We start from the raw sequence: 120,320 nt of genomic DNA, 5'->3' as shown, positions 1-120,320 counted from the left end.
GCGGTCCGTGAGTTCGAGCCCCGCGTCAGGCTCTGGGCTGATGGCTCAGAGCCTGGAGCCTGTTTCCGATTCTGTGTCTCCCTCTCTCTCTGCCCCTCCCCCGTTCATGCTCTGTCTCTCTCTGTCCCAAAAATAAATAAACGTTGGAAAAAAAAAATTTAAAAAAAAAAAAAAATAAATAAATTTACATCCAAATTAGTTAGCATACAGTGCAACAATGATTTCAGGAGTAGACTCCTTAGTGCCCCTTACCCATTTAGCCCATCCCCCCTCCAACAAACCCTCCAGTAACCCTCAGTTTGTTCTCCATATTTATGAGTCTCTTCTGTTTTGTCCCCTTCCCTGTTTTTATATTATTTTTATTTGCCTTCCTTTATGTTCATCTGTTTTGTCTCTTAAAGTCCTCATGAGTGAAGTCATGATTTTTGCCTTTCTCTGACTAATTTCACTTAGCATAATACCCTCCAGTTCCATCCACGTAGTTGCAAATGGCAAGATTTCATTCTTTTTGACTGCCGAGTAATACTCCATTATATACATATATGTATACCACATCTTCTTTATCCATTCATCCATTGATGGACATTTAGGCTCTTTCCATACTTTGACTATTGTTGATAGTGCTGCTATAAACATGGGGGTGCATGTGTCCCTTTGAAACAGCACCGCTGTATCCTGTGGATAAATGCCTAGTAGTGCAATTGCTGGGTCCTATAGGGTAGTTCTATTTTTAGCTTTTTGAGGAACCTCCATACTGTTTTCCAGAGTGGCTGGACCAGCTTGCATTCCCAGCCCCACCCTCCTTCCTATAAAAACCTTCCATTTTGTACAACACCTCTCCTTGGAGTTCCCCTCTAGTTGCTAGATTGGATACTGCCTAGTTCATGAATCTTTCAGTAAAGCCAATTATTGTTTCTTCAGTAAAGCCAGTTACATCTTCAAATTTTCTCAGTTACATTATATTTAACAGAAGTAGTACATGCTTGAGATTATTCGTGCTAAAATCTTGTAGGGGAGAGTGCATGGTGTGAAGATAAATAGAATCAGAGTTTTTACTGAACAGTTTTATTCTGAAGTTGGCTCCTACTAGTTCATGAGAACCAAATGCATGCATCTCTTCCCAACTCTGTGTTCAGTGTTTGGTGACTTCAGGATAGCTTGAAATTGCCCTTTGTGACTATATTTATAACTGTGGCAAGCACTACAAATCAGAACTTTTTTTTTTACTGGAGATCTGGTTGTTAAACATTTACCAGCACACACTGTAAGATGGGGTGAAGGGAATGAGATTGCAAATGTATGGACATTATTTCATAGACAATGTCAAGCCATGGAAGAGAAGACTTCTGTGGTGAGTAATACATTTGAGGAAAATGGTCAGATTTCTGATTTAGAAAAATATTTGGTGAAAATTATGACAGCAGTACAGAAGACAGATCAGAAGGAAAAGAAAATGGAGGCAGAAAGGGCATTGGGAAGGCAGCGGCATTATTTCAGTTGAAAGATAAGGCAGTATCAATAGAGAGGAAAGGTCAAGGTCAGATTCCAGAGAGTAGGTCAAAAGTTAGAGTTGAAGGTAATTGAGGTATCTAACTTGGGGCATCAAGTGGGTCTTGGGACACACCACTAATATAGATAGGTAAGTATTCAGGTGGAACAAACAGTTTTGGAGATAAGATTAAGTTTTGGATTTGTTGCCTTTGAAGTTATTTTAGGATATCTGGGTAGAAACATTCAGGTTACAGTTGGAGGTGGAAATTTTGCTTTAGGATTTATCAGTATTTAATGATATCTGAAACCAAGAACAAAAATGATCTTGATCAAGGAGTATGTAAATGTTGAGGAAAGCAAAAAGAGAACCTTAAATGAGAAAGGTCTGATAACCAGAAGGAAAGAGCATATTTTATTTTTTTTTCAGAAGGAAAGAGCATATTTTAAAAGATGAGAGATGAATATAAATGATGGCAGCTCATAAACAACCAACAAAACTAAAAGGCAGCCAATGGAATGGGAGAAGATATTTGCAAATGACATAGCTGATAAAGGGTTAGTATCCAAAATTTATAAATAACTTATCAAATTCAACACCCAAAAAAACCCAAATAATCCGGGGAAGAAATGGGCAAAACACATGAATAGACACTTTTCCAAGGAAGACATCCAGAAGGCTAACAGACACATGAAAAGATGCTCAACATCACTCATAATCAAAGAAATACAAATCAAAACCACAATGAGATACCACCTCACATCTGTCAGAATGGCTGAATTAACAACTCAGGAAACAACAGATGTTGGCGAGGATGGGGAGAAAGGGGACACTTTAGCACTGTTGATGGAAATGCAAACTGGTGCAACCGCTCTAGAGAACAATATGGAGGGTCCTCAAAAAATTAAAAGTAGAACTACCCTACAATCCAGAAATTGCACTACTAGGTATTTATCCAAGGGATACAAAAATGCTGATTCAAAGGGGCACATGCATCCCAATGTTTATAGCAGAATTATCAATAGCCAAATTATGGAAAGAGCCCAAATTTCCATTGACTGATGAATGGATAAAGAAGATGTGGTACATATATACAGTGGAATATTACTCTGCAATTAAAGAGAATTAAATCTTGCCATTTGCAACAACGTGGATGGAACTAGAATGTGTTATGCTAAGCAAAATAAGTCAGAGAAAGATGAATACCATATGATTTCACTCATATGTGGAATTTAAGAAACAGAACAAATGAACACAACACGGCTGGGGGGAGAGATGCAAACCAAGAAATAGACTCTTAACCATAGAGAACAAACTAAGAGTTGCTGGAGAGGAGGTGGAGGTGGGGGGGGGGGTTGCTAAATGAGTGATGGGTACTAAGGAGGGCACTTGTTGGGATGAACACTGGATGTTATATATACGTGATGAATCACTAAATTCTACTCCTGAAACAATTTTTTAAAAATTAAAAAAAAAAAAGAAATGATGGGCAGCTCTATGATGTAAGATTTATAAAATATTGTTTACATGTTTATAGTAAGGGATTTTATCAATTTAATAATAAAATAGAGCAAATAGAATGACTAAAATTGGACATAATTAAATTTGGGCATTCAATGACTTTGATACAAAGGATATAGACACCAATGGAATAAAGTGCCTGACTTCAAGAAGTTTTCCATCTACGCACGTTATGAGAATGATTATATGGCGTGCGTGGCTGGCTCAGTTATGGAACATGTGACTCTTGATGTCAGGATTGTGAGTTAGAGCCTCAGGTTAGGTGTAAAGATTACTTAAAAATAAAATCTTAAGAAAAAAAGACGATTATATGATGAAATGATGATGAGCATTACTACTACCAGGTACTTGAATTTTATCTTTTACTATTCATAAAACAATTCTTCAAGGGAGTGTTATTTAGCTTACTCTATTTTATAGATAAGGAAACTAAGGCATAGAGTAACTAGCCTGTCCACAGTATCTACTAAAAGCCAGGATTTGGCCCAGGAGTTTGAATGCAGAGATTGCACTATTAATCACTATCTCTTTGATTTCAATAATACTTCATAAATTTAAAAATTAAGTTAGTATACACACACACACACACACACACGTATATGTATATACATGTCTATAAACCTCTAAGAAAGTTTACCCACAGATATTAAGCTTTTTGTAAGTGTTACCCATTATCATCTTCATTGCCCAAGGTTACACATTTTGTGGTGGAATCTGGATTAAAATTTCATCCTCTTAACCAATATTATACGTGGGAGTTAGCCCCAGGCATTAGGGGAACACAGAGGAGGAGGAGCACCCAATTTTAAGACGGAGAACGGAGTAGTTGTTAGATGTTAAGAAACCTTTTTTAGATAAGAATGAGAGAGTAGTGTTATGAAGAACAGGTACGCAGGGAAAGAGTCTGATTGAATAGAATAGCAAGACGGTCGAGGGAACAAATATTTGTAATTTAAGGGTGGTTGGACCCCACAGTCGAATGGGCAGTGGCGGGAAATGAAGCTGAAGAGACTTCATATCCAATTCCATATTGCTTATGGTTTTGCACTTTAGGAAAGGTCACTGAACAATACTATTGTTAACACACACACAGGGAGAGAGAGAGGCACAAAGCTACAGGTTTGCTACAGGGATTAGAAGAAATTTGTAGGGACGAGTCAATCTGCGAAGTAGAGGACAAACATGAATGGGCGAAAAAGCACTTAGCCGTTTCCATTCTTGTTGGATCTTGCCCCGACGTAAAAGGGCTAGTCTTAGAAGCACTGCAGGACTCAAGGACCCGCCGAGAGACTGTGCAGTCTCTGGCTTCCGGCGTCCTCAGTTGCTAAGGGAGACCGGAAGCGCGCTTACGCTCTGCCCATGCAAACCATAGAGTACCGGAAAAAGAGTGAACGGAAGTGTCAGAAGGGGAAAGCGAGTGCAGTTTGGTTCACGTTAAGATGACAACCTTAGTGCTGGATAACGGAGCCTATAATGCCAAAATCGGTTACAGCCATGAAAATGTGTCGTAAGTGTTCCCTCGCTCCTTAGGACAAGACAGACCCTTAATGGTTTCACATGCTACGCTTCATTTTGGGATCACAGTAAATTGCAAATGCCCCTACGTGGCCCTAACCTGAGCCAGAGGGATGCTCTGGTTGGAGTTGGGAGACTGGGATGCTTTGAACTAGGATTTTGGCGTTAATTTAGGCTACGCGGCCCCGGAAGTGGGACATGTGTTTCCTTTCATAACAGGAAATAGCTCAGGAAAATAGGCTTCTAGAGAAGCGGTTCCTGAAGGAGGGGTGCATACACAAAATTCATGAACCCTCAGGAATCGTGGACATTTGTGTGTATGCATATTCTTGAGGACGCAATTATGGCTTTTATCAGATTCTCGATGGGTTCTGTGACCCCCAAAAAGTTTAAAAACAATGGCCTTAATAATTGGAAACATTGAAGGCTTTGTGCCTAAGTCCTTCGTAGTGCTCAATGGCTGACCTGGTTGATAGAGTCGATTTAACAGAATTATTACAATGGCAATCAAAATATTTATGTTATATATGTAGAATATATCATGTTTACAGAGGATTCCCCCCCTTTCTCCTTTCCTTTCTTTTTTAAAGAGGACAATCAGACCTCATAGGAATGTAAATTGATAACAGTCGTCTGGAAAATGTTTTGCAATGTGTATGATTGTTTTTATCCTTTGACACAGCAATTCTGTTATCAGTTACCTAAGGAATAAATAAGAAGCGTTTGATAAGAGTAAATACAGCATGCTCTATATTTTAGACATTGTGTATGTAGTTAAAAAAAAAGAAAGCAAGCTAAATAATTAAGAATAGAAAATTGACTACAATTATAATACAACCATAAGATTGATAACAATGCAGTTTTAAAAAATCATGTCCTCAAAGAATATTTAAACATATAGAAAAGTGACAGCATAGTATTGTCCCAATACTATTGGGACATAGAATTGTCCCAATTCCCTCTCTCTCTCTGTTCCCCTCTTTCTCCACACACACATACATGTATACACCTGTGTATGGTTGATATGACTCTAGTTTGTCTTCCTAACAAGATTGTAAGCTTATGGTGGGCAGCAACCATATTTAAAACTACTTCCTACTTCTGTACCTTATAACATCTTGCTAATTGAAAATCTTTGACTTCCTAGTGACTTAATTTTAATAGCTAGAACTTTGAACCTGTAAATCGTTTACCAGAGTGGTATTAAGATTTCCACATTAAAGCCAGAATGACTTTACTTGAGCCCTGACTGTCATCTATGTGGTGGCAGGATCAGCACCCACTTAGAAGAATTTCTTTCTTTCTTTCTTTCTTTCTTTCTTTCTTTCTTTCTTTCTTTCTTTCTTTCTTCTCTTTCTTTCTTTCTTTCTTTCTTTCTTTCTTTCTTTCTTTCTTTCAAGAGTTTTCTTAAAGAGTACTCGAGAAAAATAAAGGGTCCAGTGTAGAATGTGGTATGTATTAGAACTTAAAAAAAATTTTTTTTTAAATTATTTGAAGACAGAATGAGAAACACTGTGGATATTTTTTGCCTGCAGTGGGGTGGTTAAGTAATTGCATTTTTAGGAAGTATTTAGGGAATAATTATATTATTTGTTTCTTTGTTAATAGGGTAATTCCTAACTGTCAGTTCAGGTCAAAAACGGCACGTCTTAAAACTTTTACCGCCAACCAGATAGATGAAATAAAGGACCCTTCTGGACTCTTTTATATTCTTCCTTTTCAGAAGGTAATTCAATTATATGTCATTTCTAGCAATCTAAACCTAAATTTAAAAACAATTTTTAAATGTATAATTAAGATTTAGTATGTACGGAAATATTTTTAGATCTCAGAGAAAAGTTATTCAAAATTTATACAAGGTCTTATTATCCAAAAATTGAAATTAACTTGTCTTGTTAGCAATAAATGACCATGGCTTAGTTGCTGATTGTGGGTACTGAATTTTACTTGTTTATGTTAAAGTTAAATGAGATGAACACATTAAAATAAAAGTAAGAATGGAGTGGCATCTCCGTATACTGATACGTCTTTTGAATCTTTGATGTTTTCTTATTGTTAATTTGTAAATTTTAGAATATTTAAAAGGAGAAAAACATGCCATTATAATTGGTTTGGAGGTAACCATAAAGAGAAATTAATGTTTTATAATATATTAATGTCATTTTTAAATGTTCAAATATTTGTGATAATTTATACAAGAATTTTTTTAGGGCTACTTGGTGAATTGGGATGTTCAAAGACAAGTTTGGGATTACCTTTTTGGAAAAGAAATGTATCAGGTAACAAATTGGAGTATGTATTCAAATTTCTATTTCCATGTCTTATTCAAATGAAAAGTTACAGCATCAAAGATGTATTAACTAATGTTAATAAAAGAACCAATAAGATAGGATATGAAGCTAGTTCACTCATTAATATGACATAAATAAATCTTATTGTACATGTTCATTGTATATAACAATCATATTTTTAACTTTTAAGATTATGCATACTGTGACAGTATACATGTATCTGAAAAGTAATACATGCTTGAGATTATTTATGCTAAAATCCACAGGGGGAGAGTGCATGGTATGAAGGTGAATAGAGTCAGAGTTTTTACTGAATAGTCCTGTGCTGAAGTTCCTCATACTGGCTCATGAGAACCAATTACGTGCATCTCTTCCTAACTGTGTTCAGTGTTTGGTGACTTCAGGATAGCTTGAAATCGGTCTTTGTGGCCATATTTATAACTGTGGTAAGCTCTACAAATCAGGGCGCTTTCTTTTTTTCTGGAAATCTGGTTATTGAACATTTACCAGCACACACTATAAGATGGGGTGAAGGGGGTGAGATTGCAAATGTATGGACATTATTTCATACGCATTGTCAAGCCATGGAAGAGAAGACTTCTGTGGTGAGTGATACATTTGGGGAGGATGATCAGATTTCTGAATTAGGAAAATATCTGGTGATAATTATGCTAGCAGTACGGAAGACAGATCAGAAGGAGAAAAGAATGGAGGCAGAAAGGGCATTGGGAAGGCAGTGGCATGATTTCAGGTGAAAGATAAGACAGTATGAATAGAGAGGAAAGGTCAAGGACTAATTCTAGACAGTAAGTCAAGGATTGGAGCTGAAGAGAATTGAGGTGCCTAGCTTTAACTTTTAAACATATTTCTAGTATATATTTAAGTCATTTCATATACTGTTATTAGCTGTGACTTTTTAAAAATAAAATAAGTGCAAGTGAATAGAATTTCCATTTTGAAGTGGAATTGGAGGTTAAGACATGGTCTGTGAAACAAGATTAAAATTTCACTTCACATGTCTACTATTAGATCAATTCACTATCTCATTTTTGTTTTCACAGTAAAATATTTTTGTCCACATATCTGTTTTTTTTTTTTTATTTATATATGAAATTTATTGTCCAATTGGTTTCCATACAACACCCAGTGCTCATCCCAAAAGGTGCCCTCCTCAGTACCCATCACCCACCCTCTCCTCCCTCCCACCCCCCATCAACCCTTAGTTTGTTCTCAGTTCTCAACAGTCTCTTATGCTTTGGCTCTCTCCCACTCTAACCCCTTTTTTTTTTTTTTGTTCCCCTCCCCCATGGGTTTCTCTTAAGTTTCTCAGGATCCACCTAAGAGTGAAACCATATGGTATCTGTCTTTCTCTGTATGGCTTATTTCACTTAGCATCACACTCTCCAGTTCCATCCACGTTGCTACAAAAGGCCATATTTCATTTTTTCTCATTGCCACGTAGTACTCCATTGTGTATATAAACCACAATTTCTTTATCCATTCATCAGTTGATGGACATTTAGGCTCTTTCCATAATTTGGCTATTGTTGAGAGTGCTGCTATGAACATTGGGGTACAAGTGCCCCTATGCATCAGTACTTCTGTGTCCCTTGGATAAATTCCTAGCAGTGCTATTGCTGGGTCATAGGGTAGGTCTATTTTTAATTTTCTGAGGAACCTCCACACTGCTTTCCAGAGCGGCTGCACCAATTTGCATTCCCACCAACAGTGCAAGAGGGTTCCCGTTTCTCCACATCCTCTCCAGCATCTATAGTCTCCTGATTTGTTCATTTTGGCCACTCTGACTGGCGTGAGGTGATACCTGAGTGTGGTTTTGATTTGTATTTCCCTGATAAGGAGCGACGCTGAACATCTTTTCATGTGCCTGTTGGCCATCCGGATGTCTTCTTTAGAGAAGTGTCTATTCATGTTTTCTGCCCATTTCTTCACTGGGTTATTTGCTTTTCGGGTGTGGAGTTTGGTGAGCTCTTTATAGATTTTGGATACTAGCCCTTTGTCCGATATGTCATTTGCAAATATCTTTTCCCATTCCGTTGGTTGCCTTTTAGTTTTGTTGGTTGTTTCCTTTGCTGTGCAGAAGCTTTTTATCTTCATAAGGTCCCAGTAATTCACTTTTGCTTTTAATTCCCTTGCCTTTGGGGATGTGTCGAGTAAGAGATTGCTACGGCTGAGGTCAGAGAGGTCTTTTCCTGCTTTCTCCTCTAAGGTTTTGATGGTTTCCTGTCTCACATTCAGGTCCTTTATCCATTTTGAATTTATTTTTGTGAATGGTGTGAGAAAGTGGTCTAGTTTCAACCTTCTGCATGTTGCTGTCCAGTTCTCCCAGCACCATTTGTTAAAGAGACTGTCTTTTTTCCATTGGATGTTCTTTCCTGCTTTGTCAAAGATGAGTTGGCCATACGTTTGTGGGTCTAGTTCTGGGGTTTCTATTCTATTCCATTGGTCTATGTGTCTCTGTTTTTGTGCCATGTCCACATATCTGAATTGTGTATATTATGTGAGAATTTTGTGCTTTTAATATCTATAGTGTAACTTTAGGAATAGTGAGTGAATATTCAGTTTTTAATGCTTCTGAAGAGTGTGGTAGAGAATTATCTAAACATTAAATATCCTAAAGCTTCTGGTCTTTTAACTTTGAAAACAAGATAACATCCCTAATGCTTGTAATTATACTGTTCATTACTTTTACATAGTGATCTTCAAGCAATTTGACAGTTCCATTTTATTAATGCTACCATTAAGAGAGTTAAAATTAAATAATAAAGTGCATGAATTTTGTGACCAAATTTTCTGGGTTCAAACCCTAGCTATGTCCCTAACTAGTTCCATGAAGCTTGGTAACTTATTCAACTCTTTTGTACCTCAGATTGCCCTCTGATTAAATGGAGATAGTAATAAGGCTTGTTTTCTATGATTATTTTGAGGATTTAATACATTTGTTTATATATGTAAAACAAGTATTTATAACCACAAAGTTATAAAACTTCTGGGATTTTTTTGTCTCATAGGTTGACTTTTTAGATACCAATATTATTATCACAGAACCATATTTTAACTTCACTTCAATTCAAGAATCAATGAATGAAATCCTATTTGAAGAATATCAGTTCCAAGCAGTCTTAAGAGTAAATGGTGAGTTAAAATTTTGATTGCAATTAAGTTACAGAAATATGGAATGAATAAAGAGGAACATTCAAAATCCAAGAATACTGGGTGACATTCTTTTAGATTTGGAGGAAATAAAATATGGGATTTAAAAATTAGATGGACTCTTAGAGATTATCTAGTCAGACTTATTTTACTTCATCTTTTTACTAGTACAATATTTTCTCCCCAGTGAAGTTACTAGCAACATATTTAAAAAAATTTTTTTTTGTTAATGTTTATTTATTTTTGACAGAGAGAGAGAGACAGAGCATGAGCAGGGGAGGGGCAGACAGAATTTGAAGCAGGCTCCAGGTTCTGAGCTGTCAGCACAGAACCCAACGTGGGGCTTGAACTCACAGACTGTGAGATCATGACCTGAGCCGAAGTTGGATGCTCACCCGACTGAGCCACCCAGGAGCCCCACAACACTTTTTTTTAAGTTTATTTATTTATTTTGAGAGAGAAAGAGTGTGCACGCATGTGAGCAGGGGAGGGGCAGAGAGAGAGGGAGAGAGAATCCCAAACAGGCTCAGCGCTGACAGCCCCGATGTGGGGCTCGATCCCACAAACCTTGAGATTATGACCTGAGCCAAAATCAAGAGTCAGAGGCTTAACTGACTGAGCCACGCAGGCTCCCCAACATGTATATATTTTTTAAGTAATCTCTATGCCCAATGTGGGATTCAGACTCACAACCCCTAGGTTAGGCGTTCCATGCTCTACTGAGTAAGCCAGCTAGGGATTCTACTAGCCACATATTTTTAATTTCTAAAAGATTATTGTTTCGGTGGTAGTTATCTTTTCTGTCACTGATGTGTTTGTTATTATTACCATTCATTGAAATAATGTTAATAGCTTACTTAGCCTGACAATATGAGGAAAAACAATCTGAAAATACCATCTAGAAGTAAGTTTGTTAAAAGCTAGAATTACATTACAGGACTGTACAATGAAAGTATTGAAATATTTAACTTGCAGATGTTGAGTCTATATGAGCGATACTATACTACAATGGTTAAGAGCACAATCTTTAAAATTTTTTTTAATGTTTATTTACTTTTGAGAGAGAGAGAGCACACACACACACACACACACACACACACACACACACACGGGAGGGGGGGAGGGGCAGAGAGAGATGGAGACACAGAATCCAAAGCAGACTTCAGGCTCTGAGCTGGCATCACAGTGCCTGATGCAGGGCTTGAGCTTATGAACCGTGATATCATGACCTGAGCCGAAGGCAGATGCTTAACCGACTGAGCCACCCAGGTGCCCCATGTGGATATTGTTTTAAACTAGCATATAGAAATAAAGGAAAGTTTTTGTTTTTGTGCTTGCCTTAATTTGTTACCTTTCTTTATTGCTTTAAATTAATTATACTTTTATTAAATGCAGTTTTTTTTTATCTTTTTTTTAATAGCTGGTGCTCTCAGTGCACATAGGTATTTTCGAGATAATCCTTCCGAATTATGCTGTATCATTGTAGATAGTGGATATTCCTTTACACATATAGTTCCTTACTGTAGAAGTAAAAAGAAAAAAGAAGCAATTATTCGGTGAGTTGTACTTAATTTTCATGTCTTTCATAGGATAAAACTGAATGAAAGGTGTGATAAACTGAACCAAATTTGCATTCTCCCTTTTTAGGATAAATGTGGGAGGAAAACTCCTAACCAATCATCTAAAGGAGATTATATCTTACAGGTAATACTTAGCTTGAGTCCTTGGGTGGGTTGGCTGCTGGTGATGAACTTTTTAAAGTAATTTAAAATTATTTTTAAAAACATAATAAAGTAATTCTTTAACCATTAGTTGTAACTTCAGGTAACAGTTGTATACTATTGCTTTAAAAACTGTATCATATAATATAAATACAAATGATGTTCAACTTGAAAAGCTTTCTAGTAGGGTGCCTGGCTGGCTCAGTCGATGAAGCATACAACTCTTGATCTCTAGGTTGGGAGTTCAAACTCCACATTGGATGTAGAGCTCACTAAAAAAAAAAAAGGAAGGAAGGAAGGAAGGAAGGAAGGAAGGAAGGAAGGAAGGAAGGAAGAAAGAAAAGAAAGAAAAGCTTTCCAGCATATAAAATGCTAATGTCCACCATAGTTTGGGTATCTCCAAACTCTAGGGAGTTTAATATGTTTATAATATTTTAAAATTATAAATGTTATAAAAACTATAAATGTTATATATTATAAAACAAATTAAAAATGCATTTAAGGGAATAAGAGTTTCAAAGGAAAATAAATCTCTACCTCCCCTGTTTCTCATGTCCGTTCCATTCCACACAAAGTATCATCTTTAAACTGTATTTTTTATATTTTTAGTCTCTATGAGCCTTAATAATATATTGATATTTCTGTTTGTGGATTAACCAGTATTAGTTGACTGCCCATTGTTAAAAGATGAGGAATTAGTGTATTTAGCCACATCCAACTCTTCTCCTGCTCCTAAATTTTATTTATGCTATTATTTTATATTTTATTTTGTTTAAAAGTGTAAGTGGGATTTTTTTGTTTTGTTTTGTAAGTAGGATTCTTAAATCTCAATTTCTTGCTACATTAACTTTGGCTTGTATGACACTGTCACTTTCTCTCAGTTCCCCTCTATGTCATATGAAAAAATAAGTGAATCTGCATTTCCTTCTACCTTTCCTCCCACATTTTCCTTCTTTATTCTGTCAGATGTACCATTAGTTTTTTAAACAATTTTTTTTTATTTAAAAAAAATTTTTTTTAAGTTTATTTATTTTTGACAGAGACAGAGTGCGAGCATCAGCTGGGGAGGGGCAGAGAGAAAGAGAGAGGGAGATACAGAATCCGAAGCAGGCTCCAGGCTCCAAGCTGTCAGCACAGAGCCTGATGTGGGGCTCGAACTCACACACAAACTCATGTGAGATCATGACCTGGGCCGAAGTCAGACGCTTAACCGACTGAGCCACCCAGGCGCCCCAGTGTTTTAAACAATTTTATTGAGAGATAATTCACATCCCATACAGTTCACCCATTTAAAGGGTACATTTTCAATGGGTTGTAGTGTATTAGAACATTTTTAGAATGTTTTCATTACCCCCAAAAGAAACCCGCTCCCCTTAGCCATCCCTCATGGCTCTAGTACATTTGTTTTTGTTTTTAAAAAATTTTTAAATGTTTATTTATCTTTGAGAGACAGAGCACAAGCAGGGAGAGGCAGAGAGAGAGGGAGACACAGAATCTGAAGCAGGCTCCAGTCTCCAAGCTGCCAGCACAGAGCCCATCGTGTGGCCCAAACCCACTCAACCTGCGAGACCATGACCTGAGCTGAAGTCGGAGGCTCAACCAACTGAGCCACCCAGGCGCCCCTCTAGTACATTTGTAAAAAATTTTTTATTTTTAAATAATTACAGACCCAGGAAGTTGTAGAATAGTACATTGAGCTCTGTGTACCCTTAGTAACATCTTATATAACTATTACAATATAAAAATGATGACATTGACACTGGTATAATATTGTTACCCAGACTACAGGTAATGTTAGGTGTTCAACATTTTTTACATGCATTCATGTGTGTGTATTTCCATGCAACTTTATCCCATGTATAGATTCATGTAAACACCACCACAGTCAAGATACAGAACTATTCCATCGCTCTGAAGGAACTCCTTTGTGCTGCTAATCCTTTATATTTGCTTTCCCATCGTGTCCCTCTCCCCTGGCAATCTCTAATTTGTTTCCCACTTCTGTGGTTTTGTTGTTTCAAGAAACAGAATCCTATAGTATGTAACCTTCATAGAGTCACTTTTTTCATTAAACATAATACTATACCACTTCTTCTTAACTATTGAGATAACATTTACATATTACTTTTTACTATAGTTAACTCTTCTTGCCTTGCTTATATATTAATTCTAAAAGTGGAAGGCTCATAAGTAGCATTTACAGTGTTAAGATTATGTGAATATTATTCACTGTAGAACCAAACAGAATTGGGCTCAGTTTCAAAAGGTTTGGATATTTAGTTCCTCTATCCCCATCAGATTAGAAGCAGCAAATCGGAAAGGCAGAGAAAGTTCAGGCAGATGAAGATGTTAATCAAACCCCAGACAGTCTGAGTCCAGAGCCTGTGCACTTAATCATTTCTCCATGCTGAGTGGAAAAAATTCATATATTTTAAAAAGGAAGGCTGTTGAAGTTCAGCTTGAAAAGAACAAGGTGGCAAAAATACTTAGAAACAGTTATGAGCCTCAGTGGCTCAGTTGGTTGAGTGTCGGACTTCAGCTCAGGTCATGATCTCACGGTTTGTGGGTTTAAGCCCCACGTAGGGCTCTGTGCTCACAGCTCAGAGCCTGGAGCCTGCTTCAGATTCTGTGTCTCCCTCTCTCTGGCCCTCCCCCGTTCATGCTCTGTCTCTCACTGTCTCAGAAATTAATAAACGTTAAAAAAAATTTTAAAAAAAGCATCAGAAACCATTGAAGAGGAGATTGATTAAGAAAGGATACAGGGAAAGTTGGCTGTTTGGAGAAAAATTTTCCTTTGCTTCATATTCTAAAGTTCAAATGGATTCAAGACTTAAATATAAAAATAAAACCACAACAAGAAAATATTTAATTAAAAGAGTAAAGTTTACAAGCCTGGAATGTATAATCCAATGAATTTTTAAAAACAATATACCCAGGTAACCAGAACACAGTTCAAGGAGAATATTACCAGCATTCTCATCCCTCTTTGTCCCCTTCTAGTCTGGAAAACCACTAGTTTCAAGCATTTGTAAAGAAAACAAATACAAACATAAACCTGAAAAATTTGGAATAAATGTGACACCAAATTGTTATCTTTAATATATTAAGGGCTCTTATTGATCCATAAAAAAAGCATTACCTTGGTATGAAATGGTTACTAGATGATTCTCAGAAAACAAATGTTCAGTAGCACAGTTAATCATTAGAGTTACATACAGTCACAATATATAAATGGATAATTCTCAGACATAAAAAAAATGTTAAACATCTGTAGTAACTACAGATTCAGTTAAAATATTTATTGAGCATTTATTTAGGAGGTTGGGATATATGGGTTAACAATAAGAGTTCCTCTGTTTCTTTTCGAAAAAAAATTTTCTAATGTTTATTTTTGAGAGAGAGGGACAGAGTGCGAGCAGGGGAGGGTCAGAGAGAGAGGGAGACACAGAATCTGAAGCAGACTCCAGGCTCTGAGCTGTCAGTACAAGCCCGATGCAGGGCTCGAACTCGTGAACTGTAAGATCACAACCTGAGCTGAAGTCAGATGCTTAACCGACTGAGCCACCCAGGCACCCCTAGTGTTCCTCTTTTTCATGGTACTTCCTAGTAGAGCTGCTGATCAGAGCATAACTTGAAATATCTTTTCTGGTAAACAGTTTGGCAATATACCAATATACTAACAGTATTTCAAATTCTATGTTCTAGAGTGTGAATAAATAACGAGATAATCCGAGATATAGATAAAAATACCTGTAGTGCTTCGATTTTGAGGTATACTTTTTCCACATCTCTAGTTGGGACAGATCTTCCAGCTGTTGATACCTTAGAATTGTCATAGTTTAATTACCATCTTTTCTTTTCATTGGTGCAATAGTGAGTCTTAAGGTAAAACATGGTGTATATGAAGGTAACAAAAAGCAAAAGGAAGCAATAATAATGTTTTTTACTTATTAAGTATATGGATTATGCTAAATACTTTATGTATAATTAGAATAATTTACTTCTCACAGATGTGTTGTCGGTGATCTTATTATCATGACCCCTTTAGAGTTGAAGAGATTGAGTCCCAGAGAGGTCAAGTAGCTTGGTTGCTAAGTTGTGATTCAACCAAGGTGTCTGGGGTGCCTGGCTGGCTCAGTCAGTAGAGCATGCAACTTTTGATCTTGGGGTCATGAGTTCAAGCCCCAAGTTGACCATAGAGCGTATTTAAAAAAAACAACAACAAAACCAAAGTCCATGTTTATACACACACAAGTATCTTTCTTCCCTGACCTAAACTTCCAACAGTAGGAATGCTAATAAGTACATACTCATAGATCGCTCTAATAAATATCATGGGACCATAAATAACCATATTTTTAAAGAATCATAGCATAAGAAAATGTGAGATGATGTTTAGTCTAAAAAAGTAAATGTAGTATATATGTGTAGAGAAAAATATTCAAAGGAAATAACTTCACATTTTTGTTCTTTCTTTTGCATTTTTTTAATTGAAGCATAGTTCACATGTTACATTGATTTCAGGTGTACAACATAGTAATTTGACAACTCTATGTTGTCTTACTATAAGTGTAACTACCATCTGTCACCACTACCGTTGACTATATTCTCTATGCTGTACCTTTCATGTCCGTGACTTATTCCATAACTGGAAGCCTGTACCTCCTACACCTCTTCACCTATTTTGCCCATCCCCCCACCTTCTCCCCTTTGGCAACTACCAGTTCTCTGTATTAACAGGTCAGTTTTTGCTTTGTTTGTTTTGTTCTTTAGATTCCACAAAGAAATGAAATCATGTATGATTTGTCTTTATCTGACTTATTTCATTTAGCATAAAATCATCTAAGTTTATCCATGTTGTCACAAATGGCAAGATCTCATTCTTTTTTATGACAGCTTAGTATTTCAGTGTGTGGGTGTGGGTGTACATCACATTTTCTTTATCCATTTATCAATTGGCAATAAAGTTGCTACCATATTTTGTCTATTATAAATAATGCTTCAAAAAAAGGGGTACATATATTTTTTCAAATTAGGCTTTTTGTTTTCTTTGGGTAAATTAGTGGATCATATGATATTTCTGTTTTTAACTGTAAAAAAAAAGGTTTATTTTTGAGAGCGAGAGAGAGTGAGGGAGGGACAGAGAGAGAGGGAGACAGAGGATCCAAAGTGGGCTCTGGGCTGACAGCAGAGAGCCTAATGTGGGGCTCAAACTCACAAACTGAGATCATGACCTGAACCCAAGCCAGACGCTTAACCAACTGAGCCAACCAGGTACCCCTCTATTCTTAATTTTTTGAGGACTCCATGCTATTTTCCACAGTGGCTGTACAAATTTACATTCCCACCAATAGCGCTTGAGAGTTTTTCTTTTTCTATATTGTTGCCAACACCTGTTATTTTTTGTCTTTTTGATACTAGCCATTTTGACAGGTGTGAGGTGATATCTCACTGTGGTTTTGATTTGCATCTCCCTGATGAGAGTGATGTTGAGTGTCTTTTCATGTGTCTCGTGGCCTCTGCATGTTGTCTTTGGTAAAATGTCTATCCAGGTCCTCTTCCCATTTTTAATCAGATTATTTGTTTGTTTTTTTCTTTGTTTTGGTGTTGAGTTATAAAATATCTTTATATATTTTGGATATTAACCCCTTATCAGATATATCATTTCAGATATATCATTTATAAATATCTTCTCCCATTCAGTAGGTTGTCTTTTCATTTTGTTAATGGTTCCTTTCACCGTATGAAAGATTTTTATATTGGTATACTCCCAATAGTTTTTGTTTTGCTTGTTTCCTTGGCCTGAGGAGACATATCTAGGAAAATGTTGCTGAAGCCAGTGTCCAAAATATTACTGCTTGTTTTCTTTAAGGAGTTTTATGGTTTCAGATCTCACATTTAGGTCTTTAATAATCTATTTTGAGTTTGTTTTTGTGTATAGAGTAAGAAAGTCGCCCAGGTTCATTCTTTTGCATGTATCTCTCCAGTGTTCCAACACCAAATGAAGAGACTATCTTTTCCCCATTATATATCCTTGCTTCCTTTGTTGTAGATTAATTGACCATATAAACATGGGTATATTTCTGGGCTTGATGTTCTTCCATTGATCTATGTGGCTGTTTTTCTGCCAGTACCATGCTGTTCTTATTACTATAACTTTGTAGTTTACCTTGTTGCATATCTTGAAGTCTGGGATTATGATACCGCCCCAGCTTTGTTCTTTTTCAAGATTGCTTTGGCTTTTTGGTGTCTTTTGTTGTTCCATACAAATTTTAGGATTATTTGTCCTAGTTCTCTGAAAGATACTTTGGTATTTTGATAGAGATTACATTGAATTTGTAGATTGCTTTGGGTAGTGTGGGCATTTTAATAACATTTATTGTTCTAAGTCATGAGCATGGAATATCTTTCCATTTGTTTGTGTTGTCTTCAGTTTTGGTTTTTAAAGCATCTTTGTTTTCTTCATTAAGCCTGTGTTTTCTTGGATTCACTCATCAGATATTTATTAGGCATCTACTATGTGCCAGGTACTGTGTGCTAACCCACAATACTGCTATAATCAGAAAAGAAAGTATAAAGAATTAAGTCATTTTAGCAAGATTCTATTCAGAATGGTTAGAGGAAAAGGTTTGCTCTCTAATTGGATAAGCCTTACCATACTTAAAGCCTTCATTTTCAATTTCTTTGTGCAAACTGAACTGATATGTGCCCTCAGAGGGGTAATGTGGAGATTATATACAATTGAAGTATAATTATTCCATAAAGTTGAAAATATCTTACACATTCAGAAATTTAATATTAAAAAAATCAATTACCCAAAGATTTAATTCCAGAAAAAATATTTTATTTTTTTTATTAAAAATTTTTTTTTTTTTTTTTTTTAATTTTTTTTTTCCAACGTTTATTTATTTTTGGCACAGAGAGAGACACAGCATGAACGGGGGAGGGGCAGAGAGAGAGGGAGACACAGAATCGGAAACAGGCTCCAGGTTCTGAGGCATCAGCCCAGAGCCTGACGCGGGGCTCGAACTCACAGACCGCGAGATCGTGACCTGGCTGAAGTCGGACGCTTAACCGACTGCGCCACCCAGGCGCCCCTAAAAATTTTTTTTTAATCTTTATTTATTTTTGAGAGAGAGAGACAGAGCATAAGCAGGGGAGGCTCAGAGAGAGAGGGAGACACAGAATCCAAAACCGTCTCCAGGCTCCAAGCTGTTGCACAAAGTCTGATGCGTGGCTCAAACTCACAAACCGAGAGTTTGAGACCTGAGTTGAAGTTGGACGCTTAACCAACTGAGCCACCCAGGCGTCCCAGAAAAAATATTTTAAGTGGTAATTATAAATTAGACTTACATTTTTCCATTTCAAATTTTACTGTTTTTATTTCCATTTAGGCAGCTACATGTTATGGATGAAACGCATGTGATTAATCAAGTGAAAGAAGATGTATGCTATGTGTCTCGGGATTTTTATAGAGATATGGATATTGCAAAGTATGTATAATAGTAATCTAAGAATCAGAAAGTTGATTCTTGGGTAATTTTATACATAGTTAATTATTTCACGTATCTCTATTTCGTTTTCCAGGTTGAAAGGAGAAGAAAATACAGTAATGATAGACTATGTTTTGCCTGACTTCAGTACAATTAAAAAGGGCTTTTGTAAGGTAATTTAAAAAATCCTCAATGACATTTCTTGAAGTGACCACCTCAGGCAGATTTGAAAAAATCTAGTTGGGTTTGGTAGAGTCTTACAGAGTTGTTGATAACTGCTTTCCTGGTGGCCTTTTCTCCAGGCACAAGTGTATAAGTGATTAATAAATATCTCATTAAAGTTATTTAGAAAAAGGACTATCAGCTGAATGATAGCACAAGGGACAAATCTGGAGATAGATAGGATCATTACCTATATTATGGGTAACCCTTTTCTATTTTCTTAAGAATTAGTTTAAATCCAGTTAGAGCTTGGTTGTTTTCCAGTTGTGAAAATTATTGACATAGCAGACATGACTGAATTTTACTTGTTTGGTCTGATATGATCAGATTGTAGTGGAAAAGGGCAAAATCCAGTGCACTTTCAAAGTGTTGAGCAGCAGTTTATCTTGGATGTCAAAATAATTTCTCCTTATCTTTGATCTGTTCAGGTAAACTATCAGTTCTATGTTTGGGTAAATGTGAAGTTTGCCCTTTTAGCTGGCTTGATGGAGGACTGTTGGGAAGTTAAAAATCTTTGGTCAGAAATGTAAGCATATTTCTACAAGGAAACATTTATGGTATCATTCACTGCAGTATACTTTAAAAGAGTGAAAGAGGGAAAAGCCCAAATATCCGCTAATGGAGGAGAATAAATAAATTTTGACATGTTCATAAAATAAGCAATAGTGAAAATGAAATAGCGCTACATGATAATCATGGATAAATCTCACAAACATGTTTCTGTCTAAAACATGATGTCTTTAAGCAAGTTTTAGGAGGATATATATAGTTTCAGGCTGTGTGGAATAATAATTTATGTTGTTTAAGAATATATAAGTATTGGGGTGCCTGAATGGTTCAGTCAGTTGAGTGTTCAACTTTGGCTCAGGTCATGATCTCACGACTGGTGGGTTTCTAGCCCCACATCTGGCTCTGTGCTGACAACTCAGAGCCTGAGTTTGCTTTGGATTCTGTGTCTCCCTCTCTCTCTGCCCCTCCCCTACTCATGCTCTGTCTTTCTGTCTCTCTCAAAAATGAATAAACATTAAAAAAAAAGAATACATAAGTGTGAATTAAAAGTATAAAACTGGAATGATAACACCAAATTAAAAAGGGGAGTGATAAAAAAAAAATTTAAAAGACAGGGGGTGGGGGAGGGCGGCTCCTGGGTGGCTCAGTCGGTTAAGCCTCTGACTCTTGGTTTTGGCTCAGGTCATGACCTGCAGTTCGTGAGTTTGAGCCCCACATTGGGCTCTGCGCTGACAGTGCATAACCTGCTTAGGGTCTCCTCTCTTCCCCTCCCCTGCTCGTTCTGTCTCTCTATAAATAAATAAACTTAAAAAAAAATTTAAAAAAAGGGGGGAGTGATAATGTATGAAGTATCAAACTAATTCATGAATACATGGATTTTATACTTCTTTAAATTATTTATACTTTTTTATATGCCTAAAATTAAATATATATATATATATATATATATATTTTTTTTTTTTAACCATACTATTGAAGTGAAATACAAGTCAGAATTCTGAGAAGGCTACCCAAAGCCTCATAAAATTGAAGTCATCCTGTAATGTTCTTAGAAACAGATCCTTGTGGAAGGTTGTAGGTTGGCTTTTAGAAGTGGGTGTTGGAACAAATTATGAGATCAAGTTGCTTGTTCGTGAACTGGAAGCCCAAGTTGTACTTTATTTACAAGACAATGAAAACTGCAAATATATAGACAACACCATCTTCATATATTATTACTCATTAAAATACTCCAGTTATATAAAGCACCTTACGGATAATTTAAAGCACTTTGTAGAGTTAATGGTAGTAAAGTCATCTATATTTCTGCAGGGATGGACCCTGAGTAAAGACTCAGTGATTCCCAATTTCTCCAAACCTGACTGATTGTTGGAATCACCCAGGGCACTTGAAAAATAATCTATATCCATGTTCTTAGTTCTTGTCCCTGGAAATGCTTAGTGCTTAAGTTTGATAACTTAATCTTATAAAAATCTCTTCCAGATAATTGTACCATCAACTAAGTCTATAAATTTTTTTCTTTTTTTAAATGTATTCTCTCCTGCCCTGCAAATGACACCCTATCAGTTTACTAGACATTATCTGCTAAATGCCACCGATTTTCTCCTTGCCAGATTTTAAGCCCTGTTTACTCAAACCTGCATCTTATATAGTTAGCCAATAGAGATGTTATTCCTTGAATTGACCATTGTTTTACTCATTGTCTTTGGAGAAAAAAGGCAGAAGGTACATAATATTGTTTGCAGCTCTTTTTTTTTTTTTTTAAGTTTATTTATTTTGAGAGAGAGAGAGTGAGCACAGGGGAGGGGCAGAGGGAGAAGGAGAGAGAGAGAGAGAGAGAGAGACAATCCCAAGCAGGCTCTGCACTGTCAGCAAGGAGTCCGATGTGGGTCTCGAACTCAGCAACCATGAGATCATGACCTGAGCGAAAATCAAGAGTCAGATGCTTAACTGACTGAGCCAGCCAGGCATCCCTGCAGCTCTTTTATTGGCCTTTGGTTTTGTGAACAATATCTGGTCATAGGCTATAGACTCCTTTTTTTTTTTTTTTTTAATTTTTTTTTTTCAACGTTTATTTATTTTTGGGACAGAGAGAGACAGAGCATGAACAGGGGAGGGGCAGAGAGAGAGGGAGACACAGAATCGGAAACAGGCTCCAGGCTCCGAGCCATCAGCCCAGAGCCCGACGCGGGGCTCGAACTCACAGACCGTGAGATCGTGACCTGGCTGAAGTCGGACGCTTAACCGACTGCGCCACCCAGGCGCCCCTATAGACTCCTTTTTAACTTGTGGACTTTAATATCAATTGAGTAGACAGAGTCAGTTGGCCTCAACTTTTGCTAGATGATAGAATGTTGCATTGAATTTTTACTTCAAAAATAATGGTTTAATCTTTACTTTGTCAATGTTAAAATTTGTAATTTATTCACAATATAGTTGACCCTTGAACAGCTGACACCCCCCTGCCCCCATGCAGTTGAAATCTGCATATACCTTGACCCGTCCCCTTTCCCCCAAAAAACTTAACTACTACTTGCCTACTGATGACTAGAAGCCTTACTGATAACATAAAGTTGATTAACACATATTTTGTATGCTATATGCATTATATACTGCATTCTTATAATAAAGTAAGCTAGAAAAAAGAAAAAGTTATTAAGAAAATCATAAAGAAGAGAAAATACATTTACAGTAATGTACTGTAAAAAAAAAAAAAAATCTGCATATAAGTGAACCCGTGCAGTTCAAACTGATGTTCAGAGGCGACCTGTACATGTTAAGTCATGTGCATATTTGGGAAAAAAGACCTAAAATAACAAAATACAAACAAAAAATTATGTATATGTATCTCTTAATAATTTTAAGATTTATTTTTTATTTTTTTTATTTAACCACTAGGCACTCCAATAATTTTAAGATTTAGAAACAGTTTTATTTCGTATGTGTTAGAATTAATTCTAAAGTGTATTGAGTTTAGTACTTGGTTAACTTCATTGTTGCCTGATATGTAACAACTTTGATGAGAGCTGATATATGTTTATATTTTTAAATTTTTTATTTATTTGCTTTTATATATGTTTATGAAATTAGAAAAATAATAACTACATGAAATGAAAAACTTATAATTATTTGAGAGCTCTTATACTCAGAATATTGTTAAAACTATTCAAGAATATATTTAGGGGTGCTGGGGTGGCTCAGTCTGTTTAATGTCTGACTCCTGACTTAAGCTCAGGTCATGATCCCAGCGTTGTGTGATCAAGCCCCACACCTGGCTCCACACTGGGCATTGAGCCTGCTTGGGATTCCCTGTTTCTCTGCCCCTCAGCCTGCTCGTGCTCTCATGCTTTCTCTCTCTACAAGGGAAAAAAAAAAAAAAAGAGGGGTGCTGGGTGGCTCAGTCGGTTGAGCATCCGACTTCGGCCCAGGTCATGATCTCGCGGTTTGTGAGTTTGAGCCCTGCGTCGGGCTCTGTGCTGACAGCTCAGAGCCTGGAGCCTGTTTCAGATTTTGTGTCCCCCTCTCTCTCTGCCCCACCCCTGTTTGTGCTGTGTCTCTGTCTTTCAAAAATGAATCAACATAAAAAAAATTTTTTTTAATAAAAAATAAAATAAAGAAAAAATAAAGAAAGTATTTTTGAGTGCTTGGAAAAAGGTACAACCTCCATTTTCTAGTACTTAATGATAGTAACAATAACAGTAATAGGCTCTGTGATATTTTTACTGATTACAACTGATACAAATTGCAATTTTCTTATCAGAAAGAGGATGCCTAATAAAGTAAAATGGACTTAAGTTGAGAAAATCAGGTTCATAATGATTATGGTAACACCTTGTGCAGAGCCATTGTAATTTAAACTGATCATTTCTTTTACAATATCGGAACAAAATTTATGAGACTGTGTGGTAATCATGGCCTACATTGACTAAAATAGCAGCTCTTCTAAATTCCTTCATTTGTGTATGTCCTAAAAAATCTTTTTGGAGTTGTACTCTTAAAACAGAAACTACTTGTAGTTCCAGATTACGTATTAATGATTAATGGCTTTAGAGCCAACAGTCAACAAGGCTATCTAGTTCTGGCTCTTTCCCCTAGTTGAGATATTTGATCCGGGGATAGTCACATGATCCTCTTTTGTAAAATCTTGGTAATGGATTACATAATCTCTAATGTTTTGTCACTTGAATTTCTCCCAAGTTTACATCTGTTCCAGATTATTTTGATGTTGAAAAAATGAGTTATATCCTTTAAACCCAAGCCAGTATCACTTTTAAGTGAATTTATAAGTTAATAAATTTATAGGAAATATTTTTTATTTCTGCCTGAGAAGGAAGAATACTATGAAGGAATAACACTTTTTTCTTTTGCTACTGTAATAGTTTATTGGGTTAAAAGTGGTTTGCAGTTTTCCTTGTTCTACCTAGAGTATTATGAAAATTACGTAATTTTGGATATTCTTATTTAAGAATAATGTTTTGAGCTTGGAATTTCCAATGATAGAATTTAGAATTATATCCAGGTTAAGAGAGGCAATGTAGTGGAAGGAATATATTGTATGTACTGATTATATTAAAGGATGTATAATGTTCTTTAAATACATTAGTCTTTAGTAATTTTTTTAATGTTTATTTAGTTTTGAGAAAGAAAGAGAGCACGAGTAGGGGAAGGACAGAGAGTGAGGGAGATACAGAATCCGAAGCAGGCTCCAGGCTCTGAGCTGTCAGCACAGTGCCTGTTGCGGGGCTCAAACTCATGAACCAGGAGGTCATGACCCTAGCCAAAGTCAGATGCTTAACCAACTGAGCCACCCAGGTCCCCTAGTCTTTAGTAATTATTAAGATTTTTATCTATTTGAGGTATTTTATACTTATATAAAGGATTGGGTTATACTCTGTTCCAGGAGGAAAATTGCATATATAATTGCAAATGAATGTCTATAACTGAATCTAGAAGAACTGATGATACTAAAAAAAAAATTTTTTTTAATGTTTATTTTTTGAGAGAGAGGGAGAGAAAAAGAAGGAGAGGGGCAGAGAGAGAGGAGACACAGAATCTGAAGCAGGCTCCGGGCTCCGAGCTGTCAACAGGGCTCAAACTCATGAACTGTGAGATCATGACCTGAGCCAAAATCATATGCTTAACCAACTGTGCCACCCAGGTGCCCAAGCTGATGATTCTTAGTAAAATTGGAAAGGACCATTATTTTAATGGTATAGAATGTGGTAGAAGATTATTTAAAAAAAAAAAAAGATTATTTTTTTCTAGTCTCTTCAGGAACACATCTCAGCAGTAAATAACAAGAAAATTTCATTGATAAAGTCCATGGATTTCAAAATTTATTTTTGAAGATTGAATAAATAAATTTAAATATTTAATTTTTTTTATACAAGGGAAAGGAGAAATCCTACTGAACAGAGCCACAAGGTCCAATAAACATGTGAAATAGGAGAGTAGAGGCTCCTTGCTGGCTCAGTTGGTAGAACATACAACTCGATCTCAGGGTCCTGAGTTCAAATGTCATGTTGAGCATAGAGCTTACTTAAAAATAAATAAATAAATAAATAAATAAATAAATAAATAAATAAATAAATAAATAAGCAAGCAAGCAAATAAATAAATAAATAAATAAAAAATAAGAGAGTCAAGGTGGGTAGTGATAGAAACATAAGACAGTAAATGGTTTAAAAAAATTTTTTTAAGTGTTTATTTTTGAGAGAGAGAGAGAGAACAAGTGGGGGAGGAGCAGAGAAAGAGGGAGACACAGAATCTGAAGCAAGTTCTAGGCTCCGAGCTGTCAGCACAGAGCCTGACATGGGGCTCGAACCCATGAACCGTGAGATCACGGCCTGAGCTGAAGTCGGACTCCCAACCGACTGAGCCACCCAGATGCTCCAGAAAATGTTTTTTCAAATGTTTATTTATTTTGACAGAAACAGCATAAGTGAGGGAGCGGCAGAGAAAGAGGGAGAGAGAGAATCCCAAGCAGGCTCCATGCCATCAGTACAGAGACTGATGCAGAGCTTGATCCCATTAACCATGAGATCATGACCTGAGCCAAAATCAAGAGTCCAACACTCAACTGACTGAGCCACCCAGGCACCTCTAGACTTAGTAAATGTTTTTTAGAGTATCTTCTTTGTTCTCTAGAAACTGAAATTGGTCTATTATTATAGGTAGGATATAAGGTCCCCTCTCCTCTTTTCTCCTTTTCTTTCTTTCTGTTTTAAAATGTGTGGAATAATTTAGCCAGATCATCTTTTGGGGAACAGCTACAGTAGAGTCAGCAATTACTTCTTTGTGTAGATTAGGCAACAGAGAAGGCCACATTTTTCTAACTTTTGAGAATCCTGAAACTTCCGAGAATATGATTAATATGTTAAAATAGCATGTTACTAAATGTTATTAGTCATATGAACTAGAAAATGTAGCTTAAACTTTTTTATCTTATTTTTCTTTAAGCCAAGGGAAGAGATGGTGTTAAGTGGAAAATATAAATCTGGGGAACAAATTCTTCGTCTGGCCAATGAGAGATTTGCTGTTCCAGAAATACTCTTTAATCCTTCTGATATAGGCATTCAAGAAATGGGTATTCCAGAAGCTATTGTCTATTCAATTCAGAACTTACCTGAAGGTACATGAATAATTAAAGTATTGAGACGTAATGATATTTCTAAAAAAATCGTAAGCTCTGTGAGCCATAGAGAAATCATCTGAACTTTCTAAGTAATTTTGGGCAAGTGCAAAGTCTGTTTTATTTGCATAGATTTCCAAATTACATAGTGCACTTGAATAATTCTTACTTTATTGGTCCTAGATTAGAAATTTGATACAGGGAATGTTATTATGGTCTATTTAAACTTGAAGAAATTAGGGGTGCCTCAGTGGCTCAGTTGGTTAAGCAACCGACTTTGGCTCAGGTCATGATCTCACGGTCCAGTCCGTGGGTCTGAGCCCTGCATCAGGTTCCATGCTGACAGCTCAGAGCCTAGAGCCTGCTTTAGATTCTGCATCTCCTTTGCTCTCTGTCCCTCCCCCACTTGCACTCTGTCTCTCTCTCTCAAAAGTAAATAAACATTAAAAAAAAAAACCTTGAAGAAATTAATCTCTCCATGACTATTAAGTTGCCATGTCCATTTTAGAAAAGTTTTAATTTAACTCATATTTATTTACAGAGAATCAAAATTTATAATTTAACAAAGCTATAGTTTCTAGCTATTGATGGGATTGGATTCTTCTAGTTTCATTTGGAATAATATACAGGAAGTTAACTTTTTTTAGTGTTTATTTATTTATTAGAGAGAGAGCAGGGGCAGAGGCAGAGAGAGAGGTAGTGAGAGAATCCCAAGAAAGCTCCACGCTGTCAGTGCAGAGCACAACATGGGACTTGAACTCACGAGCTGTGAGATAATAACCTGAGCTGAAATCAAGAGTCAGATGCTTAACCTACTGAGCCACCCAGGCATCCCTACAGGAAGTTAACTTTAATGAAGCTGAAGTATGGTGCTTTTCAGTGATGTGTGAGTTCTCCTGAAGCAAGCTTCACCTACATAATTTTCTAGAGTTTTAGAGAGTACTTTTATATCTTCCAAGTGTCTTCCTAGATTGGAACAAATCTAGCACTTGCAATGTCCTTTCCTCCCATTTAAAAAAAAAAGAGAGAGAGAGAAGAAAATCACATAATGCTATCACCTTAGTATAATTATTTCACAACTGTTTCTGTGTTGTCTCATTAATTTCACATTTTATACAAGGTTGCAGTTATTGGTATACAGCAGTTTATACCATACTGCTTTAATGTCATGAGGCTCAGTGTCAATATAAGGGAACTCTGCCCCTGTTTTGTGAACAGAAGCTTTGGGTATGGTGGCTGGTATTTATTAATTGACTCCTCATAGATTTCCCCATGATGCTTAGTAGACTTTTAATACCAGCTAACAATGTGGCACTTAATGTTTGCCAGTATGTAACTTTAATGAGTGTAGAACAAAAGATGCTTTATTATTATGGATTATGGGTATTTTTCACTATCAAATGTAAATAATTATGTCTGTCTCAATGAGATAACATGGAAATTTGGGCTTCCAAGTTAAAATGTCTTGAAGGCCCTCCATGTTAGCCTTACACTAGCTTACAATCTCAATTTATGGAAAGACCTCCTCCATTTTAGGGAAGAAGTATAATTATCAACTGTCTGCTTCTAGAATGTTACCCATTTATGTGTAGCTTATATGTGTATGTAACAAGTAGTTAGTAGTTCAACTCCTTCACCTTAGCCTTTCTTTCAAAGATCTGTGAGGTCATATTTCATTCTGTTTGATGTGTCAATTTCTGTAAATTTTAACCTCATTATGAAATATTATAAATAATTCTTATGGTTATTAAAAAAGTATGTAGTTTCCAAACCAGTTACTATAACTGATGGCTTTTACTTAAACCCTTATATTCGTCTTTCCAGAAAGATAAGTAAACAGATTTTCTGATGCCTTTTTTTCTTCTTCTTCCCCCCCCCCCCCTTAAAGAAATGCAGCCGCATTTTTTTAAGAACATTGTTTTGACAGGAGGAAATTCCCTTTTCCCGGGATTTAGAGATCGGGTTTACTCAGAAGTTCGATGTCTCACTCCAACAGATTATGATGTTTCAGTTGTGCTGCCTGAAAAGTAAGTGTTGGCTGATAGATAAAACATGGAAGTCATTTTGTAGGTAAAATGGTCAATAGGCAGACTTGAGTTTAAGCCTGGTTCTGGCAGGTTTATTTCACTTTTGGAATCCTCATTTTCCCTTTCTCAAAAATTGAATTAATAAACCTGACATTTCAGTGGACTAAATGGGATGAAGTATGTAAAGTGCCAGCCATAATGGTTGGTACATAATGGGTGCTCAATTAATATAAGATAGTATCCATATAGTAAATCAATCCTCATTCCTAAGAGATTTTTACCGGCAAAGCAATCAGGTTATAATCTGATTTTTTTATCTAAGATGTGTCATTTCTTGACAGTTTCTATCAAGAATAATAGAAATGTAAGAACTAACCATGAAGATAAATTATGTCAATTTGTAAGTTGTTTTGGAAACCATTGTTAAAAATGGTTTCCCCTGCTATCCAAAAGTAGAACATTCCTTTGAAACCTTTTCTAAGTCAAATGGCCTAAAATGAAGAAGCAATTACTATTAACTTATATAGAAAAATTTTGAGCATTTGCAGACCCAAAGAATAATTTCTCTTAGGCTTTTCTGATACCTTGGGACACATCTTGCTAACGGATATGCAAAATAAATGGAGGTAACGCATAGATGCTCACGGACGCAGTTCACAGCTATGGCAGCTCAATGCTGAGATGCCGCGTGTAGCTCCTGGGGAGAAGCTTAGCGGTGCCACTCTTGCTGCTTAGGTGTGTGCCGCCTCTGTAATGGCTCGCTGCAAAATGAATGCTGAATGCTGTTTTGCTTTTTGCCTTTATTTGGAAAAGCAAAAATCCTTTTCAGTTAGCAAAAAGAGGTACTAATGTAGTCTCTTGTAAAAGTGAAGTGGCATAATGCAAACTTTTGAAAAATGGGATACCTGTATTTTAGTAAACTTTTATATTTAAGTAGCCTTTTTTTTTTTAAAGTTTATTTTGAGATAGAGCATGCAGGAGGGGCAGAGAGAGAGGAAGAGAGAAAGAACCCCAGGAAGGCTCTGTACTGTCAGCACATGGTCAGTGTGGAGCCCAATGAAGGGTTGGAACTCACATACTGGGAAGTCATGACCTGAGCTGAAATCAGAAGTTGGAGACCTAACTGACTGGAGTCACCGACATGCCACAGTGGTCATTTTTTTTTTTTTTTTTTGATTCAGAAATCTTTTATATCTACCCACTATCCCGTTTTATGAGAAAAACAGGTATCATTACACTTTTGTGGAGGAAAAAATAAGGTATACTTTTAGAACCTTAAGAAAGCTTATAGGGGTGCCTGGGTGGCACCAGCTGAGCATCCGACTTCAGCTCAGTTCATGATACTGTGGTTCGTGAGTTTGAGCCCCACATCAGGCTCTCTGCTGTGGCTCTCTGCAGAGGCCACTTTGGATCCTCTGTCCCCCTTTTTCTCTGCCCTTTCCCCACTCCATCTCTTTATCTCAAAGATAAAAAACATTAAAAAAAAGGCTTATAAGTCCTCCTGTCCAATGTTTTTACTTTGTAAATAAAGAAATAAGGGCTCGTGATTTGGCAAAGGCTTTACAGGAAGTTAATAGCAGTGGCCAGGCTAAAACCTAGTTCTCTTTATCTTGAGTCAGGAGCAAATACATGTCTCTTACCAAATATATGTCTAAATAACGCCCCCTCCCCACTGTCCCAGTCTTAAGTGGCAGAGTTAGAAATAAGACCCCATATACCTGACTCTTAATTAAAAAAAAATTTTTTGTTAATGTTTATTTTTTGAAAGACAGATAGAGTATGAGCAGGGGAGGGGCAGAGAGAGAGGGAGACACAGAATCAGAAGCGGGCTCCAGGCTCTAAGCTGTCAGCACAGAGCCTGACACAGGGCTCAAACTCATGAACTGTGAGATCATGACCTGAGCCGAAGTTGGATACTTAGCCAACTGAGCCACCCAGGCTTAATTTTAGAATCTTGTTTTAAAGGAAAATAGAATTTTTCTAAATCAATAGCAGTTACTAGAAGGCCCTTGTCTGCTCACTTAATTTATCGCTATCAGATTAAAGAGTAAACAATTGCTGGATATTGTAATGATTATCAGCATAATGTCCATATACTTTGCATACTGGATTTTCATCCTGTTTATTTATTTTATTATTATTTTTTCCACCATGTCTCTTTATTTCCCACACTTTTATTTTGTTTTGTTTTGTTTGCCCCACATGTTTTTTATCCTGCATTTTAAATGGAAGTCATCACACATTACATGCCAAGGGATCCACAGAAGGAGTTTTCATTCTTTTATTCATCAAGTCTTTATTGCATATCTGTTTTACATATACATATATAAATGTTACATGTATGGAATACAATAAGGAAAACATTTATTAGCTTTTCACCATTTTTCAGATTTTAAACTGAATTGGGGGAGAGGAACATTAGAAACAGAATTGAGTCATAACATAAGGTATATAACCTTGGTTAGAAATAAAACCAAACTGGATGTTTTATTTATTTATTTATTTATTTATTTATTTATTTATTTAAATTTTTAAAAATGTTTATTCATTTTTTACAGAGAGAGACAGAGAACAAGTGGGAGGGAGGGTGGAGGAGATTGGGCAGAGAGAGGGAGACACAGAATCTGAAGCAGGCTCTAGGCTCTGAGCTGTCAGCACAGAGCCTGACGCTGGGCTTGAACTCACAAACCAAACTGGATGTTTTATATGTCCCAATTTTACTTAATGTCTTTGTCCTACCATGTAACTGTGTATCATGCGCTGTGTTTCCTAAATGTTTCATTTATTAGAAGAAAGCATAGCAGCAAAAGCACTGAAAGCACTGAAAACCTCTCTGAGCCTCATTTTCCAAATATGTAAAATGTTATAATATGTTGTTTCATGGGTTGTTGTGCAAATTAGTGAGGTGACATATCTTTGCCACATACAGAATTTAGATTCAGTTATGACAGTGTTTTTCAAACTTTTATGCATTTTTGATCTTTTGCTTATAATCTTGTTTTTTTAGAGAGGGTCCATAAATTCAGGGTACAAGTTAAAAAAAAAAAAAGCAAGAAACCACTTAGTTGTATTAGTGACCAAGGTTCTTTTCTTTAATAGTTTGCCTTATTCCTATGAAGCGTATGCTTTATTTTTACACTTTGTTTTCTGTTAAATCAGGTTGGGTAGAGATTGCCACGTTTTAGCTACTAATGAATGTTTTCTGCATTTCAGTTCTGTAAAATTATCTGGGTTCATTTATTTTAACTTTATTTTTAGCCCTATTACTTATGCCTGGGAAGGTGGAAAATTGATATCAGAGAATGATGATTTTGAAGATATGGTAGTAACAAGAGAAGATTATGAAGAAAATGGACATAGCGTCTGTGAAGAGAAATTTGATATTTAAGAAACATTCTGAATTAAAGTTTTGAATGGCTGTGATCGAAAGGTTTAATTTCAGTGTTCTTTTTAAAGTAGGTTAAGGATCTGTGTTACCTTTCATCCTAAGATTAGATCTTAAACTTGTGTGAATACTTTGATCCTCAGCTAATTTTCAAAGGTTGCTTAGCTAAGTTATTACAGTAAACTGTATCTCAGCTCATATTTTAATTTAAGAGTTAGACTACCATAACAGTGCTTACACTATTCCTGAGACTAGGTTATCTTTCATTAGAAGAGTAAATGCATTTTGAATTTAATTCTTTATAGCCGAGAGCGCAAACATAACTGTCTCACTGGTCAGTATTCCTTGGAAAGCTGTTTTGTGTTACTATGAATAGGGAGGGATTGGCTAAAATGTTTTCTGGCTGATATAATTTCTCTTTTAGAACTAAGTAGTTTATATAAAAATTGCCATTTTTATTCATACATACTAAAGTTGGGAAGACTAATCTTATTTGTGTTTAACATTTGGTTTTTATTTAGAATAAATTGGAAAGGGTGGAAACTAAAGCCAATTTATTAAAGTGTTTTTTGATCAGTATTATGTTGGAAGAAATGTATTATTTCACTCACAAAAATACTGTATCATTTTTAGGATGAAAAGAAATTTGAAGTTAACTTAGGGTTGGTCAAAAACTCTTGAGACAAATGTTAGTGAGTGTTTTGTTTTAAAAACTTTATATAGAGGCACACTTACACACAAAAAACCTCTTGTATAATCCACAGTAAGCATATTAAGGTGTTAAAAGCCACAGATTTCCAATTTAAGGAAACAGGTGGCAATGACATTAATGAATGGATCAGGTAGGGTTTGCTTGCAAACAGGAGAAACTCATTTGGGCTATCCTAAGCAAAACAAAATTTATCAGTGGGACAAAGGGGAGCTTATCAAATCTAAAGAAAAATGACCAGCAGCCCTAGGAAGGATGAAAACCAGGATAACCTTAGGAATGTAGGTTACAGAAACTGAGTGAGAGACAATCCTTTTAGAGCCCTGCCATCAAAATATCTCAGCTTCTCTATTTTCTGTCTTATATAGTTAGGCTCATGAATCAAATTCCTACCAGTTTCTTTATCCTACTTAGTATCATGCACCTATCCCATGGCTTCAGGGACTTTGACAGTACTACTAGGATAGCATAGAGTAAAAGAAGGTAGTTTCCCAAAGGAAAATTAAGATGAAGAGACAGATGCTGATCAGAGTGAAAGAGCTGTTAATTACAATTTTATTTGGATCATGTTGGGTTAGGGCCTGGTCGGTCCTTCCTAGATTTAGGCTGGTTATCATTACAGAGTTGCAAGTAGAGTGTTTGTGTGATACCCAGTTATGAGCATATAATCTGAATAGTGTAGCAAGAAGATACTGATAGCATAAAATAAATTTTTGCAGCCATACAGTGTAACTGTTAGAATTTCAAGATGATGTGCATGGAGGTAAAAAAAAAAAAAAAAAAAAAAAAAGGCAAATCCCCATTTATAGGGCTTTCCTTGACTTGTCAGGACTTCATGTTGGACAGGCAGAATACTTATCATCATTGACCAGGTGTTTTTCCTGTGAGGAACAAACATTCCTCAAAGCTGCATTACCAAAACATGCCCTGGCCTTGAAGTCTTCTGTTATGTTCTGCTGAGAATAATTGTGTGTGTGTGTGTGTGTGTGTGTGTGTGTGTGTGTGTGTGTGTGCGCCTATGCTTACTACAGTAAACTAATTTCTGTAGGCAGTGTAGGTATCATAGTGGTCATCTTTGAGACACTAAACATTCGTTTCTGAAATTAATGAACATAGTCCTTACTCCTCTATTTCTAGAGCATTGAAACTCCCTTCCATTTCAATACCTATCTAATTTAGAAAGCTTATTGCTAGAGATTTTGTTTTAATATTATACAATAAGTTGAGTTCAAAGAGAACCTTTAACATTATTTATAAATAATAACATTGAGGTGATGCATTAAAGATATCTATTATTTTGGAAAGGTAGTCATAAAATCCTAATTTACAATTCATAAAAAGTAGAATGAGAACTTAGCCACATTAGAGTTTATAATTTTTTTTTCAAGTTTATTTATTTATTTTGAGAGAGAGAACACAAGAGGGGAGGGGGCAGAGAGACAGCAAAGGTGAGAGAACCCCAAGCAGGCTCCCTGCTGTCAGCATAGAGCCTGATGGGGCTTGATCCCACAAACTGTGAAATCATGACCTGAGCTGAAGTCATATGCTTTAACCCACTGAGCCACCCAGGCACCTCTAGAGTTTATTATTTTTTTTAACGCAAACTGCATGCATGGCAATAACATGTTCCAGTGTTGGCCATGCATTATACTCCCCTTAAGACAATAAAGAATTAGGATTTATATCAATGAGTAAGATAGAACAGTCCTCTCAAACATTTTTTTATCTTGGTTTTGAAATTTTTAATTTGGTGGTGTTTGTCTTTGCATAGCAAACTGATACTGTTCACCTCCTTCATGTCCCAAATCCCTTTAAACATTTCAGGTGGAGAAGGGAGGGAAGTAAATGAGATCAGGGAGGAATACACAGGGAACACTTCAGTGCTATTTGTGATATATTATTTCTCAAGCTGGATGGTGAGCACATGGGTGCTCATTGTATTAGAATCTACACTGTGTATGTGAAATAGTTCCCACTGTATTTTGATAGAAGAGTAAATCTGTAAGTGACTCTAGGAAACACAAAGGGTGCTATTGATGAACAAAGTGGAAGAATTCCTAAAAGATGGAAAACAATGGCGTTAGATTGTTAGCGAATCAAGAAGAATATTCATGTCCCAAATCAGGGCAGGAGAAAACTACTAAAGATAAAATAATTCCAGAGATACTTAAATGTCAGGACAAATGTCAGGAGAATAGGAGATAATGGGTGAGCCATTAAAAGAATGAATTGGAAACAACTGAGCCCTACTCACTTTCTTGGAATGGAGGCTCAGCAAAAAGAGAAAGTGTAAGGGTTGGACAGGGAAACAATCTAAAATAGTTTTATATTCACTAAAGTCATCAGAGTAAAAGGAAAAAAATATTAAAGGGAGTGGTGGATTGTGGCACTCATCTCTGGCTAAAGATAGGAGCTCAGACCTCATTAGAAAGAAGTCTGACAGGGCAGGGTCCTCGGGCACTTAGCACACCTCTCTCTTGCTGAAGAAAGGCACCACAGTTAGAACTTAGATTCATCAACAGGTAAACAGGAATTCATTAAAAAAAAAAAAAAAAAAGACAACCAAGCATTAAACATTTGAATGATACTTAAACACCACAAGAGGTACACCAAATCCAAAAAAAGAATGAACCCCTAAGGGAATAAACTTTATACTATTCTCTGAGAGACTAATGAGGCAATTGTATCTATCACAACAGGGTACTATAACAAAGATCATAGAAATTAAAAATAGGATTACTTATGCTTAATTGATGGGTTGAATAGCAAAATGGACACTACTTAAAATTAAAAAAAAAGAAGCTGAGGGAATTTTCCCAGAGTGTTAGCACAAGTGAGCAAGCTCTAGGATGGCTGGGGAAAGAAGCTAGCCAACATTGATAATATAGGCTATGTTGTCCCCCTGATACTATGATCCTCTCCTATCGAGAGGCCTTTTGATGAGCTTGCACACAAAACACAAATAACCTCACACTTGGGGACCGTTCATCTACATACTTCTTTCCTAAAGCTTCTAGTTTCCAGGTTTCTTGTAGTTTTCAAGTCTCTCATCCTCTGGTCAAACCATTAGCCATTATCCCCATCCAATATGTTCATGCACATTGGACAAGAGATGCTGCTCTTGGTTCTGCCCTCTGGGATCATTTCTCTTCCCCACTGCAGGTTAGGCATGCACAGAGCAGCATGTCAATGTCAAGCGGACGGTGGTATCTGCAAGATTGGATTCAGGCTGGACAAGTAAATTCCATGGGCTCACACTTAGAGCACCTACTCTTACTGCACTGTTTACGTTTCACCTGGCCCATATCTGTGACCTTATGGAGGTTACCTAATACCAGAGAAAAAATTCAAACCTGATTTACAGGTGGTTCTACGTGATATGGGTAGTACCAGCCAGAAACACAGTGCTGGCACAGATCAGTTGTTGAATTATTATACTCATGTATGAATCAGACAACAAGGGTTACCCAATAGTATCACTGGCCACAGAGTTAAGTAACAAGAGCTGGGGCTGCAATGCTAACTTGTTGGTATTTATGGTCAAAAAGCTTTCTAGCACATTAGCAATTGCATTATAAAGGCACTTCCAAATCCACTTGTACAGAGTAAAGGGAAGAAAGATTTCTAGAAAAAAAGGTCTCAAGAAGGCCTTTCAGTCTTAAACATTCTCTATATAAATTATAAGAGGAGAAAAGTTTCATCTCAACATTTATTTCTCTGAGTTAGAAAATCTTTTATTTACCTGGGTAGTATCTGAGAATGTGCATAAGAAGTTAAACAGAGTCTTAAGCATTATGAATCAGACTGTTAATTCTCACAGAAATTTACTGAATGTTCCAACAGTAGGTAATCTTCTCAATGATTGGAGTTGGACTTTATTTACGCAGAGAAAAAAAAGATTTTGCTTGTAAGTCCTCCCTCTAAAAGGTCTAACCTAAAATCGAATGATAATACCCTTGGGAATTCTTTTTAAGTGGAATAACTGTAATTTGTGGAACTGTCACTAGGTGGAGTGGCACTGTAGGGTTAGGAATTCATGCCTGGGAACTTTCAAAAACCATTCAGTAGAAGTCAATTTGTAAACAAGTTCAGTTGAATAATGGTATGTATATGTGTTGATCAAAATAAGCTTTATTAGGGAATGTTATAAGAAATTGTCCTTCACTTCATACAATAGTAAAACATTTTAAGCATTGCTGAACAGTTCTTAGTAATTCTACTAATTCTAATTTGGATTTTGCCTAAATCCAGGGTGCTCACTTGCTAACATTTTCCCTCCTGAACTCAAATAGGTGAAGTAGTAAATCAAGGTCTCTGACACCAGAGCCCGTATCCTCATGTTACCTACCATACCACATGCATACCTTTGTATCTTTGATATTTCTGGTCCAATCTTAGAAATACAAATCTAAACATGTATATTTTTATTCTAAAAATTTAAAACAAAATAAAATAGGCTCAGAGGGAAGATGTTTCCTTAAAATTATATACAATCTTCTGAGCAGCAGATTGAAGGACATGGTAATATTCTTAATGCATTTCTCAAAGTCCCAGCCTTTCATAGTAATGGTAAGCAATGTTCACATAGAATATTAAAATGGAGACTTTACTAATAAGGAGACTCTGCCCTGCATCCCCTCCAATAAAGAGCATGTGGCTGCATGTTTCCAGGGTTTTCTGATCTCTCTATAACCACCCTCCCAGGGCTTCTACCAGAAGTATATTAATTTCCTCCTCAACTCAAAAAGAACCATACACAGATTAGGGTAGTTACATCTTCCAGTGGCATAAAATTATTTTATTTTAGTTTTTTTTTTAGGGCATCAGTTAATGTTTATAAATTAAACAACAATTTGAGGACTCAAGGAAGTAGGTCTATTTTAGTACCCTTATTCATAGTAACTCTTTTATTTCCTTGCTTTATCATAGTCATTTATTTTTATTTTTTTAATTTTATTTTTTTAAATTTACATCCAAATTAGTTAGCATATAGTGCAACAATTTCAGGAGTAGATTCCTTAGTTCCCCTTACCCATTTAGCCCATCCCCCCTCCCATAATCCCTCCAGCAACCCTCAGTTTGTTCTCCATATTTATGAGTCTCTTCTGTTTTGTCCCCCTCCCTGTTTTTATATTATTTTTGTTTCCCTTCCCTTATGTTCATCTGTTTTGTCTTTAAAGTCCTCATATGAGTGAAGTCATATGATTTTTGTCTTTCTCTGACCGACTAATTTCACTTAGCATAATACCCTCCAGTTCCATCTGCATAGTTGCAAATGGCAAGATTTCATTCTTTTTGATTGCCAAGTTAATACTCCATTGTGTGTGTGTGTGTGTGTGTGTGTGTGTGTGTGTGTATATATATATATATGCCACATCTTCTTTATCCATTCATCCATCGATGGACATTTGGGCTCTTTCCACACTTTGGCTATTGTTGATAGTGCTGCTATAAACATGGGGGTGCATGTATCCTTTTGAAACAGCACCCCTGTATCTCTTGGATAAATGCCTAGTAGTGCGATTGCTGAGTCGTAGAGTAGTTCTATTTTTAGTTTTTTGAGGAACCTCCATACTGTTTTCTAGAGTGGCTGCACCTGTTTGCATTCCCACCAGCAGTGCAAAAAATCCTCTTTCTCTGCATCCTTGCCAACATCTGTCATTGCCTGAGTTGTTATTGTTAGCCATTCTGACAGGTGTGAGGTGGTATCTCATTGTGGCTTTGATTTGTATTTCCCTGATGATGAGTGATGTTGAGCAATTTTTCATGTGTTGGTTGGCCATCTGGGTGTCTTCCTTGGAGAAGTGTCTATTCATGTCTTTTGCCCATTTCTTCACTGGATTATTTGTTTTTTAGGGTGTTGAGTTTGATAAGTTCTTTATAGGTTTTGAGTACTAACCCTTTATCTGATATGTCGTTTGCAAATATCTTCTCCCATTCCATTGGTTGCCTTTTAGTTTTGCTGATTGTTTCCTTCACTGTGCAGAAGTTTTTTATTTTTATAGGGTCACAATAGTTCATTTTTGCTTTTGTTTCCTTGCCCCTGGAGATGTATTGAGTAAGAAGTTGCTGTGGCCAAGATCAAAGAGGTTTTTGCCTGCTTTATCCTCAAGGATTTTTTAAATTTATTTTTTAATGTTTTTATTTATTTTTGAGAGAGACAGAGACAGAGCATGAGCAGGGGAGGGGCAGAGAGAGAGGGAGACACAGAATCTGAAGCAGGCTCCAGGCTCTGAGCTGTCAGCACAGAGCCCAACACGGGGCTCGAACTCACGGACCTGATCATGACCTGAGCTGAAGTCAGATGCTCAACCGACTGAGCCACCCAGGCGCCCCTCTCCTCAAGGATTTTGATGGCTTCCTGTCTTACATTTAGGTCTTTCATTCATTTTGAGCTTATTTTGTGTATGGTGTAAGAAAGTGATCCAGGTTCATTTTTCTGCATGCTGCTATCCAGTTTTCCCAGCACCATTTGCTGAAGAGACTGTCTTCATTCCATTGGATATTCTTTCCTGCTTTGTCAGAGATTAGTTGGCCATATGCTTGTGGATCCATTTCTGGGTTCTCCATTCTGTTCCATTAATCTGAGTGTCTGTTTTTATGCCAGTACCATACTATCTTGATGATTACAGCTTTGTAATACAGCTTGAAGTCTGGGATTGTGATGCCTCCTGCTTTGGTTTTCTTTTTCAAGATTGCTTCGGCTATTTGGGGTCTTTTCTGGTTCCATACAAATTTTAGGATTGTTTGTTCTAGCTCTGTGAAGAATGCTGGTGTTATTTTGATAGGGATTGCAAAAATCAGGCTTATTTTAAGGAAAAATCAAAACACACCTAGTTAAAGGTCTAAACAGTCCCCATTGCAAGCAAAGAGGAACTCTGCAGAGGGCTGACCTGTGGGAAAGAGCAACCAAAACACAACAGCAAAATGCACACAGCATATACCAGTAACACTTCCTGAAGCAACAGGCCATGGACAGTGTATGACCCCTTCTTAATATAGCATTACTCTCAGGAGCAGGAAACATAACAAGCTTTCAAAGCACACAAAAGACAGAAACCTAGACGAAATGACAAGATGGAGGAATTCTCCCCAAAAGAAAGATCAAGAAGAAATCACAACCAGGGATTTACTCAAAACATATATATGTAATATATCGGAACAAGAACTTAGAACAGTAATCATAAGAATACTAACTGGGCTTGAAAGAAGCATAGAAGACACCAGAGAAACCCTTGCTGCAAAGATAAAAGACCTAAAAACTAGTCAGGCCGAAATAAAAAATGCTATAACTGACATACAAAACAGACTGAATGTAATCACAACTAGGAAGGAAGAATCAGAGGAATGACTGTGATAGAGAAGATAAAATTATAGAAAATAATAAAGCTGAAAAGAAGAGGGAAAGAAAACTATTAGATCACAAATACACACTTAGGGAACTCAGCAATTCCAGAAAGCACAATATTATCCATATCATAGGAGTTCTGGAAGAAGAAGAGTGGGGAAAAGGGACAGAAGGTTTATTCGAACAAATTATAGCAGAGAACTTCCCTGATCTGGGGATGGAAACAGGCATTCAATCCAAGAGGCACACAGAACTCCCTTCAAAATAAATAAAAACAGGTCAACATCAAGACATATCATAGTGAACCTTGCAAAATATAAAGTTAAAGAGAGAATTCTGAAAGCAGCCAGGGACAAAAGGTCCTTAACCTACAAGGGTAGACACATGAGGTTAGTAGCAGACTTGTCCACAGAAACTTGGTAGGCCAGAGGGAGTGGCATGATATATTCAACATGCTAAATGGGAAAAATATACAGCCAAGAATACTTATCCAACGAGGCTACCATTAGAATAAGAGACATAAAGAGTTTCTAAGACAAGTAAAAACTGAAGGAGTTCATGAACACTAAACAAGCTCTGTGAGAAATATTAAAGGGGAACCTTTGAGCTGGAAAGAGACCAAAGCAAATAAGACTAGAAAGGTACAGAGACAATCTACAGGAATAGTGACTTTACAGGTAATACAGTGGCACTAAATTCATATTTGTCAGTGATTACTCTGAATGTAAATGGGCCAAATGCTCCAATCAAAAGACATACAGTATCAGAATGGATTAAAAAAAGAAGACCCATCAATATGATGCATACAAGACACCTCTAGATTGAAATGGAATGGCAAAGCATTTATCATGCTAATGGACATCAAAAGAAAGCTGGAATACCCATACTTGAATCAGAAAACCTATATTTTAAACCAAAGATTGTAACAAGAGATGAAGAAGGGCACTATATAATAATAAAGGGGGGGGTCTATCCAACAAGATCTAACAATTATAAATATTTATGCCCCCAACTTGAACACCCAAAAATATAAATCAATTAATAGCAAACATAAACTCATTGATAATAGTGTAATAATACAATAGTGGGGACTTTGGGGCGCCTGGGTGGCTCAGTCAGTTAAGTGTCCGACTTCGGCTCAGGTCATGATCTCGTGGTTCACGAGTTCGAGCCCTGCATCCGGTTCTGTGCTGACAGCTCAGAGCCTGGAGCCTGCTTCTGATTCTGTGTCTTCCTCTCTCTCTGACCTTCCCCCCCATTCATGCTCTGTCTCTCTCTGTCTCAAAAAATAAACGTTAAAAAAAAAATAAAAAAAAAACAACAATAGTGGGGACTTTAACACCCCACTTATGGCAATAGATATATCATCAAAGCAGAAGATCAACAAGGAAACAATGGCTTTGAATGACATACTGGACCAGACGGACTTAACCGATATATTCAGAGCATTTCATCATTAAGGAGAAGAATACATATTCTTTTTGAGTGCACATGGTACATTCTCCAGGATAGATAACATACTGGGTCACAAATCAGGCCTCAACCAGTACAAAAGGATTGAGATCATATTATGCATATTTTCAGACCACAACACTATGAAACTTGAAGTCAACCACAAGAAAAAATTTGGAAAGACCACAGATACATGGAGTTTAAAAAGCATCCTATTAAAGAATGAATGGGTTAACCAGGAAATTTTTTTTTTTAATTTTTTTTTCAACGTTTATTTATTTTTGGGACAGAGAGAGACAGAGCATGAACGGGGGAGGAGCAGAGAGAGAGGACACACAGAATCGGAAACAGGCTCCAGGCTCTGAGCCATCAGCCCAGAGCCTGACGCGGGGCTCGAACTCACGGACCGCGAGATCGTGACCCGGCTGAAGTCGGACGCTTAACCGACTGCGCCACCCAGGCGCCCCGGGTTAACCAGGAAATTAAAGAAGAAATAAAAAATACATGGACGCAAATGAAAATGAGAACATGATAGTGCAAAACCTTTGGGATGCAGCACAGGCAGTTATGGGAAGTATATAATAATATAGGCCTTACTCAAGAAGCAAGAAAAGTCTCAAATACACAACCTAACCTTACACCTAAAGGAGCTGGAAAAAGAACAGCAAATAAAGCATAAAGCCAGCAGAAGAAGGGAAATAATAAAGATTAGAGCTGAAATAAATGTTATTGAAAAAAAAAAAAAACAGTAGAACAGACCAACGAAACTAGGAGCTGGTTCTATGAAAGAATTAAAAAAATAGATAAACCCTTAGCCAGACGTATCAAAAAGAAAAGAGAAAGGACCCAAATAAATAAAATGAATGAAAGAGGAGAGATCACAACAAACAATGCAGAAATGCAAACAATTATGAGAGAATATTATGAGCAATTATATACCAACAAATTGGGCCATCTGGAAGAAATGAATACATTCCTAGAAACATAAAAACTACCAAAACTGAAACAGAAATAGAAAATTTGAATGGACCCATAACTAGTAAAGAAATTGAATCAGTAATAAAAAAATCTCCCAACAAACAAGAGTTCAGAACTGGATGGCTTCCCAGGGGAATTATACTAAACATTTAAAGAATAGCTAATACCTGTTGTTTTGAAGCTTTTCTAAAAATTTTTTTTTTCAACGTTTATTTATTTTTGGGACAGAGAGAGACAGAGCATGAACGGGGGAGGGGCAGAGAGAGAGGGAGACACAGAATCAGAAACAGGCTCCAGGCTCCGAGCCAGAGCCTGACGCGGGGCTCGAACTCACGGACCGCGAGATCTTGACCTGGCTGAAGTCGGACGCTTAACCGACTGCGCCACCCAGGCGCCCCTGAAGCTTTTCTAAAAAATAAAAATAGGAAGGAAAAGTTCCAAACTCATTCAGTGAGATAGCATTACCTTGATTCCAAAACCAGACAAAGACCCCCTTTAAAAGGACAATTGCAAACCATTATCTCTGATGAACATGGATGCAAAAATTCTCAACAATATATTAACAAATCGAATCCAACAGTACATTAAAAGAATCATTCACCACGATCAAATGGGATTTATTCCTTGGCTGCAGGGGTGCTTCAATATATGCAAATCAATCAACGTGACATACCACATTAATAAAAGAAAGAGTAAGAACCATATGATCCTCTCAATAGATGTAGAAAAAACATGACAAAATACAGCATCCTTTTTTTTTAATGTTTATTTATTTTTGAGAGACACAGAGAGACAGAGCATGAGCGGGGGGAGGGGCAGAGAGAGAGGGAGACACAGAATTCAAAGCAGGCTCCAGGCTCTGAGCTGTCAGCACAGAGACCATGTGGGGCTCAAACTCATGAGCAGTGAGATCATAACCTGAGTCTGATGCTTAACCAACTGAGCCACCAGGAGCCCCTACAGTATGTATGTATGTATATATGTGTGTGTGTGTGTGTGTGTGTGTGTGTGTGTGTGTGTGTGTGTGTGTCTGTGTATTGGGAGAAAGAGCAAGGGAGGGGCAGAGAATTCCAAGCAGTCTCCACGATGTCAGTGTGGAACCCGATGCTGAGCTCTAACTCATAAACTGTGAGATCATGACCTGAACCGAAACCAAGAGTTGGATGCTTAACCAACTGATCCACCCGGGCGCCCCTTTATAGCATCCCTTCTTGATTTTTTATCAAGAAAGTAGGGATAGAAGAAACATACCTTGCCATCATACAGGCCACATATAAAAGACCCACAGTGATCACCATCCTCAATGGGGAAAAACTGAGAGCTTTTCCTCTAAAGTCACCAACAGGATAGGGATATCCATTCTCAACACTGCTATTGAACATAGTACTGGAAATCTTATTAGTTTCAGCAATCAGACAACAAAAGAAATAAAAGTCACCCAAACTGGCAAGGAAGAAGTCCAACTTTCACTCTTCCCAGATGACATGATATTCTATGTAGAAAAACCTAAAGACTCCACCAAAAAAACCTGCTAGAAGTGATATATGAATTTAGCAAAGTCACGGGATATAAAATCAATGTACAGAAATTGGTTGCATTTCTATACACCAATAATGAAGTAGCAGAAAGAGAAATCAAGGAAATGATCCCATTTACAATTGCACCAAACCCCAGAAAATACGTGGGAATAAACCTAACCAGAAAACCAGGTTTTCTGTATGCTGAAAACCTTAGAAAGCTTATGAAAGATATTGAAGACACAAAGAAATGGAAAAACATCCCATGCTCATGGATTGGAAGAACAAATATTGTTAAAATGTCTACACTACCCAAAGCAATCTATACATTCAATGCAATCCCTATAAGAATATCAAAATAACAGCTTTCCTTCCCTACTGTGTTTTATTTATTTATTTATTTATTTATTTATTTATTTATTTATCCTTCTAAGTCTCAGTTTCCCCTACTATAAAATGGGAGTTTTACCTCTTACTTTACAGGCCTATTGTTAGATTATAAACAATACATATAAAATGTTTAACAAACTGCTTAAGAAAGGGAAAGGGCAGGGAGGCCTGGGTGGCTCAGTCGGTTGCCTCAGGTCATGATCTCATGGTTTGAGTTTGAGCCCCACGTCAGAGCCTGGAGGCTGCTTCTGATTCTGTCTCTCCCCCACTCATGCTCTGTCTCTCTCTGTCTCAGAAATAAATAAACATTAACAAAAGAAAGGGAAAGGGCCAATGACTGGAAATTATTTTATTAGCATATTTACTGATAAATTATATCCATCTGTAGTTGGGAATTTCTAGAGGTACCCTATATCCTCAGGGGAAAGTAATAGGACAGTTGGGTTTTTCATTTGTAGTAGATAAAAATCACTTTTGTTTGGCTCTTCTTCTGCCTGTCCACTGGTCTTCCTCAGAGTTATCTTCTAGTCCCTTTTCTCCTCTTATTACCTTTCCTTTGGGCCCCTTGTCTTTCCCTTATCACACTTTTCCTAACTGCTGTTGATATCTTCTGCACCTCCAAGGTGCAAATTAGGCTTGTCTTGCTTCTGTCATGGTTTGACTAAATGCAGTAAAAGATGTAACCATTAATGAATTGGGTATGTATCCCTTCTGACTGTCCTGGGGATGGGACTCTTCTTTGCACCTTTTGTGTCATCAGAAGGAGAAAAAAACCACAAGTAAGTAGGTGAAGTAAATAGAGAAGAGGAGTAGAGTAACAGGTTGCCTATTTTTTTCCTGAAAGGTGAAGGTTAGGGAGATGTTTGGGAGGGAGGATGGAATGGAAAAAGTAAATGCTCACAAGAAGATGGTCTAGGATTATAAATAGTAAGGAGTCTATATGTCTTTTTTTCTGGTAGTATAGACTGTAGCACCTCCAGTTAATCTGCTCATGGTCATTGTAAAAAATAAATGTTATTGGATCTATGTTGCCTCACCTGTCTTGTCTGATATAATCGCTATGTAGAAGGAAACTCTTACAGAAGAGCAGAAAATCAATACACCAAACACAGTACTTTTATCATATCTGAAAAGTCAATTCTTGGAGATCAGTGGTTACCAGGGGTTGGGGGGAAGGGAAGGATGAAATAGGTGAAGCATAGACTTTTAGGTCAGTGAAACTATTTCTGTATGATTCTCTGATGGTAGATACATGTCATACATTTGTCAAAACCCACATAATATAAAACACAAAGAGTGAGTACTAATGTAAACTATGAACTAATGTAAACTTGATAATGATGTATCAGTGTATGTTCACAGATTGTAACAAATGTATCGCTTTGGTACAGGACGTTGATAGTGGGGAAAATATACTTAAGGGGGCAGAGGATATACGGGGACTCTACTTTCTGTGCAATTTCTGTGTACTTTTTCTGTGAACCTAAAACTGTTCTTTTTTAAAAAAAATTTTTTTTTAATGTTTACTTATTTTTGAGACAGAGAGAGACAGAGCATGAACGGGGGAGGGTCAGAGAGAGAGGGAGACACAGAATCTGAAGCAGGCTCCAGGCTCTGAGCTGTCAGCACAGAGCCCGATGCGGGGCTCGAACGCATGAACCGTGAGATCATGACCTGAGCCGAAGTCGGACGCCCAACCGACTGAGCCACCCAGGCGCCCCTGAAACTGTTCTTAAAAAAATAATTAAAATATCAGTTCTTCCTGAAAAAAATTATGAAAAATGAAATTACCTTCTTTTGAAAGTGAGAGAACAGGTTTGTCACAGGTTTGTGATATTTGGAGGTATAACCACATTTCCACTTACTGTATGGATAATTTCTCAATTATTTATTTTATTTTATTTTTTTTAATTTGAGAGAGGATGGAGGTGGTGCAGAGAAAAAGAGAGAGAGAGAGAGTGAGAGAATCATAAGCAGGCTCCACACTTAGCTCAGAGCCTGGTGCTGGTCTCAATCCCACAACCCTGGGATCATGACCTGAACCAAAATCAAGAGTTGGATGCTCAACTAATGGAGCCACCCAGATGCCCCAAGTTCCTCAATTCTTGTGTTATAGGATTCCAAATCATTTCATCTCCTGGTCTGTTAAGAAATAATATGTGGACTTTTCTATTATATTGTATAAGGGATCAAAATTTCAAATATATGTTTTAACTTACTGAAACTTATTTAGACATTCCCTATTTTCACAAAGGATTTCATGGGGATAACAATAAAAAACACAAGTAATACATTGATTAGATAATAGCATATCACCAAAAGAGGACCAAGTAGGGTTGTAAATAAAGAGAAAGAATATATGCTAAATGTAAAGTTAACATTTTTGCAATGATTGAATAGAAAACTTTTGTTCTGAGCTCCCACATACTGTTGGCTCTTTTTACTTTGGCTAAGTCATGTTTCAAAATTATAAAGCATACAATTCATCAAAGAAGGTAAAAGTTTTTCCTTCCATAAATTCTGAAAAAAATTATGTGGTAATGTCTTCCACAGAAGTTTTAGAGCAGACATGGACATAGATTAATTTCTACACAGCTTTTCTTTTACTGGATTCTGAATAAAATGGAAAGTATAACATTTAAGTTTAGCTCAATGAAGACTGTTCTGTCAGAGTCTAAATACAATATATTATAGTATTTTGGTTAACACTAACCTTAAATATTTCTTTGCTCTTATTTCATCAGTTAACCCATTCCCAGCATGCTTTTTTCTTTTGCAAAAATATATATATATATATGATAATTTATTGCCTAGAAACTTGTCGGGACTACTGTTTTAATCTTCAAATTAGAATTCCTTTTCATTTTTCAGTAGCTTCATTCCTACTGGTTCAAGTACTTGATGATTCGTTAGAACTTGGCAAAGACAAACTCCTTTAAGAGGAGAGGTGTCGGGGTGCCTGGGTGGTGCAGTCGGTTAAGCGTCCGACTTCAGCCAGGTCACGATCTCGTGGTCCGTGAGTTCGAGCCCCGCGTCGGGCTCTGGGCTGATGGCTCAGAGCCTGGAGCCTGTTTCCGATTCTGTGTCTCCCTCTCTCTCTGCCCCTTCCCCGTTCATGCTCTGTCTCTCTCTGTCCCAAAATAAATAAAAAACGTTGAAAAAAAATTAAAAAAAAAAAAAAGAGGAGAGGTGTCATTACTACTTAAGCACATGTTTTGCATAAGATGACTTGATGCTACATCAACAGCATCAGAGCCAGTAAAACAGTTCTTGTATGTTCATTGATGATGCTTCTTTTTTTATTTCCACCTGAGTCTGAAGGGAGTGAATAATATCATCCCATAGCTGAGTAGCTTGAAAGGACTAGAGCATCCTGAAAAGAAAAGAAAAAAATGAATAAACAGGTTTCTTACAATTTAGATTACACAAAAATATGTAAGTTTCCCAGTTTTGACAACCTTATGCTTTTGTGTGGCATATCTATTGCCAGTGTCTCTCTTGTTTCTTCTCCCATCCTATGTAAACCATAATTTATTTACTAACCCTGCACCATGTTTGTCTGCTAATAAAAACAGAGTAAATCTAGGAACTTGCTTTACTGATATCAAATGCATTATTATGTGAATTTATATAGCCTTAATATTACATGATGACTAGCTATACTTAATCTTGAAGAATACTTTTTAATTTTTTTTTTACATTTATTCATTTTTGAGAGACAGAGAGAGACAGAGCACAAGTGGGGGAGGGGCAGAAAGAGAGGGAGACACAGAATACAAAGCAGGCTCCAGGCTCTGAGCTGTCAGCACAGAGCCTGATGCGGGGCTCCAACTCATGAGCTGTGAGATCATGACCCGAGCCGAAGTCAGACGCCTAACTGACTGAGCCACCCAGGCGCCCCTGAATAATACTTTTTTAAGAAAATATTTAAAAGGAATGCACACACACATTGGAGTCTTAATTATGACAGACCTGTGGCTTCATGAGGCTCTTTTCTTTTTCTTTTTGCCTTTTTTGACCAATGGCAAGCCCTTCATGAAAGAGATCTAGGGCAAGCAGCTGAATAAAACTAATTGATTTATCTGCCAGTTGATCTGTAAGAAAAAAGTTTGTGAGAAATAACGGAAACCTGAAAACAATAAAAATGTCCATCACCTGGGGAACATTTAAATAAATTATGTCATAGCCTCACTGTGGAATATTTAACAGCCAGTTTGGAAGAATGAGATTTATAGCATGGAAAGATTTCATTAAATAGAAAAAACAAAACAAAACCAAAAAAACTTGGTAGTTTTTTTGGAGAATGTGTATACCATCATCTTAGTTATATATAAATGAATTCTTGAATTACATACAAGTATATGTAAATACATAGAAAGGTATAGAAGGCTAACCTTCAAACTATTAACCTTTGGGAAGTAGGTTTATAATGAAAAAGGTTGTTCACTTTTTATTCTATTTATTTGTGGGCTTTTAAATAATATACATACTTTTTTCAATTAATTGGAGACAGTAAAATTTTTCATTGAGATAAACTCACATACCACAAAATTCACCTTTATTTCTTTTATTTTTTAATTATTATGTTTTTTTCAACGTTTATTTATTTTTGGGACAGAGAGAGAGCATGAACGGGGGAGGAGCAGAGAGAGAGGGAGACACAGAATCGGAAACAGGCTCCAGGTTCTGAGCCATCAGCCCAGAGCCCTACGCGGGGCTCGAACTCATGGACCGCGAGATCGTGACCTGGCTGAAATCGGAAGCTTAACCGACTGCGCCACCCAGGCGCCCCTATTATTATCTTTTAGTAGGCGCTAATGCCCAACATCGGTGTACTCACGACCCCCTGATCAAGAGTCATGTACTCTACCAACGGAGCCAGCCAGGCACCCCAAAATCCACCCTTTTAAAATGCACAATTCAATGGTTTTTCAGTACACTCACACAGTTGTGCAACATCACTATTATCTAAATCCAGATCATTTCATCACTTCAAAAAAAAACCCTCAGACCTTAGCAGTCACTCCTCATTCCTCTCTACCCCAGTAAAAATTTCAAAATAACTTTCTTTTGTTTTAAAATTTTTAATGTTTTATTTATTTTTGAGAGAGACAGAGTACGAGCGGGGGAGGGGCAGAGAGAGTGGGAGACACAGAAATGGAAGAAGGCTCCGGCTCTGAGCTGTCAGCACAAAACCGGAAGCAGGGCTTGAACCACCAGATCATGACCTGAGGTGAAGTCAGACGCTTAACCGAATGAGCCACCCCAGCGCCCCTACCCCAGCAAATTTTTAATTAAACAATTTTAAGAATGATAATGGAATAAGTTGAAACATCTAGATTGTTGTTTCTAGGTCTTTTGTTGTTAGAATCCAAGAATTTAAGCTCTCTCCTCCTTTGGAAACAGGATGCCCAATTTTGCATAATAGTCTGATGTTTATGACAAAATGACAGAAATAAAAGTCCATCACCTTCAAATGCCTTTAGTAACAGAAGCTGTCTATCCTTGAAATATTAGCCCAAGACCCTGTGGACAATGCGGGGACAGGAGTAGGGGATAGAGGGTGAATAGTGGAAAGGGAGGAATTAGAGGAAGAGGGGACCAGGGAGTGATGGGCGAGTAGGGACGGGGGTAGGGTGCAGTGGGTGGAAAAGGCTAGGAGTCTATGATCGGTGCAGACAAGGGTGTGGCCATTTGCTTCTCTAACTTTCATTAAATAAGTAGTCTAGGTTAAGGAAATAATTCTCCTGCCTGCCACCTCGTACTTTAATCCTTTGTTGTTCTGAGTGCAGCCTGCTGACCAGCAGCAGCATTGGCGTCATCTGGGAATTTACTAGATATGCGGAGTATCAGACCCAATCCCTGAATCCAAACTACATTTTAACAAAGTCCCCAGATGATTCGTGTGCATATTCATGTTTGTGAAGCACTGCTTTCGTGGACACCTTGGGCAGAGTAGCTCCGGAAAAAGCCGAATAGCGAGAGATTCTTTACCGCGGACCAGACAGCAGGTGGGCTGAGAAAGGAGCGGGGTCAGGAAAGGGAGGCAAGTCCAAACCACCCGCTCCTCTCAGCTGCCGTTCCCTTCAGAACATATTTGGTTAGGATCTATAGGGCTACCTGTCCTCCTTTTCCGGCAGAAGCCACCTTTAGGGCTAACGAAACTCTGCTCGCTCGGTCCTGGCCCCGGAAGCCTACTCCGGCTGCCAAGGCTACGGAATCGCGGAGTCAAAAGGACCGCCGTCAGCTAGCGCTCGGGTTCCTCCCCTAGCTCGTAACACCGCCCCCACCTGGCACTCGGTGGGCGGGGCCCAGGGAGCGTAGGCCCCGCCCCTCCAAGCCTGACGGAAGTGACGTCATGCCCTGGCCGGCCGGTCTTTCGGTCTTCTTCCCCCTCCCGTACTCTTCCTCCCCAGTCCCTCCCCTCCCCTCCCCCTTCCCTCCTCCGGCTCCAGCCTTTGAGGCCGCGCGGGTGGAGAAGGCTATGGAGTAAGCCGGCGGCCGCGGCAAGGCTCTGAGGCTGAGCAGGGGCAGCCAGGAAGCGTTTGGGGGGGCGGGGGAAACGAGCCCCAGCACCGCCCCTCCCGGGAAAGAGGGAAGAGGTGAGTGACCGCCCACGGGCACAGGGCGATCTCCTTCACCTGCCACACTCCCATCTGGGCTCTGTAGGCCAGCAAGGAGGGAACGGGGAAGGACCCGCACCCGGGGTAGGCCTCCCAAGGCCCTTGGAGCTGGTGACTGTTGCCTGGTGACGGGCCTGCCGGCTGCGGGCCGGGAAGGTGGACGCCCGTGTGTAGCAGAGCTGGGGGACTGGCGAGCTCCGGGGAGGGGATCCGAGAGGCCCGAGTTCCCCGAAGAGGCCTTGAGGCGACGGGAGACCGGGGCCGGAGCCATCTGTGGGAGGGAGAACCCTCTTTCAGGCCTTGGAGCTCGGGTTTTCGTGGTGGATATCTTGGTTCCCTTTTGGGAAATTGGATACTACTCCGCGACTGGGTGAGACCGCTCCAGTCAGTTCTGAGGTCTGCACCTCATTACCTGAGTTACCAAACAGCGCCCTACGGCCCGGCGTCCTTTTCAGACAGTAGCTCTAGTTCTGGAACGGAAGGTTATTGTGGGTGAGGTGGGTGGGGCAGGTGTTTTGCGAAGACTAACACTCCCCTCGGTGGCTCCCTCACTCTTCTTTTTCTAAGCGGGAGAGAAAGGGTGGAGGAAGGTTTAGATCCGTAAAGCTTGCAAAAACTTCTTGGGATCCGACTGAATACATACCAGTACTGTCAGGTCAGCCCTTATGACAGTCTTCGTGAGACACTGCATTCGAGCCACTTAAAAGTGCCGTGTCAATAGTGACTTAAAATTGTAAGTGCAAACTAGTTTTTTGTAGATCAAATTCAGGAATTATTTGTATGATGACTTTTTTTTTTTTTTTTTTTTTTACAATTTGGATTCTGTGAATAATAATTTTTTAAAGTAGCGTTTGCATCCCTCTCCATTCCGGAAAATTAACATAGTCTAACGAAAATGCTCCAGACCTGCCTGTCACTTTAAAAGCCAGTTGTATTCTGGTAATGGCTTGAAAGTCAGGTACTTGAAGCTTCCTTCTTTACAGGCTTTTTTTTTTTTTTTTTGGTTTGGCATTTGTCTTATTCTTTAATATAAAAATATTAATTTTAAAGTTTAAATATGGTTTGTCATTTTTAAACTAGTCGTAAAAGAAACTTTTGGAGGATTGTTGTCAAGGAAAGGAACCTAATGGAAGGTAAGGACCTTCATTCTTTTCAGATCCACTTTACACACATGCTGAAACCTAGTCTTCTAAGATCCGTAAACATGCAACAGAAACAGACATGTATCATAGAATACTTCTGAACAAATCAATTATCATTAGGAATACCTATCCAACTCACATGTTTGAAATTCATTATTTACCCCCGTCCCCCCAAAATAGGTCCTCTTACTGTGTTTAACTCAGTGACTAGCTTCATCATCCATCCCTTTTTTGTAGGAGTAGGACATCTTCCTGTCTCTCATGACTCATATCACTCTCTCTTGATGTCCTGTTAATTTGGCTTCTTGAATATGTCCACTCTTCATCGTCACTACTAGTACTCTCATTCCAGCCATCATCATCTCTTATCTGAGGTATAACCAGCTTCCTCATTATGGTCTACTTGTATTTTCTGTGGCCTGCTCTGTAGTTTTCCACACCAGACTGAGTGACTGTTTCAGAATGCAGATCTAATCACATTGTCTTCATGTTTAAAACCCTTCAGTGGTTTCCATTGTTTTTTAAGAGAAACTAACATCCTTAACAACCTGTTTGGCCTCCCAGTTGCCTTTTGAACCTCATCTCCACAGTGGTTTCTGGCATTCCTTTCTCCCCTAGTCACCTTGTTCTTTCTGTTCTGCTTCAGGTACATGGCTTTTGGTTACGATGCTTCCTCTGCTTGGAAGTGCGCTTCTTTTCCTTTTCATCCAGTTCAGGGAAGACTTTCCTGGTTCAGGGAAGACTTTCCTGGTTAAGGTAGAGTCTCATAATTATGTGTTCACATGACACCATTGCAGAGTTGCCATATTTATTAATATTTAATAAATTAATGAGATGTTTCTCATCTGATACTGTGTAAGTGCTTAATAAATGTTTGTTGAATGAGTGAATGAATGAATGAATGAATGAATTCAGTGCTTACTAAATGTGCCAGGAATTGTGTTAAACATTTTATGTGTCATCATCTTTAATCCTCTGAACAACCACATGATATGTGGGTGGCATTTCCCCCTTTTTATGGATTAGAAATAGTGTTAGGGAGGTAGTTGGTGGTTACAGTGCTAGTAAGTATTAGAACAGGCATTTGAACCCAGGTTTCCTTGCCACTGAAGATTGTGTACTTAGTTATATCACATTTAATTCTCACACTGTGCATCAGAACACCTGAGGAGCTGCTCAAAATACAAATGCTGCCCTGACTGCACATTTATAGGTTCTGATTCCAAAGGTTTGAGACGGTAGATAGGCATCTATGTAATTAACAAATTATTCAGTCCTTTGGATGTTATTAGATGAATTTAGATGTTCATCAGAGTTTGAAAACTGTTGCCTTAGACAACAGTTCAGTGCTTTATGAGTTTCAGTTTTCACACATTTTACTCCATTGTATTTCAGATTTTGTGTATTCTTAAATCAAGAAAGAACTGTAGACGTAAGAAAGTGACCTTAGTGGTCATTTAGTCTAATTTCCTACCTGATTATTCCTTTTCCCCGTTCTCTAGCTGAAGGGGCTGAATAGTGAGATGCTGCCACCCCAGTGCTGCTACTTTTTTGAAATTATGGTAATTTCAAGAATCTGCTTGACTTCCTGTAGTAAAAACTACACTAAGTACATGGGGTTGAAGTGCCTTCACAAGAATTGGATGCAATCTCTCCTCAGATCTTACTGTTTAAATTGCTGATTTGATGTTTAAGCATATATTGCCTTGTAATTTCTTATGTTGTTTTCTAAGGCTTATTGTACAGTGGTCTTAAGTTTGTAAATAGTGATGGAATGTTTTACTTCTTGTTTCTCTTACTGTACCTAGTATGGTGCTTTCTACCTGGTAGGTAACCACTAATTTGTTGAACAGATGTGTGCATCATTGTTCATTCCTAAGTCTCTTTAGTGTTTTATGTTTTTCCTAAATCAGCTTGTCTCCTGTAAGTAATCTGTTCTAGCTCAACTGATAATAATTAGATACTTTCTGTAGTTGTAAAGAGAATGATTGTACTCTGCTTGTGTAATCTTTGTTTTCTGAGTAGGATTAACCATGATGGAAAGGCTAAAGAATAGTGTCAATCATTTTTTTTGAAAACTATATCTTTTTAAAGCTTGTAGTGATCTCTGAGTGTTCTCACAAGAAAAAAATGTATTTCAAGAATATATCTCAGAACCATCTTACTTTAGATGTAAACAGATACACATTGCATATGGGAGTGTAGGTACGACATTTTTTCTCAAATTTTATGAATCATTTTACCAAAAGCATTTGTGTCATGTTAATGTAATTCTTATTTTGAATTACAAAATTTCATTTTACGAATACCTAACTGTATAAATCACTGTATAAGTGGTATTCTTTTATATTCAGGCATTTATATGGAGAGAAATCTCAGACCTTGTGCTTCTTTAACGAATAAAGCAAACTATTTTGAGTTCATTGGTATTTATTTGTACTGTTCACTAGTGGTCAGTGTGTATTATTTTGTGCTTATTGAAAGTCTCGTTTCTGCTAGGTGCCATGAGACTAACAAGTACTAAACTTTATTTCATTATCAGATGTAATTATAGTAACTTTTAAATTTGCATTATAGTATTTACAACATAAGTGTGAGCTAATTCTACTTTTTGATATTTTATTCTTGGGGAAGTAAGGGATTCTTGGCAGTTGTGTTACTTGAAAATGTAGGGATTTTTTTAAGTTTAAATCTAATTTTACCTACTCTATTCCTGCTGTATCTAGAGTTTGTAAGTAGGCAGAACTGAAAGAATTGCCAATTCCTTTCAGCTACCTGCCATCAGGTGCTGTAACAGTCAACCCACTTTCTGCCAGCTGCTTGTAAAATCTGGTATTACAGCAGATTTACCTTCTGGTTCTACCAAAAACCAAGTGATGACTGAGCCAGATACAGAGAGATATAATCTTGGAATCATAATTAAGTTGTCCCAAATCTTATTTTGCCTGGATTCAGGAGGGAAAGATGAGTGAATTTCACATGTATTCTACTAAATGGTATACAAGGGGAAATGGCTTATATGAATGGATATTTCTATCATTTGTAACTATCTTTTGAAAAAAATACTGGTTATTTTTCTTTATTCAACAATCAAGTGAAAATTTGAAAAGCTAACATTTTAAGAAAAAGGATATTTGGACTCTAGTTTACTTATATGTCAGAGGAATATTGCTAATAATTCAAAATCTCATTTAAGTTCAGGTCTTTTTTTTTAAAGTTTATTTATTTATTTTGAGAGAAAGAAAGAGAGTGTGTGAACAGGGGTGGGGCAGAGAGAGAATCCTAAGCAGACTCCACACTGTCATTGCAGAACCAGATGTGGGGCTTGAACCCATGAACCATGAGATTATGACCTGAGCCGAAATCAAGAGTTGGACGCTTAACCTACTGAGCTACCCAGCTGCCCCAGGTTCAGGTTTCTTTCTTTTTTTTTTTTTTTTTAAATTTACATCCAAATTAGTTAGCATATAGTGCAACAATGATTTCAGGAGTAGATTCCTTTCTGCCCCTTACCCATTTAGCCCATCCCCCCTCCCACAACCCCTCCATAAACCCTCAGTTTATGAGTCTCTTCTGTTTTGTCCCCCTCCCTGTTTTTATATTCTTTTTGTTTCCCTCCCCTTATGTTCATCTGTTTTGTCTCTTCAAGTCCTCATATGAGTGAAGTCATAAGATTTTTGTCTTTCTCTGACTAATTTCACTTAGCATAATACTCTCCAGTTCCATCCACGTAGTTGCAAATGGCAAGATTTCATTCTTTTTGATTGCCAAGTAATACTCCATTGTATATATATACCACATCTTCTTTATCCATTCATCCATCGATGGACATTTGGGCTCTTTCCATACTTTGGCTATTGTTGACAGTGCTGCCATAAACATGAGGGTGCATGTGTCCCTTTGAAACAGTACCCCTGTATCCCTTGGATAAATGCCTAGTAGTACAATTGCTGGATTGTAGGGTAGTTCTATTTTTAGTTTTTTGAGGAACCTCCATACTGTTTTCCAGAGTGGCTGCACCAAGCTCGCATTCCCAAGGTTTCTTTTAAAAGCTCTCCTTGGCAACCTTTTTCAAGCTCACAGCCTTAACTACTGTACTGCTTTATAAGCTCATGGTGCCCAAAGTTTAGTCTTCAGTCAAGACTTTTTTTCTAAGTTTTGGCCTATATATCTAAAAACCTACTAGATCTATCTCCATGTGAATGTCATTCAGGCAACTCAACTTCAAAATGTCAAAAATTGAATTCTTCCTCTCAAAAACAGAGTTATCTCTTGTTAAGTCTTATAAGCCTTGGTGAATGGCTTCACTCTCCACCTAGACTCTGAAATGGGAGACCTGATTGGGATTCCTAGTTTTGTCCCTTTCCTTTATCTAATTGATCACGAAGTTCGCTTAGTTCTAACTCGTACTTGTTTTTTTTTTTTTCCTTACTGCTATTATCTTACTTCAGCAACCTCTCCCTCTGTTTTTTTTTTTTTGTTTGTTTGTTTTTTTTGTTTTTTTTGAGAGAGAGAGAGAGAGAGAGAGAGCAAGTAGGGGAGAGGGGCAGAGGGAGAGAGAATCCCAAGCAGGCTCCATGTTCAGTGCAGAGCGATATGGGGCTTGATCCCACGACCCTGGGATCATGACCTGAGCTGAAATCAAAAGTTGGACGCTCAACCAGCTGAGCCACCCAGCACCCCAACCTCTCCCTCTTTTAAAATTTGTTTAAAATTTGATGTATGTAAAAGTGCATAGCAAAGTTTAATATGTAGTTATAAAATAAGCATCCATATAACTAACACCTTTGAAACATCCCCTCTTCCCGCCATCTCTTCCCTATCTTCCTTGTCCTTATTTCCAAGTGTCCTTGTCCTTTTCTTTGTTTTCTTGCTTTGTATACATTGTAAATTATATCATCCCTCACTATGTATGTAGTTCATCACACTGATGTTCCCTTTAGTCTTGCCATATTCCCTCCTTCCACCCCTAGTATATCTTTCACTTTGCTTGATAGAGTGATTGATCTTACTCATGCTTGAAACCCTTCTGTGCCTTATAGCTTGATTGCTTACTACTAATTGCTCTTGGTGAACTGGCTTTTATAAGTCTCTTCTGCCATACTTCCCTGTTTCCTCCAGCTTTATCTGAACTGCTTTGTTTTTACTCTTTGTCTTTACTCCTACACTTCTCCCATTCTCTACCTAGTTCATTCCTATTCACCGTTTGAGACATCTCTAGCTTTGCTTTACTGTTTTGGGAAAACCTCCTTCCCTCTGTTCCTGTTTGTGTTTTGTTTTGTTTTTTTGATTTTTTTTTTTTTTTTTTTTGCTATGTAAGACTTTGTATGTGTATTCTGTAGCATTTTATCACTGTAGGCTAATGCTATGGATGGTTTACTTCTCTGTCTCTTGGCCCTTTGATGGTAAGATCTTTCATGGCTTATTTTTCCTTCTTTCTCCCCCACTTTCTTATATGGTATCACGTACACAGTGGGTACTCAATAAATATTAAATAATTTACCAGGTGAATTTCCATGTCTGTTCTCATCATGTGTACACACACTAGTGTTGGCTCTGTTTGGATGATGGATGGGCATCTCAAGTTTGAATATTACCTCTGAAAATATCCTTTGTTTTCATACTGAGCTATTTGTAGTTCTCAAATCACATCATGGTGTTGCTCCTCTCCTGGAGCATGGCACGTATGTCTTGTTAATTGCTGTAAACCTTTGCAGGTTTGAGTTAGCTACAGGACTGAGTCCCTAAAGAGAGAAGTATTTCTATTTACATCTGCATTTCCAGTGTATAACCAGCACATGGCATATAATACGTAGCGACTTAGGCAGAGTTAGAGGAATGGGTATGTAGGTTTTAAATAGGGTTTTTATGTCCCTTCACCTCCCCCATCAAAATCAGCAGCAGATGTTCATAGAGAACAACTTGGCATGCAATAAATATTTTCATAATGCCAACAGCAACATTTTCTAACTGCTTATAGAAATGCATTAAATTAAAAAGGGAAAGTGAGTCTCTATTTCTGTTTATAGATACTTCAAATCTGTCATGGAAGAAAGTAGGTCATATTTACATCAACACAATTTAAATTAACAGAGAAAATTAGATATAAACTAGTGCTGCCTTAGTCCAGTGGCCTTCCAAATATTTTTGCTTGTGTGTTCTCTAAATAATTTTGAAAAGCAATATACTCCTTTGCATGTTTTTAAGTTGATGGTATCTGAAATTTTTGTCAAGAGTTTAGATAGTTACAGGGCACCTGGATGGCTCAGTTGGTTGGGTGTTTGACTCTTTGATTTCAGCTCAGGTTGTGATCTCATGGTTTATGGGACTGAGCCCTGCATCAGGCTCTGTGCTGTCCACACGGAACCTGCTTTGGATTCTATCCCTCTCCCTCTCTGCTCCTCTCCCCCTCTCATGTGCTCTCTCAAATAAACATAAAAAAAAGAGTTTCAGTTGTTAAAAAGGATCTAATTTCTAGACTTGCATATTGTGATTATGTTTTACTTTTATCAAAACCTTGGAGTTTTTGCCTGTTGATTGAAATTAACTTGTTCTTATATATCCCTATGACAGCCATCTTATTTCTTAATTGTAAATCTGTGATAGATAAGGCATGGGGTCTTGCTGTTAATATCTGGGCTGGAAGGAATAAAGCACATACATCCTCTTTAGTATTTTTTCCCGAACTTATTTTTGCTTTATTTTTTTATTTATTAAAAAAACTTTTTTTTAATGTTTATTTATTTTTGAGAGACAGAGAGAGAGAGTGCAAGAAGCAGGGGTGGGGCAGAGAGAGAGGGAGAACAGAATCCGAAGCAGGCTCCAGACTCTGAGCTGTTAGCACAGAGCCCGAAGCCGGGCTCTACCTCACGAACTGTGAGATCATGATCTGAGCTGAAGTCGGATGCTTAACTGACTGAGCCACCCAGGCGCCCCGATATTTTTTGCTTTATTCTTAAGGGACTTTCAGTATTAATGCATTCTTGAATTGCATTTACCCTACTCTTCAAAGTTTTTTATATCCAGGGAAATGCCCTATAATAAGACTGGGATAGCTGAGAAAATACTTTTCTTTGGTCAAGTGGGAGAAAATTGTAAGGAAAGTGTGGGTTAAGGAAGATTTGTAGGACACAGACTTTGTCAGGCAAATCAGTTTTAGGAAGGAGTAAACACAAGTTGAAGAAAGTTACAGGGTTTAGACCTCTTTTTGTGCCATGGACTCTTTGACAATTTAGTGAAGCCTGTATCCTCAAGAGTATTATTTTTGCAGTCAAATGCTCTACCACTGAGCTTTACCCCTACTCAAGAGTATTATTTTTGGTTCAGCTCATCAATTTCTACAAAAGCCTCAGGGATTCCACTGGGATTACATTGAGTATATAGATCAGTAGGGAAAATTGGTGTTTTAACATTATTGAGTTTTTCAATTCATAAACACAATCTTTCCTTTTTTTTTTAAGTTTTTTATATTTATTTATTTATTTAGAGAACATGCACATGCATATGCATGGAGGAGGGACAGAGGGAAAGACAGAATCTTAAGCAGGCTCCACCCCGAGTGAGGAGCTGACATGGGGCTCAATCTCAGGATCATGAAATCATGACCTGAGCTGAAATCAGTAGTTGGTCGCTTAACCAACTGAGGCACCCAGGTGCCCCCACAATCTTTACTTTAAGTCTTCTTCGGTTTTTCTCAGCAGTTTTTGTTATTTTCATTGTACAAGTCTTATATATCTTTTAAATTTAGATAGGTGTTTCATGTTCTTGAGATGGTATTTTTGAAATTTCAGTGTTTGTTTCTAGTATAAATAGTCTTTAAAAAAATTGTTTTTAATGATTATTTTTGAGAGAGACAGAGCGTGAGTGGGGGAGGGGCAGAGAAAGAGGGAGACACAGAATCTGAAGCAGACTTCAGGCTCTGAGCTGTCAGCACAGAGCTTGACTCAGGGCTTGAACCCGTGAACCATGAGATCATGACCTGAGCCGAAGTGGGAGTTTAACGAACCAAGCCACCCAGGTGTCCCAGAAATAGTCTTTTTTAAAAAAATATTCCATTCTTACATTCTACTGTAATGCTAAACTCATATTCTAGTAGCATTTTTGTAGATTCCTTCTGACTTTCATTGTACATGATCCGAATACCTTTTTATTTTGTTCTCTTAATTGCTTTGGCTAAGACCTCCATTAGAATTTTGAACTGAAGTGGTAAAAGTAAATATTTTTACTTTAGGAAGAAAGCAATCAATCTTTTATTTTTAAATATGATAGTAGCTGTAGGTATTCAAAGATTCTATTTATCAGATTGATGAAGTTCCTTTCTTTCCTTCTTTACTTCCTTCCTTTTTTAAAGTAGGCTCCATGCCCAATGTGGGGCTTGAACTCACAACCCTGAGATTAGGAGCATCATGCTCTATCAACTGAGTCAGCCAGGAGCCCTGAGGAAGTTTTTTTTTGTTTTTTGTTTTCCTGTTCTAAGCTGAGAATTTTTATTGTGAATATGTATTGAATTTTGTTAAAAATCTTTTTTGCCTTTATTGAGATGATCATACGCCCCTCCCCCATTATGTAGTTAGTATGGTGAATTACATGAATTTGGTTTTTTTTTAATTTTTTTTTAATCTTTATTTTTATTTTTTGAGAGAGAGAGAGAGAGACAGAGCATGAGCTGGGGAGGAGCAGAGAGAGAGAGGGAGACACAGAATCTGAAACAGGCTCTAGGCTCTGAGCTATCAGCACAGAGCCCGATGAGGGGCTCTAACTCACAAACTGCGAGATTATGACCTGAGCCGAAGCCGGACACTCAGCCTACTGAGCCACCCAGGCGCCTCTACATGAATTTGTTTTGAGTGTTAAATCAACCTTGCATTCCTTAGATAAATCTCACTTGGTTATAGGGTTGGGTTTATTGGATTTGATGTGCTAATATTTTGTTAAGGATTTTTGCATGTTGATGAGAAATATTGGTATGCAGTTTTCTTGGGTCATTAGTTGTTGGTATCAGGACAATACTGACTATATAACATGACATGAAAATTGTTCTATGTTCTAGAAGAGCTTGTACAGATCTGGTTTTTATTTTTTCTTTAAATATTTTATAGAATTCAACAGGGAAGCCATTTGAGCCTGGAGTATATTTTGTGGTAAAGGTTGTAGTTATGAATTGGATTTCTTTTATGTAGGACTATTCTGAGTTCCTGTTCCTTCTTAAGTCAATTGTTTTGGCTTTCAAGGATTTTTTCCATTTCATCCAAGTTGTTGAATTAATTGGCATAAAGTCATCTATAATACCTTATTGTTTAAAATCTGGGATTTATATAGGATTAGAATCTGTAGGATTTCCTCTATTTCTGATATTGGTCATTTGTGTCTTTAAACATTTTCTTAATGTAGTTAGTGGCTTTTTAAAGCCATAGTTTTTGGCTTCATTGATTTTTCTTTTATTTCTGTAAAATAGAGTGTTACATTAAATTCAATGTGTTTCATTGATTTCTACTTATTATTTTCTTTTTCCTACTTAATTTGAGTTTAGTTGTTTTTTTTATTTTTTCCCCTAGCCTTCTAAGATGGAAGGTGACAGCACTAATTTTGGTGTTTTTTCCCCCCTCATATAAACATTTAAAGTTGTGTATTTTCCACTAGTCACCAGCTTGCCTACATCCCACAGATTTTTACTTTTCAGTCACCTCAAAGTATTTAAAAATTTCTGTGACTTATTTATTTTAGCCCTTGGGTTATTGAGAAGTATTTAATACATATTTGAGAAGTTCAAATATGTTTTGCATTTTTTTAAAAAGATATTTACCTACTACTGATTTCTAGTTTAATTTCATTGTGGTCAAATAATGTATTTTATATTTCAGTAGTTTTACATATGTTGAGATTTGTTTTATGGCCAAGAATATAGTTAGTCTTTTTTTTATTTTTTAAAAATTTTTAAATTATTTTTGAGAGAGAGAGAGAGAGAGAGAGCAGGGAAGGGGCAGAGAGAGGGAGACACAGAATCAGAAGCAGGCTCCAGACTGAGTGCTCAGCACAGAGCCCGACGCGGGGCTCGAACTCACAGACCGCGAGATCGTGACCTGAGCTGTAGTTGGCCGCCCAACTGACAAAGCCACCCAGGAGCCCCAAGAGTATAGTTAGTCTTAATTAATGTTCCATGTACACATGAAAACAAAATGCATTCTGCTCTTGTCAAGTAGGATATTATGAGTCGGTCATGTTGTTTGATAGTGTTGTTTATGTCTTCTATATCCTTACTGATTTTTTTTTTTGTCTGCTCAGTCTATGTCCATTTATTTCTGAAAGAGGATCCTTGAAGTCTCTAAGTATAATTATGGATTTGTCTGTTTCTTTCAGTCATTTTTTGCTGTCTTTATTTTAAAGCTCTTATTCAGTATGTACACATTTAAGATTTTATGTTTTCTTGATGAATTGACATCTTTGTTATTATGAAATGTTGCCTATTCTGTTTGTAATTAATATAGCCACTCTTGCTTGGTATATTTTAACATTTTTTTCAGTTTTAAGTCATCCTGTAATGTGGACTTTTTTTTTTTTTAATGTTTATTATTTATTTTAAGAGAGACAGCAAGAACGTGCATGAGCTGGGGAGGGGCAGAGAGAGAGGGAGAGAGAGAGAATCCCAAGCAGGCTCCAGTGTGGGACTTAATCCCATGACCATGAGATTATGACCTGAGCTGAAATCAAGAGTCAGACACTTACCCGACTGAGCCACCTCGACACCCCTGGAGTGGATTTCTTGTTAGCAGTACATAGTTGGGTTTTGCTATTTAATCTAATTTGACAGTCTCATCTTTTAATTGGAATTTTAAATCATTTACACTTAATGTAATTATTTATAGGGTCAGATTTAAATCTACTCTCTTGCTATTTGTTTTCTACTTGTTACAGTTGTTCTTTGTTCCTTTCTTCGTCTTTTCCTACATCTTTTTGTATTCATCTTACTTTAGGATTCCATTTTATTTCCATTATTGACTTCTTAGCTGTATCTATTATTTTACTTATTAGTCTAGGATTTAATGTGTTTTTAATTTGCTATAATCTATTTTCAAGTGATGTTATATTACCTGAAATATAATAGAAGAATCTCTCAAATATATACTTCCATTTCTCCTCTCCTGTGCTTCTTTTGTTTTGTCATATTTTTTACTTCTACATATACCTATATATATATATATATATATATATATATATATATATATGTATACATATACCTATATATATATATATATATATATATATAGGTATATGTATTTTGTTTTTTTGCTTTAAATGATCAGTTATCTTTTAAAAATAACTTGAGAAGTTTTTTTATAAACCCACGTAATTTTTATTTCTAGTGTCTCCATTCTTTTTATGGATTCACATTTCCATCTGGTATCTTTTTCCTTCTGTTTGAAGGACTTCTTTTAATATCTCTTCTAGTGAATAAATTCTCTCAGATTTTGTTTTCCTGAAGAAATATTTCACATTTATTTTTGAAAGTTTTTTTTTCCCCTGCCTTATAGAATTCTAGGTTGACAGGTGTTTTTGTTTTTTTGTTTGCTTTTTTTAGCAGTTTACAGACCTCCATTCAGTTGTTCCCTGGCTTGTATATTTTCTGATTAGAAGTCTGGGGAAAATTCTTATCTTTTTTCCTTTCTATGTAATTTTCCTGTTCCCTCTGGCTGCTTTTAAGATTTTCTCTTACTGACTTTTAGCTATTTAATATGACATGTCCAAACATGGTTTTCTGTTTATCCTGCTTGTGGTTTATTGAATTTCTTGACACCTTGTATAGTTTTCATCAAATTCAGAAACATTTTGGCCATTATGCTTTCCAATATTATTTTTCCCTTTTCCTTCTTACTTTTGGGATTCAGTTATATATGTTATTACTGTGATATTGTCTCACAGGTCATCGAGACTTTGTTCATTTTTTTTTTCCCTAGGCTTTTACTCTACCTTCAGGTTTTACTAATTTTTTTTTCCTACTTTCTCTAATTTGTTAATCATATCCTCTAAATTTTTTATTTGAAATATTTTACTTTTTATCTCTAGAATTTTCATTTGGGTTTTTAAAAAAAGACTTATTTTCTTCATTATGTTTGTGTTTTCCTTGAAATACTTAGATATGTGATAGATTTTTTTTTTTTTTAAGTTTATTTATTTTGAGAGAGAGTGAGTGAACAGGGGAGGGGCAGATAGAGAAGGAGAGAGAAGATCCCAAGCCGATTCTGTGCTGCCAACACAGAGCCCAATAGGGGGCTCAAACTCACGAACTGTGAGATCATGACCTGAGCCTAAACCAGGAGTTGGATACTTAACCAACTGGGCCACCCAGGTTCCTTTATGATAGCTTTTTAATGTTTTTAATGTCTATAACCTATCATTTTGGAGGATTTATTGACTGATTTGTTCTTGATTATGAGCACATTTTCTTGCTTCTTGGCAAATCTAATATTTATTGATTGCATGGTGAACATTGTGAATGTTACATTGTTAGGCTTCTGAAATTTTTTTTGTCTTTCTTTCATGAGTATTGGGTTTCATTCTGGTCAGTTAAGTAATTCATGATTAGTTTGATCATTTGAGGCTTACTTTTAGTTTTTTAGGGCAGGTTTAGAGTAGATTTTACTCTGAGAACAGTTTTTCTCACTACTAAGGCATGGTTCTTTTGGGGTTTCTACTGAATGCTTTTGGTTGAGCATTGAGTACTCTACTCTAGCTGGTGAGAAATTAAATGAATTGCAGCCCTGTGTGGACTCTGGAACTATTCAGCTTACAGCTCTCTAGTTGGTCCTTGCCTGACTTGGTGGAGTTTCATACCATGTGTGGGCATCTTAGTGTTCAACAGTGCCTCAGATTTCTCTGAAAATTTCTGAGCTCTTTCTTAGCATAGTTTCCTTCTCTCTTTCTCTTTCTTTCTCTCTTGTTCCCTAATTTTCCCCTTTCTCTTTGAAATTGTATCCCAGAACTCCTAGGCACTTCTGCATCCTTGAACTCCAATTTGTCTCAACTCTTTTAAAAAAAAGAGTTTTTTTTTTAACATTTATTTATTTTTGAGACAGAGAGAGACAGAGCATGAACGGGGGAGGGTCAGAGAGAGAGGAAGACACAGAATCCTTAGCAGGGTCCAGGCTCTGAGCTGTCAGCACAGAGCCTGACACGGGGCTCCAACTCGAGCTGTGAGATCATGACCTGAGCCGCAGTCGGACGCGTAACCAACTGAGCTGCCAAGGAGCTCCTCTCCTCAACTCTTTAACTCAGCTAGACCGCTGCTTGGAATTCTGCTCTCTACTCTGTGGTTTGCAGTGTACCTCTAGGCAGAAAGCTGGAGCAATCCTGGGGTTCACCTTGTTAGTTTGCTTTCTCATTGGGATTACCTACCTGTGCTGCCTGAAAACATTAATTTCATACATTTTGTCCAGCTTCTAGCTGTTTAAGGTAAGAGGATAAATTCAGTCTTTGTTCCTACATCATGGCCAGAAGTGTGTAAAATTTTAAAAATATTTTATGAGGGGTGCCTGGGTGACTCAGTCCGTTAAGCATCTGACTCTTGATTTTGACTCGGGTCATGATCTCACAGTTTATGAGTTGGAGCCCTGCATTGGGCTCCGCACTAACAGGGTAGAGCCTGCTTGGGATTCTCTCTCTGCCCCTCCTTCCCTCTCTCTTTCAAAAATAAATATTAAAAGAAAAATATTTTATGACTTACTGCTTGTGCATATTTTACTGTCCTTTTGCCCTTGTGCATATTTTACTGTCCTTTTGCCATCAATGCTTTTCTTTTAGAAGATATTCTTGAGTGATTTCATAGGTCAACAGTAGTTATTTTACTTATTATTTTTAAAATTTCTCCAAATGCTTCTCTTTGTCTCTCTTTTTTTAATGCTTATTTATTTATTTTGAGAGAGAGTGAGTGTATGCAAGCATAAGCTGGGGAGAGGGGCAGAGAGAGGGAGAGAGAGAATCCCAAGCAGGCTCCATGCCCAGCACAGAGCCCAATGTGGGGCTTGATCCTATGACCATGAGATCCTGACCTGAGCTGAAACCAACAGTTGGATGCATAACCAACCAAGCCACCAAGGCGCCTTATATCATAAGGCGCCTTATCATATAAGGCGCCTTATTTTATTTTTCTGAAGTTTATTTATTTATTTTTGTAATCTTATACCCAACTTGGGGCTCAAACTTACGACCCCAAGATCAAGAATCACACGTTCTTGTGACTGAGGCTGCCAGGTGCCCCTCAATGATTATTTTATTAGTGAATGAAACTTGTATCAAATACAAACTTCTTGTTTAGTATAGATAGCATTAGCTCCTTTCAGGTTTTATATGGCTGTTTTTAGTCTGAAGAAAGATTTGGGCCCTCTAATACCCTTAAAGTATTGAGGGTTCATGTTATATAGTTGAACAACATTCATGTCAGCATCAAGTGTCTTTTCTCTTCCTGGTCTGTAATAATTGAGGTTGAAAGGAACAGTTTGGTTCCTAGATTTAAATTGCATTAGAATGTATTGGGTTCTTTGAAGACAAAACCAACATGTAGCTTTTATACTCTAGAATTGTTTCATTCCCTTTTTGGGGTATATTAAGTTTTCAGACTAAATAATGAATGTTAAGTGCTGAAACAAGTAAAAACAAATGATCAACGTTCCCCCGTTCCCCTGTGTTTCTAGGTAACTACTCAATATTGCAGCCATGGAGTCCATGCTTAATAAGTTAAAGAGTACTGTTACGAAAGTAACAGCTGATGTCACTAGTGCTGTAATGGGAAATCCTGTCACTAGAGAATTTGATGTTGGTCGACACATTGCCAGTGGTGGCAATGGGCTAGCTTGGAAGATTTTCAATGGCACAAAAAAGTCAACAAAACAGGTAAGTTTTAATTCAGAGTCCATTGGCAAAAAATGCACATGTTAATAAGTAGTATAATGTGCATATATGTTTTTATGTTAAGAAATGCCAAAAGTAATGGGTTCTTTACTTCTCATTTCCATCTAATGAAGTCATACAAAAATAAACGCTTTTAAACATGCCCTGAATCTCCTGGTTACAAATACATTGTTTGATATATCACCCCATCTTGTAATTTAATTTTGATTACTTAATAAAATAAATGTTTCTGTTGAGTAAAGGAGCATATTAGATTTTTAGCAAAGTATTTGTTTTGGAATAAAAATTGTGTTCCTTTTCAAATTTGTCAGTAAGCTATTGGCAAAATACTCAGTTAAATTTTCCAACATTAAATGCATTCTTATTTAGTGCATTCTTATTCCCCTTTTATTTTATATAAAATAAAAGTCTATTTTCTGGAAAATAGACTTCTGTAACATTCTTTTGTGTTTAACTTGATTTTATTATCAGAAAGGGGTACATTTGTGGAATAGCCGGTAAATGTGTTTTGAGATATACTGATTTCAAAGTTATTTTAAAAGTAACTGTTCTTTTAGCAGAGTCATTTGAATGAGTTGTATTTTTATTTTTTATTTTTTAATTTGACTTAAGAGAGCAACAGATGGTTCTCAGAAATGTGGAGGATTGTTAGTGTTAAATTTTACTAACAGTTTTCTGTTGGAATTTTTAAAGGATTGAAAAACCTCCAGGTTTAAAACCTCTGTAGAAATGTATTCTTTAAAAATAAAAATTACTGTTTCTAAAAGTACTTTTATTTCTCTACAAGTGAAACATATGGATTGTAAGGCGTTTGGGATTTATTACACATATTTTCCAGTAACTGTCACAGTCATACAATTGTGGATATACATTATTTGTGACTTTTCCAAAATCAGCTTATTTGCCAAACAAGTATATTAAAGACTCAATTGGCTTTGGTTATCCTTTTATGAAGTAGGAACCTTGGTCTTGTGATAGATTGCTGGTATGTGGTATGTATCTGACTGTAAATCTTGTTTTTATTGCCATTTGGTTGGAAGTCTTTAAGTTCAGAGCTGATCTTATCTTAAATGCTGATTGATTTGTCATTTTTCAACATTGTTTTCTCAGTTCACCAAGCTCACTAAAAAATAAGTGGTTTCTGGAGTATTGAATGCTTAAGCTATTAATGAGGCCACGAAGTTATGTAAATGATCAACCTCCAACACTAGCTTTTATAATCAGTTATATTATTGGCAAATCAAAGAACACCAAATGTACTAAATTTTGCATTATTTATTAAGGATGTAACCTAATAGTGTCTTTGTGCTTAACTGAAAGAGTTTCTAGGTGTTTGTGTTTATATCAGCAGTTCATATGCTGAAATTCTCTGATAATGTTGAAGCTTCTGTTGTTGTTCATAGAACATGAAAACCAGGCACAAATAATAGGTAATTAATTAGATATTGCACAATAATACAGCCATTCTCACTGCTCACTGCCAGAATTGGGTTCTCTTAGGAAACCACTATATCCCCCACCCCCCACACCCAAATTTATTGCTTTGTGGAAAAAGATAGTTTTGGAATGTATTCGTGGTTTTGTGGATGGATCTACATTCTTGGATGTAGTTTTGAATCTTCTTTCTTTGCCTCTTTCAAACCTACGGTGTTTTAAACTGAGTATCCTATCTGGACTACTGGCTAGTTCCTTAAGGAATAGCTACATCTGTAACCACCTTGGAGTTGAAGCCTCATTTTAATTTTTCCCTTACTCAAAGTTTTAATTCTTTTTTAGTTATCTCATTTTTTATTAAAAGGGAATCATAGAAGATAGATAATCTGGAGCTGTGCTATCCAGTATGGTAACCACAAGCTACATATGCCTATTACAATTCGTAAAAATTAAATTTGGTTGCAGTAGTCACATTTGGAATGTTCCTTAGCAATATATGGCTAGTACTACCATATTAGACATCGCAGGCATAGAACTTTCTATCATCACAGAAAATTATGTATGACAGTGTTGATCTTAGAGAAGCCAGGAGAAAAATAATGAAAAGGATATTCTTCTTCGTCTTTTTCCCCCCACATAAAGGGACACTGAGACTGAGAGCTTTTTTTTTTTTTTTTTAAACTCTCGCAGTCTTTCTTGATCTAGCATACAGTGTACTTGATTGAATTTGTGTTTTATAGCAGATTATATGATCTTAAATTTGACTTTGAAGTAAACATCAGGTTAGGTACTAGGGCTAGGAGATTCTCTTTGTGTACTTTTTGCCAAAGTTATTTGAAGTTCACAACAGTACACGATGAATTATAATTTCGGATCATGTACAACTTTTGACTTTTTAACCTAAATGAAGGTTTCTGAGAGGAGTGGAGTAGTAATAAAAGCACCTACAAAACAGATGAAAAAAAGTACATATTTATGAAACCTGGAATGTAGCAAGATAAAAAGAATTGGTAAATAAAAATTTACTTGTGTGCATGGTAACGTCATTGTACCTGATTGGATGTCTGTTATTATTATTATTCTGGCTTTATGCTTCCAAAACCAGTTTTTGCTAGTTTTTATTGTTTTACAAAGACATTCATTGAAGAAACATCTCATAGTGAGTAATTCATGAAGTGCAATGAACAATTCCTAAGAGTTTCAAGAAAAGTGTAAAGTTGATTTTTTTTTTTTTTGCAACTAAATAAGGTGTTTAGGCTAGGTTTGTATACAAAATAATTTTGTATGCAAAATTAAGATTTTTAAAAGCTATTATTTGGGTAAGCTTAACCAAACACAACTTGTAAACATGTTAAAATGGATAATTAATTATAGCTTCTTAGCATTTGAAGCTACTATTTAGACTTAAATACTATTTATTTTTTACTAGTATTTAGACTATACTAGTAATACTAAATACTAGTAAATACTAAATACTAGTAAAATACTAGTAAATACTAAATACTAAATTTACTAGTATTTAGACTAAATACTATTTAGTTCCTAACCCTTACTCTTTCTAGAATCTCAATAGAGATGTAAGACATTTCAGGGTGACATTTATGGAATGAAAATTGTGCCTATTTAGAGTTTTAAATATAAATGTATTTTTAAGAACTTATGCAGAACAGTGTACAAATCATGAGCGTATAGCTTGATGAATGTTCATAGTGAGCACACCTGTATAACCAGTATCCAGATCAAGGAAACATTGCTAATATTCATGTCTTCTCGTAGTCATTACCTCTCCCCACCTTCTCTCTAGGGGTAACTGCTATATGGTCCTTTGACACTTGAGAGTAACTTTTCCTGTTTTTGAACTTTATTTAAATGGAATCATGGTATATGTGCTCCTGTAGTTTGGCTTCCATTCCTTAAATGTATGTTCATGGGATATATCTATGTTGCTGAACATAGCAGTTTTTCATTATTATATGGGGAACTGCTATGAGCATTCTTAATGTGCCATTGGTATATATGACACATTATCTAGACATGGAATTGCTGGGTAATAGCGTTCGTGTTTGTTCAGCGTCGGTTTTTCCAGAGCGGTTGTATCCATCAGCATTTATAGTTTCTTCACATTCCTGCCAAACTTTTTTGTAGTCTTTTTTATTTTAGGCATTCTGAGCAGAGGATCTACTTTTATCTTATTTATTTAATTTATTTTTTAGCGAAGTATACTTGATACACAATGTTAGATTATTTTCAGGTGTACTACTTAGTGGTTCGACAAATCAATACGTTTTGATGTGCTCACCATAAGTGTTGCTACCATTTGTCACCGCACAATGCTATTTACCATTGACTATATTCCCTATGCTGTACCTTTTATCCCCGTGATTTATTTATTCCATAACTGGAAGCCTGTACCTCCCACTCTTCACTCATTTTGCCCATCTTCTCATCTGGCAACCATTAGTTTGTTCTCTGTATTTATGGGTCTGTTTCTGCTTTTTGTTTGTTTATTCATTTGTTTTGTTTTTTAGATTCCACATATAAGTGAAATCATATGGTATGATTTTCTGGTCTGACTTATTTCACTCCGCATAATGCCCTCTAGGTCCATCCATGTTGTCGCAAATGGCAAGATCTCAGGGTCATTTAATTTTTGAAAATTCAGTGAAATATTCCTTACTTCTCTACTTCTGAAACTTTTATGATGTCTGATAGGTAGTTAATTACTGGGCATTGAGTTTGTTCTGCTGTGTTTCTGTTATAACTTTATAACTGACTTTGTAGTTCTGCAGAGTAGCTTGTTTAGGATTAAAATGGTATCTAAACATAGGTGTTCTTTTCAAACATATTCTTATTTCCTTTATAAAAATATTTATTTTAGAGAGATTTCTGAGATAAATGCCTTTAATTGGATTTCGTTAACTTTTCTAGTTTTTAAATTCTACTTTATTACACAAACCATTAAAGGGAAATCTTTGGCCAAATTATATGTATCAATCATAAGTGAGAAATGGTTGCTTTGTATGTGTATATATATACACACAAGAAAGAGAATCCCAAGCAGACTCCATTTTCAGGGCAGATCCTGATGTGGTACTTGAACTCACGAACCATCAGATCATGGCCTAAGCCGATGTTGGATGCTGAACCAAGTGAGCCACCCAGGCACCCCTGGGGGAAGATGTTTTTAAAAAAGAGTGTATATGTGGGTGTGTTTACTGTTTAAACATTCATTTATTACTATAGGTATTTCTGTTTATTTTGACACAAGATTCTCTTGCCAGGAGACTACTCTTAAAATGAATTTAACAACATTTATTAATAGTCTTCTAGTCTCATTTATGATTATTTTTTATCCAGTTTTAGAATAGACTTTTTTTTTTTATTTTTTTTTATTTTTTTTTTTTTTCAACGTTTTATTTATTTTTGGGACAGAGAGAGACAGAGCATGAACGGGGGAGGGGCAGAGAGAGAGGGAGACACAGAATCGGAAACAGGCTCCAGGCTCTGAGCCATCAGCCCAGAGCCTGACGCGGGGCTCGAACTCACGGACCGCGAGATCGTGACCTGGCTGAAGTCGGACGCTTAACCGACTGCGCCACCCAGGCGCCCCTAGACTTTTTTTTTTTTTTTTTTAAATAAGTCAGCTTTAATCTTATTTTTGTCTTAAAAGTTACATTTGCTGCCCTGTTTCTTTTGCTTTGACAGCTGTGTAAGCTTTAAAACACCCTCAGTTAAATGACTCATCCTATGAAGATAATGAAGATAGACTGATTTTAAAAATATGTAATAAATATTTAACTGATATTCATTATTCTAGCCGCTCTACCAAATGTAGGCTTGGACATAGTCCCTTCCTTACTGCAAAATCTACATTATGTTATACAAATGCCAGTATTCATGGGTGAGGCTTGCTGATATTGTGTAGGCAAAGGCATAATTAAATTATTATAAAAAGTTAAATGATAATAAATAAAAGTTTTAAATAAAAGAAATTATTGTAGAAAGCTGAAAGTGTTAGTCAAGTTGCTTAGGTCAATAATGACCATAGACTATCTTTAATAATTTTAAGGTGTATATCTTGTTATCTCTGAGTCTTCTTAAATAACAAGTTGTTTTTAATTTAATCTAAATAAAAATTTAGGTTTTGTTTTATAATTTTGAGAAAGGAACATTGTTCCCAAATCATATGAAAAATACAGTGCATGATGGTTGTCACCACTGACCAGTCACAAAAGATCTGTAAAATAGAGATTCACAGGGAATATCTATGTCTCAGAAACCATCCCTGGTGGCTTTGAGGGATAGGTTACTGGAGGTCATGATTACTATTAGGAAATCCTAGACACATTGGTGTATATCTACTTAGATTTTTATTACTTAAGCTGTCTGGTTTTCAGCAAGAGTTCAACTTTGTAGTTAGCAAAATAGCTTTAAAAAATTATAAATTAGGTTTGTATCAATATGTAGTCTACATTTTGACCAGTAGTTTTTAGAGTAGGTTATTTTACAGCCATTTTTTGCTTAAAGATAGGTTGTTGAGAAAAAATACTTTTGAGTAGGTAACTTTCTTTGCCAATCTATTTTAAAGAATATGAAGTGAATAAGTAAACAATAGAGTGCAAAAGATTGTCTTACATTTTGTTTTAGTAATTTTTGTATAAAAAAGAGCCTCAAAATTTAATTAGAGTTAACAGTTGACTCTTAAGTGGAAAATATCCACTTAAGATACCTTCATCTTTTCTCAGCTTTTCTATATATTTGAAAATTTTCATAATGAAGAGTCAAAAAAGGTTTTAATTTAGGACAATAATGGAAAGCTTCCAGTAACTGCTTATCTTTATTGACCGCCACTGGGTAATAAACATCTGAGTGTCTTCTAGGTGTAAATCCTGTGGTGGATACAGAGATGCTTAAAGCATGGTTTCTTTCTTTTTTTCTTTCTTTTTCTTTTCTTTTCTTTTTTTTTTTTGTTGGCATGGTTTCTTTAATAAGCTTCTTTGAGAAGCTTGTAATACTTCTAAGGTGAGAGGGCTTTAACACAAATGATGTCTTAACAGGGTGGGTAGTGAAGTAGCAGAAGGAGAACATAGAAGTTAGGTGATTGTCTGTTCTGAAGAAAACTTTTGATGTGCAGGCTAAGAGTTTTAGGAGATCAGTATGAGGTCTAAGTGTTAGTCACAACTTTGTTGAAACTGGTTAATTTCAATTGATTGGAACAAAGAGAAAATCATTTTAATATAGTTGATAATCTATTCTGATCTATGTAGAAATCTTTTATCTGTGACCTAAAATAATAAATGAATGTCTGAGGGAGAGAATTTTGTGATGTGTCTTTTTCTCTTGAACTGTAGTGTTTTTCCTTAAGAGCAGTGAAATTGCAAGTGCTCAAAGAGCCATTTCATGTGATCTTTTTTTTAAGGACTCAAAACATCTTGAAAAAATAAACGCATTAAATTAGATGCATTTATAAAATGTGTTATAACAGAATACTTACTAAAATAAGATTGTGCTCATGAATAGTGAGATAGGAACTTGAACTTCTAGGTCATTTGTTTTTAGTTCAAATTAATATTACATAATGCTCTTAGCTCTTTCTTGATAGTTCTGTGTCTTACAATGATCAAAAGCGCTAAGATTATTTATATATGAGTGCTATTTAAACCTCTTAAATGATTGTTTTCCTGAAGGCATGTGTTATGTTTTACTGGGGTACTCTGTGTTTATTGGCTCTATTATTTCTGGGGAGACAGAATGTGGCCCTTAGAGTTAAAATGACTGGATTCAAATCTTGATGTTACCAATTGTGAGATCTTTAGATAGTACATTTATCTTCTCCACAGTGTCCTCATCTGTGAAGTGAGGGTAATAACTTGTAGGATTATTGTGAAGAATGAAACAATTCCTTAAAAGTACATAAATGCTTTGGGAATGGGATGTTCAAGTTGAGTTACTAAATAGTCCCTTTATGTTATCACTTTTCAGAGACTTAATCCTCTAAAACCCTTAACTTATTTGTATACATTTAAGGAGCCTCCGACCTAAAACAAGTTGTGTTTGAGAAATTGATTGGTTTGGGATTCTCCAGTGAATCTCTGTTAGGTAATTAGGTTGCCAGACTAACTTGTGAAAAACAGTAATTCTAATGTAGCAGAAATAATGAGGAGAGAACAATAAAATGGAAAGATACTGTCTTAGATATTGGTAGTTGAGCAGTAGTAGGTTTAATTAGAGGTTTTTGAAAGAGATTTCTATAGACATTGTGAAAGTCATTCAAAATCTTGCAAAGAATTTTGGAAAGCTAGCCTTGATTCTTTGCTAATTTTGCTTCCAGCTTTATCATTTTTCTTTCCATTTAGGATGGAGATGTAGCATCACTGATGCATTACACAATGGTAATATATCAACTATTAATACAGCTATTTTTTGAGTGATTTGTTAAGACTGGGTAACTGGATGGGAACTATTTTTCCTTGGATAAGAGAGAAAATGAAAGGAAGAAGATAGTTAAGTACAATATGTGCTTTTAATATTGTAGATAATAAGCTATAAATGATCTCAAAGAGTCACAGTGGGTGAGCAGCTTCCTGTACTTGTCCCATTCATTCCCAGTTACTACCCATAAGATGGGGATAGGGTGGAAGGAGAGAGTGAATATAGGTTATTCATATGTAAAAGGTGCTTACAAAATGGGTTTTTGTGTAAACAAGCATTTCCTGACATATATAAGCTTTCTTTCAAAAAGTGATTCAAGATTTTATAGTATACTCCAGGGTTATCATTATGAATAGCATTTTGAATTTTTAAACATTTTAGCTTTTATTTGAATTCTCGTTAAATAAGAGATTACTACATGGGATATAACCCATTACATGCACCTTTTGTGTACCAGAGTTCAAAGATGGAGATTTTCCTATGTTCTCCTTAGATGAGGGTTCTGGGTCTAATACTTTTAAAAACATTTAGATTTACTAATCATGAAGAAACCAACTTTTTGATATCAGGAAAGTATTACAGTGGTGCTATAATTTCTATGACATTAGATTTTAGTTATTTCCATTTGTAGACTATTGTGACACTCGGGTAAAGTTTTATTACTTCTATATACTCTTGATTAAAATTAGATACACTATTCTTTTATTAGGAAGTGGCTGTTTTTGTCTTTGATAAAAAGCTGATTGACAAATATCAAAAATTTGAAAAGGATCAAATCATCGATTCTCTAAAACGAGGAGTCCAACAGTTAACTCGATTACGACACCCTCGACTTCTTACTGTCCAGCATCCTTTAGAAGAGTCCAGGTAAATTTTTATAAAAACTTCCATAAAAGACTTGTTTTGAACAAATACTTAAAAATAATTTTATATTTAAATTCTGTCTGTACGGCATGCTATCAGTGACAAATTCTTATAAACTGAGTGTTGAGCTCTTATGGATTTACTATTTCCCTAAAATTTACTTGTATATTATGTGTATTTACCTCTTTGGAATTTTCTTCACATTTGCCATCAATCTGCATTTGCTTACTTTGTGCTCAGCACTGCAGTAGTCAAAGTGGAAGATGCAGAAGGATAGCATACAGTCCCTGCCTGAAAGTAGCTCTCCTTGCTAATGTGCTAGAATTTTTTGTATTCTTTGCATTTATTCCATATTTGCAGGCTATTTTTATGTATGTTTCAGGTACTCTTCTAGACATTTAACTTTCTGATTAACTTTTAACTTCTGATTAACGATTAACTTTCTGATATGCTCAGCATATCAGTAGCCCTCAGTTACTCTACCATTTATTTTTTTCAAGGATATCTTGGGAATTGTTGCTGAGAATGACAAGAATATGAAATTAATGTTGTGTAGTCTTAACTGGATCTTCAAGCTTATGGTGCTTTTAATGATACCCTAGCTATATAAACTTTTTCCACATTAGTCATAACCCCTAATTTCTTTCTTCCTTCCTTCCTACCTAGCAGACTGTATTCCTCTCTCTAAATTCAGAAGATCTTAACCAAATGGTTTGCCAGTTGTGTTCTGTGGACCCTGGAATTTTAAGGATGGGGAAGAACAGGCAGGTAGAGGAACAGAGCTGGCAGAGTTCCAGGCTTCCAGTCCACCTTCAGCCAGGACACTTTTGCTTTTATCTCTTCATATATATTGGATTTCTGTGTAATTCTTACTTTGGAATCTTTAGTAATCCACTGTCACTGATCCCTCTCCCCTCAAGAGCAGAAGATACTTTCTTTCAACCCAAAAGAAAAAAACCTAATATTTACTGTGAAAACTGTACTAGATACTTTACATTTGTTTAACTTATCCGACTCTCAAAATTATGTGGAAGAACTGAGGATCAGAGACATTACTTAAGCCACATACTTATGACACCTTGATTCTTGAGCCCATATTTTTTCCCCACTGTACCATGGTGTACCTATCCAGATATATGCCCATATTTCTCTTATCACGATAATATTTTCATTGCTCTTCTTTTCATGAATAAACCCAGAAGAAAAGTGTAGTTGTTGACTCTTATGTAACATTTACTATTGTGAACTCTGTATCCCAAAGTGGACTAAGTTTTGTTTGCCACGCTTGTCCTGAGCTTTCCTAACTGTGTGTTTTCCTCTAGAGTGTATTCTATCAGCCTCTACCATGTCACCTATTAGAATCCTGCCCATATTTGTTATTTTAACTTGTATCAGTGTGTCTTATAGTTCATCGTTACATTTTAAGTCTCTTGAGGGGAGAAGCTCTCTCTGTAGCTTCTTTTGTAGTGACTTAAATATTACAGAAGGGATTTGTGGGCAGTCATTAAGAGAGACAATTCAAAGGTTACTTTAAGGCATCTTCATTGTTAGGTTGTAAAACTGTAAAATTGATAGAAAGAGGACAACTTTAGGGTAGGAAAAAAATAACTTCCAGTTTTTAATGAATTAATGTAGAAATAACACTGGAGTTATCCAAAAGAAATGTGCTATATAGTAAAGTAATCCAGGTGAAAGCCCAGAGTTGGTGATGTATATTAAGGGTAACAGAGGCAGTAATTAAAACTATGAATAAAAGAATTTTTCAAGAGCATGAGTAGAAAGAGCAGAGTACTGAGGACAGAACTTAAAATGTAGAGGAGAAAAAAAGAGTGAGGGAAAGAAATGAGCCATCATTGTTACATAGCAGGAGAAAAACAGCACATCATGGGAGCTGAGGGAGCTGAGGGAGGGACTAGTGGTCCTAGTCACTGAGGACCACTGAGTGAAGGGAAAATAAGGACTGAGAAAAATTCATTACATTTGACTAGTGAGAGGTTATTATTGATAATCAGTAATTTCAGTAGCAGGAAGGCAGTTTGGAAGCTAGAAAATAGGTACAAAGGAGCCCAGTAGACAAGACATCATGTGAATAAAGTCCCATAAGAGGAATTCAAAGGAAATTTTAGAATGATGGTTTAATCACTAATATACTGAGGTAAAGTTTAGGGAAGTGAGGTCATTCATGTTAGATGAACTTTATGCTTTTTAAAGTAGAACGTGGATAATAGGTGAGTAATGGGGAAAGGGGGCCATGGAATAAGGAGCTAAATGAGAGAACTATAAAGGAATGTCCTTGAATGCTGAAAAATAAAAAGAGCAAGGTTGAAGTACATTATGTGACTTAGTACTGAATTTAAAAAGACTGGGGTTTTCTATTTCTTTCCTCTGCCTATGACATAAGGAAGAGAGTAGAAGAAACTTGTAATGATTATTAAAGGATTCATAAGGGTTTTTTCAGTAAAGGGTAATAAAGGGTGATGGTTTATTGTTGAGATAGTTGGGAGAAAGAAAGGAATCAATCGTGTATGGTCAGGACTCAATACTTTGAATTTGGTGAATAAAGATGCCAGTGAGCTAGATTTGGTGGAAGTAGTAAAGAGGTAGGAGATAATGTCTAGTAAGTAGCTGTGGCTGGGAGGTGGTTCTTGAGAAGAGGATATAGCCCTTCTCACATGTAACTGTAAAAATGATGATGGAAGTGAATATGCTTGAAAAAAATAAGGGGGCTTCAGCTGGAGGAATAATCATATGGGTGTTGATGTGACCAAGGATGATGTTGGGGTCAAGACAGAGAGGAAAAAAAAAATAAGAGTAACTCAAATACATGAATCCTGGGAATTACAGAAAACTGTAGGAAAGACTTTAGCGTATTTGATTAGTTTTCCTCCAGTACAGTTCAGCAGATGAAAGCCTGGTGTCCACTGTGTTAATGAGCTTGATGAGGGAGTAAAGAACAAGGTAGCATCTTTGTTGATAGTGAGCAGGTGTAACTCTCTCCCTCACCCTAAGGAGCTTTGTGTTAATCTCTCACGTATATTGGGCTTCTGCATTCGCTTTTACTTGAAAAATGAGTTTAAGGTGAAAGAAAAGGTACACAGGAATAGGAGGAAGATGAAACAGCAAAGGGCATACTTGCCATTAAGCATTTACAATCCAGGTGCAGAAGTTTGGTTTAGCTTTGTTACCACACTACCTTGTAGTTCTCCATTGCCAGAGCCTAAGCCCAAGTCATAAAATGTTAGCACTTGAGTCTCAAACACTTGGTAACGATAATAGCAGTAGTAAAGACCTATTGAGTTTACATGCTAGTCACTGTGCTGTGTGCTTTACATTCAATATCTCCTTTGATCTTCGCGTAACCCTTCAAGGTGGTTTTTTATCAGCATTTTACGAATGGGCAAAGTGAGTCTCAGAGCTGAGGTGTCCAAGTCACGTAGTCAGGGGATAGGGATGCTAGGACTTGAAGTTGGGTATTTGTCCATCTTCAAAGCCTGAGTTCTTTATAATTACTCCATAAAGCCTATTGAATGTTAATATCTAATGTTTTCTGAATTTCTAAATATTCTTATATATCAAGGAGCAGTAATTTAAAATTTAAAAAATTGTGACACCTTTTAAAATTATATATAAAGTAGGTAAAAGCAAAGCTGCTCTGATTGAAGTAGTTATAGAGGCCCCTGGAGCTGTTCTCTGTGCCCTTTTCTGACTCCTCTTGCTCCAGGGTGGTCTGTGGGAAACTTGCAGGTTCCTTTGAGCATATTCTGAAAATTGTGTATTATATTAATGTTGAAAATAAATCTAAGTCTACTTTCTTGTTGACCACTAATATTTTATGTACATTTGATTTTGATAATGTGGGAAAAAATGGTGATAAATAAATCTTTTTCTTTTTTAAAACAGGGATTGCTTGGCATTTTGTACAGAACCAGTTTTTGCCAGTTTAGCCAATGTTTTAGGTAACTGGGAAAATCTACCTTCCCCTGTATCTCCAGACATTAAGGATTATAACCTTTATGATGTAGAAACCAAATATGGTTTGCTTCAGGTATGTATTTTTGTTCATCATGTGAAAAGAGTTTTTTTCTTTCAAAATTGTTTTTTGGCTGTTTCAAACTTATTAGCAATATAAACTGCTTCAGGTAAACCTTTGGATCCTTTCAGTAATTTAAAACTATTTCTGTATTTTGTAGTTTTTCTACAGTTTGTTGTTAGGTTTAAATTATATTTTATTTTTTTACTTTATTTTTTAAAAAAATTTTATTTATTTTTGAGAGAGAGAGAGAGAGAGAGTGAGTAGGGGGAGGGCAGAGAGAGAGGGAGGCACAGAATCCGAAGCAGGCTCCAGACTCTGAGGTATTAGCACAGAGCCTGATGCGGGGCATGAACTCACACACCCATGAGATCTTGACCTGAGCTGAAGTCAAATGCTTAACTGACTGAGCCACCCAGGTGTCCCAAATTATATTTTAAATTTATGAAACATAACATTGGTAACCTTTGTAGAAGGGCACTTACTGACTGGTGGTTGGGGTGGTTCCATTTTTATTTTTTTGAGTTCTAAACCTCGTTAATGCATTTCATAAACAAACTATTAAGTTGAAGTACTTAAGTATTTAATAAAAATTAAAAATTACATCTTTAAGGAAATTATTTAATAGGCATCAAGAGATATTGTTAGCCTTTTCTTATATGTCCACTTTTTCTAATTTTCCTTTCCCTGTTTACCAAAATGAAATATCTTCAACTCTATAGAGTAAATTTGTGCAGTAGAATTTTAGTTCCTTGGGGACAGAGATCATTTTATGATTTTTAACAGATTTATTAAGTTATTAATTGGTATACAATAAACTTTACATATTTTTTTTTTTTAATTTTTTTTTTTTCAACGTTTATTTATTTTTTGGGACAGAGAGAGACAGAGCATGAATGGGGGAGGGGCAGAGAGAGAGGGAGACACAGAATCAGAAACAGGCTCCAGGCTCCAGGCTCTGAGCCATCAGCCCAGAGCCTGACGCGGGGCTCGAACTCACGGACCGTGAGATCGTGACCTGGCTGAAGTCGGACGCTTAACCGACTGCGCCACCCAGGCGCCCCTAAACTTTACATATTAAAATACTATATGGTTTTATAAATTTGACATATATACCTGTGAAACCATCGCTGCAATAAAAAATAATGCACATATTCATGACCCCCCAAAGTATTCTTATACCCACTGTAATCCTTCCCTCCTACTTCTTGCTATCTTTCTATCTCTTGTCCCAGGAAACCACTGACCTGCTTTCTGTCACTATGAATTGGTTTGTATTTTCTACAATTTTCTAACTGGAATCATTTTATATGTATTCTTTTTTTTCTGCCTGGCTTCTTTCACTTAATTCTTTTGAGATTCATCCATATAGTTGTGCATATCAATAATTTTTTATTGCTGAGTGGTAGTCCATTGTATGGATATACCATAGTTTGTTTATCCATTCATCAGTTGATGGTCATTTGGTTTGTTTCTGGTTTTGGTTATTACAAATATAGCTGCTGTGAATACTCATATACAAGTTTTTGTATATGTGCTTTAATATATACAAGTTTTTGTACTTATGCTTTAATTTCTCTTTGTTAAGTACCTAGAAATGGGATGGCTAGATCAAAGGGTATGTATACATTTTGGTTCTTTGGAAACTTCAAACTCTTCTAAAGTGGTAATACCACTTTACATTCCTTTTTTAATTTTTTAAATTTCTTTTAATTTTACATCCCTATTGCAGTGTATGAGAGTTCCATTTTTACCACATATTTGCCAGAAGTATGGTTTGTCTTTATAATTTTAGCCATTCTAATCAGTATGCAGTGGTATTTTGTTGGGGCTTTAATTTGCATTTCCCTGATGAATAATGATGTTGAACACCTTTTCATATACTTTGCCCTCTGAATATTTTTTGGTGAAATGTCTATTCAGCTCTTTTGCCCATTTTTTGAATGGGTTTTTATTATTGAGTTTTGAGGTTTCTTTATATATTATGGACACAAGTCTTTTGTCAGATACATGAGTTACAAATATTTTCTTCTAGTATCTAGTGTCTAGCTTATCTTGTTTGCTTAACAGTATATATTTTTTAATTGTGATAAAATACACATAATGTAAAATTTACTGTCCTACCATTTTCAAGTGTATAGTTCAGTTGGATTTAGTACATTCACATTGTTGTGCAAACATACCATCATCCATCCCCAGAACTCTTTCACCTTGGAAAACTGAAACTGGATCCATGCAACTGTAACTCCCCATCCCCCAACCCCACCACTCCTCAGCCCCTGGCAACCAGTCTACTTTCATTTTCTATGAATTTGACTACTTTAGGTGCCTCATATAAGTGGAATCATGCATTATTATTTCTTTTTTGACCGGTTTATTTCTCTTACTATAATGTTCTCAAGGTTTATCTGTGTCATAGTGTGTATCAGAATTTCCTTCCTTTGTTAGGTTAAATAATCCATTGTATATATTTACGGAATTATATTTATTCATTCGTTTGTCTGTGGACACTTGGGTTGCTTCCATATCTTGGCTATTGTGAGTAATACTGCTGTGAACATGGGTGTAGAAGTTTCTCTTCAAGATCTTGCTTTCAAAGTTCTTTTGGGGATATACCCAGAAGTGGAATTGCTGGATCATATGGTAATTCTATTTTAATTTTTTGAGGAACTGGCATAATGTTTTCCATAGTGTTTTCCATAGCTATACCATTTTATATTTCTACCAGTAGTGCACAGGGTTCTAATTTCTCCATGTCCTCACTGACATTTGGTTTCTGGTTTTTGATAGTGGCCATCCTCATAGTAATGAGATGGTAGATTGTTGTGGTTTTGATTTGCATTTTCTTAGTGGTTAGTGAATTTAAGCATCTTTTCATGTGCTTATTATCCATTTGCATATTGTCTTTGGAGAAATGTCTATTCAAGTCTCTTGCCCATTTTTGAATTAGGTTGTTTGTTTTGTTGTTGAGTTGTAGGTGTTCATTGTATATTCCAGATATTAACCTCTTATCAGATATATGATTTGCAAATATTTTCTCCTATTCTGTGGATTGCCTTTTCACTCTTTTGATTTTGTCCTTTGATGCACAGAAGTTTTTTATTTTGATATATCCAATTTATTTTTTCTTTTGTTGCATTTGGTGTCATATTTAAGAAGTCATTGCCAAATCCAGTGTCATGAAGCTTTTCCCCTGTTTTTTCCTAAGAGTTTTATAGTTTTAGTCTTATGTTTAGGCCTTTGATTTATTTTGAGTTGATGTTTACATATGGTTTAAGGTAAGGGTACAATCTCATTGTTTTGACTATGGATATCCAATTTTCCCAGCACCCTTTGTTGAAACTTCCATCCTTTCCTCATTGAATGGTCTTTGTACCTTTCTCAAAAATCATTTGACTATATATGCCATTCTGTTCCATTGGTCTATATTTCTGTCTTTACGCCAATGCACACTGTTTTGATTACTGTAGCTTTGTAATAAGCATATGAACTTTTTTTTCCCCAACCATAAAATGGTTCCAAAGATTAACTGAGGTAATTATATAAAAATATTATCAAATTAATGCCTGAAATATACAATAAGCATGCATAGGGGTTTCTTTTTCCTTGTAAAGTTAGGAAAACTTTTCTAGACTGATAAACTTTGTATATTTTATAAATTAAATTTGAGGAATAAGCATTTTTTAAAATGCAAATCTTATATGAATTTCGTGGGTTCGAATGTGTTAGAACTAGAGAACATTCATCTGAGAAATATTAAGCCCCTAATTGCTTATTATACTAGTTACTCAGGGTAAATATCAGGCAGTTAGAGGTAGCACATCGTGTCTCAGGGAGTGATGAAAAATGAAACTGAAAAGATAGAAAAAGACCTTTTTGATGATGGGGAACACTGAAGGATTTTAAGCAGAGTAAATGACCTGGTCTGATAATCATTTTAGAACTATCATGCTAGAAGAGTAGAACTTGGGGGGTAGGGAAAATGTATGGGAAATAATTCTTACCCTATGGGGTTATTTTCAGAGTCAAATGTGTAAATTTGTAAGTACTTAGCATAGTGCTTGCCGGTGAAAATAGTTAATGATAGTTAAAAAGTCTTGGTCAAAAATCATAGGAAGTACTAGAGGTATAGAGTGATGTTATGCAGAATTAGAATAGGCCCAGTTGACTGACTACGGGGATGGGAATTGAGAATGGTATGGAATCTTATGATTTCCCACACTTATTAAGAGGTTAATATGCCATTATTTGAAGTAATTTACCATCTGGGACCTACATAGGTTCAGTGACTTGCTCAAAGTTGCAAGACTAGTAAGTAATGAAGTGGGGACAGGAATTCAGATATCTTCTAAAATAGTACTCTTTACATTCTTTACTGTTGACTTGTCTTCATGTTGAAACTGTAAGGGATTTTTTTTAGAGAATTTGTTTTTGTATTAAATCATTAAGCAATATTTATTGGATAGCTGTATGTGTGGCACAGTTCTGGATGCTGAAAGTATGGCAGTGAAAAAAACAGACACAGATTCTTGCTTTTCAGAACTTACATTCTCATGGGGAAGAGAGACAATAAAATAAGTAAATATATTAGATTATGATAAGTGCACATGGAGAAAAAAGGTGAAGAGGGAAGAGGATGGTTTGGATGTGGAGGGAAAGATTGCACTTTTGGATGGAGGTAGTCAGGAAATCTATAACTGAAGAGGTGACATTTGAGTAAAGACCTGAAAAAAGCAAAGAAGCGAACCATATAGATATGTAGGGAAAGAATGGTCTGGGCAGAAAGAACAGCAAGTGCAAAGTCCCTGAGACAGAATCATGCATGACATGTTCAAGAGGTAGCGAAATACCTGGAGTGGTGGAGAGGAGTAAATAAGAAGATGAGTAGTAGGAGACAAGGTCATGGAGTTAATGAGCGGTTAAGTCCTATTATCCCTGAGAGCCAGAGAAATACTTTGAATTTTACTCTGAGAGAAAGGAAAGGTCTTTGGAAGTCTTTGAGTAGGAAAGTGACTTGGCATGGTAGCTACTTATTGAGAATTAAACTATGTAGAAGAGTAAGAACAAAAACAAAGAGGTGAAGTAGGTGACTGTTATAGTAATACAGGCCAGAGATGATGATGGTCTAGAGTAGGGAAGGCAGGATCAGATTCTAAATGTATTTTAGTAGTAAAGGTATTGGGCTTTGCAGATGGCTTTTTCGTATAAGAAAAATAGAGTAGTGCAGGATAACTCAAAAGTTTTTGAAAATGGAAAAATGAAGTGGCCATTAACTGATACAGGGAAAAGACTACAAGAGGAGAGAACCGAATTGTAGGGGAAGCTCAGTTTCAGATTCTTCTAAGATTGAAATGCTTGTAAAACATTCCAGGGAAAGAAATCGAGAAGGCAGTCAGATAATCAAGTCTGGACTTTAGAAAAGAGAGCCAGGCTGGAGAGAATTTGGGAACAGTAAACATATAGATGGTATTGAAAGGTATGAGAAAACTGAGAAAGAGTACATGGAAACTTCAGATGTCCAAACATTGAGTCCAGGAGGTTGGGGTACTGAGGAGGAACCAGCAGTGTAAACAGACTGAAAAGCAGTGGCCCGTGGAGTTGGGGAAAAACCTGGGGGAATGGTGTCTTGGAAGTCAGGGAGCCTTAGTTTGCCAAAATCTACTCCTGGAAACAGAAATCCAGTCTTCATTTTTGGTTAACAGATTCCATAGTAGTCTCAGGTACAGATATAAAAATTGCCTGATACTAATCCAGCCTGAGAATGAGTGAGCATCAATTAGTATTTGAAAACTAAGCACAATACTTTTCAGAAAAACCGAACTTCAATATGAAGTGTGAGTATGTAAAAATACTAAGAATTAGAATAAAATTGACAAAGGTGTCTCTTGATACTATCTGTATCTTGGAAACCAAAGATTCCTTCATTTTTCAAACATAGGAACTTGATAAATTTGGATAGCAAAGTGCTTTTAAATTCTTTGCTTTTGCTTCTATGGAACTTTAATGAAGAGTGTATTCTGGTTTTATAAATGGGTTTTCCCACTAATGCTTTGATCGTTGTGGCAACTGAGAATATCTTCTCTTTTGCATTTATGATTAAATTAATGGTTACCTGCATGTAAAAAAAATCTTCTTTTGGGAGAAGCAGCAATTATGATTTTTAAGAGACATTTTATTATTGTACTTGAAAGGAATTTTATTTAATGTAAAAGTCTTTTTCCCCCTGTTTACAGGTTTCTGAAGGATTGTCATTTTTGCACAGCAGTGTGAAAATGGTTCATGGAAATATCACACCTGAAAATATAATTTTGAATAAAAGTGGAGCCTGGAAAATAATGGGGTTTGATTTTTGTGTATCATCATCCAATCCTTCTGAACAAGAGGTAATGAAGGTTTTAAATCTTCTAATTTTTTAAAAAGATTTTATTGTAAGCAATCTCTACACCCAACATGGGGCTCGAACTCACAACCCTGAGATCAAGAGTCACGTGCTCCACAGACTGAGCCAGCCAGGTGCCCCAGTCTTCTAATTTTTTTTAAAGCTATGGAAATTTGTGATGCATCTGGAATGGACTAGAGAATTTGCATGCCTGATAAATGTGTAGAAATAGGCTATGTGGTACAATGTATGTTTAAATGTTTAACTTTATAGAAATTTCTAGTGTTCATTTTACCTAAGAGTATTCTTCAGCTTGGTAATTCCATAGTAATGTTACTTGAGTAAAGGATGCTAGAGTTAAACAAATCTGAGAACTGTTGGGTTAAGTAGGCTTTTTTTTCCTTAGGATGTCAAATACACTAACAAACATTGTGAATCTCTAGTAGTGTTTTCCTAATTTATTGGACTATAGAATCTTCTACAGGCAGCATGATAACAACAGTAGCAGTGATAATAATAGCTAACATTTATTGAAGCACTTTAATAAACACTTTTTATGTATTTTCTTAACCACAGTCGGTGAGATACAGGAATAATATAGATGACTAAGTTAGGCTCATAGAATAAAATAATCTGCCTAAGTTTAGGCAGGTGGTTAAGTGGTAGAGCTAGGATTTGAACCCAGTCTCTCTGGTTCCAAAGCACCTGTTACTTAGTGATTATCGTATCTGCCTATTTATACTTAGGAAATACTGTAATATTTCAAGTTTTTAATATATGTAGTTGTTAAAGGGATCCTGATTTGACCTAAGATAGATTTGTAATTGAAGTAAACTCTTTTAAAGGAAGCAGAAAGAATCAGTATTGGTTGAACATACACTTTGGGTCAGACACTTTGTTAGGTTCATTTTTTCCCATGCATTTGTTTAATCTTACAACAACCTTTTGAACTTGTTAACTAAATCATGCAGCTAGTTAGTGAAAGAACAAGGCTTCAAATGATAATCTGAGTCCAGAAAACTTGAAGCTTATGTATCATAGAATATAGGTTCTACCTTTTCATATTCATATTGCATCTTATAGTGATAATTTGTCTTCTGGAAGAGAGGTCCAATCATCTGAAAGTTGCAAGAGTTCTTATTCATATCTCTCAGTTTGTCTAGTGTCCTTTCCAGATTTGAGAATTTGGGAATTTTAGGATTAAAGGTGGTAGTGTTTTTACTTGCATGACTGAGTATGAATTTAAAATTAGGTTGCTACTGTTTGATAGTGGTTTGCCTTAATTTGAAATATTTAATCTTTGTAATCCCTTTTCTGTGTTCTTATAGCCTAAATTTCCTTGTAAAGAATGGGACCCAAATCTACCATCATTGTGTCTTCCAAATCCTGAATATTTGGCTCCTGAATACATACTTTCTGTGAGCTGTGAAACAGCCAGTGATATGTACTCTCTAGGAACAGTCATGTATGCTGTATTTAACAAAGGGAAACCCATATTTGAAGTTAACAAGCAAGATATTTACAAGAGTTTTAGTAGGCAGTTGGATCAGGTAATTTGCCTTATATATAAATATTTGCTTGCATTAAAAATGTATTACATTTTTCTTTGATTTTTTTAAAATGTCCCCAGAAAATTCTGTAAAGTGAGACGAGTGTCTCATATTTTAAGTTTGTATAAAATCAACTTAACAAAAGTAATTCTATAAATAATGAGGATCAAAGTTTGTTACCACAACTTTAACTGTGGCATTTATTTACTAGAGTGAATACTGAAATATGATCTAAAATGATGGGCATTTTGTTTTTGTCATAGAAACAATTTCAGGTATTGAAGATAAGTGTTTTAATTATCTTGCCACAGTAGAATTAGCAGTTTGTTCAGTGTAAAATATATTTTTGAATAAACTTAAGAAAGGTTTTTTTTGTTTTTTGTTTTTGCTTTAATTTTAATTTTTTTTTAAAACTTATATCCAAATTAGTTAGCATATAGTGCAACAGTGATTTCAAGAGTAGATTCCTTACTGCCCCTTACCCATTTAGCCCATTCCCCCTCCCACAACCCCTCCATAAACCCTCAGTTTATGAGTCTCTTCTGTTTTGTCCCCCTCCCTGTTTTTATATTCTTTTTGTTTCCCTCCCCTTATGTTCATCTGTTTTGTTTCTTAAAGTCCTCATACGAGTGAAGTCATATGATTTTTGTCTTTCTCTGACTAATTTCACTTAGCATAATACCCGCCAGTTCCATCCACGTAGTTGCAAATGGCAAGATTTCATTCTTTTTGATTGCCGAGTAATACTCCATTGTATATATGTACCACATCTTCTTTATCCATTCATCCATTGATGGACATTTGGGCTCTTTCCATACCTTGGCTATTGTTGATAGTGCTGCTACAAACATGGGGGTGCATGTGTCCCTTTGAAACAACACCCCTGTATCCCTTGGATAAATGCCTAGTAGTGCAATTGCTGGATTGTAGGGTAGTTCTGTTTTTAGTTTTTTTGAGGAAAAAAAGGTTTTTTAAATAGATTGTTGACTGTAAATGCATTATCTTTTTGAATATTTTATATTCATATTTAATAGTATTACTCTTTTGAATAGTTGAGTCGTTTAGGATCTAGTTCACTTTCAAATATACCCGAGGAAGTCCGTGAACATGTAAAACTACTGTTAAATGTAACTCCGACTGTAAGACCAGATGCAGATCAAATGACCAAGGTGAGTACACATGAATTCCTGCCTTAGGTGGAAGAGAGACAAGGAGTTAAAAGTAGATTAAGTGCTTCTAAAGCAAGATTTAGCCAGAGGCCCCAGATAACATCTGTATTCTCAAATGTGTTAAATATGCAACTTCTTTTAATCTTTAAACAGTTAAATAATTTATGTGTATAATTGCTGTGATATAAAATAAGATTTCAGATAATTAGAATCCTAATAGTTATACAGGTGTAGAAATTCTGGACACCCCAAAAATTCACAGCCTTCTAATTTACTCATGTAAGCATGGATTTTAATAGTGCTCTTTACGCCTTCAAGATATTAAATCTTTCAGCATTTATTAGTTAGGTAAAGAAAATATTACTGCCTAGGGAACTCACAGGTACCGACTGAAAAATTTGAACCTGAAAAGAAATTTGGTTATTCCTTATTTTGATTTTTATAATTAGAACTATTAAGTGCTTTTTAGTATTTTGCTAAATGTTTCTAAATTTTTTTTTACTATATTATGGCAGTTTCAGGTATGAGAAGTACTTTAATATTTACCAAAATAATTTTATTTCCCTATTTTTAGATTCCCTTCTTTGATGATGTTGGTGCAGTAACACTGCAGTATTTTGATACCTTATTCCAAAGAGATAATCTTCAGAAATCACAGTTTTTCAAAGGACTGCCAAAAGTTCTACCAAAACTGCCCAAGGTTTGTTGTTGATCAGTTTTTTCTTATAGACAGGATTTTCATTGACTATAATAACTCTTCCAGAGAAATAAATAGAACTTTTGCCTTAGGTACATAAATGACTATAGAAGGCTGCAGACTGAAGCTAAAAGTTTAGTGGACCTTTTTCGTGGGGTCCAAAAATCATCTAAAAAATTAGGTAAAAAAATTAGAAGAATACTACCTATGCAAAGGTAGTGCTTGCACATTAAATGTCAGAAGACAGGTCCATAAGCTGTCATTGTGGAGATCATTGCTTCACCAGCAATTAAGCGATACTTCTGTATTGATACTACCCTCTCTAGTTCCTGTAACTCTCCTTCTCTGGCTTATTAAATCATGAGTGTAATATAGTCTAAAATATGTTGGTGAATGCCATAGAAGTCAATGGTTGGAAAACTGGTGATTCCTGCAAAAATATCTCCAGTGTTTAATCTGCCGATACTCTTTGATTATTCACTGTTTGTTTAGTTAGCCCTTTACTTAGATGCTATGGAGAATAAAGAGGAAACATAAATATTGTTCTTGCTCTCAAGGCTCTTTCAGTAAGTGTAGATAGAGTCAATATGCATGAAACAACAATTAATAATACAGGACAGTTTTTAAATTGTGTGGTATGAATCGTAAGTAATGAAGAGGAGAAACAAATTAGTAAAGACTTAATGAAGGAAGGTTTCCTGAGGGAAATTATATGGTCATCTTCCCCAAAGGGATTGGACATTTTAGACTGTAACTTCAATATTAACACTAAAGACCTGAAGTCAAATTTAGTTTTATGAAAACATTTTTGCCTTTCAGCGTGTCATTGTGCAGAGAATTTTGCCTTGTTTGACTTCAGAATTTGTAAACCCTGATATGGTACCTTTTGTTTTGCCCAATGTTCTACTGATTGCTGAAGAATGCACCAAAGAAGAATATGTCAAATTAATTCTACCTGAACTTGGCCCTGTTTTTAAACAGCAGGAGCCAATCCAGGTATGTATGTAAATACTCTTTCCTATTTGTTTTCTGTTACTTAATGATATTAGTCAATGATGACTATCACTGAAAACAAAAGAAATGGATGTGTGACTTTTTAAAAATTGAGGTAAGTATAAGAGACTTTTTTCCATTAGAACCTATTTTGCATATGTTTGAAGTGAACCATTCCTAAAATTATAATTAAACTTTGCAAGTAAATGTTGATAGCTCTCCGTAAGTTACCACCTCAGAAAATAAATTATATTGAGATCTGGCACGGGGCGCCTGGGTGGCGCAGTCGGTTAAGCGTCCGACTTCAGCCAGGTCACGATCTCACGGTCCGTGAGTTCGAGCCCCGCATCGGGCTCTGGGCTGATGGCTCAGAGCCTGGAGCCTGCTTCCAATTCTGTGTCTCCCTCTCTCTCTGCCCCTCCCCCGTTCATGCTCTGTCTCTCTCTGTCCCAAAAATAAATAAAAAACGTTGAGATCTGGCATACTGTTCTTATTGGACTTATTGAAAGTTATTGGTTTGTGAAAAGAAGTATTTCTTTTTCTTCTGTACTTTTAAATATTTGTTTTTGTTTTTCTTTTTGTTATTTAGGGTCTTTAGCTTGTAGATAGTTTATGCCAGTTGTTTCTCTTTATTTTATTGCTGATAAATAGTTTTACCAGGAGGAGGAAAATGCTTACAGCACCATGGAAATAATGTGTGTGTGTGTATTATAAGTTAAAATGTAATTAATTTCTGATGTTAGACTCTATTATAATATTTGTCAGATTCAAGGTAGTCTTGGATTTTTAAAAAAATTTTTTTAGGGGCGCCTGGGTGGCTCAGTGGGTAAGCGTCCAACTTCAGCTCAGGTCATGATCTCACAGTCTGTGAGTTCAAGCCCCGTGTTGGGCTTTGTACTGACAGTTCAGAGCTTGGAGCCTGTTTCAGATTCTGCATCTCCCTCTCTCTCTACCCCTCCCCCACTCATGCTATGTCTCTCTTTGTCTCTCAAAAATGAATAGATTTTAAAAAAAATTAAAAATTGTTTGTGAGAGAGAGACATCATGAGCTGGGGAGGGGCAGAGAGTGAGGGAGACACAGAATCCGAAGCAGCTCTAGGCTCTGAGCTGTCAGCACAGATCCCGATGCAGGGCTCGAACTCACGAACTGTGAAATCATGACCTGAGCCGAAGTCAGATGCTTCACCAACTGAGTCACCCAGGTGCCCCAAGGTAGTCTTGGATTTAAGAGCAGTAGGGTCACACACCTGGGTGTGAATCTGGTCTTCTTCATCCTTATTAGAAGGATGACATGGGCAAGTCATTAGACTCTTAAAACCTTAGTTTTGCTCATTTCTGAAACAAAAGGGGTTGTTGAGATTAAATGAAATTTCTAGACACATAGTAAATATTACTACATATTTCTGCCATTCCATGGCAGTAGCATATTAATAAACCATCAGCTGTGTGATTTAATGGTTTTATGAGAGGCTATTTGCGGTCCTTCCTTTAAAAGGAGGGGAACAGAAGGAAGTCTGTGGTGGTAAAGCAAGAGTTCCTATGGCTAAGAAAGGGCAGATGAGGGAACTGTAGGCTTTGAAGCAGAGTTCCCCAAATATGGTCAAGATGTTAGGAGTGAAAGTGGCGGAGCCACATGTTCACTCATGAAACACTCATGTAGTCTGCATGAATAGAAGGGGCCATTTTTTCCTTATAATCTAGGTATGTGTGGCAACTAGGTGAGAAAACATGATTGGAGACTATTGAAAATGTCTCTTTTTAGAATTTTTCCTGACATACCTTTTCATTTCTGTACCTTTTCTTCTGTTCTTAAACTTAGAAGCCAAGTGAACTACTTCTTTGGGATATCTGACTTTGCTGTTCTCAGGCTTTCTTTTTTTTTTTTTTTTAAACCCATTGGATACCCAGATAGTGGTACTTACAGGTGAGTAATGTATTGCCGAAGATATGTGAGAGTTAGGAAATTAGTCTTCACTTAAATGTTTAAACTGAGAGCAAATGTTAAATATTGTGCTTCCAGAAATCTAAGAAATTTGATTTGTATGTTTTTGTCTTCCATGCCCTCAGGCTAGCAACATGGTGAGTGTCAAAATACAGAACTTACTTTTTTGAAGAGACTTTAAATTTTGTCATATGTGAAATCTTATAAAGATTCTAGGCTTTAATACATTGTTCCTTTTTTCTACACAGATTTTGTTAATTTTCCTACAAAAAATGGATTTGCTACTAACCAAAACTCCTCCTGATGAGATAAAGAACAGTGTCTTACCTATGGTTTATAGAGCACTAGAGGCTCCTTCCATTCAGATCCAGGTATAATATTTGATTTTTTTAAATAATGATTTTGATTTAAAAAAAAAAAGAAAGAAGTACATTTTGGGTTTGAATTATAAAATCTTTTATGTAAAGCTCAATAGTGATCTATATTATTAATCCATTGAATTGCATTATATACTGTTACTAAAATGTATCTGCTCCCAATTAATTTAAAGAATGTATTGACAAATATCTGTATTAACAAAGTAAAAGATTCATTGCTTTTATTTATCGAAAATGTTCTATTCTGAAAGATTTGATTTCTTATAGTTGAATCATTGTGTATCTTCTTCCTAAATGAATAACTAACATAGGAATGAAATGTCAAAGATACATGTGACTTTTTTAATGAAAACATTAAGTAGGTATTCCCATATTCCTAATTTTTTTTCATGCTTGATAACTTACTTTTCTAAGTGTTCCTTCTATACTGAAGTTAATTTGTGTAGCAAGTAGATAGCAAACCAGACAGTAATTTAATGTGACCATTCCTAATGCATTTATAGCTATTTCTGTGTGTCATAGAGGTTATGTTAAAACATCATGTACTTTGCCAAACTTAGTTCTTTAGCTTTGCTATTAAAATTTTGGTTCTATAGGGCTGTCTGGCAAAAAAATTTTGGATTGCTATTAAAAGTATAATTTTTTCCTTTTTTTTTTTTTTTTTTTTTACTTTGGAAAATAAGTACCTATGTTAACAACATCTCATTGCATAAATGGTTTTATATTTAAAGTTTCTTTGCCAGTATAGAAATTCTAGTAAAGAAAAACAGAATTTTAATTTTTAAAGGTTATTGACCAAAGCCTTTTTTTTCTAATGTGAACCTAATACCAGGGGCACCTGGCTGGCTCAGTCAGTAGCAAATGCGACTCTTGATTTTGGGGTGTGAGTTCAAACTCCATGTTGGGTATGGAGATTACTTAGAAATAATGTGAACCTAATACCACGTGTATAAGGTCACTTTTTTGACTCATTTTAGTCTTTTTCTAGGTTTTTGCTTATTCAAAATCGTGAGGTTCATGTTACATTTTTTCCATATAACATCATGCCTTCTTAAAGGTGAGGATATGCTGGTTTTGTCCAAATGACATGGGACAAAGAAGTACTTACTTTTACTTTTTAGGCCTTTCCAAAGGAGTTATGAATTATAGCTTCTTAAAACATTCCCACAGGCCCTGTGTAGCCAACCTGGTTTTATGTTCACTGAGATTAGGAAGGAGAGAAATGTTGAGTGATGTGAAAGCTAATTTTTCTTCATAAGGGGGTTCATTTGGCCAATACACATCAGCCAATAAGTATTTATTGAAATAGTTAATATTTAAATCAGATTGACCTGTGCAGCTTTGCTGAATTTTAGAAACCCACATTTCTTGTATCATTCAGTATGTCTTTAGTCACCAGTCCAATTAATTAGTATCATCATTGCTTGGTAAGAGTGTTAAAGTTAAAAGACTATCTGATCTTTGGGAGAATACTAGAATAAGAGCAAGAAACAAAAGTCTTTATTTAAATGTTTGTTTATTTTGAGAGAGAGATAGAAAACGAATGGGGGAGGGGCAGAAAGCGAGGGAGACAGGATCCCAAGAAGCCTCCACACTATCAGCACAGAGTCCAGTGTGGGGCTCAAACTCTTAAACCATGAGATCATGACCTGAGCCGAGACCAAGAATTGGACACTTAACTGTCTGAGCCATCCAGGCACCCCAAGAAACAAAAGTCTTCAAGTTTCAAGCAAGTAGAAGGCTGGAAAGTAACTTTGGAAATTCATTTTTGGAGTGATTTTTTATTTAATTTTAATTTTTTTTTTTTTTTTTAGAGAGAGCACAAAGTGGGGAGAAGGGCAGAGGGAGAGAGAGAGAGAGAGAGAGAATCATAAACACAGGGAGAAAATCTCGACTCAGTGTGGAGCCCGACTTGGGGTTCCATTCCACAACCGTGGGACCATGACCTGAGCTGAGATCAAGAGTCAGATGCTCAACCAACTGAGCCTCCCAGGTGCCTCTGGAGTGATATTTTTAAAGTGAAGTTTGATTAGAAATATTTAGGAGGCTAAAGGGGGTTCAGAAATACATTTAGGAAAGTAGAAAATGATGTACAAAAATTAGGGTGCTTAGAGGCTTGAATAGAAATGTATATGTGAACCAAATAAAAAATTTTTACCTTTAAAATTAAACTTAGAAGTTATGCTTTTTCTCCTCTCCCCACCACCAGTTATAAAGTATAAACTAAGAGGCAGAAATTCCTGAGAATGAACTAATGACTTCCTTGAGTTTTGGTTTGTTTCAGTCTCCTGTTTCTAGGTTCTTCATCGTATTTCCTTCTTGGAAAAGAGCTCTTCCCCCCCACTTTTAGCTAAATGATTTAGACATAATTTAAGATTTGCCTCTTTATAACCTATTGCTAGGTTATACAGCATAGTGCACATGTATGCTTGCTCTCATGAATTAAAGGCTGACCTTCCCTACAGAGGTCCCCTCTGGTAACAGGAGTACAGTATCTCATAAACTGCTCACTCTTGCCTATTCTTGCCCATCTTTGGAAAATGGGCATCCTTGAACGTAGCTTGTACTTCTTATCCTCAAGTTATGTCACACTTATTAATTACAATTCTGAGTGGATGTAAACATGCAACTCTTAATAGCTGCTTTTTGGAAATTGGGAGTAAAGCAAATAAAATACTTGGCCATTATTTTGATAACAGATTGTTAGTAGTTAATTTATTTCTGTCTGCTAACTACAAATGAATGTCTTTAAGTATACCAAATATTGTCTAACTCCTTCCCTGATACACAATTATGCCTCCATTTTCTTTAGTAATCCCTTCTTCTTTGCTTTGCTACAAGGAACATTCTGCTCTTATAAGGTATCTGAGATATATGTTCTTGAGCCAGTTAGTTCTCAAGCCATTTCTTGTTCTTTTCCTTATCTCATTTAGTCCCCCTTTTCCTCTGTTAGCCTCATTCAGAGTTCCCAGTTATAGTCATTTACATTGTGGCCAATATTAGTTAACAATGTTTTAAATAACTTTTTCCTGTTTCTATGAGTTATACTTGCTTAAGTTTTAGAATTTGGAAGTGCTTAAACATAAAGAAAATTAAAATCCTCTCTCAGAGATGCCCATAGTTAACATTTCCGTATCTATCCTTGAGTCTTTTTCCCTAAGCCTGTAGACAGACACATATGCATACATGTTTTAAAAACTGGGGTTACTGGGGCGCCTGGGTGGCTCAGTCGGTTGAGCGTCCGACTTCAGCTCAGGTCACGATCTCGCGGTCCGTGAGTTCGAGCCCTGCGTCGGGCTCTGGGCTGATGGCTCAGAGCCTGGAGCCTGCTTCTGATTCTGTGTCTCCCTCTCTCTCTGCTCTTCCCCCGTTCATGCTGTGTCTCTCTCTGTCTCAAAAATAAATAAACGTTAAAAAAAAAAAAATTTATAAAAACTGGGGTTACATAATAGTGTCTTATTGTATTTCTCCCCAATATTATAAAACAATCTTTTAAAATATGTTAAAGAAAATGTTTGTATTCTATTTTATGATAAGCTAAGAAATCCCTTATTTAAGAGGAATAGTTCTATGTTACTTTGTATTTAATCCTTATTGTGAAAGATAGCAAAACTTAGGTGTTCCCATTTTTTTTTTTTTAAAGATTTCAACATTTATTTATTTTTGGGACAGAGAGAGACAGCATGAACGGGCGAGGGGCAGAGAGAGAGGGAGACACAGAATTGGAAACAGGCTCCAGGCTCTGAGCCATCAGCCCAGAGCCTGATGCGGGGCTCGAACTCACTGACCGTGAGATCGTGACCTGGCTGAAGTCGGACGCTTAACCGACTGCGCCACCCAGGCGCCCCGGGGTGTTCCCATTTTTAAATAATAAATGATGAATTGATGAATTGTGTTATCATGGAAAGAAATTAGGAATGAAGACCAAGGACTGTTGTTACCATAAGCTAGTTATATGACTTTGCATGATTTTGAGTAAGGTCCTTTTTAAATTTTTTAAAAAAGTTTTATTTATTTTGAGAGAGGGAGAGAGAGAGCATAAGCAGGGGAGGGGCAGACAGAGGGAGAGAGAGAATCCAAAGCAGGCTCTGCGCTGTCAGCAGCAGAGCCCGACGCAGGGCTCAAACTCACAAACCATGAGATCATGACCTGAGCTGAAACCAAGAGTTGGACTCTGAACCGACTGAACCACCCACGCGCCCCTTGAATAAGATCTTTTGAGTCTATTTTCTCATCTGTAAAATTGAAAATTAGTGACAACTCTTCTTTCAACTAGTTGTTGAAAGGAGCAAATGATAAAACATAAATAAAAGTTTATTTCAAACTGTGTGACAAATTAGCTATGTAAATGCAAAATGTTTTTAATATGTGGGAGAAAGGATGAAGAGAGTCTTTCTCTAAGATTGAATCAGTGTATTTTCTTAATAGGAACTCTGTTTAAACATCATTCCAACCTTTGCAAATCTTATAGACTACCCATCCATGAAAAATGCTTTGATACCAAGAATTAAAAATGCATGTCTACAGACATCTTCCCTTGCTGTAAGTAATTGCATATTAATTTTTGCTTTTCTTTCACTTCTCATTGTTTTAAATCATTTTCTTATTATTAAATAACCCTTTAAAAAATGTTTATTTATTTATTTTGAGAAAGGGAGATATAGTGAGCAGGGGAGGGGCAAAGAGAGAGAGAATCCCAAGCAGCCTCTGCACTGTCAGTGTATTAACTTCAACAAACTTCATTTATCTTTTTTTAAGTTTATCTTATTTATTTTGAGAGAGAGAGCATGCGCATTCGCATGGGGGTAAGGGCAGAGAGAGAGGGAGAGAAGAAGAATTTCAAGCAGGCTCTGCACCGTCAGCATGAAGCCTGATGTGGGGCTCAAACTCAAGAACCATGAGATCATGACCGGAGCTGAAACCAAGAGTCGGATGCTCAACTGCCTGAGCCACCCAGGTGCCCCTAAATAACCCTTTTGTAATTTGTTCATATATTTCATCTTGGCTATAGGTAACCTATATAATATAGTACTATAGAAGTGAGCAATAAAAAAAAAAAAGTGAGCAATAGCTTTAGTTTTCCCTGATACATAATTTTGCACTATTACACCCCTGACCTTGCTCCTGTCCCCTAACTTTGAGTGCTTCACTAGAAAATCTGAGTAATTTTTCTTTCTTAATACTTTTCTGCTTTAATTCACAATGTATTTTGTTGGTAGTTTTGAAATAATCATGAGAGTTTAATTTGGTGTATAAGCCTATAATCATTCTGAATAGCTTCCTTTTGTAAACTGCCTTTATTTTTAGTAATCTATCTCTATATTTTTATATCCACCACTTACCTACTTTAAAAAAAAATAAGGGTACAATAAAACAATACATTAACAAGAATACAAGTGGCGGGAAATAGTTGTACTCAAAAAATCTATGCCAAAGGCAGTTGATTCCTTTGAATACAGAATTTTTAACACTTATAGTTGTTGGTCAAGGAAGTAGAATAAATAATAGTTCTCATTATCTCATATTGAGAGGCATATGTATTCTCAACCTTTTCTCTAACAGTAGATCATAAGAATTTATCCCACAAATAATTCTTTTAAGAAGTAACATTGAATATTCTCTTCAAATGGCAGCTTTAGAAAAGAGGGAGAAATGTTCTTCATTCATCTGATCAGTTCTTTATATTGTTGTTTGATAATGGTCATTAAATTTGCATTTTGTAAATATAGTTCTTTGGAGATCTCATTCATCTTTATTAGGTGAAATGTGAATTTAAATAAATATAAGCATTTGTAGCTTAATGGAATGATAGGCAAAAGCAATTTAAATGACATGATTTTACCTTATTAAAATGACATGATTTACCTAATCCATTTTAGTTTATGTTTTTTTTGGTTCTAATGGCTCTGAGATAGAAAACAATACAAAACTAGGAAAAAGTATCATTGTTTACCAAAATGAACAAGTATGAAATGAGGTCAAGAAACCTGAGTTCTTTCTTATTCTGACTCTTCTACTAACCTTCCTGTGCCACTGGGCAAGTTACTATACCCCCCTGAGTGTTTTTCTTCATCAGTATTAAAAAGACTTGAAATCCAGTTCTTTTCTCTGAAATTTTCTAATTTTTTTGATTGAATTTTCAAAATAGATGAAGTAATATACAGCTTAAAATTCCATTTTCTTTTTTTCTCTTTTTTCCTTTTGATTTATTTATTTATTTATTTTAACATTTATTCATCTTTGAGAGATAGAGACAGAGCATGAGTAGGAGAGGAGCAGAGAGAAGGAGACACAGAATCTGAAGCAGGCTCCAGGCTCTGAGCTGTCAGCACAGAGCCCAATGCAGGACCCGAACTCACTGACTGCTACATCATGACCTGGGCCGAAGTCAGACGCTTAACTGACTGAGCCACCCAGGTGCCCCTAAAATTTCATTTTCAAAATGCCTTTTAAAAATCTGGGAGTACCTCGCTGGCTCAGTTGGTAGAGTATGGATGGGACTCTTGATCTTGGAGTTGTAAATTCGAGCCCCATATTGAGTATACAGATTAAAGCAAAATAAAAAAAGCTTAAAAAAGGAAAAAGAAAAATCATTTAAGTCACACTTTTATTTTATGGTAGCATACATTTATTTTAGCATACATTTTGTCAAAGTGCATGTTCTAGTTCATTTCCAAGTATGTATGAGGTGGGAAGCATAGGTACTTAAATGATCTGTATTAATGCCTGGGGATGTTTATATCTCATTTTAAGATGGCAACTGAGCCCTCAAAGGCATGTTTACAAAGAATTATAATGAATGCATTTAGAGCAGTAACTCTGGAATGGATTTGCATTTTATATACCATGTATGGTGCTCCTGCCTTCAGAGGGGCAAATGTGAATTCCTGAATTGCATTCATGGACATAAGGTTAAAAGATTCTAACTGGGAAGTTCCTAAAATGTGAGTCATGAGTTAGAATTGTGGTTTAATACTGTTTAAATAAAGAAAAAATAAATTCTACACAGAGGTAGGTAAAATAAGAGCTCTATTTCTTCATGACTTACATGACTAATATTTTATATTAAAAATAAAAATAAAAGTAAACTAGTACGTCTAGGTTCTCTTCACACACACACACACACACACACACACACACACACGGCAATTCCTTTTAAAATACTGATTCTAAGAGCAAATTAAGACTTTAGCTATCTTTTTTTGAATTTGTAATATTCCTTATTTTTGAATTTCAGAAAACAATTGTATGTTATTTTTCAGATTTTTTTCTTTCTTGTAGAAATATGGTGTTTTTTTAACCAACTAAATTATTTTGTTTTTCTTAGTTTTTTTTTAACTGGAATTTTATTGATTTTATTCTTTTTTAAAAAATTGAAATGTAATTAATATCCAGTGTTATATTAGTTTCAGGTGTACAATATAATGATTCAACAATTCTGTACATTACATCAAATAAGTATATTCTTAATCCCCTTTATTTCACTCAATTCTCTACCCATCTCTCTTCTGGCAACCACCAGTTTTTGTTTTTGTTTTTGTTTTTTTTTTGGTTTGTCTCTTTTTTTCTCCTTGAAGTAATTATCTTAATAAATTCAAGCCAAAAAAATAGGGTGTGAAACATTTATCAAAATAGTCAAGCAAATATAGATAGAATTTTGGTGAAAGAGTTCCTAAGTATTAGGTTTTAATGTCTGTATTAAAGATATATTTAGAAATAGAAAACTTCAGGTACGGTAAAGTATAGATAATTTTCACATGTTGTTGAAATATTTAAGAATGAATTAAACCTGAGTTAGAGAAAAGTACTGGAAGGCTAGTAAACTTGATCACTTGGTAGGAGAATGTAGTCCTTTTTATAATTCAGATGTCCCCCCAAAAATATTGTTAATAAACACATATATAGTAAAGCTTCTCAAATCCTAATCACTTCATTTAAAAGGATACAAAATTGAAGTCTTTCCTTACCTCTACCTAACTAGTGTCCTGGTAAAGCAATCATAAATTCTTCCTGAAACAAGTCTAGGGGAGTTAGTAAATACATGGATTTCCTATGTTAATAAAGGATGAGAGCTTTTAAACCTCATCCTACTTTTATTCTTGAGATTTTAACATATCTACATGAAGATTAAATTTATACTTAAACATTTTGTTCTAGATTGCAAGACTTTAAGTGACTAATGCAATTTACCTCTCTTAATAGGTTCGTGTAAATTCATTAGTGTGCTTAGGAAAGATTTTGGAATACTTGGATAAGTGGTTTGTTCTTGATGATATCCTGCCCTTCTTACAACAGATTCCATCCAAGGAACCCGCAGTCCTCATGGGAATTTTAGGTAGCTGAAAACTTAATGTTATTTGATGCTACTTTATTGTTTTATAGTCACGCAAATGAATTTTCCAAATTATAAAACCTTTGTATCCTTTTTTCAAGTATATAGCATTCAGTAATTGAAGAATGATGGGATAAATACCATGATATAACTTTTCTTTGTGTTAATTTTAGCAAATTAGACATTTGGGAATCCTAGCTTCACAAATACCATGATAGCATGTAGTTTTCCCTATAAAATGATGCCAAATAAGAGAGGCAAACAAAGCTACATGACATGCTGATACCAGTCTTAATAGTAAAATTTGATAGTTATTTGGTACCCAATTTGTAAGAGGCACTGTGTTGAGTATTTTCTTTGTGTTATCGCTTGTCCTCTCCAAATTCCAATGAGATAGCTACTGTTATTTCTGTTTTACAGTACGGAAATTGAGGCTCAGGGTTGAAGTAAGTTATTCAAGATAACACAACTGAAAAGTGGTAGAGCTGGTTTTTAATTTATATATGTTTAAATCTTAACCAGTATGTTTCACTGCTAAGTGATGTGTTGATGAAGCATATTAGCTTTACAGCACATTCTGTTCTATTAGCATAATTACAAATTACTCTGTCAAGAAACTGAAATTGTTTGTAAATAGTTACAGTTTTGATAGTCCAATCTGGAAATGCTGGGGTCTGCTATACTAATGGAAACAGATATACTTGTAGTATCACAAAAACATTAGCAAGTTTAGTTTTTACTGAAGTTAAAGTTTATTAATTTTAAAGAAAAATGAAATTACTCAGCCGTGTATTTTTAACACTTACTAAAGTACTAAGGTGCCTGGTCTATAGAAAGCCCTCAGTAAATATTTGTAGGAATGGTCAGCAAGTAATTTATTGTAGACCTTTGTAGACATGGTATATGGTATGAGACTTTTGGGCTCAAATAAATTAGTCTTCCTGAAAAAGAGTTTAGCATAGTGGAAAGAGCCCTAGCTTCTGTCCTGGCTGTGTCAGTTCCTGGAATGACTTAGAAAAATTTCATCTGTCAGATGAGGGTAAAAATACATCATTAGAGGAGTTTTATGAGAATTCAGTGAGAAAATGGGCAGGGAGAAGTAATGAGCATAGTGCCTAGCAAATAAGCATTTAATAGGTGCTCAGTAAAGTTACTCTTTGAGTATATAAGTGAAATTTACATTAACATGAAAATAATAACATATGGTGTGTTCTAAAGCTATGGATTATATACAAAACACTTATAACACAAGCATTCAGAGAATGAGAAACAAATGTGCTCAGTTTACCAACTGAAGGCTTTGTGGAATAGTTGTAATACGCAGGCTCTGGAAGTTTGAGTAAATAGGTGAGACACTAGGAAAGGATTGTGTGGAGTTGAATTAAATTATTAAAGTTTTAAACATGTTAAATCTGGTTAAAGAAGTGAATAAAGGTGTAACCTATACTCACATACTTGTGAAATAGATGTCTCGAGTTTGGGTGAGAAGTCTCAAATACATATTTAGGTGTTTTCAGGAGAGAGGATCATTCTGTAACCTTACTGTTGTACTGTATAGTAAGGCTTTTAATATTATACTAATATTAAATGTGCTCTTAAGCCAAGCAAGTACAGGTTAAATATGTCATGGTTTAAACTGATGATAAAGCTGAAATCATTCTTACCCATATTTAAGAGCATCCTCATTCTAGGCACTGATAAGAAAAAATTTGTAATTAAACTGATTATCAAGAGATTTCATATAGATACAATATTTTCCTAGTATCTATGAATTTGTGGTATTGGATTATAAAATTTGTCTCATTGTTTTCTATCAGGTATTTATAAATGTACCTTTACACATAAGAAGTTGGGAATCACCAAAGAGCAGCTTGCTGGAAAAGTATTGCCTCATTTGATTCCCCTGAGTATTGAAAACAATCTTAATCTCAATCAGGTAGGAGTATTTTGTGTTTTATTCAATTTGTCCAGTTTATTGTTTTCTTGGAATTAAATAAATAAATATATTACATTTAAATGTTGCTAAAACAAGGAAAAACATGTCACAGAGTTCAATAAAGAAAGTTGTGGGTTCAAAGTAAGGAGTATGTGAGTTGGAAGGATGGATTATTGAAGGCCTCATTGGGAGATAGTAAATGACTAGAACATTGAAAGATATGTAGGATTTTGGGCTAATTCAAATTTGGGGCTGGAAAGTTGACATGAACAAATTAAAAATGAATGTGATGTGTCTGGGGTGTGTATTTCTTATTTATTGCTACATAACAAATCACCACAAACTAGATGGTTTTCATAGTTTCTGTGGGTCAGCCAAGCCAGGGCATGGATTCTCTGTTCAGAGTTTCTCACAGTGCTGCAGTCAAAGGCTGGGGCCTCATCTGAAGGCTCAAATGGGGGGAAGGACAGATCTGCTTCTAAGCTTACTTACATGGTTGTCAGGATTCAGTTCCTTTTAGGTTGTTTGACCAGGGGCCTCAGTTTCTAGCTGTGTCAGCTCTCCTTGCTTCATGGGTCTTCCAACATGGCAACTTGTTTCATCAAAATGGGAGAGAGAGTCTGCTAGAAAGATGGAAGTTACAGCATCTTATATTGTAATCAAGAAAATGACGTCCTATTACCTTTGCAAGTCAGGACCAGCAAGGTCCTGCCCACACTCAAAAATAGGGAATTACACAAAGACCTGAGCAGCAGAATGAGGAGATAATTGGGAACCAATTTAGAGTCAATCAGCAGAGAATGAATAATCCAGTTTGACTGAGAGATACCTGTAAATCAGTAGGGGAGTAATGGAAGAGAGATAAATTGAGACTAGAACAGGTAGACTTTAAATGGCTGTCTGATTTAGGTGTTTGCTTTTTGTTGTTGTGTTTGTTTTTTATTTTAATTCTAGTATAGTTAACATACAGTGTGATATATTAGTTTCAGGTGTACTTAGGTATGTGTACTTCCAAGATGTGGTAAACATTTGAGCAAAAAGGTAATGTGTTCAAACATTATTATACAATTATCTCTCTGTATACCTCTATCACTGTAGTTGTCATAGGTATTGTCTGCCTTTCCCAGAAGGCTGGTTATTATATCTTATTCTTTATTATATCCCCAGCACTTAATGCAGTGCCAGAAACAAAAATATTTATTAAATTGAGAGAAAATTTGAGTTACCGAGTAATGACAAGTCATTTTGTTTACCATAGAACTGGTGTTTAATGGAGTATGATGGAAAAATACTGGGATTAGTTGGTTACTGTTTAATAGGGAGTGTCAGAAATGGATAGGCAGGCAAGATTGGGAATTAAGTACTGAAAGTGAGTTAGAGCAATGAAGGAAACAGAAGCTGGAGTTAAGCAGGAAAGCTTTTGGCTTATAGGGGAGAGTGCCTAGGGAAAGGAATTTTGGAGTTAGGGAAATTTATAAAATTAATCAGATCTAAAATTCCCTATGAAGTGATTGGGTAAGCCTCTGAAAGTTTGTGTCCCTAAATTTCAATTTTTGGCTTGATAGTTTCTTCATATCTTGGGTGGCAGGGTTGAGGTTACAACTGGCAAAAAGGGAAACAATGAATAATATTGAGGAAAAATAGGATGATGATAATGCCTAAGATAATCCAGCTTTTGGTCATTTCTGTTCTTAGTTCTCATATATATGATCTAGCATGTTTTTAAATATTCCCAAATGCTTATATCAGGATATATAATTTCATATGAAATGTGGTATTTGTTTTCTTCAGCTTTATGGTTGATATTTTTAGGGACCTATTTTCATCAACAGAATACTTTGATTCATATCTTCTGGTATTTCGAGATAGTTAACATGGGTGTGGTCTGCTTTCCTATTCATTTCTTGGACAGGGTTCCTGATTTAAGAGTGCCCTCAGGGCACCTGGGTGGCTCAGTCAGCTAAGCATCCAACTTCTGCTCAGGTCATGATCTCACAGCTCTTGAGTTCAAGCTCCACATCAAGATATCTGCTATCAGCGCAGTGCCTGCTTTGGTTCCTGTCTTCCTCTCTTTCTGTCCCTCCCCAGCATGTGCTTTCTCTCTGTATCAAAAATAAAAACATAAAAAAGAAAAAAAAGAAAAAAGAAAAAAAAAGAAAGAGTGCCCTCTTCTGTAAATTCTGACTTAAAATAATCTAAGTGTATTTTGCATTATGTGAGAAAGATAATGTGATTTAGGAAAGTACATTTTTTGCATTTGATTATAAAATAGCAAATACCAAGCAACAGTCAAAACACATCACAACTTATGTTGAGTAGGGGTTCCAAAGACCACCTTTGGATTCATTGATTCACTAGGAGTCCTCAACAGGCCTCAGCATATAGTTGTACTCGTGGCTATGGTTTTTATGGCAAAAGGGTATAAAGCAAAATCAGCAAAGGGAGAAGGCTTATAGGGCAATGTCTGGAGGAAACGAGATTCAAGCTTCCAGAGTCATCTCCTCAATGTACTTATTTTCCCTGGTAATGAGTTGTGACAGTACATGTGAAGTGTTGTAGCTCCCTCTGCCTGTCATGTACTCAAATTCCAGACTCCCAGAAGAAAAGCAGATGCTTAGCATAAAACATAGTCTTTGTTTAGTTTAGTGAGCCACTGTCATCAATAAATGGTGGGAACCCTCGTAAAATCTGAGTTTCTGGACACCGGCCAATGGCCAACCTTGCAAGCAGGCCTTTTCAAAGATGGAAGTTCAGGCCTACTATGTTAATTCTTCTGCACCAACTACATACAACAATATAGATGAATCTCACAAACAGATGTTGAGCCAGTGAAGCCAGACACAGAAGAAGATCTACCTAATGATTCTATATAAAGTACAAAAAACAGTCAAAACTACACTGCCAGAGGTCAGACTAGTGTTTACTCAGAGGGTAAGGTGGTGGGAAGTACCGAGAAGGGGGCACAAGGAAGCCTGTGGGGTGCTGCTAATGTTCTTTTTCTGCATTCAGTTTGTGAATTTTTTGATATGAGCACCTATATGTATACTTTTCTGCTACTATGTTTTACTTCATTGCAAAGTAAAAAGAAAACTAATCAGCAGAGAGTCTGTCAAAGTAAACCGCTAAGAAAATAATGCCTTTTGTTAACTCTCATGGTAAGACAAAGGATGAACAGATGGTTGAGCATGGTGAGAAGCAGGGTCATGTAGAAACTAGTACAAGCTCTGGAGACAGACTTTTATGAATTCCAATCCTGCCATATGTTATTTAGTATCTCATACTAAGTTGCTTTGTCTCTCACTAAGCCAGAAGTTCCTCATTTATAAGATAGAGATATTAATAAACCTATTTTGAGGAGCACCCAGCACAAAAATAGAAGATTTGGGAGGGGAAGAACACAGTTTCTGGATTCTTCCTGTAATGTATGGTATTATTCAAATAAATTGTTCATGATGATCGGAGGCACTCTAAGAATCATCATTTAACCAAAGCCTGAACCACATTATGGCATGGTATTAGATATACTTTAGGAACTTCAATTATTTGAAAGTTAAACTAAATACATTTAATATTTCTTTGTAGAAAGCAGATTTGTTTTAGCCAAACATGTCATTTTTGTAGCAATCTGAATAAACTAATTTTTTTTATTATGTATTTTTTTTTCAGTATACGAAGTTTATTGTCAAATTGGTTTCCATACAACACCCAGTGCTTATCCCAAAAGGTGTCCTCCTCAATACCCATCACCCACCCTCTCCTCCCTCCCACCCCCCATCAACCCTCAGTTTGTTCTCAGTTTTTAAGAGTCTCTTATGCTTTGGCTCTCTTCCACTCTAACCTCTTTTTTTTTTTTTTTCCTTCCCCTCCCCCATGGGTTTCTGTTAAGTTTCTCAGGATCCACATAAGAGTGAAACCATATGGTATCTGTCTTTCTCTGTATGGCTTATTTCACTTAGCATAACACTCTCCAGTTCCATCCATCTTACTACAAAGGGCCATATTTCATTCTTTCTCATTGCCACATAGTACTCCATTGTGTATATAAACCACAATTTCTTTATCCATTCATCAGTTGATGGACATTTAGGCTTTTTCCATAATTTGGCTATTGTTGAGAGTGCTACTATAGACATTGGGGTACAAATGCCCCTATGCATCAGCACTCCTGTGTCCCTTGGATAAATTCCTAGCAGTGCTATTGCTGGGTCATAGGGTAGGTCTATTTTTAATTTTTTGAGGAACCTCCACACTGTTTTCCAGAGTGGCTGCACCATTTGCATTCCCACCAACAGTGCAAGAGGGTTCCCGTTTCTCCACATCCTCGCCAGCATCTATAGTCTCCTGATTTGTTCATTTTGGCCACTCTGACTGGCGTGAGGTGATGTCTGATGTGGTTTTGATTTGTATTTCCCTGATGAGGAGCGACGTTAAGCATCTTTTCATGTGCCTGTTGGCCATCCGGATGTCTTCTTTAGAGAGGTGTCTATTCATGTTTTCTGCCCATTTCTTCACTGGGTTATTTGTTTTTCGGGTGTGGAGTTTGGTGAGTTCTTTATAGATTTTGGATACTAGCCCTTTGTCTGATATGTCATTGCAAATATCTTTTCCCATTCCGTTGGTTGCCTTTTAGCTTTGTTGGTTGTTTCCTTTGCTGTGCAGAAGCTTTTTATCTTCATAAGGTCCCAGTAGTTCATTTTTGCTTTTAATTCCCTTGCCTTTGGGGATGTGTCGAGTAAGAGATTGCTACGGCTGAGGTCAGAGAGGTCTTTTCCTGCTTTCTCCTCTAGGGTTTTGATGGTTTCCTGTCTCACATTCAGGTCCTTTATCCATTTTGAGTTTATTTTTGTGAATGGTGTGAGAAAGTGGTCTAGTTTCAAATCTGCATGTTGCTGTCCAGTTCTCCCAGCACCATTTGTTAAAGAGACTGTCTTTTTTCCATTGGATGTTCTTTCCTGCTTTGTCAAAGATGAGTTGGCCATACGTTTGCGGGTCTAGTTCTGGGGTTTCTATTCTATTCCATTGGTCTATGTGTCTGTTTTTGTGCCAATACCATGCTGTCTTGATGATGACAGCTTTGTAGTAGAGGCTAAAGTCTGGGATTGTGATGCCTCCTACTTTGGTCTTCTTCTTCAGAATTACTTTGCCTATTTGGGGCCTTTTGTGGTTCCATATGAATTTTAGGATTGCTTGCTCTAGTTTCGAGAAGAATGCTGGTGCAATTTTGATTGGGATTGCATTGAATGTGTAGATAGCTTTGGGTAGTATTGACATTTTGACAATATTTATTCTTCCAATCCATGAGCACGGAATGTTTTTCCATTTCTTTGTATCTTCTTCAATTTCCTTCATAAGCTTTCTATAGTTTTCAGCATACAGATCTTGTACATCTTTGGTTAGATTTATTCCTAGGTATTTTATGCTTCTTGGTGCAATTGTGAATGGGATCAGTTTCTTTATTTGTCTTTCTGTTGCTTCATTATTAGTGTATAAGAATGCAATTGATTTCTGTACATTGATTTTGTATCCTGCAACTTTGCTAAATTCATGTATCGGTTCTAGCAGATTTCTGGTGGAGTCTGTCGGATTTTCCATGCATAATATCATGTCATCTGCAAAAAGTGAAAGCTTGACTTCATCTTTGCCAATGTTGATGCCTTTGATTTCCTTTTGTTGTCTGATTGCTGATGCTAGAACTTCCAACACTATGTGAAACAACAGCGGTGAGAGTGGGCATCCCTGTTGTGTTCCTGATCTCAGGGAAAAAGCTCTCAGTTTTTCCCCATTGAGGATGATGTTAGCTGTGGGCTTTTCATAACTGGCTTTTATGATGTTTAAGTATGTTCCTTCTATCCCGACTTTCTCGAGGGTTTTTATTAAGAAAGGTTGCTGAATTCTGTCAAAGGCCTTTTCTGCATCGATTGACAGGATCATATGGTTCTTCTCTTTTCTTTTATTAATGTGATGTATCATATTGATTGATTTGCGAATGTTGAACCAGCCCTGTATCCCAGGAATGAATCCCACTTGATCATGGTGAATAATTCTTTATATGCTGTTGAATTCGATTTGCTAGTATCTTATTGAGAATTTTTGCATCCATATTCCTCAGGGATATTGGCCTGTAGTTCTCTTTTTTTACTGGGTCTCTGGTTTAGGAATCAAAGTAATACTGGCTTCATAGAATGAGTCTGGAAGTTTTCCTTCGCTTTCTATTTCTTGGAATAGCTTGAGAAGGATAGGTATTATCTCTGCTTTAAACATCTGGTAGAACTCCCCTGGGAAGCCATCTGGTCCTGGACTCTTATTTGTTGGGAGATTTTTGATGACTGATTCAATTTCTTCGCTGGTGATGGGTCTGTTCAAGCTTTCTATTTCCTCCTTCCACGTTTTGGAAGTGTGTGGGTGTTTAGGAATTTGTCCATTTCTTCCAGGTTGTCCAGTTTGTTGGCATATAATTTTTCATAGTATTCCCTGATAATTGCTTGTATCTCTGAGGGATTGGTTGTAATAATTCCATTTTCATTCATGATTTTATCTATTTGGGTCATCTCCTTTTTCTTTTTGAGAAGCCTGGCTAGAGGTTTATCAATTTTGTTTATTTTTTCAAAAAACCAACTCTTGTTTTCGTTGATCTGCTCTGCAGTTTTTTTAGATTCTATATTGTTTATTTCTGCTCTGATCTTTATTATTTATCTTCTTCTGCTGGGTTTAGGCTGTCTTTGCTGTTCTGCTTCTATTTCCTTTAGGTGTGCTGTTAGATTTTGTATGTGGGATTTTTCTTGTTTCTTGAGATAGGCCTGGATTGCAATGTATTTTCCTCTCAGGACTGCCTTTGCTGCATCCCAAAGCATTTGGATTGTTGTATTTTCATTTTCGTTTGTTTCCATATATTTTTAAATTTCTTCTCTTAATTGCCTGGTTGACCCATTCATTCTTTAGTAGGGTGTTCTTTAACCTCCATGCTTTTGGAGGTTTTCCAGACTTTTTCCTGTGGTGGATTTCAAGCTTCATAGCATTGTGGTCTGAAAGTATGCATGGTATGATTTCAATTCTTGTATACTTATGAAGGGCTGTTTTGTGACCCAGTATGTGATCTATCTTGGAGAATGTTCCATGTACACTCGAGAAGAAAGTATATGCTATTGCTTTGGGATGCAGAGTTCTAAATATATCTGTCAAGTCCATCTGATCCAATGTAGCATTCAGGGCCCTTGTTTCTTTATTGACCGTGTGTCTAGATGATCTATCCATTTCTGTAAGTGGAGTGTTAAAGTCCCCTGCAATTACCACATTCTTATCAATAAGGTTGCTTATGTTTGTGAGTAATTGTTTTATATATTTGGGGGCTCCTGTATTCGGCACATAGACATTTATAATTGTCTTCCTGATGGGATAGACCCTGTGATTATTATAGAATGCCCTTCTTCATCTCTTGTTACAGCCTTTAATTTAAAGTCTAGTTTGTCTGATATAAGTATGGCTATTCCAGCTTTCTTTTGACTTCAGTGGCATGATAAATAGTTCTCCATCCCCTCACTCTCAATCTGAAGGTGTCCTCAGGTCTAAAATGAGTCTCTTGAAGACAGCAAATAGATGGGTCTTGTTTTTTTATCCATTCTGATACCCTGTGTCTTTTGGTTAGCGCATTTAGTCCATTTACATTCAGTGTTATTGTAGAAAGATATGGGTTTAGAGTCATTGAGATGTCCATAGGTTTCATGCTTGTAGCGATGTCTCTGGTACTTTGTCTCACAGGATCCCCCTTAGGGTCTCTTGTAGGGCTGGTTTAGTGGTGACGAATTCCTTCAGTGTTTGTTTGTTTGGGAAGACCTTTATCTCTCCTTCTATTCTAAATGACAGACTTGCTGGATAAAGGATTCTTGGCTGCATATTTTTTCTGTTTAGCACACTGAAGATCTCGTGCCAATTCTTTCTGGCCTGCCAAGTTTCAAAAGAGAGATCTGTCACTAGTCTTATAGGTCTCCCTTTATATGTTAGAGCATGTTTATCTCTAGCTGTTTTCAGAATTTTCTCTTTATCCTTGTATTTTGCCAGTTTCACTGTGATATGTCGTGCAGAAGATCGATTCAAGTTATGTCTGAAGGGAGTTCTCTGTGCCTCTTGGATTTCAATGCCGTTTTCCTTCCCCAGATCCGGGAAGTTCTCAGCTATTATTTCTTCAAATACACCTTCAGCACCTTTCCCTCTCTCTTCCTCCTCTGGAATACCAATTATGCATATATTATTTCTCTTTAGTGCATCACTTAGTTCTCTAATTTTCCCCTCATACTCCTGGATTTTTTTTACCTCTCTTTTTCTCAGCTTCCTCTTTTTCCATAATTTTATCTTCTTGTTCACATATTCTCTCCTCTGCCTCTTCAATCCGAGCCGTAGTTGTCTCCATTTTATTTTGCAATTCATTGCAGCATTTTTTAGCTCCTCCTGGCTGTTCCTTAGTCCCTTCATCTCTGTAGGAAGAGATTCTCTGCTGTCCTTTATACTGTTTTCAAGCCCAGCGATTAATTTTATGACTATTATTCTAAATTCACTTTCTGTTGTTTAAATCATTTTTGATCAGTTCATTAGCTGTTGTTATTTCCTGGATGTTTTTCTGAGGGGAATTCTTCCATTTCGTCATTTTGGATAGTCCCTGGAGTGGTGTGGGACTGCGGGGCACTTCCCTTGTGCTGTCTTGAATAACTTGCGTTGGTGGGCGGGGCCGCAGTCAGACCTGATGTCTGCCCCCAGCCCACCGCTGGGGCCACAGTCAGACTGGTGTGTGCCTTCTCTTCCCCTCTCCTAGGGGCGGGATTCACTGTGGGGTGGTGTGGCCCGTCTGGGCTACTTGCACACTGCCAGGCTTGTGGTGCTGGGGATCTGGCGTATTAGCTGGGGTGGATCGGCAAGGTGCACTGGGGCGGGAGGGGCAGGCTCAGCTCGCTTTTCCTTCGGAGATCCACTTCGGGAGGGGCCCTGCGGCACCGGGAGGGAGTCAGACCCGCCGGAGGGATGGATCCTCAGAAGCACAGCTTTGGGTGTTTGCGCGGTGCCAGCAAGTTCCTTGGCAGCAACTGGTTCCCTTTGGGATTTTGGCTGGGGGACGGGCGAGGGAGATGGTGCTGGCGAGCGCCTTTGTTCCCCGCCAAGCTGAGCTCTGTCTTCCGGGGCTCAACAACTGTCCCTCCCGTTGTCCTCCAGCCCTCCCATTCTCTGAGCAGAGCTGTTAGCTTATAACCTTCCAGATGTCAAGTCCCGCTTGCTGTCGGAACACACTCTGTCTGGCCCCTCCGCTTTTGCAAGCCAGACTTGGGGCTCTGCTTGGCTGGCGGGCCGCCCCTCCGTCCTTGCTCCCTCCCGCCAGTCCGTGGAGCGTGCACCGCCTTTCCTCCCTTCCTACCCTCTTCCGTGGGCCTCTCGTCTGCACTTGGCTCCGGAGACTCCATTCTGCTAGTCTTCTGGCGGTTTTCTGGGTTATTTAGGCAGGTGTAGGTGGAATAAGTGATCAGCAGGACGCGCGGTGAGCCCAGCATCCTCCTATGCCGCCATCTTCCCAGGATCCTCCAATAAACTAATTTTTTAATGCACTATTAAGTGGGTTGTTTCCAGATATGCACAAATTCAGATGGTCACTTCTGGATTATTCTAGGAAAGTCAATATGTAATAACTGGAGGGGGTAAATTTATAAGACCCTTGAATAATAGCTGTTAGACAACTCAGGCTAGAAAACCCATTGAGATATGTTTTCTGGAAGTTAGAAAGCCTCATCAACCTTACCACCATCATACAGAGATATTGTAAAAGCTTGCTGTGATTGCTGAGTTTAAATATACTATTTTTGTGACATCCGTACTCTGAGTGGGTCGTATACTGGTAAAAATGAGAGTATTATGATTAACTTGTTAAATTCTCTTATTACATTACATTTGCTGCTAACTTGAAACATTGTAACTGTATCACTTTCTTATTACACCAGTTCAATTCTTTCATTTCCGTCATAAAAGAGATGCTTAACAGATTGGAGTCTGAACATAAGACTAAACTGGAACAACTTCAAATAATGCAAGAACAGCAGAAGTAAGTAGGTTGCATATGAATTGTACATGGCCCAACAGTGACACTAAAGTGACCTCATAATTGATTTTCTGGAATAAGGACCCAAAAAATTGATGGATTCCTGTTTTTTTAAATGAAGTTTATTATTTTGATTCCAGTATAGTTAACATACAGTGTTATATTAGTTTCAGGTGTACAGTATAGTCATTCAAAAATTCTATACATTATTACTCAGTGCTCATTATTAATCCCTTTCACCTATTCTACACATCCCCCCATTCATCTCCCCTCAGGTAACCATCAGTTTGTTCTGCATAGTAAAAAATTGATGGATTTCAATATGATCACTTGTAAAACATTTAAAAATTTTCCAACATGTTAAGTTGAACTGAGTTAAAATAGAATATTGTGGAAAATCCAGTGTCATTTCTGAGTGCAAAAGTGTAATATGATAATCGTAAGATTTTCTATATGTAAAGAAAATTCTACTGCTGAGAAAGTCTCTTGTCAGCATTAGCTACTAGTGTTGTAAATTCAGAGTGCTAATGATGAAGAGCACCGCTTACAAATATTTTTCAAATCTATGAAACCCTAGTATTTTGATCTCACCCTTTTTCTTTTCTCTGATTCCAGAAACATTTATAGAGCATTCATTTCATATTTAATACCACAACATGCACTTCCGTTTCTTTAAGGGAGGATTTTCCAAATTATTTGCAAAATCCTAGTTTTCAAAGAAAGAAGGGAAAGATAAAATTACTCACTGGAGAATGCCGGTTTATTAAAATAAAATCACTATATTTGTTTCCCAGAAAAAAAACACGTGATTTTAAGATGGCTGTTGAATCCTGAGCCAAAAGACATCAGATACTCACTAAAATTTATACCAATTATGAGCAAGGTCCCCACGTATAAAATTTTTTAGGTTCTGCCCCAGAGTGAGATGAAGGCTTAAGGAAGCAAATACACCAGGTGTAGGATGACTTGAAATAGCCCTTTGTACGCTCTAAATATTCTATTCTCTAAATATTCAATGACGTAGATATTTATGTCATTTCGTGGGTTGACTGTATTAACACAGGAACCCTGAAAAATAATTTTTAAAAATTTATAAGAGAAAATTTTAATATCTAGTATTTGTACTTGAGGTGTAAACGAACTCTTCTTTTTTCTTTTTCTCATCTAAATCTTGCCTGGTTTTCAAGGCATGGATCTGGCCCATCACAGTGATTGTAGTGCTTATTATTAGAATCAGGTTCTGAATTTAATCACATCAAGTCCTACATATCATACCTTGTCTCTCAGTGATCTATAAGCTTTCTGACAGTAAGAATCATGCTTGCCTGATTTTATGAGACTGAGTAAATTCTCCAGTAAATTTTGAATATTGAATTAAAAAAAAAAAAGACTTGTTATGCAAATGTTACTGTTTTTGAGCAAGCAGACATTAATTGTAGCAAATAATGAAAAAGAGTATGACTGTCCTGAAAGAAGTTTGTTTAGGTTACAATAACCCCCATGTGGAAGAACCATTTTTTGTATGAGTATTTTAAAAATAAGCATTTCTTTTCATTGCTTTGTCATAATTCAATTTTCCTGCAGATCTTTGGATATAGGAAATCAAATGAATGCTTCTGAGGAGATGAAAGTTACAAATGTTGGATCTCAGGTAAGACATTTAGATTATTTTAATTTTTGTAAAAAGAGTTTGACAGTGTGCTTCATTTGAGAGGCTTTTGCCCTTTAAGCAGTAATATCACAATTTTTTGATGTCATTCAGGTGGTTTGACATTTTTCTTTTCAGCATATTGACAAAGTCTTTAACAACATTGGAGCAGACTTTCTTACTGGCGGTGAATCAGAAAATAAAGAGGATGGGTTACAGAATAAACATAAAAGAGTAAGTTTCTTCACTTACTCCTGTAGTGTACTTATTTATATTATAGGACTTCCTATAAATTATAGATTTTGTTGGGAAATACTGTTCAGCATCTTAACAAGAAACATTTTTTAATATTTTTATGAAATTTAAAAATTATCATGGGAACATGACCTGATTCACATTGAGAATATACAGACTTGAGAATTTTAACTTCTTTTATTACTCAGCCTCCCACATGGTAACTTCTAGATTGCCTGCCTCCTTTGTCCTTTCTGCTGGACTTTGCCAGTCCTACCTCTTGATAAATGTTACTGTGTCTTGACTCTGCTTCTGATTTTGAATAATAAATTATAAAATGATACTTTCCAATTGAAATATTTGTTAATATTCAATATAATATGTTAATTTTGAATTTCTCCTGGGGGCAACTTTTCTTCTATTCATTTGACAAAAACAAGTACCTATATGTGTAAAGCCAAGGAGCTACCAGGCATGGTTTACAAAATTTTAAGAGAACATACTGTGAGTTTATAGTTTAGCAAAGTTGATAAAGCAAAAAGACAAATGTCAAATTTGATGCAGACCTTTAGCAGTGAAAGACACTGTTTATGTTTTCCTTAGCTTTTTGGTGAGTTCTTAAAATATTTTTGGAGTGAGATAGGGTTGAACAGGAATCTCCCAATTTTATAAGATGAAGTCATCAAGTCATATTCTCCTTGTCTGGAAAAAAGTCATTTTGATGAATGGTTTAAAAAAATTTTTTTTTCAACGTTTATTTATTTTTGGGACAGAGAGAGACAGAGCATGAACGGGGGAGGGGCAGAGAGAGAGGGAGACACAGAATCGGAAACAGGCTCCAGGCTCTGAGCCATCAGCCCAGAGCCTGACGCGGGGCTCGAACTCACGGACCGCGAGATCGTGACCTGGCTGAAGTCGGACGCTTAACCGACTGCGCCACCCAGGCGCCCCAGATGAATGGTTTTAAAACAATAACTGTTTTCATACTGGAACTATTTTAGCAGAGATTTTGTGAGTTTCTACTTAAAGTAAAAGCTTATAATAATTCAAAATATAATGTACCTGTGGCAATCACTACAGGAGTAATTTGCAAATTATTTGCTATTGTCAAACATACTAAGACATACCTTACAAAAAAAGAAGTCTTCTGTTTTATAAGTGGAATTATGAAATTGCTCATTGATATATATATATATATACTTTTTTTTTTTTCTGAGGCATCACTTACACTTGAAGAAAAACAAAAATTAGCAAAAGAACAGGAGCAAGCACAGAAGTTGAAAAGCCAGCAGCCTCTTAAACCCCAAGTACACACACCTGTTGCTCCAGTCAAACAGGTCAGAATTGATTTCTCTTGCAGAATTTCAAGCATACTTACTTTCAGGTTATACTTGTGTATAATTTCAAGTGCACGATACTTAAGGAGTATATAACTTAGTCTACCTATTAGTGTTTGTCTAAAAATATATTTCTAAGAAATTTCAATAATGCAGTTTCTAAGAACTATGGGCATAAAGGATTTTCCAGCCACTCCTCAATAGCCTGCCCTAATGTATAATATTTTGAGATAGTGTTTGTTACCAAACAAACAGAACGCTAGATAAATACCAATAAAGAGAAGGCAGTAATATTCTTAAAAAATATTAGGTTTCATAGTACTGATTAACTCTGTTCACCTTGAAATGATCAGTAATATTATGTTCAGGCATTTATATATTTTTGACCAAAAAGTAATTTTTAATTTTTGGTGTTTCAGTTATAGCCAGGTCTGTAATTTGATTTAGGAATACTTACCACTATGTCCTGACCAGTATTTATTTCTTATTATGTACCAGACACTGTCCTAGGTGGTAGTGCTATGGCAGGGCTTAAGGTTCTTGCTGGTAGAGAGTTCAAACTCATACAGACTGCAGAAATAACTTTATCTTAAAAGCTTTCTTTAAATTATTTTTTGTTACCTCTTTTTTTGTGAAAAAAAAATTTTTATGTTTACTTTTGAGAGAGACAGAGTACGAATGAGGGAGGGGCACAGAGAGAGGGAGATAGAGAATCCAAAGCAGGCTCCAGGCCCTGACCTGTCAGCACAGAGCCTCATGTGGGGCTTGAACTCATGAATGGTGGGGTCATGACCAGAGCCAAAGTTGGACGCCCAGATGACTGAGCCACCCAGGCACCCCTTTTTCGTTACCTCCTAATCACTAAAATTCTTCTTCAGAGAAAAATCTTTATGGGCCAAGAGGCAAAATCAAAAATATTTTGTAGGTATTTACGTAAGAGAGAAAACAAATTTCTACAAAATTGTGATGCAATTCAAAATATAAAAATTAAATAGAGTATCATTTTTGCAATGCAGATCTAATGAGAAGAAGGAATTTCTATTTTGGGAAGTGGTGGGCGGAGCCAGCATTTTATTTAATTGGAATTCAAAGTTAGTGTTCCCTGTCATCAAATTGATTGCAAATGTTTATCTGTAAAAGTATGTGGCAGGCTGGATTTCGCCTGTGAGCTGTGGTTTGCCAACTTGGTATAGACTGTTGAGCTTAATTTGGAGTTGTCATTTATAGTACAACCTGTCAAAGTTACTGATTGTAAAGAATTTGGCAATCTTGGAGGTAAAGTAATTCCCTCATATTTTTCAGACTAAGGACTTGACAGACACATTGATGGATAACATGTCATCTTTGACCAGCCTTTCTGTTAGTACCCCTAAAATTTCTGCTTCAAGTACCTTCACTTCTGTTCCTTCTATGGGCCTTGGCATGATGTTTTCTACACCAGTTGATAACACCAAGAGAAATTTGACCAACGGCCTAAATGCTAACATGGGCTTTCAGACTTCAGGATTCAACATGCCGGTTAATACAAACCAGAACTTATTCAGTAGTCCAAGCACACCCGGAGTGACCAAGATGACACTGGGAACACCTTCCACTTTGCCAAACTTCAGTGCTGTGAGTGTTCCTCCTGCTGGTGCGAAGCAGACTCAACAAAGACCCACAGATATGTCTGCTCTTAATAATCTCTTTGGCCCTCAGAAACCCAAAGTTAGCATGAACCAGTTATCACAACAGAAACCAAATCAGTGGCTTAATCAATTTGTACCTCCGCAAGCGTCTCCAGGTATGGGCAGTTCAGTAATGGGAACACCAATGAACATGATGGGACAGTCTGCCTTTGGTATGCAGGCTAATCCTTTCTTTAGCCCGCAGAACTTTGCACAGCCACCAACTACAATGACCAATAGCAGTTCAGCTAGCAATGATTTAAAAGATCTTTTTGGGTGAGGTGTCTTGCTCTGTTTTTGAAGGATTACTTCAATTTTAATCATGGGTAAGCGAATTTACATCTTTGTATAGTTGGCTTGGAGGAACTACTTCTGTGGGAAAGTGAATGGTTCCATGACAGAAAACACCTTGTTTCCATGCCAGCATAGTAATTGTATGGACTCGTAACAGTTGAGTTTTTTAAAGCATTGAGGAATTTTTTCCTCTTACCACCTCCTCTTCCAAGTTTTTAAAAGACCCAACCCTTACCAATCTCTAAGAGAAAAAAGACACCTGAGTATCTTGAATAGCAGAATTTTTTAATCAAATGTTTGTTTATTTTAGCTTGTAAATCTTGGGTTATTTAAGAAATTTTGAGTTGATGGTTAATGCAAGTTTCATATGTTAAATACTACATGGTACACAGTCTGCTTTCACAAGTCATTAGTCTTTAATGTGTGAAAAATCCTGATGCTCTATTGATTTGTTTGCATTTAGTATGACTGAAGGAGATAATGATAAACATAATGAAAAGGATCAGGTCACTTGCTTTTTCCAATCTTATTTACTTCACAGATGAACTAATGTTCAACACAAAAGACTGAACAAATACTACAAAATTTAACTTAATGTTGATTTCATTGGTTCAAACTAAAGGCATTATTAACCATCTTAAATGCAAACTAATCATTGTAAATTATATTTTAGCATGGTCTGCCTCAAATACTAATGTATTTTTCTGCATTTACTTGGATATATTTAGAATCACTTTCTTTCCTACTGTATGACAGATAGAAGAATATGTACTGATTTGTACAGATATTTGACAAAGCCCTCTGATGTGATTTCCCTGACTCTTGCCTTCATATTTCATTTTGAATTCAAACTTCTGAGGTTGTAGCACATATGAATTGCATTTTCAAAAGGATATTTGTAAGAAACTATATTTAATGAGTAAACTTTTGAGATTTCTGCTGTATCGTTTCAAATGTAATAAACTTTACTTCTCTAAAAATGAGCGGTTGTATCTTCTCGCTACCAACAGATTAACTTTCAGTTTACCATGATAAAGTCTGACCTCATCAATTACTGCAACTAAAGTTTAATTGTGTTCTAGAAATTTTAGGAAACTTTTGTTTGAACATTTTTATGTCCACAATTAGCTATTGTTAGCAAACAAAAAAAAATTCTTCTAATAGGAAATCTGCTTTATTTTTAAAGTCTTTCTCTGATATTTTTCTTTGATGTGCTGATTATTCAACCACAGAGCCTTATGCTGTAAATGTTATTTGTATTTTGTTTAAATTATATTCCACCATTATGTGATAACTTCAAAATGATCTTTCAGAGAACTATATATGCATTATAGTTGCTGCCATAGAGTTTGTGGTTTTTAATTCTCTGAAACCAGCAATCATTTAAAGTAAATCACATGAAGTTTAGTGTGCTGATACCAAGCTTATTCATTGAAATACACACACACACACACACACACACACACACACACACACACACACAAAATATATACATTGAATGTACAGTTCTTGATTATAAAATGTTATTTGTTGATAATATTGCTGGCAGTATTCAGTAAGGGGGTACTTTAAAAAATAAAAGGTCAGCTTTACATCTGGTTTCTGTATGAGGTGTACTTTGTTACTGCATGGTTTTATAAAAAAGATTCACAGGAATGTTGAAGAAATTTATCCAAGAAATGAAAGGCACTAGGAAGATCAAATGTTTTTGTCAAATACGTTCACACTCTGACCAGATTACTGGTCTTATTTGTAACACAATATTAATATTTCTCTTGAGGAAAGTTTACATATGGAATAAAATTAATGTTGAAGAATTTTCCTTAGTAACAATTTTGTAGTAACTGTTTATTAGGAAATTGCTTTTTATTTTGTAAAATAACTTGATGTCAGTGTT

At 36.3% G+C, this 120,320-nt stretch overlaps 2 protein-coding genes across 4 annotated transcripts; both read left to right on the top strand.

Moving 5' to 3' along the window:
- Nucleotides 1–4,368: 4,368 nt before the first annotated feature.
- ACTR6 (actin related protein 6) lies at nucleotides 4,369–32,555 on the top strand. Its single transcript, XM_025926691.2, has 11 exons — nucleotides 4,369–4,517; nucleotides 6,134–6,251; nucleotides 6,736–6,804; nucleotides 9,846–9,969; nucleotides 11,408–11,543; nucleotides 11,635–11,691; nucleotides 19,103–19,201; nucleotides 19,296–19,374; nucleotides 26,393–26,564; nucleotides 28,453–28,591; nucleotides 31,850–32,555. The coding sequence occupies exons 1-11, from the start codon at nucleotides 4,450–4,452 to the stop codon at nucleotides 31,977–31,979; spliced, it is 1,191 nt and encodes a 396-aa protein (XP_025782476.1). The 5' UTR covers nucleotides 4,369–4,449; the 3' UTR covers nucleotides 31,980–32,555.
- An 18,279-nt stretch (nucleotides 32,556–50,834) lies between these two features.
- Nucleotides 50,835–119,839, top strand: SCYL2 (SCY1 like pseudokinase 2). 3 transcript variants are annotated; one of them, XM_086712560.1, is made up of 19 exons: nucleotides 50,835–50,972; nucleotides 52,782–52,891; nucleotides 66,820–67,018; nucleotides 75,612–75,769; nucleotides 79,667–79,811; nucleotides 86,030–86,179; nucleotides 87,504–87,725; nucleotides 88,778–88,894; nucleotides 89,469–89,594; nucleotides 90,411–90,587; nucleotides 92,775–92,897; nucleotides 97,332–97,445; nucleotides 101,106–101,238; nucleotides 103,053–103,171; nucleotides 113,146–113,246; nucleotides 114,828–114,894; nucleotides 115,030–115,125; nucleotides 116,343–116,462; nucleotides 117,765–119,839. In XM_086712560.1, exons 3-19 carry the CDS (start codon nucleotides 66,842–66,844, stop codon nucleotides 118,407–118,409), a joined length of 2,790 nt encoding a protein of 929 aa, XP_086568686.1. In that variant the 5' UTR covers nucleotides 50,835–50,972; nucleotides 52,782–52,891; nucleotides 66,820–66,841; the 3' UTR covers nucleotides 118,410–119,839. The 3 variants fall into 3 exon arrangements, with proteins under 3 accessions (XP_086568686.1, XP_086568684.1, XP_086568687.1); XM_086712558.1 differs by lacking the exon at nucleotides 52,782–52,891; XM_086712561.1 differs by lacking the exons at nucleotides 50,835–50,972; nucleotides 52,782–52,891 and adding an exon at nucleotides 51,019–51,389.
- Nucleotides 119,840–120,320: the final 481 nt, after the last annotated feature.

The sequence above is a fragment of the Puma concolor genome, chromosome B4, assembly GCF_028749965.1.
Source record: "Puma concolor isolate L17-30 chromosome B4, mPumCon1.1.hap2, whole genome shotgun sequence".
Classification (NCBI taxonomy): Eukaryota; Metazoa; Chordata; class Mammalia; order Carnivora; family Felidae; genus Puma; species Puma concolor.
Note: the sequence above shows the minus strand (reverse complement) of the source record. Positions and strands in the feature narration are given on the sequence as shown.

Bases quoted from the DNA above. Each gene is read 5' to 3' on its own strand.
- SCYL2 (XM_086712558.1), top strand. From the start codon at position 66,842: ATGGAGTCCATGCTTAATAAGTTAAAGAGTACTGTTACGAAAGTAACA. The intron at 79,812-86,029 runs GTATGTATTTTT...CCCTGTTTACAG, and splicing joins CCAAATATGGTTTGCTTCAG to GTTTCTGAAGGATTGTCATT. The intron at 89,595-90,410 runs GTTTGTTGTTGA...TTTGCCTTTCAG, and splicing joins TTCTACCAAAACTGCCCAAG to CGTGTCATTGTGCAGAGAAT.
- ACTR6 (XM_025926691.2), top strand. From the start codon at position 4,450: ATGACAACCTTAGTGCTGGATAACGGAGCCTATAATGCCAAAATCGGT. The intron at 11,544-11,634 runs GTGAGTTGTACT...CTCCCTTTTTAG, and splicing joins AAAAAAGAAGCAATTATTCG to GATAAATGTGGGAGGAAAAC. The intron at 28,592-31,849 runs GTAAGTGTTGGC...CTTTATTTTTAG, and splicing joins TCAGTTGTGCTGCCTGAAAA to CCCTATTACTTATGCCTGGG.